Below are 144,179 nucleotides of genomic sequence, written 5' to 3'. Positions count from 1 at the left end.
CACAATATGTTTCTTTTCATACACAACTGAAAAGCTTAGGAGTCATAATGTCCACCATTTTGGATTTTCTGCCATTTAGAATTTTTTTTTGAAAAGCCCGTTTTAAACATCTCCTCTTAGGCTACGCTTAAACTGCCTGGTAATAGTGAACCAATTTTGTTCATGTGTGGCACAGATCGGATATGTATTATAAATGTGTAAACAGGGATTGGATATTTGATATCCAATAGGAATAGGATTTGATAGGAATCGAATATCTGCCGATGTGACTGTCATCTAAACACACAGATCAGAATTTCCCGGTCATTGTGATTCACACGTCATTCAAAATGCTATACACTCACACTTTTTTTTCTCATTTGAATTACATGTAATATAGACTACATGCAAAACCACTCTCCTCTGGTAACGGTGAATGTTAAAAGAAGTTAAATGAAGGACGAAGGCTCAGTCCAATGGCGAATATCGAGGTTACCTAACTTTTAAGTATGTGGGAAAAGGAGTCGGTATAGGCCAAAAGGGGGGAGGTTCGTTGCGGACCTAAGATCCTTTCAAAAGCAATAGCTTGAATTATCATTTGTCTCGTTTTGTGTCCATTGCAGATGGCGATAAGGCCGTGGCAGTGTGGGTGTTTACTTTTGTATGGGTAACCAGACCCTTGTATATGCATGCGGGTTGTTTCAAGTGGAGCAGGAAGGATATGGGTCACTTTTAAAAGTAGATGTATACAGGTGGTCAAAAAAATAGGATATTGGCAAAAAATCAGAACTCGGCATCAAGACCTGTGGTGTAAACGTAGCCTAAGATAGATGGTGGAATTGACACAAGGGGGACGCAGTCGGTCACGTGGGTGCAGTCATTGGCTGATGCCGATAATCCCAAAATGCCAGATATTGGCCCAATTGCCAGATATCGGCCTGCCAATATATTGTTCGAACTCTAGTCAAAATGTTATACATCTAGCTACAGAGAAATATAATACAAGCTTGTTTTATTTTGTGTCCAAGCTATGTTGCTAAGATGAGTATGAAGATGAGTATATTATCTAACTACCAATTTAGAAAACAAAATGTACCATTGGTACATTTTTGCCAGTTCTGACAAAATTATTTGTTGCAAGTATTTCAATATGCTATTGCCCAGAGCACCAGCATCCCTTTCAAACTGATGTGTTTCAGCCTGAAGGTGTCCTCAGGATGTACCGAGACTGGTCCACGCGCTAGTCGGAATACAGGGGTGAAAATATTTACAAAGAATTGAACATTTTGTTAGCGCCAGCTTTTCTTGATTTTCTGAGGACAGTGACTCGAGCGTACGTTCACAAATTGAAGAGGGTCAGTGGGTTCAGTACAGGCTGTCTCACTGATCACACAGGACTCTGCTGAGCTAAGCTTCCCGCCTGTCTTTCCCTTTCCCTGATGCAATGCCATTTATAACGCTGGGGAGCCAGAATGCTACTTGATCCCCAAATTGGCAGATGTCTCCATTTGAGGATCATTTGGCAAACACCTCAATTCCTGTATCTTGTGTCTTTGTTTCTTTGTGCCTGCAATTTCATTTGTGTGGGGGAGTCAGACGTAACTTGTCTGACAGCCTGCTCTTAAACCCTTTGAAGGGATCAAAAAAATATAGAGGGTTACCTGAAAAATAAATGAAATTACTTTAAAGTAAAACAGAATGGCTAATATTGAAAAGTGGTTCCTGTAGTTCTGCACTAGTTCTCTAAAAAAACATTGCTTACCAGTTCCAATCACTGTAAAAATATGCAGGAGCTTTACATAAGATTTTAGATTTTTACAATTTTTCATTTTAAAGATTTAATACATACTGTGGTTCCAAGGAACAAAACAAAACAGAAAACGAATTAAAAAGGATGAAAATGAACAATCTGTAACTATATAAGTAATGATTATATCAATACATTATGGCACAAGTTGCTACCAATTTTATTTTTATTTTTATTTAGTTATATTTTTGTTTAACCTATTTATTTTGATTGAGTCTGCTATTTATGTCAATATTGGTTAAGGTCCTGACTTCAGCCAACTTTCAAAAATTGATGGGAGTCAATGGGTTCAGAGTATGCTAACTCAGAAACCACAGAAATATGAGTGCAAAAACAGTTCTACATTTCAAATGGGAAGTTTGAATACGATTTTCTTCTTCGGAAATTAGGGTAAAATAACTTCATAAGGAAAGAAAGATGCCAATGAAGATGTCTATTTGTTCTGTGGTTTTGGTCTTTTTTTTTTAAGCAAAACTACATTAATCTCAGCAACTACCTAAAATGAAGAAACTTCCTACACACTTGGTGCTCAAAATAAAGATAAGGCAGACTGCAATCCAAAATCCAAACACGCAGGTATAAATGCAAAAAGAAAAAGTCTTGAACACACAAATGCAAAATAAGCCATTTAACGGTGCAAAGTAAACCTGACACGTTTTGACGCTACTGTGGCTTCATCAGAGTCATATGATGAAGGTGTGAATTAAAATTTCCTGAAGGTGTAGGAGGAAACTCAAAACAACGATTAAGTAGAACAAGAAGATAATCTCATGTAGGAGAGGGTCCTCCTTAGCTGTGTCTTAGGCTCTCAGAATAAAGACAGTGACTCATGCTTAACATGAAAAAATTGAAGGAGGTCAGTGGGTTTACTGTAGGCTATCTCTCTGCCTACACACAGCTCTGCTGAGCTATGGGATTACTGCCTTAAAGCTGGGGAGCCAGCATGCTACTTCATCCCAGAACTTGAAAATGGTTCAGATTGAGGACCCAGTTGCTGTATTTGAAACAAGACCAAAATATCCAATTATATCTATGAATTATAATCTGGGAGTGGTAAATGCTGCAAATACTGTAAGACAGCAATGGTAAAGTAATTAATGATAAAAAATATTTATAAATATTTATTTAAGCTTAACATCCATATAAAAACTTTGCTATTATCAAGTGGTGGTTCACTATATGGCCAAAAGTATGTGGACACCTGACATCCAACATCTCAACCAAAATTATGTGCATTGATACTGTATGGAGCTGATACATTCTTTGCTGCTATAACAACCTCCACTCTTCTGGGAAGGCTTTATACTAGATGTTAGAGCATTGCTGCAGGGATTTAGCAGGAAGAGCATTAGAGAGGTTGGGCACTGATTGGGTGATTAGGCCTGGCTCGAAGTTGGCTTTCCAATTGATCCCAAAGGTGTCGGATTGGGTTCGACACCTGATTGAGGTCAGAGCTCTGCGCAGGCCAGTCAAGTTCTTCCACGCTGTTCTTGACAAAACCTTTTCTATAAGGACCTAGCTGTTTGCCCAGGGGCATTGTCATGCTGAAATAAGAAAGGGCCTTCCCCAAACTGTTAGGGAAGCACAGAATCATCTAGAATGCGATTGTATGCTGTACCATTAAGATGTAACTTCACTGGAACTAAGGGGCCTAGCCCAAACCATGAAAAACAGCCCCAGACCAAGGGGTGTCCAGATATTTTTTGTCATATAGTGTATGCATAATACTTGCAACAATTACGATGTTACCAAAGCTAAATAAATCAAACAGGTCTGAAATATGAAGGTCTGAAATATTTCATTTATTAAGCATGAAAACATATTTAGACAGAAAAGTGAATTTTTTTAATAATTTGAATCTAGTTTTGGTACCCCTGACCTATAATACCATCAGTGTTTTCTTCTTTAAATGACGAATATTTGAGTTCATCAGAAAGACAATAAACCCACTGACTCCTGAATCCTCACAATGTACACATTGCTTTGGTTGGGACCTGTGCCAGCAACCGGGTACACCTGCATTCTTCTTCTTCTTCTTCTTCTGCTTCTTCTTCTTATTTTATTTATTTATTATAGTTTTTTGTCATTCTGCTCAACTATAAATACATCTGTAAGATATGATTTTATTTTTCAAAGACGCCATATTAAATACCTCAATTATTTCACTTGGTTAGTAAATATGTGAAGTGATTTTTGTGTGAGAAAACACAGCCCTTTTAGATCTTCATGTATTTACATGTATTCATTCAGCAGAAACACTTATCTAAAGCAACTTACAAAAAAGAGAAAACAATAAAAATAGTTGACCTGTCGTGTAGGTGGAATATATCTGCAGCACAAAGCACTCTCATATTAAATAGTGCTGTAATGTTAAAAATGTACAGCTTGTTAAATTTTTGCGATTGCAGTTGTTGCCAGAATGAAAATCTGCTTACACAATGGTACCCCATGACCGAGTTTGAGAGCCACTGCTCTAAGATATGCCGATGTATATCCGTTAACTACTCCTTGCAGCCTCAGTTGTAGAACGACCTTCCTCACAGAAAGGCAGAATCGCAGGCTTGTTTTCCACGAGATGCTGAAAACCCACCATTTTTAACCAAACCTCAATTGATGTTTTATTATTTTAAAAAAAATAGTACTAATGAAAAAACAAGCTCTCCTTTCACTTTGAAGGTCTTGTGGCAGGAGTCTCTACAACAGTACAAATTTGTTGGTAGCTTCATTTAATCTCTAATTTCAGTGGTGGTTTTCTAGCCAAGTTAAATGCACCTTTTGTAAGCCACTTTGGCTAAAAATATCTGCTCAGTGACTAAAATAGTAAATCGTAAATTGTACCCAAGCATAAATCAGCCGGGGTCTGAAATTTAACAGACTGCTGGTTCATAGATCAGAGGACCTTGCTGACTCCGCCAGCCTACCTTGCATTTGGAAAGGGAACACGCAGACACCAACCTTTAGCTCTGGAGAGCTCTGAGTGACCAGCAAGGTGGCCTGCCCTGAACCCACTGACCGGCCGAAATTTGTGAAATACGCTTCGAGCCGTCACCATCATCATCATCTTCATCTTTGCCCCGAGTATCTGTGATCCCACCAAGTTTTCAGTCTCTGACCTCCCCCAGGACCAGCTTATCTTCTTGTGTAACTTGTTCTTTGCTTTCAGTTCCCATCATGCAGTTAGGAAACCATTTCATTGGTTAAATTACCAGCATTTAACGTCTCGACAAATGTGACTTACTGGCATGTGTTAAGAGGCCGCTGATCGGTGCATGTCATGTAGAATACATTTTCCATGCTCTAATTTCAAGATTTTGAATCAACAAGATCAGTTTGCGCTTTCACTTTCCGCCATGTGCTGTATTGCAAAAGATGGGAAAACAGGGATGGTGCTGGAATGCATTGACGGGGTGGGCCTTTTGCAATATGCATGCCTCACACATCAATTTGGATTTCAGCGTTGAATTGAACAGACAGCGAAACAAATGAATGAATTGACAGACCAATGGCTTGTTACTAGGTTGTAACTTAAACATAAATATAAGCCGAAATCTTAAACTCAACACCTTTTCCATTAGTGTAAATGTCTACAACAATGTCCTTATCTGACTTTGCTTTCCGCTTATAAGTGAAAAGAGTATTCAAATTAGATGGACAACCCATCAGTCCTGAAATAATTTAAGCTAAAACTTTATTTTTTCTCATTTTCTGATTGGTTGGGCGAGATGGAGGCCTCACACCCCCTCTGTCTCCACCCCTGCTTAGAAAGCTGCTCCATTAATTAGCTAAATTGCTGACTGACAAGTGAAATCACTGGGATTCCAGTTGCTGAAAATCTGGACACCTGGTGCCTTAAACCACTTGCAAAAATGAAGAGTTCAAAGAGTTCAAACAGCAGCAAAGCCAAAACTGCATTATGTTAAAATACGCAGAGGTTAGCACGTTTTCAACATCCTTAATTGGGACAGAGCAATCCAGCTGCACTCCTCCTTGGATGAGTGCTCATGTATTGACAGACAAGTCATTAAAACACCAATTAACTCCCTACATGTGATTGGTGTGTTTCATTTAATTGTGGCCAAGGATTTTGAAAGGATTCTAATCTCAGAGTAGATGACTGGGACTCGGGTGAGACATGTGCTTGGGCTGAGGACAACTCAGACTAGATTTCAACTCAAACTAGTGTCTGAAAGGTTTTTTTTTTTTTTTCGGAAATGGCTATTTATTTGATTCTTTTTACCAGAATTCTCTGAAGGCGAGCGGCAAAGAGAATAGAACGTCTAGTTCCTTTGCTCCCCAGTTCTAAATAAACATTTGTCTGTAGACTGAGAGACCCATTCCTGATTGCTCGAGAGGGGCATTTGTCATTGGACCAATCGCATAGAGAATAAATGCACAGTCAGGGCCAATCGATGGTGGAGGAGCATGGGTCTTCTCATATCTGCCTGTCACAAATGAGAATATAATGCTCCTTCAATGAGGCCATCCTTTCCTCCTGCAGCTGCAACCAATGAATTTCCTTTTCATATACATGTGATTGTATGTGCAACCTCATCTCAACTTGTGAAAATGTATCTGCTAAAGCGATTACATCTATTGACTTGTGTTATTACATGATAAAACTGAATATTTTTATTTTGGCAAACATTTATTTTTGAATTCCCTGGCTCAGCAGGTTTATGTGGTTTGTGAGTAAGCAATGGACCCACTGACCCCTTGCTACCCACCCCCCATCCCCACCCCCATCAATTTCTGAAAGTGAGATTAAGTCATAACCTTTACCCTGAAGGCCAAAAGAAAATGGTACAATATGTCAAGACACAATGAGGCACAGCCCTGCGATACATTGGTGGCCTGTCCAGGGTGTATTCCTGCCTCACGCCTAATGCATGCTGGGATAGGCTCCAGCACCCCCTGCAACCCTACCCAGGAAAAGCGGGTATAGACGATGGATGGATGGACAATGAGGCACATGAGGTTCAGTGTTAATTCAATTCAAAAAGTTTAGAAGCCATTTATATTAAATTCAAAGTTTAAAAATTCCTTTAGCTAGAATTGTCTTGGAAATTTTAATTGTAAATGATTTCTGAAAATTTGAGTAAAATATACAGTTGGTCCACTGAACATTTTACCATATAGTTAAAAGAAACTGTTAAAATGAAAAAAATTGTTTACTTTTGGCCATCACTTGGCATTTATTGTCAAATATTTTATCTTACATCCTTCAGAACACATATTTATTACTTCAAAATATAGATGGTCCTTTCTAGATATCCTACCTCTTGTAAATCGATTATACCTGTTGTTGACTAAAAATTGCTATTATGCATAACTTGTGATCCACACAATTCTTAAACCTATTTATGAATTGGACGCCTCTACAATGAATCTTTGAAAGATTTGCTTGGCTCCTGGCAAATGTTCCACCCAAACTGATGTTTACGAAGGAAAAAATTTAGGAGTCAACGGGTTCAATGTGGTTGTGCTGAACTCCAATGCCTGCAGTCATTCAGAAACAATACAATGACTGGTAATCCATACAGTCAGACTCCACCCAAATCAATCCGTGCACAAGTAAGGATTTGGGAGTCACCGGGTTCAGAGTCACTGGACTTCATTATTTTTGGAAAAACAGTAATAAAGGCAACCCATTTTCTTTTGAAAGTTTAGGTAGGGTTCTATGCATTCTATAACTAACAGCATCCTGTGCTAACAATTCCCACGAGAATGCTTTTGTGCATTCATTTCATTTCTTACATGATTCTTAACAAAATGATCTGTAATGGTATTTATTAGCACCCCTCCCCTCTTTAAAATGGTAACATAAATTGTACTCATAACAACTAATATAAATATAGTATTAATATTTATCATATATATAAATATATATTATTTTATTTTTTTTCCTTTGGGTCTTATTTATGTTACCATTTGATATCTTTTGTCTGATGTCTTAAAAATTACTGCCTTTGCTAACAGTCCGTCCAGTTCATAGTCCAAATCTGTTTCTCCAGAAGAGAAAACAATCATTCCACATGCGATACAAACATGCCTGGTTGACACAAAGCACGAGCACAGTAGAACATGAGGAAAAACATGGTATTTGCCACCCGACCAACAATGCCTGGATCAAGGCGGAGTGCTGCGTTGCATTTTGTATGGGAACATGCAGGCAGGAATCCCTTTGCTCAGCACAGCTGTGTGAGATCAGTGGGGTAGCCTGCTTCCGAACCCAACGACCCCCTTAAGTTTGTCAAGTAAGCTACCTTACACCGTCAAGATAAGAGCCATTGTTTTATGTTTCTCTTATTTCTGTTCCTTTTTTATCCAACCTTTACTTTGTTTTTTATTTTTTATTTTTTACACAATTATTCCTTTTTTTAAAAACCGATTTTTAATGGCCCGTCTCATTGCCGTAGCATCCTCAGTCACTTCGGTAGATCGCGGGCGAGCGCGCGCGCGCGTTTTCTGTTTGGCCAGCTGCCTCTCTTCTCCCTTCGCAATCCGCCGGCTGTGTCCTGGAGTCAGGGATGTACGCGGTTCGGCTGGAGGGAGCGGGGTATAACAGCTCTTACGAAAGTCACGTACAGCACATCTAAGGACAGCGAGGTGGACAGGGACAACGAACACACATGGACCTCAGCCCTTCCCCAAAACCTGAATTTTTACTCAGGCCTTTTTCAGTTTATAATGTACTGTGAACAGATATTATGCGTACAGACAGTATGCAAATTATGTAGACGGACATTATGAATGTGATTTAAGTATATTCTTATTCTTGTGTAGATGGGAAACTGAGAAAAATAGTGGTTCATTCTGGGAGACACTGAATAATTTTAAAATTTGGACTTGTGGGTGTGGGCTGTGTTTAATTAACATAAGTTAAATAAAGCATGTAGCAATGCTGTACGTAAATTTAGTGAAAATAATTTTGATTTACTTCTTTAATTTAAGCCTAATGCTAACATTTTTTTAACTAATTTTGAATTCTTTGAGAATTATTTCAAAATAATTAAATACAAATAACAAAATTACTATTACTCAAAATGTATAATATCCCAATAGTAGTAACTTGAATTACTTGTAGTTACTTGAATACTAATCCCAAGATAAAACTTTTTGACAACTTTTTAAGTTTTTAGTCGTCAGTAATGACAGCTGTATGCAGAAGATTGGCAACCATTGGTCAAAATATACATTACAATGACTCATTGTGTCAGAGGCACACAACAAGAGCCGATCCGTTTCAGGATTTTGTGCCAACTTCTGCTCTTAATAATGTAATTAGCTCAATCATATCTTGATCTTGCGTTCGCATAAGCACCTGCTACAACCAAAGACTGTGAGTGTATCCCAAAGATTTTATAGTGTTCAAATACAGCGTAGGTCATAGAGCTGTCTGAAAGCTAAAACCAGGGTAATTGTCCAGGAGTAGAGTCCACCCCGCCACCCCAGCTCAGAGTAAAGGGAAGGAATCACTCAAACTCAGTCCTGAGGCCTCCATTATATGCTGGTTTTCATCAAAACCATAATTGCAATTGCAGATTTTTTTTTTTAATTAAGCTTTTCATGTTTTGAAAGCTTTTCATGTGTTTCAGGACTGAGTTTGAGAACCACTGCTTTAAATGACTCACCAACAGAAGCTGGTACATGGTACCAAGTTGTGCATTGAGGAGAAGTGAAAGACCTGCATGCTGGGATATAAAAAAGTTTTTATATTTGTGCCATAAATCTTTCCATGGCTGAATACTATTAACAATATTTAATACATTTATTAATATTTATATTTATTATGGATTCAAAATAATAAACTAAAGTGAACATGGCATATGCAAAAGCTTAGGTGCCCTGTCAGTAAATACTTAGTGACATCTTCTTGTGGATCTTCCAAATATTTCCTACAGCAGCTACATCTTTCTGGTCTTGCCTTCAGATTATTTTTATTTTTTCCTGCAGAACTTCTAGCACAGAAATAAATTTGTAGGTGCCCTTGCATGCATTACTGTGCATGAGATCTCCCTCAAACACAAAGACTTTAAATTATATACAAGTCTTTGGACTGTGACAGCCATTCCAAAACCTTCCTCCTTCTTACCTGTTAGTACTTTTTTGAGGTATGCTTGGGGTCATTGGCTTACTGAAAAACTCAAATAATATAACCAAATATGTAGGTTTTTCCCAGGCCACTGGGCAAAATCTGAAGAACATTCACATCATTGTAATCCACCTGCTCACATGTGTAATAAACTGATAATAATAATAATAATAATAATAATAATAATAATAATAATAATAATAATAATAATAATAATAATAATAATAGTAACTGTAGTAGTAGTAGTAGTAGCAGCAATGGTATCAGCAGCAGCAACAGCAATGGCAGTAGCAGTAGCAGTATTACCCATATCAGCAGTTATATTATGTACAGCATGGTATGGCCTAATTATTTTGAACATAAAACATTGGTACTTAAGAATAATGAATACTCTCCTTCAGATTTGCCACGTACAACCCTTAGCGTAGCTTCAACCCAAATGGGAACCACGTCCAAATCATCATGGGGCAATGCCTCAGTGTTCTGCTCTCATATCATGCCATCCCATAAATTCAGTAACGTGGGAGCAAAGCATGCCGCGACCCGCTGGACGTCACCCGTCATTGAAAAGTACAGGCTGTAATAGAAACAACTGACATTCTGCTAAAAATAGGGGGGTAAAGACGAGGGATGGGGGGGGAGGGGGGGTTGCGGGGGGAGGGTAGAGAATACCTTGCATCCAACTACGGGGTTGACAGGAGAGGTTTTATGTCAACAGGAAGACTGCGTACATCGGAGAACCCATTTAAGTCATGGTAAACAGCGCATGATGTCAGATGGAATCTGAAAAAGCACTAATTGGGCGACTTGCGTGAAAGGGGGCAGGCAAGGTCCTCTCGTGCTCCTCCCGCCTCCCTCCCCATCACTCCACCCCCCTGCAAACATTGCTCGAGGGTCAAGGTTGTGATGGTACATGACACCCGGTGAGTTATAGTGCTCTTATAACTCGAAAACATGGTTGGGGGGGAGGTGCGACTGGTTGTGGGGCTACAGCACCACAGCTCCTAAATCCTGTTTGGCTTGTAAGTTCACAATTTAGTAGAATTTTGCTTTTTTCTTCATATAGTTGTTTTTTTCCATTCAGTATTTGGTGAAATGGGATCATTACAAAATCCAGTCTTTTGTGCCTTCATTTTAAAGAAGGAGTCAACAATATTTTGTGGCTGGTGCATACTTTAATTTCTGGGTTGACTGGAAACATTTGATCAATGTGAGCAGTATTGTTTTGAATTAAAACTCAAAATATAAGAAACATTGAAACATACTCTTCCAAATGTGGAGCTTTTAATTCTTTAGAATGCATGGCAGTTACAATGATTTTTTATTTAAATTTATTTGAACATATTAGCTAAATGTCTTGAATATAGATACACACACACACACACACACACACACACATATATATATATATATATATATATATATCAAAGATCCAGTAAGCTTCTTAGCCAAGCTAACCAGGAGTGGGTTTGGTGTCTGAAGACAGATACTTATATTGAAAGAGACATCATACCAACAGTGAAACATGCTGGTCGATCTTCTTTTGCAGCTATGGGTTCTGGGGCTCTTGTTAAGGTACTTGGAATCATGAACTACAGTACGTGCCAAGATATTTTGCCCAATAAAGCAATGATACTAAGTCTACCTCAAATTCTATCCCAGGTCCTACAGGCAACACATTTTTATTACTTCAGTCTGACACAGCAAAAGAGGTGGTCTGTGTTTTACAGAAGAATAATACTGCTCGGTTCAAATTTCTATTTACTACTATTTTACAACTAATAAACAAGATGAACATATAATAAGAGTAAAATTAAATAATATAAAATAAATTTAATAAATGTTCTGTTATGATCCCTGTAGACCTATTACAGTTTTTTGGTCAAACGTTATATTCTACAACCCTTAATTCTACAACGAATTTATACTCCAAACTTACCATTGTGATAGTCTTATATAGTATATCCTCACATATATGCATGTAACCTTATGAGTTGTTAATCATTCTGTAGGAACTGATTCGTAATTGAAGAGTTTTTGTAGTGCAGATAGCAGTTTGTTGCTTTGTATGTTGTTTTACCTGTGACCACACTGTCCCATCTCATCGGAAATAAGATCGGTCATTGGCTATATCGTAGCCTACGATAATTATCCGAGGCGCGATTATTGCGTGTGGTAAACCTCACCAGAAGCCAAGGTGTATAGTATCGCACAATTTTCGTGAGGCAACCGAGCTGGCAAATATTTGCTTTAAACGGCATGCTGTAGTAGTATGGCGTTTACACAGCGAAAGTTCCGGTACTTCCAATTGGCCGGAGGCGGAATGTTTCAAGTGAACCGCGTCACCCTGTGTAAGTGTTTATTTATAAAGTAGGGGCAAGGGCACTTCCTCGGTCTATCTGGGGTCATGCGATACACACAGCGTGGTTCCAAAAGTGAATGGTGGGCTCGCCGGCCACACCATGCCATACCTAGTTCTGATTGGTTCCGTGTCCTCTTGGAACAAACATGCCTAAGGCTATATATTCCGGGAAAATTTGGCATTTTAAGGAACGAGAAGATACCGAATATAATAGCATCTATATCTTCGCAAATAAGATCAAATAAGACAAGAGTTAGGCTGTTTTTCATATTTGCTTAGGTAAAATGCGGGTACAAATACAAAAATCCGCCCAAATTCTTGAATTCTTGAAAAAGAAATCGGTATGGCTGCAACACTGCCAGACAACGTCTTCAGTGTGCGCGCTAGACTCCAAGGATGCTGTACAGGTTGCACCTTGTGGACACAGTCTTAACTCCATTCCCGGACCCACGAGCTGGCCGCTGGTCGGCAGCCTAATTGAACTGGTTCGAAAAGGGGGCTTGACTCGGCAACACGATGTATTGGTAGGCAAAAATAATATACGAATTGTAAATATGATAATTATAAATAACTTATTAAATATTTCGTATTCGACGTATTCCATTAATCATACATTAAATCACTCACACATATTGCTGCAACAACAGATCACATGCGAATATTCAGAGGAATAATCATGTAGCTGTAATTTACGGGTTGTGCTTTAATATTTGCTGTAAAATTCAAGATGATGCATAGTCTTAATTTCTGAGTTACTGTCAGCACGTCCGTAACCATATTAGCTCAATTTTATTTCTGCAATTTTATTTATACAATAACCATTCCGTACGTGTATAATTTTCTTACAACATCCAATGCCTTTTTATTTTTCCAATTCTTTCTAGATTGAGTACCATAAAAAGTATGGGAAAATATTTAAAATAAAACTGGGATCATTCGAATCAGTTCACATCGGCGCACCTTGCCTGCTGGAAGCGCTGTACAGAAAAGAGAGCGTATACCCGCAGCGGCTTGAAATCAAACCCTGGAAAGCGTACAGGGATTTAAGGAACGAGGCGTACGGACTTCTAATTATGTGAGTGTGGCTTTATATATCACGTGAAATTAGTATATAGATATATATATTTACCTGTCAGTTTTTTGTATTCGTTTCTTTAAGAGTTGTTCTGTTCTCCTATGTAAATATACAGGGAGGGGAAAGACTGGCAGAGAATGAGGAGCGCATTTCAGCAGAAATTAATGAAACCTACAGAGGTTGCTAAACTTGATGCGAAAATAAATCAGGTGTGTATAAAAATTAAACAACTACAAAATTCCAAGAAGATTGTGATGATTATGATGACAATACATTTCTAAATGGTCCAGCGCTACAGAATCCTGAATAGGCTACTTAGAATTACAGAGGTATTGTAATCTTTGCATTTTTCTCCCATAGGTTTTGGCTGATTTTGTCAAAAGAATTGGACGCGTGAGCCACAACGGACAGATTAAGGACTTGTATTTTGAGTTGAATAAATGGTCTTTTGAAAGTAAGTTTCTTCTTCTGAATTGCATCAAGACTAGAAATAAAGAAACCATACACAGATTTGCAATCCGTGCGCGCGCGTTCTGTAAAGTTATAGCACGTATTTGAAAATGTAGTAAGTGCGCTGTGCGTACAATTGTGCTTTTTGTGCCAGTTAAGAAAGCAAAACTATGTTGACACAAAAATCGTTAAATATACAGGTCACTAAATCGCCCAATTAACTAATCGATATATTTAATTATAATTGGTTTACTTTATATAGGCTAAATCTAATCTCTGTGCTAACTGCTAATTAAATTCTTCAATTATTTTACAGCCATTTCACTGGTACTGTATGATAAGAGATTTGGACTTCTGCACCAGGATGTGGACGAAGAAGCCATAAACTTTATAACAGCCATAAAAACAGTAAGTGGGGGAAAAAATGATGATTCAATGGATAGGGGCTCTTCATTGACACTTCTATTTTAACAGTGAACTTCCTCACCTTTGTGAATGGAGTACCTAGTCAGCAAGAAAATGAACTCATAACTCGATAACATAGATGATCTATTTCTGACACAGCCAGATTGCAAGCGCACTTACAAAACCTAGCAGAACAGAGTTCGACAAGTTCACTAGCACGGTGAGCTTCCCTGCGTTCAGTGCTGCGGTTCTGCCCAGCTGCGGCCAGGGTCTTATTGTAAAGACCAGACAGCCCACTGCTATGCAGGGATGTCAAAAGTGAATATATATATATAATTTTCCTACTTATTTGGCTGAGATCAATGGCTCATTGTTTATTATTGTGCATAGAGCCATGCACAACGTATTGGCTGTCTAAATTAAATGCCCTTAATTTGCACCTATCCCAGCAATGTAATTAAAAATAATATCAATTATATATATATATATATATATATATAATTTATATATTTATTATTTTAATGCATTCAGTTTCTTCATGTGATAATGTTTCAGATCACTGAAACATAAATAAATAAATAAATAAATAATAAATAAAAATTCTTACTGAAATAAAAGCCTGTTGCTGCTTACACTGAGAAATGTGTGAAATATATTTGATCTCTTCGGGGTGACTTAAAATGCTGATGGGATTCCCTTGCCTTGGCTAACCTTTCTCTGATTTCCCTTTTTTGATCAGATGATGAGCACGTTTGGCATGATGATGGTCACTCCAGTGGAACTTCATAAGACCCTGAACACGAAGACGTGGAAGGACCACACCGCCGCCTGGGATTGTATATTTAGCACAGGTATAGTCGCGAAAGACCCCCTCCCTCCCCCTGATGACGTGTGACCCACAAACTGCTTTGAGCGCATGGGATGATAAGATGTGAACCGAGCGCCTCTCCCATTAAAGCGCAGCGCGATGTCACTCACCGAGAGTTGTAGTAAACCGCATGACCTACGGTGGAGAACGCTGCCAAATATTTGTAGTGGAGCAGCGGGAGGAGGAGGCTGGAATGGAATGTTGACCCAGGGTTGCGTTACAGATCGGTTGTTGTGCTGATTATATTGGCGTCAACCCGTGGAGCGCATGTCAGACACGCGTGCGCGCGCGCTCACTCTCTCTCTTTCTCTCATATAAACAACGGGGCACATACTGTGCAGCTGAAGTGACAGGTACACAGTTGCCAAGGTTATAAAATAAAATAGAAGTTATATCAGCTGCTAGGGGATGACTAGGCTGGCTGGCGTAAGAGGTAGTTTAATGTGACACACCGAAGGACAAGTGTGTGCCAGCGCGTATTGTACATTGTCAGGGCACGTGGGGGTGGGGGGTGGGGGGGAGTAACCTCCTTTTTCCCACCGCAGCATGTGTCTGTACATTACTGACTGGCATGAATAGGTCAGATTTTTTAAATTGACATAGATATTACTTTTTAAAAATTGTTTAAATGTGCATGCATATAATATGCCAACACATACATATTGGAGACGTTTGTCCAGAAATTCAGCACCTAAAATAATGTACTACTGCACATCACATGCCAACATCTGCTTTTATACAATTTTTAAAAATTGCATCAATGTTCAGCAGCACTGCATTTGTCCATCAGAAAAACAATACAGAAATGCATTCATCTCGTTTTTGCTATTTTCCACGAAATATACCGTAAATAGAGACCCTTATACTTTCTGCCTTTTTTTCCCGCAGCGAAACTGTACATTGACAGGAGACTGAAACGCCACGTGAGCAAACCCAAAGATGACTTCCTGTGTGACATCTTCCACCACAGCAACCTTTCCAAGAAAGAGCTATATGCGGCCACCACGGAGCTGCAGATAGGGGGAGTGGAGACGGTGGGTAACAGTTGAATTCACACAGGCAGTGTTCCATTTCAACACGGCTTAAGAAAGGATTTACGGAATGTGCACACATATTTTCTCACCGCTGGCATCTTATAGTAAAGGCCTGGGTGCAATAAAATTGTTCCAAGCGATTCTTATCTTCACAAACAGTATGGTGAATTCTGTAATTACCAACATTAACTCACCAGTCACCACTGGGTTTGTGAAGAAAATAATTTAATTAGAATTAATTTTTAAGTTTAAAGATTTTGTTGATTGAATCCAGGCCTTGAAAATGCTTCACAAACCCAGTTTGGCAAGTTTATTTTATTAATTGTCCTCTGTCAAATTGTTTTGATGAGGAAAAAACCTATTAAAAGACATATTAAAAGCAGTGACTGAATCCAAGCCAAAGTAACACATTAAAGAGGGGACCTCAAATGGATATGGGTTATAAAGGTGTAAAAATAAAAGTAATGCTAAATAAGTGTTATCTGAATTGTTAAGACAGTCCACTGTGAAGAATAAGATAGCACAGGACTCTAAATCAGTGACATTAAAAAATAATGGCGAATCACTCAGATAAACCTGTATAAATTCATGAATATGTGTCCTCAGTTCTGAATCCTGTCATTAAAGGACAAAGAGACTCCAAAAAGAACAGATCGCACGATAGTCCATTTAATCTTTTCAGTGCGGTTTGCTGCTTGACTGTGCCCTAAGCATTGCTTTACCTTACCTCTGTTGCAGACGGCCAACAGCATGCTTTGGGCTATTTTCAACCTCTCCCGCAACCCTTGCGCTCAAGCAAAGCTGCTGCAAGAAATCCAAGCCGTGGTCCCCCTCCATCAATCACCCAGCGCCGAGCACATCAAGAGAATGCCGTACCTCAAAGCCTGTCTTAAGGAGTCCATGCGGTGAGCACCTACTTATTTTCAGGTCAACGTCCCCTCTGTCAACACAGTATCATATACAGCCTACTACAATACTAGGAAATCCTGCCCATGGGAACCCTTTAAATGTATTACTAGGGAACCCTTAAATCTATTTAAAGATTCTCGCTAAATACATTAGTTGGCTATATTGGTTATATTTATCTTTCGTGCATTCCGTGCCTGCTCTAAGAAATGGAGGCGGAATGCATTACTCCTCGGTTCTAGATCTCGATTCAGGACAAACACTATTTGTGCGCCCTCATGACTCAAAGTTAAGGGCAAATGTCGATTGACTGTGCCCACATATGATGATTCATGGGTTCGACATCCATTTCAAAGACCATTTACAGAGCGTACAGTCCATGTACACAAATTTAGCAGTATATTCAATCAATGTAATTTGGGTTTATATGTTAAGCTAGATGCTCACTGCCAAATTTTTTGTTTTCCAGTTTATCACCCTCTGTCCCATTCACAAGCCGAACTTTAGACAAGGAGACTGTGCTGGGGGACTATTCCCTACCACAGGGAGTGAGTATCTTTCACCATTAATTTTTTAATTTCCTCAGTGGGGATTCATAATGTATATTCCTTTCTAAAAATGTCCGCAGGCTGTACAGTCATCAAAGTCAACATGCCAGTTGTCTCTTTTAAGTTGTTTTCTGACATTCATTTCTGTTTTAGTCATTGCTATATCATGAAAGAAGTAACTACCCTTTTATTTGTTTTGTTAAAATGTAACATTTTCTCACAGACAGTCTTGATGATAAACAGCCACGCTCTGGGCTACAACGAGGAGTACTTTGAAAACGGGAAGCAGTTCAAACCTGAGCGGTGGCTGCAGGACAGGGGCTCCATCCACCCCTTCGCTTACGTGCCCTTTGGGATCGGGAAGAGGATTGTGCCTCGGCTACGCAGCTGGCTGGCTGGGTGAGCTGCGCTGCCCTGTGCTGGGTGAGTCCCTGCCTCAGCATCCGCCTCAAATATCTGCTTCACTACCTGGTCATGAGTCATCACAACCTGCTCAAATGAGTCAAAGCTCACATACCTGCATCAAATGAGTCAAAGCTCACATACCTGCCTCAAATGAGTCAAAGCTCACATACTTGCCTCAAATGAATCAATGCTCACATACCTGCGTCAAATGAGTCAAAGCTCACATACAGTATCTGCCTCAAATGAGTCAATCAACTCGCATGTGTGCCTCACATAAATTAAAGCTTACATATCTGCCTCAAATGAATCCAAGTCCACATTATCCGTTCCAAGTCTCTACAGGAAACACATCCTATACTCCCTTCAGTCAGAATTTTATCTTTGATGCTTTCATTTTCCTTCTAGCCTTAAAAGCAGATGTAGCTAACAGAAACATTATACAGTACCAAACAAGACAAACAAAAAACTGACAAAAACTGTAACAATAAAGGTATTGAGTGAAACTGCAGCTGACTTAGGGTAATAAGGATAGCATTTTCATATATAATTCTTTAAAAATCTCCAAATGCTACCCTTGTCGTTAACTCCATTTGCTTTCTCTGGATGACAGGTGATCAGGGAGTATGAAATTGTGGCGACGGATCATGAACCAGTGGAAGTGATTCATTCAGGGCTGCTGGTCCCCAGCCGTGAGCTGCCTGTGGCCTTTATCAGGCGATGAGGTAAGCACGGCAGCCATGTCTTTGACTGAACAAGATTTCTTCAGCGTTGAATTTCCACACAGCTTCCACACAACAGATTATCAGCAATTAAATGATAGGAAATCAATAACTATCAGTCTGACAGGTGATTCACCCACACTCACTCTCTGGACTTCTCGCAGAAATGTTTGTTCTGAAGCTATTGCTTTGGCCAAAGTGTGTGTGTGCATGTCTGCATGTGTGCATGTGCAATTAAGCTTTAAAAAAGAGCACATTCAGCCCCTCAGCAAAGTGAAAAGTGTCCTTTCTCTGCTCTGTGCAAACAGTTGAATTTGTTCCTTTTCCACAAACAGGGCACACCTTTGCTTTCTCCGTGTCCTGGGCAGCTGTGCATGAAGACAGAGGGGCTGTCGGTACCGGATGCTCACCTCCAGGAGCCTCCGCCTGTTCATCGTCTGCTCTCGAGCAATACTGGAGACCAGAGCAAGGCAACTGTGTCAGAGCAAAGATCAACAGAATACCTCCCAGCTCATGTACTCAACTTCAGGCCTCTAACCGCAATGCTACTTTTTAGCATTTACACGTCATTTACATGAATAATTGGTCACTGAAATTAATTAAATATGTTTTGCAGGAGGCAAAAAAACAATAATATTGTCAATATGGAAACAAATGGGCAGCTTAAAATGAAATTGATGCCACATTCTCATTACTTTAGGAGAACACTCCCGCTGAACTGACAAGGGAGGACAATGGCAATCATCCTAATTTAATCTTGTGTCATGTGACCAACTGATGGCATATCTGGATTAAAATAAGATCTTAATGCTACAACAATTTAGCATTTTCTATGTAATCAACTAAAACTGCTTTCATAAAAGCTGTGCAAACTCACTTAAATATACCATTCAGGGCTAAGGACATATTTCTTTTTGGTTCCATTGAATATAGCCTCGATCAGGCTAACAACAGATATGAATTTATTTTGCTACTGTATAAAAGTGTACCTCTTAATATGCAAACTTTCAAAGCAATTATTACTTTGTGTGTAAAACTTTCCTGTACAGTATGCATCTTGTGAATTGTGTACATAAATTATTGTCTTATCATGTACATATATACAGTTTATGCAATTGACTGTGTTTGTTTCTTTATTTAATTAAAACCTCACAATATTGACCAAAGTTTAAAATATTATGTCTTTGGTGTTTTTTTTAATTATAAATGGGATGAAATGGCATTTCATTTAAGACCCTGTGCAATCAAAATCATCATTACATTACAGGCATTTGGCAGACGCTCTTATCCAGAGCGACGTACAACAAAGTGTATAACCATAACCAGGAACAAGTATGACGAAATGATCTAAATAGTTACTGTATACATAAATAAAAAAAAGTGGAAATGCAATGATTTTATGTTTTATTCAGTTTAGATTTTAAAATATTTTTTATCCTGAAAGCTACAAAGTTACTTCACAGGCCACAAATGAAGGATTTGGTATTAGTCATTTGGAGACCATGTTTATTGAAAAACCAATCGACAGTGTGACTGTTTAGTGGGCTGCCAATCAGAAGGGAATCAGAAGTAAATATCCAATCAGAATGGACAAAGCATGTCAGAGCTCCAACTACTGTGTTTAGAAATGGCATACTTTACAATGAAAAACAAAATTTTATTATTTCTCTGTTTACAAATTTGAAAAAAGTCATTTCCATAAAGCATCTTTATTTGGATTAATACTTCATGTGCAGGAATTTTTCATTTCTTCAACATTTCAGTCTAAAATGTTTCATCAGAGTTGCATTGTAAGTTTATTAGCTACATAAAGCTGCCTGCACAATCTACTTCTAGTTGTTGTATAATCACCTACAAGAGTTAAAAGATTGTGCTTTATATCCAATGAGTTCTGAAGAAAAATCTTTGGAGAACTGCATAATAATGTGATATTCTACTTTGCCTTATTGATACCAGTAATTTGCAACTCATCTAAAGCATATGTTAACCATATGTTATAGCCAAGTAGCTAAATGGCATAAATAGGAGGAAATACACTATAAATGTGAGACCACCCTTTGTTGATCAAATTTTTTGGGGAGGCAAACAACGGACCAATGGAAGCAACACGATAAAAAAAGATATTGCATAACAGTTGGATGAAGAAGTTTTATATGTTACCATGTAGATTTGAAATCTTTAATCTGATTTCTATCAGATGTATCACAGAGGTGAGGGGGGCGGGTGTCGGGGGAAAGGGGGGGGAGGGGGGGGGGGAACATGCAAGAAACATTATTTGCATTTGACCAGCTATTTTTGTATTTTGATTTTGATTGATTCATTAATTCAGCTGCTTTTAATGTTTGCAAGTTAGTTCTTCTCATGTAAACCTGTTTCATCATCCACAAACCAGTGAAACATAAGAACATACGGTTGATGTGTGCAAGGATTAATGTAGCCAACACCACAAACACAAGATTCCAAGTACAGAACCTAGGGGCACTGTTTGTCTAGCAGACATCAACTGCCGATGGCTGCAACGTACCACCTGTCATGCAAAAGAGATAGGATTTCACAAAGTTATATGAAATCGTTCATTCATTCACAGATAATTTCATCATTTTCTTTTTAAAAAAATGTATAAATGTATTGCATTCATCAATGAAATGCAAAGAAGGAAATACCGCAACAACAGCCTTCAGAATAGCAGAGAAATTGAATATGCTATCTGGGATCTACATGAATATAGCTGATAGGCTATCTACAATGTCATATATTTTAAATATATACATAAGGCAACACCTTTTAAGAGTTCATAATGACCAATTCCCAATTCCCTGCAAGGGGGTGAAATGAGAAAACAAGATTTTGATCAAATGTACTTTAAACAATTCCATTATGATGAGCTCCTAAATGTGAGACTGATAGCTACAAAAGTGCATATTTGTCTTTTCCCAAGTTGAAGACCTTGTCAACAAGAATGCAGATACAGCCATGCCAATTAAAAATAAAAGTTGCTTTCATTGAATCCAACATGGTGAAACATATGAGTTGGGAGGTTACTGTTCTCTGAAAACATGCTAAGCTTAACTAATAGCCTCACCCTAGCCTAGGCTCCTCAATTTTCAGTGCTGGAGCTTTGTTACATTTACATTTGAACGTTGCAGAGAATTTAACTTGGAGCTCTGAAAGATTGCTTTTCTATTTACTGCACAAAAAAGGCATTGCCAAATACATTTGTGGTGGAAAAAAGTGGTATGACAAGAACCAGCCTTAGATTGTGCAGTTGTATTTAATTAATCATTTACACCAGGGGTTAGTTGAAATTCATTTTAAAAAACACCCTTGAGGTGAAGGGTGAGTTTTATATGAATTTATTCTATTGTCTTTGTGCACATTTGGAGCAATTAGTTCACCATTTCTGGAATGGTTGACTTACAGTAAGGCATGAATGCTTAGGTCTCATGTTTTTATAAGGTCTATTAATCAACTTGTATTTATATGTGCAGAAGGCACATTTCAATACACAAACAAGAGAATCAACATTCTACAATTGGATAATTTCAGTCTAATGGTAACTTCATATAGTATATACAGTATAACTATATAGTAGCCCTCTCAGTTAAGCCCTTTTGGGTTTCTAACCTCACCTGCACATTTATTTCTTACTTTAAACTTTTACATTGTTGATTTGTATCATCTGTTCTAACACTGTTTTTGTGTTTTTGTTTTTACAATGAATAAAATAGTTGCCTTGGTACTTGTGTATGTACCCACCAGTTGTTCATATAGCTTCTTATGTTTCTCCATTCTAACTGTTATTTCATGCAACAACAAAAAAAAAAAAAAAAACATCTGCCATTTAATTCTAAATGCTGGTAATGCATGAGGGTAAACAGTCTTTGTGGAAGTGCTTATGTAAGGGCAGGCCACTGTAACCTTCCCCTCTGAAGAAACCCCCAGTTTCTCAACATTCTTTACTTTGGACCACTGCCCATGTCATTCACCTGAAATAATGCTGTCCCTTTTGCTCAAAACAAAATGTGACAAGTGGGATTCAGAATGCCCTAAAAAGGAATATGTCCACTATGTCACAACAGAAACATTTTTAAACTTACTGACTTACAAATGCAAATGTTAGTTTTTTTTTTCTTCACAAACAGTTTGGTAAGTTAAATTTGGTGATTGCTGAACTGTGTGTGTGGAGAAAAAACAAACACTGACATTTAGCTGTAACCAAAGTCAAGGACAAATGTTGATTTAATCCAGTTTAAATCTTTCTGAGTGGTCACAAAAGGCTAAGGGAAATTGTACAGTGACACGGAAAGAAATGAACAGCTAAAAAGTCACTGGCTCAGGTTAGAAAAGCAATGCATTTCCACAAATGTGACCAAAATGAGAACAGTGTAATATGATTAGGGCCACCTGTTTGTCTCCACCATGTGATCCACAGGGATTTAAACTTGTATTTTCATTGGTTATCTGCCAGTGGTCCCCATAGGCATTCCAGCAGCACTGTCAAGTGTCTAATTGTGCAACTGAGTTTCTAATTGAGTCATTTATAAAAACAATTAGTTGATATAAAATTGGGAGAGTCAGGAAAGTGAATATGGACAGAAGTTCAGATGCAATGAAAAGCGTGTCTTTGAGCCAGTGGTCCTCACTCCTGGTCATGGAGAGCGTAGGGTCTGCTGGCTTCCATTACTCAGAACTTGAGTAGCACAGCAACTGATAAATTAAAGCATTTGATTACACAGTAAACTCGGGTCTCCTAGCTTCCTGGGTCTGAATAAGTTGCTTATCTTAAGGAAAAAACAAAAACTAACAGACCGGAAAAATGCATCCATATACAGCAGGGGTGTCCCATCTTATCTGAAAATGGCCGGTGTGGCCGCAGGTTTTTGTTTTAACCCAGCACTAAAACACCCGATTCTACTTAAAGTCTTGATTGAAGACCACGATTAGTTAATTATCATCAGTGCTTAATTAGTGGCAATTATTTTATCAACTTGGATTATTGAGGTTGTGCAGATCGAATAATTGTTTGAGAAGGGCCTTGACAACGAGGCTATTGCGACCTTAGCTGGTGGAGAACTGAAGTACAATGTGATTAAACAAGGGTGACAAACAAGTGGCCTTAAATATGATTCACGGAGATTTTGATTGTAAAATTTTAAATATATTTTACTATATAAAATAGTAGTTCACTGATTCGTCAGATATAGGCTATTCATCGATGAAATTCCAGAAAATTCCTCAAGCGATGGGGAAGGTTAAACACAAAAATGCATAACATCAGTAAATATAAAATGAAAATAAACGTTTGAATTGTGTATGTAAATACTCACGTAAATCTAAAAATGGGTAAACCGGGTAGTTTACCAGAATGCAATTTAAAACGAATTTGTGGGGAAATGTGTGGACGTTCCGCGTCATCTGCCGGCAATTTCCAGTGTTGCATGGAAGCCGGCGAATGTGTTGAAAGTACATTTGCCTTTAAGTGGAATGTACCATTTGTCAGTGTGAACAAAAGTTGAATATTCATTTTTGTTCGTTTGTTTGTTTTAGCAGTGTTAAAGCAGATGAAATGGAAAATAATAATTTTACTATGTCTACATTTTGAATGTGTTTTATTAAACATGAAATACTAATAATACTAAAATGTGGAAATAACAACCCTGAGCACAATGACCAGATAGTTTTGCTCTTCAAAAATGGCTACCACCGTGAAGACAGTGGTGAGTGTATTCATTTGAAATGTTAGGTGGATTTTAATTGTCATAGATTTAACGTATTTTGCCACTTCTGTCACGATGTTACGCTTGATGTGGAATAGTTAGTTTTGATCGGCGTGCTGTTACAATTATTGATATTTTTTATCTCGAAATTCCTAAATTACTATTCCCGCTAGCTAGCATTATGCTAACGTAGCAGCACGAGTCTAGCTTGCCGGCTGAACAGGTTATACTATATGACTAGTCAGGTGCCTTGGGTTTACAGTTAGCTAATAGTGTATTTTATATTAATTCATTATTTATCAAGCTGGTTAGCTATTCAGCTAAAAACAAATGTAGCTATTTTGCCAATCGTTGAGTGAAACGTAATTCATAGCCTACTCAAGTAGCCACGCCACTGTTAGCTGTCTAAGGTAGCTAGGCAATGTAGCTATCAAATAATTTTCTATCTGCGTCTCCTTACACAGGCGGTTGAAGATGTCAATGTTACGTTTGAAGACCAGCAGAAGATAAACAAGTTTGCAAGAAGCACGAACCGGATGACTGAACTGAAAGATGAAATAGAAGCCAAAAAAGTAAGAACCGATTACGTTTAGTTGCACAAGTCAGGAACATTAATTTACCGAATTAATATAACCACAATACGATTTGTATAAAGGTATTTCAGATTCATAGATTGGTGGGTTTAATCCTGTCCTGCATGCAGCTGATAATTTCTCTTGTCTGTTTATTTGCTTAGAAATCTCTACAGAATTTGGAGGACGCCGGTGATGACATTATGATGCTGGATGATGATGCCTTACGGATTCCTTACCAAATCGGGGATGTCTTCATTAGTCACACCCAAGAAGAAACGCAAGACATGTTAGAAGCTGCAAAGGTGTGCTAGATGTATAACAATAAGTTTACAGCATCACTTGCAATTTTGCCAACTCGTTCTCAGAGAAAGCAGCTTCTGAGTTTCATATTGGTCAGATTCAGATTTGAGGCCATACGTTTGCACATCTGCTTCTATCAGCTGCAGCTACACATACACAGTGTGTGTTGGGCTGGCTCTGATCCACGGGTGGCTGCAGATATTCAGTTGCCATGCGGAGGAGCTCTTGCCTCACAACAGCCCTGTGGTTTTTTTTTTCCATTAATCTTTTAAATTAATATATTTATGAAATGCCAATGATTTTTAATTATTTAAAAATAATTAAAATTTTGCGCTAATCTTAATGTGCCTTAATGTCGTCCACAGGAGTCACTGAAAGATGAGATAAAGGGGCTTGAGGGCCAGGTCTCCTCAATACAGGAAGTCTTATCTGATCTGAAGGTTCAGCTCTACGCCAAGTTTGGGAACAACATAAACCTGGAGGCAGATGACAGCTGAGGCTACAGCACGTGGACATCATTTCACACGCTGTCCGTGTGCAAGAGACGTTACGGTCCTCGCAACATCAGCCGTTTGGAAGTGCTCTACATTTCCCTCCACAATGTCCTTTTTTTCTTTCAGGAAATATGCCATTTCATCCCCATTTTGTAATACAACCGCGCACTTGCATTTGGGAATTGCTTTTTTGTTTTTTTTTTGGTTGAAGTTTTACAGTCAAAGTCCCAGAGAATCTTAATGATTAAATATGTTAATATATGTGTTGTGTACACACATGTACGGTGGTCAAAGTGGAAATGAAAAAGTGCTGAAATAAAGAATAAATTGAAGACATATGTTGCACAGGCTCAGTGCGTTCTAAAGCTGTAACTCCGCCCTCCAAAGTTCAGTGGTCCCCCCATCCTGGATTTTAACCGTAGCTGTCCAGAGCTGTGAGGACTGGATGATGAAGCTCCAATCTCATGGAACATGAGTTTAATAGGCTGGCTGTAGGGATGTGTTTAATTTTCAGGAACTTTCTATAGTTTCTCAGTTCTTTGAGCTTGTAGAAATGGCCTGAGTGCTGTGCTCAGGTCATCAAGCCAGGCCTAATCGCCCAATCAGTGCCCAACCTTACTAATGCTCTTCTGGCAGAATGGGAGCAAATCCCTGCAGCAATGCTCCAACAACTAGTATACAGCCTTCCCATAAGAGTGGAGGTTATAGCAGCAAAGGGGTGGACCAACTCCATATTAATGCCCATCATTTTGGATAAGATGTTGGATGTCAGGTGTCTACATACTTTTGGCCATGTTGTGTAACAACTTGTTAGCAACTTACTTTTTTAAAGCACATAACAGCTTTAAAGTTTATGGGTGAGATATTAAAGAGTGGAATTTATGTTGTAGAGCAAAACATGAAACTTTCAAGCTTATATTAACCACAGACATGATTTTCTGCAGTTATCCCAATGGAAAAAAGCATTGGAAATCTGACGAGAGAACCCATGGCTCAAAAATGCTAACTCACTTCTGGGTTTTAGGACAACAAACTGGCTCGCTATTGAAATGTCTCCATGTTCTTAGCCTGTAGGCCAAGTCTGAGGTTCCCCCTCAGAAAAAAAAGGCATCTGTTGCTAGGCAGGCATACCACCTCTGACTGCCCAGGGCTCTGCCTGGCAAATGCTGAGATTGGCACATTTTCTTTTTCTTGGGATTCTGGTCCCATTCCATGAAAATGGCATGCAAGACAACTTTGCCCACAGTGGACTGTTAAGTAGGCCAGCACCCGTAACGCCTAAGAACTTAACTCCTGGCCCCTGAAACTAAACTGGCCCATTCTGGCTCAGGGTTTATAACATACAACTTTAAAAGAAATGATTGTTATACTCCATGATTAATTATTTGAGTGTTGCATCACATTTGGTGCTATAAACACAACTGCTATGCCAATGTACATTAGGCATTTTCTCTCATGTATTTCTGGTTTAAGGCACATCCACATAATCTTCTGTTGAGATCGGCATGTTCATCTTCTTGGGTATGTCTACAAGCAAAATTAGGATTTTATATATTTTTTCGTATTATTTTGTTTGGATATTAAATGTGTGAAGACAGTAGTAGCTCTGCTTAAACTCTGAGTAACTAAATAAATTCCAAGCCTGTTCCGTCCTCTTAAATTCCTCAATCTCCAAATCATTTCTTGATTTCTGATTGGTTGAGAGGTCAGCGAGACATGAAACGATGACAAAGACTGCAGTCTGCACTGTTTGTGCTTTGGACTATATTCAGAATGTTACATGTGCCATGCATTACCACTGAAATATAAGATTAAGCAGTAAAAATAACTTCAATACGGCTGACATTCATGTCTGTCTGAAAATAGGGCTGAAATGCATGATATCATCTTCACAAGTGTTTCAGCCAGATTAATAATAGCTTTATGGGCATTTGTGGGGGTCCTCAGGCTTGTCCTACACACTGATCAAACACTTGTAACTGAAACTTGTGTACAAGATGAAGGCTTGGATTCAATCAGCATTTGTCCTTATACTTTGTCAGTAGCAGTCACCAAGTACTGAATGAATTTGAAGTGAAGTCAGATTTAAGTATTAATGGATTGAATCCAGGCATTACTATTTCTACGTTTGTGTGTGTGTGTGTGCGGGCATGTTTTACTATCTTTGTGAGAACCAAATGTCCCCACAAGGATAGAAAGATGAGGAAAACTACGCAAGGTGGGGACCTTTTGCTGGTCCCCACAAGTTCAAGAGGCTGTTTTAGGGTTAGGACTTAGGGTTAGGGTTACAATTAGGTTAAGGGTAGGGTTAAGGTTAGGCATGTAGTGGTTGGAGTTAGGGTTAGGGTTAGGGTTAGAGGTTACGGAATGAATCTAAGTCAATGGGAAGTCCTCACAAGTATAGCAATACAAATGTGTGTGTGTGTGTGAATTTGTTCCTTTGTCTTTAGATTTTTGACTTCAGATAGAATTTTATGAGGGGGTTGATTGACTATATTAAACACAGTCGGAGCTTGATTAAAAAACAAGCATAGGTGCCACTGGCCAGGTTATTTTGGTCGTCCAGTTGTTTGGTGGGATCGATGCCAGTATTTATATCTCAGAGCCACACGACTGCGCGTGGCACTGGCATGTGTGTAAATTGTTGCCCGGGGTGCTGATGTTGGTGGAAGTGGATACCCGATTGCTTTAATTGGTATTAACTATTGAAGGGCTCTTGCTAAATATGATTTTGTGACATGAACACTGTGTTGGGAATTTTGCAGTTGCAGTCATGTGGCTATTTAGAGCAATAACATTGGGCGACTGCCCTTGGTCAGGACTAGAAGTCTGCAGCAAAAGTCACACTCAAAACTTTTCTTTTCTTTTTTTATCTTAAATCAATATGCAAAAGCGTAAACAAGCTTTCAGATTGATGAAATATCATACATTTTTATTATTTATTTTAAAAAATGTATCCATAATTTTATTAATGTAATTTCCTTACAAGAGACCACTTAGCAGCCATCATTGGCAATGACTCAGGAACAAGATATACATGTAACAAGCATCCTACAAACCTTGATGTTGTTGGACCAGATTAGGATTAAAGTTTTGTAGAATATCTGACAGATCAGGGTTGGAGGTACAGCAGATTTGTCGGCACCCTCTTCCAAGTCAGCTGAAAACAGTGCATGGATCCCCCTGCATGGATCTACCTATTGTAATAATTATTAACTATGGGGAAGTCTGATCTGTATGTCATCATTATTACCCCTATGGTATTAAAGATATGATTCCATAATTATTCCCAATAAAGAAAGCCTACTATGATGTCATAATTATCCCCCTCAAGGAATTCAGAAGCAATAATTCTGAAGTGGCAGAATCTGACTGATCTCTCAGGGAAGAACCTTTCATGTTCTGAAACAGATTACTTCCAGGTGGCCAGGTTTAGGAAATGTATACAGCTAGACTTGAATTAAACATTCTCAGATGAGAATGGCAGATTTCTATTGAAGCAATGAGAAAATAAGATTTCTAAGGCACAGCCTGTTTTAATTTACCTCACTGCACCTTTTCACTAGTTATTTTGAAAAATAAAAAAGGCACCGAAAGCCTGTGTTTTTATAAAGTCAGCAACTTTCATTATTATTCATGTAATGTTTCCACTTGGCAAATCTCACACACACGTGGAAATCAATAAGGGTGTCAAACTCAAGTCCTGGAGGGCTACATATTTATTCAGATATCTGTGGTTTTCTTTCTAACAGCAACCAGTTAAGGTCTTGACTCTTGAGATTAAGGGGTGTGGAGTAGCCAATCAATGTCTTAAACGAATCACAGATGATGAAACACATCTAAAACCAAAATCCTGACATCCATGTTCTAAAAGCTACAACATTCATATAAATGAAAATCTGTAACTATCCTCTTTTTCTACATTTGTGCATTTAAATTTTATTTTCCATCTTATCTTTTCCTCCCCTGTATTAGGTACCAGGGTTGTTTATTATTGCCAGACTACTTTCTGGCTGGAAGCTAATGAAGAGATTTTAGAGCAAATCTGACAGTACGCGATTTCTGTACACTTCATTAATCTCAGTATCTGTTCACCAATGCTAGCAAGTCAAAAACAAAACAAAACAAAAAAAAAAAACTGTTAACAGATCCAGCTTGCAGAATCAGGACCAAAGGCTGCGCTCCACGCTTACCTTACCTTGACAGCTCGTGTACTCTTTTGTTAGGGTTTCGAATAAAGCATTATTTTATCTACACAAAAATTTCAGAAGAAAATGACTCCCTTAATAAATCCAAATAAAAATGGCTGAGACGTGCGTTTGCTATTGAGTTGCCAGGGAGCGGAACCTTGGGGAATCTCCTCAAGAGCGAGCTAAGGATTATGTTTCAACTCTGGGAGAATTTTAAATAGATCGCAGTTGACAAGACGCTTTAGAACTGACTCCTGTCCTTTAAAATGCTTGGCAAGTGGGTTCAGTGCTTGGAGCGCGCAGCCGGCCTCCCTGTTTCAGCCTCACGATCGCGACCCCCTCGGCCTGCGTTACTGCATCTCTCACGCAGATGTCGCGCACATATAGTGCGTGTTACTTACAGTTTTAAGTTCATACGCGGCCTGAAATTCCAGCTGGGAAGAAAGCTAACAGTGACCACTGAACAGGTACCTGGACAAGACCTGTGGTGGGACCGCTCTCTCTTGTGATAAAAAAGCAGATGGCTTCAATTTTTAATGACATTGTGAAGCAGGGATATGTGAGAATTCGCAGCAGACGTTTTGGGGTGAGTGTTGCAAGTCCCTGTTTTCATGTTACACTGCATTCAGTTTCATTTCTGCATGACTACAACCAACAGACTTTTTTGTCTTTAACTGTGATGATACAGCTTTTGGTTATATATGTATTTTTGTTTTGTTTTGCTTTTTGAAGTAACAATTGAAAGTTTGACCCCTCTCTCTTTACTGTGATATTTTGTGGGCTTCTAGCTTCTAAATGTCTTTGATACTAAGGTGTGTCACATGAAGGTTGTTTGCCAGACAACCTGAAAGAGGATAGAGGATTTTCCATCAATATGGAGTGCATTCTTTCTAATTCCTACTTTGTTAGAAAGTCTTAAATATCACTATCAATCTCAAATGAAATAAAATACTTTTTTTTGGTTGTTTTAGAAATAAGATGTATTGTTATTTATTGTATTGACAGCTGAAATGAACCATTTTTGTTGACAAAAGAAAGACATTCGTTTTATGGTTGTGACAGGAACATGTTGATCCATGCGCATCGGCACATCTTATTATTATCTTCACTGAGTGGATTTAGCTTCACTTTACAAAATAGTTTTACAGGCAACTTTCTTAACAGTTTGACAACATACTCTACACATAAAATTCAACTATTATGTAAGTTTCTACATTTGTATTGCACATTTTGTCTAATGGAACAGCACAGTGCTGCTTGCTTTTATGCTCCAGCTTTTTGTTAGAACTCTCACTGCATGTCAGATGAATTTGGTATGCAAGGAGTCATTTAGCCAGTTAAACTAGCTAATTGGACGTGAAAGAGCCAAGTTTGGAATTTGGCCAGGAAACCAAGGTAACCACCTACTGTTTCTGAGGAATGTCATGATATGCTTAATAGGGGACTATTGAAGGGGTACCTCAGGGGAACCCCAAAACACCAAGAAACTTGTATTCCCTGGAGTCTCTATGGCTCCTATATGTATGCCTTGTATCTCAAACCCCTGCACTCCACACCACAAAGAGATACGTTGACTGCCCCAGCTCTTGAATGCGTGCTAGAATTGCCATTGAAGTTGCTGTGGTGATGTGCTTATATAGTGAAATCTGCTTAAAGTCCAAATCATATTTCTTCTAAATCATTATAGTAATTCCTTGGGACAACAGACCTGTAAAAAATGTTTATGATGAATAATGGTGAATAACTAACCTTTTTTTCATAGTGCGTTTCTCAAACTCAAGGGAATTTATAGGAAAATGATAGAAATTCCATGTATACAAGCAACAACAGGAACATGTACAAACAACCAGTAAATGCGATAATAAATGAAATTATGAATTTCTGACACCCCCCCCCCCCATGAATAAATTTCAGATAACATTTTAATGACAAAAAATGTATTTAAATGCAAAATGCACACCCCAAAATGGATTGTAAATGGATTTTAAACCTTGAAAGGACCTTGAAAGAGGATGGATTAAAAATGATTCATTCATTTGCGTTTTTTTAGTCAGTTAAGCCCAATTTTCCCAGTCAAATAACAGATAAACAGTGTCTTGAATATTATAATTCATTTTAGCACATATTGATCGATTTAAAATATCAAAATATAGCATAACATAAAATCAATAATAAAGTCAGTTACTAACATGCAAGCAAACAATCTACTAAGCAAATGCTGTAAACTGTAATTTAGTAGATAACCATCTAATAATCAAAGAATCTGTAATAGCTGTGTAGCTAGAAATATTCATATAGATGGTCCTGCATAGAACTAGGTGAGCCAGGACTACCTAAGTGGGGATTCACATTTAAAGACATTAATACTGGAAGTCGAGTAAAAGGTTTGTCTTGAACAGACCTGGGTCAAATACATATTTCTTTTGGATTCATATGTTTTTCTACGCTTTACTGATCTTGTCTGGTGTATTGGAGCCAATGAAATACTTTCAAAAAGTGCAAACCCCGCCTTCTGGTCATATTAGCAGGCTCAATTCAACCAGGCAAGATCAATAGTGCACAGAAAAGTATTTGAATCCAAAACAAATATGCATTGGCGTTTAAATGGCTCACTTTATCTTATACAGTATAGTTAAGCACAGGTTAAGCAGGATTGTGATTTTCCTCTCTCAAGGGAACAAATCTCTAGCCATTGTCATCAATAGTCCTGTGCACCCCACAGGTAATGCATCAAATTATTATCACCTGCTCTGCTTTTATTTTGGCAGTACAAGGCCTAGGGTTAAAGTTGAGCTAGATGAACCCCAAAATGGGAGGGACTGCCATATTTTAACACCAGTTTTAACCAACCACACTGCTTTGCTATGGACAGCAGTGTCATCTGATTGGTAGAGACTGATGGCATATGCTACTTCCACTGCACTCCCAATCCCTGTGTTTATATGTGAGGGCAAGGCATTTCATAATGGGTAGAGGTACCGTATTTTGTCAGTCTCAAAACACCATAATAAAGAGTAAAAATGTACAGTATATAAAATATAAAGAGGACAAAAGCATCCCAGGGATTCAGAGCCCGACGTTCTCGAGGTACACTAATTTTTGGCATGGAGGTATGTGGGGCATGATAGTGTCTTTTACATAATTTTACATTATGTATGTATTGCACATTATGATACTGCCACAACTCTGATTTCGCTCCTTTAAGTACAAGAGGGTTGCATGTTTTCTGTTCTGTCCAACCAGGGGCACTACATGCCTCTCCACCCGGATTCTGCCGCACCCCACATTGCAAACTGCAATATGACACCTACTTGAAAGCACTGAATCACAGCTTAGGCCGCTTGCGTGCAAAACATTCAGGCGTGAGGCTAGTCATAACCAGCATCCAGTTGATATCCAAATGAACAAATATAATTTGTGATAGCTAATAGCTAATAATAATAATGCAATAGCTATTTCTACTGATTTATTTGAAACAGACACAGCAGGAAAGTCAGGAGGACCAGCAGAATGTGTCAAATGGGTTCATATTGCAGGTAGGACACTATTGCTGTGTCCTGAAGCAAAGTGCACACCAGAATTCCCTTAGTAAATAAGTAGCTATGTAACCGGTGTGCTACTCGAAGCCCTGCGCAATATAACGAGTGTAAATATATAAAGAGGACAGAGACATGCACCTCCCTTACATTCTGACGTGAAAGGGAGGTACACGTCAGAATTCCCTCCGTAAATATGCAGCTTTGTAACTGGTTTGTGAGTAATGTTGTGAGTGAGCTCTGTAAGTCACCCTGGATGACTGCATCTGCTACATGTGACTTGTGGAACATTGGCCTAGATTCAATCAATATTTGTCCTCAACTTCAACTTATGAATGTGTTTATTCACTTATTTATTTTGTGCAAGTTTGCACACAGTTTGCCAATTGTTGCTGTTGAACTCACCAAATCGTGTTTGTGAAGAAAAAAAGAACACTTGTATTTATTTATAAGTCCAGTTAAGGGCAAATGTTGAATCAATTCGTAAGGTCATTATCCATCGTTTAAGGATAGTAATGCAGAGGGGTTTTTTCACTGTTTATTTGTTTTTCCTTTCAAAAGAATTGTTTTTACATTCAGTTTTTAATATCAATAATAATATTATGATTAATGTGTGCATTATTTCAAGGTTCATTCCAAAACAATGGGTATGAACAGGACCTGTGAGACTTCTCATTTGGTTACATTCAATAGCATTCTTTCTTTTTGCCAAGTTTCTGACCATAAGTTCCATGCATAATAATTGAGAATAGGTGACCTCAGCCGGGGTATGCTGAGGTGAACATTTATATTTCACCATCCTATACTGGCCCCTTCACTGTTCCTTGGTACTACATCAGGATATGGCCTAAATATGTAATCCTGCCTGCTTTTGCAACACAATACATTGTTCTAATCTCAGATATCTTTATCTGAGAGTGTGGTACACATGCGTTTTTACATGACAAGGGTTGAAAATTATTCAGTGCCACTTTTAACCCTTGCATTTTAAACTTGCCCTGTGACTACCCTTGCACTGGGGCTACCCTTATGAACAATACTTATTAATTTCCCTGTTGTTGTTCCCTTTTTGTATTTTAGCAGTATTACTCAGAAGTTAATTTGGTCAGAAAATATTAAGTAATATTTATTTTGTAATATTTAGAAACAACTTTAAAATGCAGAAAACAGAGTTCAATATTTATTTTTTATACCTGTTTTTCCACTCCAATTTAGATTGCCCAATTGTATTTATCAGGGCACATTGCCAATCTCTGCTATTGATTCCGGAGAGTGCAGACTTGCATGTGCTCTCCTTAGCTACCACCTCATATCGCCCTGCACTTCTCAAGTTTCTCTCACAGACATGAGTCAGAGGAAGACCCTTCATGTGCAGATTAACAGGTATACTTGCAGATGCCTGGTTGCCCTGCAGTGGTCACCATATTATACAATGAGACAAGTCAACACAGGACAGAGAAACGGCTGTTGCAGCACTCTCTGTGGGTTAAAATTTTCAATCTGATTGCACTGCTGGCCACATCCAATCAGTGATATCATTATGGGTATTTTGGCTCAGCTATCATTGGAAAAATACCTGGTTTGACATCACTGATTTAGGCATGGCCAGCAGTGCAACCTAATAGAAGATTTTAGCCCGTAGGGAGCGTTGCAACTGCAGTTATCTGCCCTGTGTTGACTTACGGTTTAAACCCTCCCATTCCCATAGGGTGGCAACCAAATGGCTATGACATTGCCCTGTTGGGCTGCCAGCCAAAGTAGGCGCTGGCACAGTCTGCACTGACACAATTCAGAATCCACACTGCTGGAACGATCCATTCATTAGAATAGGGCTTTAACAAGGTTAGCCACCCAGCAGTCCTGAATTAATTCATTCTCTGTATACAAAAAATTGCATCAGGCCAGGTCAGAGGTGAAATTATGCATTGCCAGTGCAACAACCAATTTATCAATGCTTGGTTTGTCAAAGCAGGCTAAGAGCTATGTATGCTACAAGCCATCAGTCTGAATACAGGCTTGTCGCCTGGAAACTTTGATGCATGCTTTTTGGCTTCACTTTACAGCCAGAGAACCTAAAATTGGAACTGAAATTCAAACAGAGGATCAAAATAAACTCTGAGAAATACATACTCCTTATCACATGTAGGCCTACATCCCCTGCATCACCGATTGAATTTTTAGCACTGAGGGTGGCTTTACAAAAGCGTTCTGTGTCAATTCTTTAGACATATTCCTTTCAAAGCCAATGACAACTGTGTCCTGTTGCCCCTTGAGTATTTTCCCTCCTTTTCCCTTGTTTTAGCAGTGTATAGAGGTGTGTAGGCTACATAAGAAAAAATACATAATGACACATGTATTCATAATAAATCCAGACTTATATTCATAATTTGTATTATGTTATTGTGTATGATTTTTGCTTGCTTTTAATTCTGTAACATACCTACCAACAAAGGGACAACAGATGGAAATGAGCTTTTAGCTAAATTTGGTGCAATATATTTATTGTGCCCTATCCCTGTCAAATAAATACAATACAATATCTTCAGAACAGATGTTTATTAAGGCAGATTGGGGCAAACACCAATCAAGCTCGTGGCCTTTCTCACAAAAAAACCACTCTGTTGTACGTTTCTTAGCAACCTACAACAGAGTGGTTTTTGTGAGGAAGGCCACTAGCTTGATTGGTGTTTGCCCCCAATCTGCCTTAATAAACATCTGTTCTGAAGCTATTGTACACTCCATTGATACATTTATTCCAATACATTTTTTTGTACTTAAGTATAAGGTTAGGCATAAAGCTAAAGCAATGGCGAGCGAAACCACATCCTGTTTACTGCTAGCAATTAGATTAGCATTTCTGTGTCGAAAGCTTGATGGGTTGCTAATGATCTGGCATTCATAAATGGGGGAGGAAGATGCATCAAACCATCACTCGCTGGACTCTAACACAGAGATGGAAACCACTTTCTGAGTGCTCCCTTCCTTTCCACAGATCTATCAGAGATGCTGGCTGGTGTTCAAGAAGGCCTCCAGCAAAGGCCCCACCAGGTTTGAGAAGTTCTCGGACGAGCAGGCGGCCTACTACCGCCGCTCACACAAGGCAAGCGGCCCTCTGGTGTTAAAACACCTCGACACAAAGCAGGACATCGCAGCTGCTGTATGAGAAAAGGGTCTCTCGCTCTGTAGTTACTGAGAGAGGGTTGAGCACCAGAGGGACGAAAGGCATGATTTCTTCTTTGTTTGTTATGGTGTTTCTTTCTCGTTGTTGGGTTCTGATTTGATCACATCCACAAGAGGAAAAGCGGCTAGGTCTCAAGCCAGAAGTAACAGATTGTTGTTTTTGAACGCGTGGCTCTCTCGTAATAACTTCTGTTTCTTAGTTTTCGTCAAATGCACTTGTATGGCTAATTAATTGATGCTGAACAATTGTTTGATGCTTTATTACTGCCACCTGGTGGACCACAAGGATTGCGCATTGTGTTTGTGCAGTGATAAAAAAATGGGAAGGTCCAAAAACCATTTGTCTGTGAGGTCCTGAATCCTCTGTGTGAAGAGACGATGAGGCGTTTTGCAGGCATCTCTGTTCAGCACATCTTAGAATATTAATCCATGTCCTTTATTTAAATCAGAGAGAACCACCCTATTGAAGTCGCCTTTGACTTGCTTAGAAACTGTTTCTCTTATTGAATAACCACTCCTGATGCCAAGTCATGGCCGTTTGAGGGGTAGGCAGCAAAACAGCCATCATTTAATTTCTACCAATCAGAAAGAAAGCTACATTTTATTTTGTGAAAGGTTACTGGGTTATGGAAAAATGAAGGTTGCTGTCAGCATACCTACTCTAGGGTGATATGTATTTTTTCAAGATTACTCATATTTCTATCTACGAACAACTATGTATGTTTATATCCATATAAATCATGGAGTCATTAGTGTATAACCGGCAAGATGTATTGTTTAATTGCACACAGAACCTAAGATAATATCATTAAATCTCTGTTTATATAATTACTTTCATATAGTTGCAACTAATAGATGTTTTACAGAGAAAAAATTTTTTTTGACACATTAACACAGACATTTGTCCTTAAATTGCAACTTTTTGTCTTCGCAAAAGAATTTGGAGTTCAAGGAATTCAATGCTCAATTGACTCATAAAACTGTATATGATTAAAAAAATGGAACAATGATATATGTTGGTACATTTTTTATGAGTCAAATGTAAGGACACATGGATTAAATCCAGGCCAGAGTTTAAATCAGTGAGTTATTTTGGGGGAACTGGACTGATAATGTTGGCAATCTTATATCGGTTTTTATTTCAGGTTACAGAGCTGACTGACATCAAAAATGTAACGAGGTTACCAAGTGTCAAAAAGAAGCACGCACTGAGTGTGGTTTTCAATGACGACTCCTCCAAGGCTATTGCTTTCGAGTCAGGTGAGTGAATTATTTTAATGGCTTAAGGCGCTATCCTAGATGCATGATGGGAAATGCAGTTCTGCTCTGGGCTTATGGCATTCGGCTATCCCAGATTTAACTGAAGTGCCATTCCAAGAACAGAGACCGTCAGACTGCAGCAGCTCGTTGATGACAAGCCTCAGACTCCATCTTGTTACAGAACTGGAGGCCAACGAGTGGTGTAAAGCACTGCAAATGGAATGCCTTGAGTCGAAAAGTCGAGACTTAAACTTCGGGGAGCCAGACCTACTGGCAACGAGAGCACACAGAGAGCAGAGTGGTATGTACAAGCCTGCTGTTTAACAGGTGATGACGGAGGCCTGCTTTTGCAGGAACCTTCAAAAAATTATTGTGACTGAAGAAATTGATTGAAGAAATGTGAAAACAGGAGAAATTAGTACTGAGTAGTGAGGAGTTATTTATTTATTAGTTTATTAGGTCAAAAAGAGATGAAGAGAGTGAGTTCATTTTCCTTTCCATAAAATGTAATGAGGAACATTTGTGCAGTCTTTCCAAAGAAAGATTTTAGCCATCATCTGCAACCATTACTGACTATCCATATGAAGGAAATGCCAGCAGAACATTTTAAGTTTGTCATTTGCCCTTCACATACTATTAACAGAGCCGCCATGTTCTTGTGCAGAATCGTTTGGCTGGTTCACAACTTATTAAACAGAATCATATTTGTAAAACAAAAAAAAAGCAGAAATGGTGACATGTACCCCTGTGCTTGCATGGATTTTGACATTACAGTCAACAAAACATTAACAAAATAAAAGCTTTGAGCTTTGTGAAAAAATGTAGTAACAGAAGCGTTTTAACTAAATTATAATGCAGGATCTCTGTGGCGTGCAATTTAGTGACAATGTTTATACATTGCAGGATGGCTGACCATTTCTTTTCATATTTTAGAATGCATTAACATCAGAATCCGATTTATATTTAAAAAATGAAATTGTAGCAGTGACATCACATGACAACTATTTTGTATATTTACTTTGTGACATCTACCTCATTTCTTTAGAGAGATTCCATGTGTTCTTGATGCCATCTCGTAGCTTGGACGTACACGGGGAATGCCTTCTTCAGATTACCATGGAAACCATTTGCCTCCTTGACGCGCTCAGCCCTCACTCCAAAATCACGTCCTGGCCGTTGACAGCTCTGCGTCGTTATGGTCGAGATAAAACCTGGTTCACCTTTGAAGCTGGGAGGTAAGCAATTTATATTTATACCACCAAAAAAGAACCAAAAATGAATCGTCTAAACAATAATGCTACTGCTGTAGATTTTCTATATACAGAATGAAGAGGAATGTTTCCTTTATTATAAAAAGTGGAAAAGTACTGCTCCAGGGCCTGGGTTTTCAACAGGGGGTCCACAAAGGTACCACAGGCGGGTCTGTGATTGCAATCTGTCTGCTCATTTCCCCCCGGTTGCAATCTTAAACAACCCCCCTTTTGATTGTCAAAAAGCCTTTTTGTTTTTAAGTATAACCCTTTTTAACTTGTGATGGGGTTCCCCTGAAGGCCTTTGAGTCTGGATGAGGCTCCCTGGATGAAAACTGGTTGAACAGTAGTAGTATTTATATAATTTGCAATGTAAAAATGATCTGGTGCCCTACCGCTGGGGTAGCTGTAGGGCACAAGAGAATTTTTACATTGCAAATTATATAAATACTACTACTGATAATAATCATTGCCATGATGATCATCATAATCATAATAACTTTGTTTTTGCCTCTATCATGGAAACACTGAATAAGTAAATGATCTGTATCTCCTCGAGTGCAGCTTTTATGGAAGCTGTACCAGGCTCCTGTTCCCTTTCTATTCCGGGCGGTATAAAATTCAGCCACAAACAAGTTCAGCATTGTTGTCTGCGGGGGGAAAAAGATCAGTGTCGTATTAGTTTCGGTGCTCAAAAAGAGTCAGGGAGAGCGAGCTGATTTTCTTTCCCATTAAATGTAGCAGAGATAATATGCTCGCGGTCTTTCCAAGTCAAAAATACCCGCCATCTGCAGTGATTAGCCGTGATTTAGATACCGCTACAATGTTCGGGCGCGGGGATTGTGCAACAGATGGTTTCGCCGCCGAACATTTCCCCCGTAGTGAAGGTAAATCCTTCAGCTGTCTATGTTGGCTAAAATACCATTGACAGGATAACTTGCGGTGCACTGTACATCTCACATAGAGCAGGTGATTATTAGCATGCAGTGGTAATTTATGATGGAAGGATTCCTCTTGGGATAAAGATATCATATGAGCAGCAGAAAGAGCTCTGTAGGATTGTGAGAGGAGTCACATGGAAACTGGCCGATAAATGTAAATGTGACCGTGTGATTGCATTTGCAGATCCAGTTCATTACATTACAGGCATTTAGCAGATCCTCTTATCCAGAGTGACTTACACAACTTTTACATAGCATTTACTCGCATCTGTTTATACAGCTGGATATGTACTGAAGCAATGCAGATTAAGTACCTTGCTCAAGGGTACAACGACGGTGTCCTATCTGGGAATCAAACCTGTGACCTTTAGGTTACAAGACCTACACTACTACACTGCCGCCGTTCATGGATGAGCCCTGTGGTCTGGTATTGGATCCAGACCTTGTGCCAACTATGGCCAGCAGACCCACAGGGTGGTGTACAGCTGAAGCTAACATTGACAAGAGAAGAGAGGGTACCGGTGGGCCGGGCGTCCTAATTGTGCAATAGCGACCTGCACTGTTCGACTGGGTGTCTGCGGTCCACCAGTTGAGCTGCATCTTCCTCTGACTCATGTCTGTGCAAGCCCGACATGTGGACTGTGGTGTGAGGAGAAGTGGTGGCTGACATCATGCTCTTTGGGGGAGGATGGGGGAGGGGGATTTGGAGGGCACATGTTTCTCTGTGCTATCCTTAATTGATAGCATTGGTTGCAGCAACACCATGTCCCTCCGAGGTTGTGCCACATAGAGCAGGGGATGCATTAAAATTTGCATTGTTTCTTTCTCACGATGTACAACCTAGGGGGGGGGGGGGGCATATTTAAACCCATGTTGTCTTTCTTCCAGGATGTGTGACACAGGGGAGGGGCTGTTCACCTTTCAGACACGAGAGGGAGAGGCCATCTATGAGAAGGTCCACTCAGCAGCGTTGACCATCGCAGAACATCACGACTGGATGACTGGGACGTCCAAGGTATGGGAAGGACTTAGAGGGTGCCTTCATTCACAGTTTCCTAGAATACTTAAAAAAAGGATATTTCACCAAACGTTTGTTGGAAATGTTATGGCCAGAATGTAATTATGATGCAGTATAGCTAATATAATAATTGATGGATATCATAATAATCCATTCCACAATCCACTCCACAAATGCATTCTGATTCCATAGTATTATGGCATTACTTGATTTTTGTATGACCATAGAAAATCAAAACAATTTTGTAACTGGAAGTACAGGCTCTTGAATAAGTGAAATCAACATCTACAATTGTTGATGACAAAAGAATTATCATGGATCTCTTCTGAGATTAATTTATCTAAGCAACTGGATAAACAGTGGATAAAACCCAAGGCAATGAGATCTCTTAACTGGACCTCATTAAGATGCAGATAGATGGCATGTGAGTGATTTATTCTTTAGAGGGCAAAGTGATAACTGAGAATGCTGACTGTGTGGTTTCTTGCCTGAGGTCGCTGAGATACAATAGCCCTCTATTTTCTGCACACAGGCCTGGATTTAATCAACCTTTGTTCTTAACGGTTTTTTTCCCCTCTTCTTGCCCGTGAAGGAAAAAGAGAGGCTCACTTGCATTTATTAGTCAAAGTTAAGGATCCTGATTCGAATCCAGACCTCCGTGTTAGAAACGGATTGTCCGTTCCAGCGAAAAACGGCTCATTTTCCCCTACCGCAGAATGAGAAGACGACGGATCGGAGTGCGGCTGATAAGATCGCGAAATCGCCGTGCCGTCTGAGCGAGCGCTGGCCGTGCGTCAGCCGACGAGGAGGCGGCGGCGGCGCGCGGGCGGGGCGCTCGGAAGGTGAGTTAGCGCCAGGCCGTCGGTTAGCATCGCCCTCGCCCCTCAAATCCTTCCACTCTTCCTCCCGACTTGAGCAGCTCGTCCAGAACGAGCGATGGCGAGTTGCCATCATTGAGCTGAAAGGAAACGGGAAATGTCAAGTTGCATCTTTGCATTGCGGTGTAGTTTCAGCCTGTCCAACATTAGATTGATGGACCCACACAACTCGATGACATGGCGATTGGGCTTAGGGGCAGCCTCATTTCTGTTAAGACATTGTTATGAAATGGCGCCTATTGACGTAATTGGATATTCTGAATTCTGGATGAAAAACAAGGAATTGACTTGTGTATGCCATATGACTGTATGTTATAAAATATCTTAGTTAAAGGTCCCAGTGCTGTTACATGAAATCAATCAATGATTTTCTTTAAACATGTACTTGAAATTGAACCCCATGAAAAGTACCAGAACACCAGTTCAGTTACACACCTGTCATCATGCATATTGACAGGTCTGGTATGTCCAAACAAATATTTTATCACCATTATATTACCAAAAAAAAGGTCATTCCAGGTACCTGTTAATTCTGGTTTGTTATGTGGAGTCAATTACAGCTGTCTGGAGTCAGAAAGGTGCTGTGAAGAAATAATTTATTTTCTATTACTTATATGTTCAGTTGGAATATTATCATGTCATCATACAGCACACACCTGCACCGTTATTGTACTGAATGTGTGGTGATACTGTTCTCATCTTTTGCACTTTTTAGAGAACATCATTGAAGAAAACATCATTCCTGTAGAAGTCAAGGAGAGGAGGACTTGCAGATGAGAATGCAAATTCACCTCAAAGAAAAGACAGAAGAGAAACTCATCGAGAAGATGAGATTTGAAAGCACATTTATATTTTTTTAAATCGCATAAAACTGACGGAAGAAATTTTGGGTAACTGAGCTGAAATGTCCAGTGTTTCTTTTTATGATAAATATGAGCCAGATGATGCACCACTGATTTCAGTGACTTTGAATTTTAATGTAACTGATGTTGTTTTTGTTCAGCACACAACTTGCTAGGTATGTATGTAAGTTTGTAATGTTAGAAGTTTCATTGCAAACATACTGCATTATTATGTATGATTAATACACACATTTAAACTGAGGATTATAAATCAATAAGAATTAATTTCTATATATATATATATATATGAGAGAGAGAGAGAGAGAGAAAAGCAACTTCCTATTTTGTGTATATACTGTAGATTACCATGTAAATATGTAGGACATAATGAGATTTTATGTTTTGAAATTAACACAGGGGAGATTTAATCTTACCAGACAGTAGCCAAGAGTATGGTGCTTTTTCTTTAAAAGAACTGTTGCTCCACCAGAGTGTGCTAGTGGACTGAAATACAGTTGTTGTTGATAGAAAAATTCCATTGCACTATTTGTTAGAGTAAACTGGGCTGACTATATTTTATTAATTTGCTTGAAGTTACATCATTCTACATGGTGATAACATGATCATGGCTGTACCATACAATAAAACTCCATTCTCATGAGTATAAATATTTACATAAACTGAAATGAATGTCCATGTGTGTGTTGCATATCAACTGTATGTTTATTCATCCATCCATTTTATATACCGCTTATTCCTGATCCGTGCCATGTGGGGGCTGAAGCCTATCCCAGCATGCACTGAGCAAGAGGCAGGAATGCACCCTGTACAGGCCGCCAATCTATCGCAGAGCCCACACTTCATTCACACACACATTCAAGCAATTTAGAGTCTCCAATTAGCCTACCTGCATGTCATTGGACTGTGGGAGGAAACCGAAGTACCCAGCGGTAACCAATGTGGACACGGGGAGAACACGCAAACTCCACACAAAAAGCCTCAGTATTCAAACTCAGTACCTTTTTGCTGTGAAGCAATGTTGCTATTCATTGCACCTTTGTGCCCCTTCTGTACTGTATGTTTATTTAAATGTATAATTAGGTCATGCTACCAAATATTCTTTTATGTAATTATCACAAAACCATCCAGAACTTTCAAAGAAAAAGGTTTCACAACATTTTGGATTGATGTGGCTGTTCTTGCCTGCCAATACCACATGTCCAAGAATGTATTGGCATGGATGGGTGTAGCCTAATTTAATATTTTATTTCTTGGTCACAGTATGAAGTCCCATGCAGTATTTTCACGCAGTATTTCCTAGGGTAAACCGTTGTAATTTTTTTTCCAGAGCATTATAAACTGTCTGAAATTACATGTATTTCAATTGCTGCTTATTTAGTGAGACTAGAACAGCAGACACTGAAGTTATAACTCAAATTTGAATCACATACCATCAGCAGATAACATGTCACACACTACTTGTGAATGTCTCTGTCTAATGCCGTCTCCACTCCACTGCAGACGAGCACTCAGCTCCTCATGAACTGAAACACTCCTGTGGATGCATGAAATCACAAGCATTTGTTCAACCTCCCACCAGGTGGTTCAAAAAAAATTTTCCCCTGGTTGGGGGGAGTTGGCATTGCAAACAAATTTGATTTTGCTTTCATTTGGCCAAAAAAATAAATACATAAAAAAATCTATTTCAGAGGCAATTTCTGCAGTTCATTCCAGAATGTGTGCCAACGTATTATCCAATATTCCACAGGTCTCCTATCCCTTTCCAGTATGATTTATACATAGCCAAGGCAAACAAGACAGAAGAGAACAGGACTATACTGAGGCAGAACTGGTGAGCAGACATGGAGAGCAAAGGCAACCAAACAGCATAGACTTCTTCTCTGGTGCTCAATCTTATCTGAAAAGGGCCAGTGTGGGTGCAGGTGTTTGCTGTAGCCCAGCACTACAACACCTGATTCTACTAATTAACTAATCACGGTCTTCAATCAAGACCACGATGAGTAGTTTCAGTTATTTTAGTGCTGGGCTACAACAGAAGCCTGTTCCCACACTGGCCCTTTTCGGATGAGAGCGGACACCCCTGTCTTAGGGGATTTTTGTTTTTACAGTCTATCACACCAGTTGTTCTGGTTTACCAGTTATTGATGTAATGCCAGACATAATCTAGCAATTTACATACAGGGAAATGAATGCAATGTACCTGATAACTGCGAAGGTTGTAGCACTAAATATGATAGTGAACACAACCTGCGTGACTGGTTTTAAAGAGGTTAAGTGAGGTTATAGCTCAGGGGTGCCCAACCCAGTTCCTGGAGATCTACTATCCTCAAGGTTTTCATTTAAATTCTAAATTGGTGCACCTGAATATACTTATTAGCAGTCCAACAAGATCTTTAGTTGTCGAACGAGGTGTGCTTTGTTAGGGTTGGAGTGAATACCAACAGGATGGAAGATCTGCAGGAACAGCGTTGGGCAGCCCTGTTATAGCTGGAGATGGTTATGATGTACGACTTCAGAATCAGAATCATTCTTGTGGTCATTCACATGTTTTCTGTTCATGGTGCGTTCCAAGTATGTACATCCCTCAACAGCTTCCAGTATATTTGTATTACAGCACCCAGTAAAATCAAAATAGAATCATAGGTTGCTTTGCAAAGTGGTGCAAAGGTATGTACTAAAGGACAGGAGCTGTGCAGCCTGTGCTAGGTGAATCGAATATGCTGTCTGTTTATTATAGGGCAAAAAAACCACCACAAGTACTATCCATGCAGGCAGCAAACAAACCATAAGGTCTGTAACTACTTGAATTTGTGCCGTTTGTGGCAACATGTTTCTGGTTGTCAGGCAATTATGAGTGTTTAAGTTGCATTTAAGCTGCATTTTCTGCCTTCTGAAGGTTTGGTGAGGTGACTGACAGACAGTGAAAGCACAGGGTGGGAGGAAAGGGTTTCACAGGAGTGACAGGTAAGGTTCAGAACTGCAACATATGCAACTGATATCTGTACCTACCCACTCATACCACTTTAATCATATTATTTGTGCTGAAAATACTACAAAACCAAAAGTGTGATGTGCAGAATTTACCTGCATTATATACTATTTATAATTGTTCCCCAGCAGAATTATTGCCATGTTTCTGTTCCTGAACAGACAATTTACCATGAGTACATCAGTTGCATCAGTCACCTGTCTTATGACACTCGCTAGTTTCCTTCAGTACGTGTTTTTGTTTAGTTTGATTATTTATTCTTAATTTGTTAATCTCCATTTTTTTTTTGGCTCACTAAATTTGAATCCATTGACTCAACACTTGATTACAGGGCTGTGTGGAGCAGTTGTTGATCAGTGTCTTGGAAACTGGCAGTTAATTGGTCATTGAGAGCAGCTGTGGCGCATTTTCTCTTGTCCAATGAGGGTATGACGACACTCTTCCTGTTGGCATTAAAAGAGGCAGGAAATGCCACATCCAAGTTCATTTTCTGATCCTGCTATCTCTGCCTGTGCTACTCATGGTCACAGCTTTATTTCAGCTTGGATCTCTGCTGGCCTTTTAGGACATTTTGGTTGAGATTCATTTATTTAATTGTCAGGCCGATGGAGGATAAGCGGTAAGAGAATTGTGAAGCCGAGCTGCTTTTAAAGTGATCTGTTTTAAAAATACACGCATGCTGGGTCACCTGGGCTTGAGAGGCTAGCGTATCTAGACTTGGCTAATCGTTGCAGGTCATTATTACTTGCCTAAATGATTGTCCATCCCTGCAGGCTTCATTTGTTTTGTTTATTTTGTTAAATGTAAGCTCTGAAAAGCCTCCCCCCAATAGCAAAATTTCTATTGTTTACTGTTCAATTGAAAAATGTGTAAATTATAAAGAGAAGATCTCCAAATTTAGATCTATTAAATTGAAGAGGCAGAAGACATTTGTTTTATACACAATTTTTAAATAAAATTATTCATCCTTTCCTAATTATGTTGTTGGAAATGGTATTCGGACTCCTTCCTATGACCAGCTGGGGTTTGGGCATTGGGGTACGGCCTCATAGTGATTATATTACTGAGCAGAATTTTAACAGTGATTATATTCGCATAGTGTATGTTTAGATATAGTGTGTAAATGTGCACAATGTGTTCATTCACGCCAGGATATTTACCAATATTCAATTCTCAGACAGGATATTTGCCATGTGATAAGGTACCATGATTGTTTCCAAGGACAATTTTAAACGTGGTTATATTTTACACTAATCAATATTGAGTCCTCTTTCCAAGAAAATTAACCATGATATTATGTCTCAATATGATATTCACTATGATTTACCCTGATCTATTATGATTTAATAAGAATAAGAGTATTTAAGAAATTTTCATTATATTTCCAGATTGTAATTCAAATTAATTCCCCACCCAGATAGTTATCATGATTCTATTCCCAAAAAGCATATTCACCATGGTTTCCTCTGATTTACTGTTATTATATTCCGAGATGGATGTAAAATATAATTCTATGCTGTAAATAAGTTTCCTGGTCCATGGCAGGATATTAACCATGATACTATAGCTATAGAATAGTTACCCTGATTACCATGATTCTATTTCCAACATAAATTAACCATTATTATATTCCTACACTGTAATTCACACTGACACCCCTCCCCACAAGGATATTTACCATGATATTATTCCCAAATAGGAAATCTACCATGATTTACCTTGTTTTACCATGGTCCCATTTCCATACTATAATTCACATTGATTTAATTCCTCAAGGATATTTTCCTTGATTATATTCCCAGACAAAATACTTACCACGATTTACTCTGATTTACCATGATTTATTCTTAATTACCATAATTTGCTGTGACTATTTAACAAATAAATAAACAAATAGCCATGATTACATTCCCACATTGTAATATCTCCATCAAGGAGGTTATGTGATGATGTCCGTCTATTTGTGTGTCCATTCATTAGTCTGTTTGTCTCTGTCCGCACATACATATCTGATAAAGCAATGGAAAGATAAAATTTGTAGTGCACTTTCTTGTTCCCAAGAGGAAGAATTCTATTGATTTTGGTAATTATTTTTCCTACAGTGCCAGAGAGCCATGAAATTTGCTATGCACATTCATTTTCCCTTCAGAATAAAGCTGTTGATTTTAATGACCCCACAACCATTTCTCATGTACCACCGTCAGGCCAAGCATATTTTGACTAGATTGTCAAGATATTTGCTGTACACATTTATGCTAGGGGAGATGTTGTGCCTTGATGGAATGTGACTATGATTGTTCCCAACTGTAATTTTTCCCACCTAGGGCATTTACCATGATTCTGTTTCAGCGAAGGATTTTTACTATGATATAACCTAATTTACCATGATATACAAGAATTCCATATATTAAAAAAATGATTATATTCCCACAATATAATTCACATTGATTCTTCTTCCTGTCAGGGAAGTGAGGATTAAGTCAAATATGTTTAATTTAACTGCTAACTGCCCTCACTGAATACCAAACCCAGGTGCTTCAACAGTTAAAATATATCACTTACCTAAATACATTTATTTGATTTAATTTGTTAATTATTATCAAATATCAATTAACAATTAAATTGCCAAATTTGTTTGGCCGAGAAACCTGTTGGATCAACGTTTATCAAAATGTACAACTCACAACCAGATTAAAATTAAGAGATTTATTCAACTATGAGAAATATTCATTGTCTATAGATGATGGTTAAGTTACCTTAAAAAAACAACTAATGTTACAGACATAGACAAGTTGAAGACCCAAAAGAAATGAGTGAAAGGAGATACCAAACCACAGCTTGTCTCTCCCAAATTATCTCAAGCATATGCAAAGCAAAAATTCTAAATCCAACAGACCGCAGAATATTCCAAAAAATGGTTTCCTCATCTCCACCAGAATATTAATCATAACTATTCCCAAATAGGATATTTACTTCAATTTAAGAGGATGTACCATGCTCCTGTTGAATCATGATTACAATTCTCACACTGAAATGTGTATGATTCTGTTCCGAGGCAGAATATGTGTTATGATTACTTTGATTATTTAAAATTTCTAAGGATGGTTTACCATGATTGTGTTCCAAAAATGACATTGACCATGATAATTATTCCACACTATAATTTATATGGATTCATCTTTCCTGCTGCACATTTACCATGATATTTTCCCAAATAGGGAACAGTATATACTGTGATTTGCTGATTTTATTTCCAAAAAAGACATCAATCACATCAAAAGTATTACAGTGTATGCGTACATTAGTACTATTACTACATTGGATATTTTTCATGATTACCATGAAAGAATTTGATTTTGTTCAATTTATTATGTATTAGGTTATTTACCTCAGGTCAGATCAAGAGTTGAATCTATTTATGGGGCCCCAGATAAAATAAAAATAGGATAAACATGGTTAACAATCATGAATAAAGAAGCCAGAAAAATCCTCAATTTATTTTTAAATTGTTGAGTCCTCTTACTGGAATAAGAGGGAGCACAATTGAAAAACATTGCTTAAAATTATTTAGAAGACAAATTGGTATGATAATTACCAGATGGATGAAAATACATTTGAGGGAAGAAATATATATATATATATAAGGTAAAGTATTGCATGATGCAGGTTGACTTATTCAGACAGTGAGTCCAGCTGGTCTACTGCTGGGATGGTGTCCAGGGTCATTTGTGGGACAGCTGGTCATGTGACTGAATATGTGCTGACATCACTCAACCATATGATGACTGGAATGGAAGTTCCATTGATATGTTCTCTGAGACTAAGAAATAATAGATAATGCCTCTTGAAACTAGTAAATAATAAAGGCCCTGCATTGCTTATCTCAACAAGGGACTCAACGATTGACTCAACACTGGATTCTGGTTGGTAAAATTTGGGATGCTGATTGGTGGAAGTACTTAGAGTGTTCTATACAAGGATCAATGCAACAAAAACCAGCTGGTGCCTTAGCAGTTTGTTTTCATCCTGTCTGCAGACACATTTGAGATAACATTAAAAGTTCCCTATTTACTTGTGATAGACTGTTTTAATCTCGCAAAGCTTAAAAAGGAACACAAAAAGAAACGAAAAACAGAAAAGTGCCAAGTTGGCTAGAGTTGCGTTTGGTTTATTAAACAAACAAAAAACTCCAAAAAAACTAATTCCAGGCTGGTGTAATCCAAACACGCTGGAAATGTGAATGGGCCTCTCGAGGGTGAGGAGAATTTATACTGATTTTGCAATGTGAGAGTTTGTCATTTCAATTTTGTAAGAGGGAAATGAGGTGACAAATCATGACAAACCCTGTTTTACTGAGCGATTTCCAATCAAAGGCATTTTTGCAGTTTTCCAGTTCACAAGCAGAACCCCTGGCTCTGCAAGTTACTGCAATATGGGTTAAGATCCTGGTCATTGAAAGCCAGAAATTATTCAATTTAGCATGTTTGCATGTTTTCTGTGGAATAGGAAACCTGGTGATCGGGATTGACTGAAGTTACATCAAAGACATTTTCATGACAAAGCTTTTACTATTCTGTTTAACAAGTATTGTTTGTGTTTGCGCGCGCTTGCATTCGTGAGTATGTGCACATGCTTGCGAGCATGCGTGAGTGCGTGCGTGCGTGTGTGTGTGTTTGTGTGTGTGTGTGTGTGTGTGTGTGTGTGCTTGCATGCATGCATGCGTATGTGTAGTACTGTTATCATTGCACGTGGCCTGTAGCTTCTGAGATATTTTTCTAGGTTGTGAATTCTGTTCATGGGAAGGTTAGAGAAGGATTTTCTTGTAAAACCTGTACTGGGGGAAATAAAATGAGAAGAGTAAATATACACTTAAACATAATTGCCTGGAGTGTGAAATACAGTTATGACCAAAAAAGGGAGCATAATGCTTTATTCAATTATGGCAATGAAAAGATCCTGCGAAGAACAAAGACTGAATAAGTCCACCCTGTAAAACCAAGAAATAATTAGTCATTGCTGGAGGAAAGTATGAAATAAAAAGAGGGTATAAACATGTATATGTACTTGGTTTAACTGAAGATTAGGATGAAAGTCCCACCAACCATGTTTTGTGTGATGTCCATGGTGGGGAACAGTAACCATTTGTAAATTTATACTCAGAATCCTCACATGGACTAACAGTAACTTCAAATTTGATTTTGAATAGTGACTGACATATACATAGTGTTGCTCAGATTTCACTGGTAACAGCAATATTAACCAAATGGCTTGATTGATTCAAACTGTTAAACTAATTCATGGTCGCTGTGATGTAATATCCTGAGTTACTGTGGAAATCAGTGATGTGCACTTCAGCGGTCTGGATATCCTCAGTTAACATGTGACACTCGCAACATTAGTGTGATTTCAGCAACTACATGGTAGCATTGATGAATCACAGTGCACCCGTATTGTGAGAATGTAAAAAGCAGTACCTTAGTGTGACATCATTAAGGGTCCTAAGCAACAAAAGTGCTTAGTCGCCCAATTGTTTTTGTTAGATTTATTTCTATTATTATTAGAGGTCAAAGCACACCGCTCTGAAACCTTATTGTAATTGTGTCGGATTTTTGTGGGGGATTATATTTATTATTTGGGGTCTAAGTACAAAAACCATGATGTTTTTGTTAGGATTATTATGGGTCCAAGCACCAAAGGTCAGAATTTCCCTGAGAAACACCCAGCTGAAGACCGCAATGTAACTGAAGGAAATATATTATACTCTACTTCTTCATCAGTTCAATTCAATTGCATTTATACAGCACTCTTTACAAAGGGCATTGTCACAACACAGCTTTACAAACAACCAAACCAACCCCCCCTCCCCTCAACCCCCCAAGAGCAAGGTTAGGGTGACAGTGGCATGGGAAAACTCCCTGGCTAGTAATAGGAAGATAGCTTGAGTAGAAGAACAGGACTTTGGGGAAGGGCCCATTTTGCCAGTTGAGTTATGGGAAAGTGGTGGATGTAATGAATGGAAGTGTAATGAATGTAACTCTAGGCCTAGCAATTGTCGTCATAACCATAGCAAAAGAAATGGAGGGAAAATCATTTTTCCATTCGTATCTGGGGAGAAGACACAAGGCCGGATGATAAAAATTACACAGCCTAGCAGGCCAATTTCAATGAAAAACTGGCTGATCAAGGAGCAAATGCGTAGATTTCTGCTTAACCGTAAATGTGTCATAGATGCAGTGAATACAGGGAGGGGCACATATCCCCGTTCAAGCCAAATAGTTTGCCCAGTTTGTGGGTAACTGATAGGATTGAAGTACGTGCCCAAAAATGCTAAATGCTTGATTGCAGCTCTTTGCGAAAGCCCTTGACTAAAAAGTTTTCTTTGGTCTACAGTTTCAAGAGGGCCCACAGGGACTGGATTTGCACAGGGTCCAGAATTTTGTGCTACACCCTGCAAAATGACATTGGTTAAAGGTGAGCACAGGTGAATTAAAATGAGTAGACCAGTTTTCCAAGTCACATGATCAAGGCAGAGATATTTTTCTGGCTCAACATATTTCTGGAAACTGTACTGCAAGAAGACAGGCCTAAATGGGCTGAACAGCCTGTTCTCATTGTTGAACCTTATGTTCTTATTCTGATAATTTCCCTGCGCTGCCACCTGGTATGTAAAAGCTTACTTAAAAATGAAACAAATATGTTACACCATTGTTTATCCACAAATATGATTCCTTGTGGACACCCCTGTTCAGCTGCACAACTTGTATTCCCTATCCGCACTGATTTCTCATCTACTCCCTGGGTAACCACGGGTAAAATAAGTAAAACACAAGAAAAGCCTCAGTCTGTTACAATGTTCGGCTGCTTCATCCGCACAGTACCAGGAAAAGTGTGACACCGTAATCTAAGGAGGGGCTCGCGGATAGGAGAAATCAATCAGAGGGGTCTCCCCACTTGAGCAGGCTGGAAGAGCCCTTTCATCTCACCGCAACCCGCCCATGTGTGGGCGGAGTCGGATCACATCTGAAATCGCTGTTCTGCTCCTCCTCCTCTCCGAGACGGCGATCGAGCCGCTCTTATCAGCCAACCGGCTCCGAGGCTTTCGTCCGTTCTGAAAAGCCGTGAGTTATTGATGTTGGTTGCGTCTGGCCCGGGTTTCAGGAATTTATAGTCCATATAATATGCGATACAGATGATCCTGGCTGATGTCCCGTTTCTTAATAGCGCGTCCTGCTTCGGAACGTCTGCGAGACCGACTTGTCACGGGTTTCGAGGTTAAACAAATCCCGTTAGGACCGCAACCCACCTAACGCCCTTAGTTTGAGAGGGGAAAGACCAGGTTGACTCTAACTACCAGGGAGAGTCCCATTTGATTGACATGCAGCTGCACGTATGACACGTGACCGGAAACACATACGTGTGTGCGTGTGCATATGTGTGTGTGTGTCTGCGTGCATGTGTGTTTGCGTGTGTGTGCATGTGCATGTGCATGTATGTGAACGTGTGTGTGTGTGTGTGTGTGTGTGTGTGTGTGTGCATGTATGTGTGTGTGTGTGTGTGCATGTGTGCATGCGTGCATGCACGTGTGTTTGCGCCACAGTGGAGGTGACGTGTGCAGGGGACCGGGCCCACAGTGTGTGTGCGTGTGTGTGTGTGTGTGTGTGTGTGTTTGCACCACAGTGGAGGTGACATGTGCAGGGGACCGGGCCCACAGTGTGTGTGTGTGTGTGTGTGTGTGTGTGTGTGTTTGCACCACAGTGGAGGTGACGTGTGCAGGGGACCGGGCCCACAGTGTGTGTGTGTGTGTGTGTGTGTGTGTGTGTTTGCACCACAGTGGAGGTGACGTGTGCAGGGAACCGGGCCCACAGTGTGTGTGTGTGTGTTTGCGCCACAGTGGAGGTGACGCGTGCAGGGGACCGGGCCCACAGTGTGTGTGTGTGTGTGTGTGTGTGTGTGTGTGTGTGTGTTTGCACCACAGTGGAGGTGACGTGTGTGTGTTAGCAGCGGTCCGGGAGGCCATGTCGCACGGCCTCACAGATATTTTGGTTGGTAAGAATTTGCCTGAGAGGAAAGCGAAGGAAGAAAAGGCACACACATCTTGAATCAGTAGAGGAACAGATGGGTGCTCTGACTTTAAAAAATCCTTTTGAAAAAGGCTGCTTCAAAATGATTTCCGAGCCACTTCCGCAAAAGCAGAACAAAGGTCTCAGATATTTAAGCAATATCCATTGCAATTTACTGTTTTATTTACAAACTGAAACACATGTCTCTGGACATTTTCTTTCTTCTTTTCGTTCCTCTTTTCCCCCTTTCTTTGCTCCACGTATTTTTTTCCTTCCCTTTGATACATCAGGAGGGATCGTTCTTAACCCTTTCAGTGGCCCAACTGCCTTGGGTTTTTTTGCCTTGGAATTTGGGTTTTGTTGTTGTTACTCTTTTCACTTGGGCCCCAAGAAATGCAAAGTCGATGTTCCACAAGCAATGTCATGAGCCCTATGCTCCCACCAAGTCACATTAGAAATGCACCATTTCATTCTGAACTCCTGATCTGAACCTAGGTAATAAAAAGTTGAACTCAGCAGGCAGTTCAGTGAGAAATATCTGCGACAAATGAGGCTGGAATGGAAAGTTTTATATCAATTGTCAAAAACCTGAATCCAGAGACACCAAAATACATTGCTTTATTCTTGCAGGACTCGGAATCAGTCCAAAAATATCTCTGTGACTTTTCAGAAGCGTGAAGCACGATATTAAGACAGCATCAGTGTCTGTTTTAGTTTAATTAGATTTTCTTTTTAAATGTGAGTTTTGAAGGCTGCCATACACAACCCTGAAGACTCATTCTTGCGAGAATGTGGACTGCGCCATCCTGCCAACTCAGCTCAGAAAGACCCTTATTTATCAACCGCCAGCGCTTGTCTCCATTGAAAATCCCAGCCCCATATTTCACGCAGTGTTCCTCATCAGCGGCGTGATGACGGCTTCTACGGCCGAGTTTCCTGCCTGAGAAAGCAAAGCACACCCCCCTCCCCCCCACCCCACCCCCCCAGGCTGCGCTTTGGATCCTTAATGATGTGTATTTTTCTTTTCTTATTCCAACTATATTTATTAACATGACATTGCACAAGTTTTGCTGATTTGAAATAACTTCAAAATGCTGGGGGGGAAAAAAAAAGCCAGAAAGCAGTTACGAGGGCGTCCGTGTCGTTTTACTGGCCAACCCGGACAGTCGGCACGCTCGTTAATCACGCGAAACAAATTAAAACGGGTTAAACCGCGGCTCAGCTGTGCGGTGGACCACATTTCGCTTTGCGAGTGATCTTGTCGAAAAACTAATTAGCCGGTTATATGGGTTAAAGATAAGATTCTGCCCCCTCTGTTTCACGCTCAAGAGCGACTATAGCTTTTCATGGCGAGATGAAAGCATTTGCGTCGTCGTTGTTCCTAACCCGAACGGCACTTTGCACCTTCAGAGCCCAACTGGGATGTCAAAATGCCCTGTGAGCCAGCGGAACTAGTGTCCCTCAGGAGAGGGGGACGCAGGGAGTTGACCACGGTGCGTGACATACTCCCAGAATCCTGTGCGGCGAGACCCTGAGCAGGGACAGATCCCCAGGCCCCCGAGCTTAAAAGCAGTAACCGGAGCCATCGCAGGATATGGGCTAAATTACACTTGAAAGCAGGGACATTTTAGGGAAGCTTGCGCACCAAATATTATGATAAATTATGGCCTAATATAAGGAGATAAGCCTGTTGCAAACTGAAATAACACAGGTTAGCACGCATCATAAAAGGAGATTTGAAAGATGGATCTTTTTTTTTCCCGGCAGAAATATCTTGAGGCCTTTCTTTCAACTCTCGAAGACACCCCCCCCCTCTTTTTGTCCTGTGACATTGCATTGAAAATAACACAGCACACTTCGCCGCTATCTGTCATGACCAGGAATTCGTTAGCACTAGGATTGGAGGCACGGGAGTGGCGAAAGTGGATAATTGAAATGAACCATATCAGTTCAACATCCAACAACGTCTGCATACCTGACCGTACCAACCACGTGTGTGTGTGTGTTCATATGTGTGTGTAAATACACCAGTGCCATTTTGCCCAAGAGTGGCAGTGCCTTCCAAGCCTCAATAATAATAATAATAATAATAAAGATTGGTTAATGTAAGTGGTTAGGACTCTACAGTTACTACATAATAATCAAATCAGGTGTTTAAACAAATGTCTTGCTTGTCAGGTTTATGACATGAGACTGACAAGCGATGGCTCTTCACCCACCCAACTTTTAAGAATATAGTCTGCTAATAAACCAATAGCCTGTTACAACATCTGAACAATCATGCTCTCATATAAGTGGGGCTTCTGTTGGAGGCCATGATTCAGTACAGTTGCTATTCACAATGTAATCACTTAGAGGCACTTTTAGGCAAAAGTGCGTTTAACATGGTTAGAAAACCACTAGAGCTAGAGATTAAGCTACAAACAAATCAGTGTTGTCATAGAGATTGTTGCCCCCAAAGCCTTCAAAGTAAAGGGAGAGAGGGGTTAGGGCTTTTATTAAATTAACCCTTAACTGAGGTTCAGCCTGAAAAGGTGGGTTTTCAGTCTCTTGAGGAAAACAGCCAGAAATTCTGCCCCTCTGACCAGGCGGGGAAGGTCATTCTACCACCAGGGGCCAATATCCAAGGCAAGGCCAAACCGCCGTAACTGAGCAATGCGCTGCCTTAGTATAATATCGCATATAACACACAAAAACGATAAGTACGACATGCAGCTGTGACGCTTGTTCCACGCAGATAAAAATCACCCCGTCCCGCTCTCACCGATGACTCCCCTTCGAACCGCTCCGGGTTATCGTGCCTGTCGCTCTGCGCTAACCTCGGCCGCCGCCACCGCCAGCCTCTTTGATTGCATCCCCCCCCCCTCCTGGCAGAGTCTCCCACAGGAAGTGCGTTTCCGCGCAGGGAAATCACTGCCAGATGCGAGCGCGCGTCTGGCCGCACTCGGGAGGAGGATGGGCGGACGTGTGGGTGAAGGACGGGGGCACGAAGGTACTGACGGGCTGGCCGAGGACCTTCTATTATTGTGATCTTTCTTTTCTTTTTTTTTTTCCCCTGCTGACTCATATTATGCCACATTCGAGCGGGGGAGGTGTGGTCTTTGCGGTGCCTTTGTAGCCCTTGTGATTGCAGAATTGCCCAATAATAATGTATATATATATATATATATATATATATAAATATAAGAGAAGTGATGCTAAACACAGGATACATTCAAAGACATTTAAATGCACATTTTTTATCATCAATTTTATAACACAATCATAATACAAATGCCTTGAAAAATCTGGCAAAAGAACACGAATGGCCAAAAGTAGTAATCACATGGCAAATGTGTGACACTGCAGAAATCACACAGTCAATGTGTCATCCACATGAAATCACATGGCAAATTTGTCATGTGGCTGAAATCACTTGTAGAGGGTGAATCATTTTGTTCCTTCTTTCGTGTTCTCCTTTGGTGTTCATTACAGGGTCCAACAGGATCACATCATTAACTAACCCTCTGTTGGTTGTGTGATGCAGTTTCATTAACCACGCGTGCTGGCCTGTGGCAGTGTCATTAACACTATATGCTCGTTTCGTGAAACTCAGACAAAATAAAAGAAACTTAAAATTCTCATTGTTCTTCTTGCTGTGGTCATTATTACACCGGTGTACTTCTTGTCTTGGTTAAAAAATCAAATATTTAAACCCTGTGGTCCGCTTTGAGCATCTTAGAAGCCATTGATTACTGAAATCTTTTTGTGTGTTCACAGAGTAAGAGTTTCCCAGGCTCAATATAAACTCTTGCCGTTTTCAAGAAAGTCCTTCATTTCATCTCTCATTGAGTCACAGCCTTATTTCCTATTTCCTGAAATACTGCGATGAATTTGTATATTGTAGTTGCAAAAGCAAAAACAGAAATACATTCACTTCTCTATTTGTGGGTTCCATTCAAGTACCAGTTTATATCCGAAGTAGTGTTTCTTTCAGAATTCAACAGATTAAAACAAAAAGAAAGCAGATACATTCGGTTACATAAACAGAAAACCGTGCAAACTCGTCCAGTTACGTTTCATCGCGCCATTTAATCAAAATAGAATTCATTATGCACCGTCAGATACATATTTTTTTTTCTTCACTTAATTTGAGGCAAGATGTAGCCCTGCGCCTTCATACCTCCTTTTTTGCAGAAAGGAGTTTGCCTTAATTTAAAAAAATAGGAAGAGTTTAGAGAAGTGAGCGTGAGTGTTAGTGAAGCATTATGTCACGCCTCTGACAGGGAAATGAAATGAGCAACATCAATGAGAGTCCGCCGGCCGAGATCAAACGGGCCTCTGTGCTCCTGCATCTGGTTCTGCTTGGATGACCTTTTTTCTCTCTCTTTTTTTTTTTTCTTCCTCTCTTTTTTCCACATCACTCTTTTTCTGTCCTCTTTTCCCTCTGGTATGAGGGACGGCCCTTCATATTTTTTCCCTTAGATAGTCTTCCATGTTTTTTTCCGCGATAGTGGCCCTGTTGCACGCAAACCGTGCAGCGGGCAAGATGGCCGCCGCTGCGGAATGCTCCCCCTTCTGTGTCACCGTGCCTGGCCCAGGATCCCTCTCTGTGAGATACCAGAGCAGACACTCGGGTGCTCTGACAGCTTCTGCCTTCTGCATCCTGCTCTGCATATTACGACCCACAATGCACTGCTGTCCATAAGTCCCCCACTCACCGCATTGTCTCAGCCCCCGACTTTTAAGTGGTGTGTGTGTGTGTGCATGTTTGTTTGCATGTGAGTATGCCTGTGTTGAGTGTGTGTGTGTGTGTTTGTGTGTGTGTCTGTCCGTCTGACTTCATATTATGCCAACAGAGCATTCCCTGGGGTTGTCATGTCAAAATATATCCTCTCAAGCATGCCAAGTATTCAAATAAGAGGATACCCATTCATTGCAATGAGTTAGGGCAATAGCAATATCTCCAGGGTTTTTTAATATGACACAGGGCATTGTATTTGAAGTTTGACCATTTGAATTGACCTGTGGGCACACAAATGGTTAAGTTAACATTAATATAATGTTCCTGTGGTGTATTTGCCATGTCGTCACGCCAAGGCGTTTTGCTGTGATTTTCAGATGTAAATAGTTTGATTAGCTACAGGTGCTGCTGTGGCTTCAGTAAGAATGTGTGGAGTCCACCATTTAAAAATAATGGTTGTTATCTAATTCCACAACAATGGGGTATTTTATAAGACTGCAGTCATAGGACTTTGCCCTGATCTTTGATTTTCTGATTTATCCATCTGCACTTTAGGATTACATCAATGTGCTATTTGATCACCATAGTTTTAACGCCAGTGAAATGATAACTTTGCACAATTCACATGCATATAAATGGTATGTAAAATTAGCCAATGTTTTAATGCAGATTGCATGAGGATAAGCCATGCGTTGAATGCAGTATGGGCACTTGTAAAGATGTAAAGGTCCCTTAGACACAGCTGAAGTGTAAATGGTGATTTTTCATAAGGTCCCTTAGACACAGCTGAAGTGTAAAGGGTGATTGTTTATAAGGTCCCTTAGACACAGCTGAAGTGTAAATGGTGATTGTTTGTAAGGTCCCTTAGACACAGCTGAAGTGTAAATGGTGATCGTTGAGTCCTTCGGGTAATGTAATGGTGATTAGGTCCCTTAGATGCAGCTGAAGTGTAAATGGTGATTGTTTGTAAGGTGCCTTAGACACAGGTGAAGTGTAAATGGTGATTGTGAAGTCCTAGACACGCTATGTAAATAGTGAGTTGTAAGGTCCCTTAGACACAGGTGCAGTGTAAATGGTGATTGTAAGGTCCCTTAGACACAGCTGAAGTGTAAATGGTGATTGTTTGTAAGGTCCCTTAGACACAGCTGAAGTGTAAATGGTGATTGTTCGTAAGGTCCCTTAGACACAGCTGAAGTGTAAATAGTGATCGTTTGTAAGGTCCCTTAAGGCAGCATTAAACTGAAAATGGCACCAAACTTTTAGTTCAAAGCTATGCGTTTCAAACAAAAGACAAATAAAAAGACGCGGTTTTGAGTTTGTAAGCCGTTGTGTGTACTGTACAAACCCCCAGCACAAACTGCTCACAAACAGTTTACAAACAGTCCACCAATTCACAGACCCCTGTCTGCAGTCAGTCCATCCAAATATCGCATGGTCGGTTGCATCACGGTTCACTAGCTGGGGGGCAGAGTTCAACTTTATTTTCCCGTTCTTCCCATCACTGTACTGTCCGGTGGTAGCAGGTTGTGATTAGAAAGGATACAGGAGATTTCAGGAAGTGGTGTTCTATCTAATGGGTTTGCTATGATAGAAGAATTAAATTGTACCTTAATCCTCCATCTAAGAAGAATATTTGACCTGATTTGTTAGCCAAACTAAAAATAATTCATTTGGACACATACTCTATAACTTTACTAGTTTTCTCATCTTCTATAGGTAGTTTCCACTTCTTTTATTTGGCTACTATCCTGTCCAAATGACAAATTTGCCTGACAAATTTGGTCAAAGCTTACTCTATCATGGTGAACCTATCGGATAGGAAGCCACTTCCTGACATTCCTGTATCCCATCTGGGTACGACCATGGTAGCACGGTTATGGTCGTGACCGGAATACTTTAGAGATTTATACTTTAGAACGAAGAGCTAGGATATCATTATCTTTGCTGTACTTGTGCAAGGATATCATTATCTTTACGATCGATAACACAGAGATTTCAAAGACAGAGAAATGTGCTCAAATTCCTGGCACGAAACTTCCATGAAGTTGGGTGTCAATGATCGAGCTGAGGAAAGCAACTTGGAAAAAGTTTGTGCTCCCCCACCCAGTGGCATGACATGAAACAAAGTATATGGATGTACTTATACTTTGAATATACTGACAGTGGTGCTCAACAATATGTTTGCTGGCGGTTCTTTTTCAGTTTGTATGTTGTTTGGAGTATACAGCCTACTTTAGAGTTGAAGTGTAAATGGTGATTGCTTACATGGTCCCTTAGAGTTGTAAGGTTAATGGTGATTGCTCATAACGTCTGTTAGACCCAGCTGAAGTGTAAACGGTGATTGTTCGTAAAGTCCTTTAGGCAGAGCTGAAGTCTAAATGGTGATTGCTCATAAGGTAAGAAACCAGGAAATAGCCCTGCTCTAGTTATCTCCCTGACCACAGCCATCATGAGCCTGTGGCCTCTCGAGTCCCTGTCCTTTCTCAGGACTTACAGAACCAGACCAGGAACAACAAAAGCTGAAGTGGTCAAACATCGTACTTGTGCACTTAGGATTGCTTTCAAAAACAACAACATACATACACCCACACTCAAACTCCCACATACAAATGTAATTCACATGCTCGCATGCAAATGCTAAAACTCTCGCATACACCCAAATTCTACATCACACATGCTGTACATACCCAGATTTTTAGTAGTATTTATTGAAACAACTAGGTGTAATTTTAGTGTAACATTATTAAAGGTTTAAATAATTTTTTTTTTTTTTTTACCCTGTGCGATGGTGATCACACAGGGTGAGAATTTTTACTGTTAGTAGATCAGCTTGTTCAATTGAGAGCATCTAAGCACATCAATGTGAGAATGTCAGCACTGCTTGTGGATATACACAAAAAATTAAAACTGTGCCAAAGTTTGACACGAAAAATATACAATAAAACAGCAAACTGCTGTGAAATGAAAGAAGCCACTCAAGTTTCCTTGTCTCTTATTGTTTTATTCACTCTCCTTATTGTACATTCTCCTTTCCCCCACACGCTAACTAAGATCAAAGTAAAAGTTCTACAACGCAGCCTGACTTACACACGCAAATGAGTTTCACAAGCTAAAAACCTTCTGCGTGTTTATTATTGCTATTTTTCTGCTAAGTGTATCTGTGTTTATAACTTGTGCTGATTGCTCAAAATACCCATTTCCTTATGAAGGTATTTTAAGGTCAATCAAAAGCTGCTTTGCATTTTCACAATGGGTTTTCATCGAAGTTTTTTTAAAGATACAGATGTGTAGATATGAGGGCTCTTTGTACATAATTAACAGAGCTTTATTATTAGTAAAAACTAAATTTGGGATTACTATGAAAAAATAAATAATTTTAAATTGCTTTTCGTCGCCATTTTTCTTTCAGCTTTCATCTTAAAAGGACAAATATAGTTTTAAGTTTTAAGTTTATGAATCTTTTAGTTCAACTCACTTTTTCCTGAATTGAATTCAGTGACAAAAAACTGAGTAATGCATGCATATCAGATAAATATTTTTTAACCTGTCAGAGCACTTATGATGTAATTTCCTCCATTTTAGAGAGCCATGTGTCAACCAACCTTAATGCTTTACTATTCTCTTTTCACGATATGCGCAACAGAAACAAAACAAAAAAAACAGGAAACATTTCAAGTCTGAAAATGATTTTGTATGAGTACCAACCACATGTGTGTTCAGGCTTAAAATAGGGACCAGCTTTACATAAATAAAGCCTTGGCAGAGGAAGATTTTTATGATTCTAGAATGTTCCAGAAATATTTGAGAAATAGCGCACCATTCTTTAAATCTTCTCGCGCCAAAAAAATAAATAATCTAGAAAGGTTTCATGTTAAAATCTTTCTGCATTTCGTTTAGTGTATTTCTCAGTCATCTTTGCACATGTATGATGTGTGCTAGCTGAGTGTACTGCCATATGAACGCACACCAATAGACCAAAGTCGATATTTTATTATGCTGAACTATGCTGCCTGATGGTTCTAATATATATTTTTATTTGTATCTCCAGAAATGCATACATTTCCATCTGGACTTGTTTACTCTACTATTTTATTCAGAAAGTCACTCTCACAAAATGCTTTCTATGGTAGCTGTTCTGTTTTTTTGTGGTGCATGTTGAAATACTTTTTATTTTGAAAAGATGTATTCTTTCTGATCAAAAAAACTTTCACATTTCGACATTCACACGAGACGGCCAGATGACAGCATACCATAGGTCACATTGCAAAGCATTCCATATTGCTCCTTTTGGAAGTTAACAGTAATTTACATTGTGGGATATCCATATAGTATGATGAGGCACACTAATGTTGTACTTACTGTATTTGCATGAGATCCAAATAGTTAAATTTTTTTAATGTTTATTATCAGTTTTTCCAGAAATTTGAATTACTGATTTTTTCTTTCTTTCTCTCTGTTTTCAGCCTGCTTTATTTTCATGATAACTACTGTCGAGAAACCCCATAAATCCCGTAAAATATTAACAATATTGATAACTACAGTGCACGAATAGCAAATCTATAAATCTTTCTTCCTCTCTCTTTCTCACTGCCTTTCTCTTTCTCTAATAAAAGAAAGACACGTGAGCTTTGAAATTATTATTCCATACTGTAAAACGTAATCATCTGAATCGGAAAAGAAAACCGTTTCGCTCTACTTTCGACGTCCGTGCGATTACATTCGAAGCTTTCCTCTGAACTGAAGCCATTGTGGACGTTATTTGTCGTGGCGAAGGACCGCGAATTGAAACCCTTGCGTCTTCGGATTGCGTTTCACGCCTGGAAGCCGGTTCTCCAGGTTTCCAGCCGCGGTGGGAAGGAGCGGGTCGGTGCGAGGAGGAACATGTGCTTTGACACCGGAGGGCACGGCCGTCACAATTAGCAAACCCTCTCGCCTCCCCACGCGAGGGTCGCCGGGTCAGGAGGGGTTCAGGGTCACCACGCCGACCTCCTTCCCACACATCGAGCTCTCGGAAGGTGGGATGCGTGACCCGAAAATCGGGACGTCCCGTCGATTAGCCGACAAGTAAATATTTATACGGATAAATATAAAAAAATTGAATTGGGAGTTTTTCATGTACATTTACTAGTGGCCTACTCAACATTTCTGTATGTCTAATTCATTTTGTCACTGGTGCATGTTACCTGGAATGTCTGCGTACAGGTGAACCCTGTTCATGCTCCCGTCATTGAGCAGACTCAACTGTAAACGACTCTCTCATTTGCTGGCCCGCGGTTTATTACTTGCAATTCAATTCAAACTTACTACAGTGTCGGAATTAACAGCGTTTATTATTCAACTTCATTTGTTTCTTGTTCTTTCTTTTTAAAGTTTTTATTGCAGCTACATTCATTCTTTTCAGTTTACATCTTGCTTCGTTGTTCATTGTTTTGGCAGCGTGAGCTCAAAATGTAATGGCAATAAATAATTTGAAATTGAACAAATAGAACCAAACCAGGGAGAGAAACAGAGGGAGTGTATCACTTGTTCTGTAGCGATTCATTTATTTCAGTGTAGAATACCAGAGGAAGGTGCAACTGCAAGGGCGGGGGATGGATGCTGGACTGCTTCGGGGAGAAATCTGGAACCTATAAACTTCAGACAACTTCTGTGAAAGCCTTTGCCGTGCATCCGCTGATTGGCCGATTCGGAGGCCCGCCCCCCCCTTCCCGTGGTCCTCCAACCCTGGATGCTTCCTGTTGCCCTGGAGCCAATCGCAGCCAATCGACGACCCCGACCAGCAACGGCAGCGGCGGTGGTGTTATAAGAGCAGCCGACGTGGAGTCCAGCGGAGCAGACGCCTGCGGCCGCGGTCTTCAGCTGAGGGAGGGAGAGCGCTCTCGCTGTGCTGAAGCCCATGCGTGGATTCCACACTTCAGAACCTTCTGGAACTTCTCAATACCTGTTCTGCTGCTCTCGCCTACAGGAGTACCCCTGAACTTCCAAAGAACTGAACCTATGTGGGCGTGTCTCTGTGACAGCGTGTGTGTCAGGGCCAATTAGAGGGAGGCGGAGAGCTCACCACCCCCCGAGGAGCACCCGAAAAAGAGATGAGAGAGGAGCTCTCCCACGCCGAGTCCCCCGAGGGGGGGCTGGCAGCCAGCGAGGAGGAGTTGGAGCTCGGCCCGAAGAGGGCTGCCGTCACTGTGACGCCCGCCGGGGTCAACGGGCGCAAGCGGGTGCCCTGCCCCAAAAAGGACGCCGCCGGCCGGGCCGAGGAAGGGGGCCTGGGAAGCCCCGGCTGCCTGGCCGCGTCGGGCCCCAAGCGGCCCAAGAGGAGCCCCCCGGTGGCGGTGGCAGTGGCGGGGCCGGGACTGGGGCCGGGGCCGGGGCCGGGCCCCGAGCAGCCCTTCGAGGACCTGCACAGCCAGCGGGTGATCGCCAACGTGCGGGAGCGGCAGCGGACGCAGTCGCTGAACGACGCCTTCGCCTCGCTGCGCAAGATCATCCCCACCCTGCCCTCGGACAAGCTGAGCAAGATCCAGATCCTCAAGCTGGCCTCGCGCTACATCGACTTCCTGTACCAGGTGCTGCAGAGCGACGAGATGGACAGCAAGCTGGCCAGCTGCAACTACCTGGCGCACGAGAGACTCAGCTACGCCTTCTCCGTCTGGAGGATGGAGGGGGCCTGGGCCATGTCCGCCTCCCACTAGCCCCCCCCCCACCCCTTTAAACCTCACCCTCCCTCCACCTCCGCCTTTACTGCACCCTCCGCTCCATCCTCGCTCGACCCTCCCTCCACCCACAGACTCCACCTTTACTCCACCCCCCACCTCTGTCCTCACCTCCGACTCTCTGCTGACTCCACCTGTCCTTCGCCTCCACCCCCAACTCAACGCTAAAGCCTTCCCGTACCTCCACCCTCACCCCATCCTTTCTTCATCCTCCTTCAACCCTCACCTCAACTCTTACTCGACCCCACCTCCATTCTGCCCATGCTCTCGTCCCCACCCTTACCCCCACCTCTACATTCACCCTTCATCCCCACCTCCATCCTAAACCCAAAACTGCCCTGCACCCCTCCTTTACCTCCACCTCTACGCTCTCTCTCTCACCTCCATCTTAAATCCAACACGTACCTGTACCTCTCCTTTAGCTCCACACCCACCTATACACTCCCCATCTCTCACCTCCATCCTACACCCAACACTTGCCTGTACCCCTCCCTTACCTTTGCCTCCACCCCCACCCTGCATCCTAATCTCACCTCCTCACTGCCTCAGATGCCAAGCAGATCAGCAGCAGGTATTTATCTTTAATATGGCTCATACGCATACGATGCTGCCCATCTCTCCTTCCCCATATTTCCTCCTTTCTAAAACCTTCACTGCTTTCATAGCCCCATCATCATTGTAATATTCATTCTATTTAATTTCATTATATTTTAGGAAATTGCACATCAGCACTTTATGGTGAGGCAGTTCAATTGCGATAATAATATGGTCTACTGGGTAATCAGAGAATGGTGTATACGTGATGAACAATATAATATGAGCAAGTAATATTAGAAAATGTGATTTATTGTTATGATTATTTCAACTGTTCAGGCAGAATTTTAGAGAATTTATAAAACATAATAAGATTTTTGTTATGATGTGAGCACTGTTGAAAAGGGCCAAAGATGCTCACTGGGTACTAGCGGTGCTGCTAACAGACAGAGCTCAGCGTGTGCTGCACGTGTCCAGAATAATTCACACACTCGAAGGAGGATTCAGGACACTAGCCTGGGAAGAGCATGATTGTGCTGTCAGAAATGCTGGTGCATGGAGCTCCTTTTAATCCTCTGAGTTTTTGCTGCGTATACTTATGGAGGGAGTGTTAGAGGTCTGAGCTCCCTGTCCTCAGCCCAAACGTGAAGGAGAACTCCCTGCAGAGGGATGTTTCTGCATCACGCACACAACATTGATTTAAAAAGAAAAATGTGCAACAAACAACGATGAATATACCTGCTCCTGAATTCTGAGGATTACAAAGCAACACTTTTAGTAATACAGCATTAGTCTAGGCAAGTATAGCCTTTTTCAAGGAATCTTTCTAGTAATTTATTAACTTTATCCAGCTTATATAAAGATTTTGTTTGATTCACAAAGATTGAGTCGAAAATGTTACGTTTTACTCCTTTCAAATAAATATCAATTGTTTTCTGGACATTAAAAATAATAGTGCTGATATGCTTTTGATTAGCTATAATTAGTATATAAAAACCTGCAAATAAATTAAAAAGCTTTCATCTCTGAATAAACTAAATGCATTAAGAACATAAAACAGTTTCTATTTGGAAAACCACAAATGAAAATAAATTTCATCGCTTTTTCTGTCTTTTATATTTATATTCCTCATACATTTGATAACTCGGAGTGGGTTCAACGAGGAATAATGTTTAATGTTAATAACCATATTTTGAAGAAAATGTGGGAATCCATTACAATTTATGTTCAATTTATTTATTTTGTAATTAAATATTTGCTCATGGCATGCCATCCAGTGGAAGGCTGGATTCAATCAACATTAATTTTTACTCTTGTTTGAAAATAAATAAAAGCTTTTTTCTTCAAAAACACAGTCTCGGAGTTAAATGGGTTTTCCGCATTTGCTGAAAAAAAGTATGGTAACCACAAATGTTTAATTAAGTTCAAGCCTAATTCTAGTTTAAACTCTAAAACAGAATTCATTATACTATTGCTATCACAGTAAGAAATATTTATAGCTCAATTTATTGAAAAAAAAAAACATAATTAAATTGGGGGAAAAAGGTTCAAATCATTGAATGATTGCGAACAAGTATTTGCACTTTTCCTGGACAGTGTCAGTTAATGCGCGATGAACAAAGAAGAAAACTCAGATGTGATCATATCTCTTCATAAGGGAAAACTCGCTGATGACCTCTGTGCCACTGTAGGGACGGATGAACGCACTGGATAAAGGAAAAGAGGTGTTCTGTCCTTCTATCCCTTCTCCAGAAAGGCGCCGGGGTTTCTCATGGTTCGCGTGGCCCCGGGTTCGCCGTCTTTACGTGTCGGCCCGGGCGAGCCGTTTACTCGCGCGATGCAACGCGCAGACAACATTCGCGGTCAGCACGCATGCAGCTGTAGTGGGGTCAGCTCTGTGCAGATATGTTGTGTCTGTCTGGCTTTGCAGACGGCAGCCAAACATTTGAAGCGTATGTGCTATGTGCTGCTTCTCCTGAACGATGCTGGCATATTCCTGTCAGACCTGCATGGGAATACTTTCTATGACTTTTTTGAGGGGTAAGGAAAGAGGGGCTAGGTGAGGTATTTAAGATAAAAGCCCCCCCCCCCACCCTCTGTGCAGGATCTGGTGTCCAGTGTCGTGCAGTCAGGGTCTACAGGGCCCAGACATTCAGGAACCTTTAGATTGGAAACAGTTGTGAGGCATTAGGAAGAAGTGTGTGTGTGTGTGTGTGTGTGTGTGTGTGTGTTGGAGAGCACGCTCACCTCTCAGTGTGCGTGTGTGTGTGTGTGTGTGTGTGTGTGTGTGTGTGCACTCACATGCCTATGTTTGTGTGTGCATGTTTATATGCGTATATTTGTGTAAGTGTGTTTGTGTGTGCATGCATGTGTGCGCAAGTTTGTGTGTGCATGAATGTTTGTCTGCATCTGTGTGTATGTGTGTGTGCATGAATGTGTATGTGTATACATATGTCTGTGTACATGCGTGTGTTTGTGCCTGTGTGTGTGTGTGTATTTTTCCTATTTCCTGTGAGTGTGTTTGTGTATATTTGTGTGTGTGTGTGTGTGTGTGTATTTACCCTGTTTCCTGTGTGTGTGTTTGTGTGTGTTTGTATTTACCCTGTTTCCTGTGTGTGTGTATTTACCCGGTTTCCTGTGTGTGTGTGTGTGTGTGTGTGTGTGTGTGGGGGGGGAGGTAGGTTATGAGCAGTCACATGACTAGGTACAGACAGGCTGTCAGTCAGGTTCATGGTCCAGACAGAAGGCTGATGAAGAATGTTCACTTATAAACCTGCAGTCACTCAGTGATTAAATCAAACTACTGAAGAAAGACCAGTGCAGGACTGGGGGAGTCATGTGGAAGGTGCAGCATGACTGCAGACAGGGTCATTTCCTCACTCAACTTAGGTGCAGCAGAAATCTGCCTCTTTTACTGGGACAGAGAAAAAATATCCCTATCCCTGTGAAGGTGGGATTTTCTGTCATAAAGCTCTTTTAATGCTGTAATTATTTTCAAAGTCTTCTTTTAGGTGAGAGAGATTTTTGAGTGTTGATTATTAGTCGCTCACGTAAAGTTTTAAGTACACTTAAATACCTCTGTAAGTATATGCGATTTTATATATTTGTATGAAGTACACTGAAGTGCAACCTAAACCAAAATATACTTTTTATAAGTATACTAAAATACCACTATAAATATATGATTTAATGTACTCATTGTATATATTTGGAAGTACACTTTTTTGTTAATGTACATGATAAGCATACTTTAAGTACAAAAACATTTGTATACTCAAATTATATTTTTAATACACTTAAGTAAACACGCTTTTTTTTTTGCTGGGGTATTGTTTGAGAAGTTAATTTCAGTTTACTTCAGTACTTCCTGTTTCTTCACTATTAAATGATAAAAGAATTGAAGTAGCCATGCACTAAATGCACACTTTGTCTCGCGCTGTTTGCTTTCGCTGTTTAATTCAGTGTAGAGGCATAGCCTATCGCTAGATTTTTTTCCGTGGGAAGACTAGCGATATTTTTCCGGCAGCAGTGGGGTTCGCGTGCGGAGAAGCGGGAGTGAATTCTCAGGATTGGGCTGGCCTGTTTAGCCTGGCAGGAGAGCCGCGCAGTGCTTCGTTCTGTTTGTCGTCCACGACGCTGGTTGCCATGGCATTCTCCCAGTTCCGCCGCCGCTCGACGGCTTCTGTTGGGCGTGCGTGTCACGAGGCTGATCTCTGAGGCGCTCTCTTTCAACGGGCCGCAGAAAAATAACTTGTGGCTTCAGCACGCAATGCAGCCAGCACGGCTCTGAAGGCTGTATAAACCCAACAGGTCTGACACGTGAAACAGACCGACGAGCACGTCAGTACCGCAGTATGCTAGCGCAAGCCTTGTGTCTCGAGTGGGTTACAGTAACGTAAACTATTCAAAGTGAGAAGTGTCCATTACACTGCAGTTCATATACATGAAAGATTGTGTAAGCCTTCTAGAAGTATGTTGGTTTGTGATTTGGTTGGCTTTTAAATGACTGAATGAGAAGTTTACATATAAAATGTCAAATCTGATTTACAACGACAGTCTGCCCATGGATATTCACTGCACGAGTGTGTATGCCAGTGTGTGTATGTGTGTGAGTTCTTGTGTGTGTTGATGCATTGACATACACACACATACTCGCAATGTGCGCATTGAGTGTAGGCCTATATGTGTTTGAGTATTTTTGTGTCTGTCTATATACGTTTCTGTTTGTGTGTGTGCACGTGTGTGTACATGCGTGTGTGCGTGCTAAGGAATATTTTTACTTTTATTAAATTTTTGTTGATATTAATATTTGTTCTGCAGCAGAATCCTGTTTGCTTTCCTCTCATGTCTTCTCTCACATTCTGTGGAAAAAGTCAAGCAGTTGATTTATGAATGAAATTGGCTGGAATGCAATTTAACTGGAGCGGAATTTAGTTAATGGAAGCCCTGAAAGAGTGGGAGATCTATCTGATAAAAGAATGCCTGCAGCCATTTAAAATCCGCTGTTGAACTGTAGCACTATCAAACACCATCTCTTGTCTGTGAATTACTCTGATACTGCAGTGTACTAAAGAAAGGAATGTTTCAACAAAAACGATAAAATCCGACGCTAACATTTCTCAGAATTGCAATTTTAAAAGTATCCAGCTTTTCATTTAATTTCATTGCATTCAGGTTAAAAATAAAAAGCAGATGGCAGTTTGCACTAAAACAAGATTAGCTTTTTTTGTCTTTCTGTATAATTTCATATCTACAGTATATATTACTCAGCCTTTTTCATGGAATATCTGTTAAAGGGGAGTGGCTAACCATATTGTGTTGGGGGAGTGGCTAGCCCGGCTGTTGTGGCTAGCCCTGTTGTGTCTGGCCACGCATACATTAGAGATCATCCAAATGATATATAATTTGTCTTAATTAGCCTGAACTGGATGGCCTGTCCTGTGTTTCAAATTAAAGCTGCATGTAGGTAATTGAAATCAGATCCGGCTTGATAATTATCAACAAAATACGTCCTAGATGCGCTTCCAAACATGAGTTGGCTTTAGCTTAAGAGGGCAGTAATGAATATTGAGAATTTAAGGTCAGATGTAAGATCTCAATACCTTATTATGTAGCTTTTTTATGTATAGATGTTAAAAGTTAGGAAAACAACCAGCAATTTAGTTTTATTGTCCCTAAGTTCATTTTTTTTCTATGCACATTACTCATGATTATAAAATTACGTTTAAATAATTTATATATTTATGAGTCATGTGCTGTGCTTGCTCAGGAATTGCAGTGGTTGACAGTGTGTTTTCAGTACAGAATGTCAGAGTTTATCACACACATTTAACAGCGTATTATGGCATTCTCAATTCTAATCTTGTCAACATTTTTACTGACTAATTATGACTAACATGAACACTAATGCGCTGAGCATCTAAGGCAGCAACATAGACATGCTTGACAGCCAGGTAGCTATTCAGTTGTCTGTGAAAACATTTATGCAAGCAACACCATCGGCTTCCATAAACTAGTCAGCACCCCCCCCCAAAATGGAGTCAGAGAGCCAGAAATTCCATGGTACATTGCCCCACAAAGGAGAACTCAACATGTTTGTATAATTTCACACTGAAGTACCAACATAAATAAGCAATAATGAAATGGTAACAAAATAATGGACTTTCTGATGTTAGGATTCTGCACTTTTTTCATTTTTTTGAGTTGTAGTTCCCTTAAAGGTAATCGCTGAATGATGGTAATATGAATAAAGGAACTCTATTGATTTAAACTATTGATTGAATGTCGCAGATTTAAATCGGTTACAGTTAAATAAAACCCCCTGCTGACACATGAATAGATGCAGTTTGTTTAAATCACAGCGACTCAATAAAGAAAAGACCCTTTTGGTGTTCAAACCCTTTGACATAGCGCGATTAACCAAGCGAGCTACTATAGACTGCAGGAAAAGTGGCTTACATCGATTAGCCGAAAGATCTGAGAATAAAACATTTAGACCCGAGGATAAAACTATTAGGTTTCTTGTGCTGTGTTAATGAACGCTAAATCAGGTTTAAACAAATGTCACTTAATTAAAATAAATAACAACACTCTCCTGTCCCTGTCAAGAGAAAAGCAACTGCGCTATTTAGGAAACTTTTTTAAAATTTGAATTTAGAGCCCGTCAAAGAAACTGAGCCTTTTCTTTAGTTAGTGGTTTTAGAAAAAATTAAATAGAGAGGAAAAAAATATCAGAGCGACCCAGAACTTGAGGTCTGTGGTTGACCGGAGTGTAAAATCTGGTCAGAGCACACTCGCTCCTCGAGAATTCAGCGCAAGGCAGAGATAGACCGTTCTGGAAGGACTGATTAACCATAATCCAAACTGACGGTCTCGCGCAGGATGACTGACGTCTGTTTAAACTCAGCGGGCCCGACATGCTAAACAAGCTCTGGCGAACGCTGCCAGAGGATGTGATCATGTGCACAGCATCTCGTCTTATTATCGACCTTCATCTCCAAGTCTGCAACGCTGACAGAGTGGTGCCTGTTTGGCAAGGGCCAGAAGGCCGTATGAAAAAGAGCGCTTTTCTAAAATGGCATCTGCTCTTTTTTAACGTCGGTTCAGGGGGTTAGCGCAGGCCTCTCACCTCTGTGCTCAACGTCCAATAGGAATCATCGGAAGAGGTCAAATGACCCGGAGGAGGTGGTGGGGGGAGATTTGGGGTGCAGTGGTGCTGTGGGTGCGATTGAGAGTGGTGGGATGGGGTTTCCGCAGGCTAAAGTCAGAGATTACAAGACATTCCTGCCGTTACGGAGTAATCACAGTGTAATTACCTCCACCTGATGCTAGACCACAATCATTTTCATTGGGCTTCTTTTTAAGATATTGACTCATTAATGTTTATGAGTGTGCACAAGCACGGAAAAAAGAATCTAAGGATGAAGGAGGTTAAGCGTAAAGAACGTTCACATTTTGTTTGTTTACAAAATGGCGAATGTAAAGTTAGGGGGCAGTATTGTACAGAGAGTAACACGTGCAAGGCAAGGCTTTATCAAGCATCCACTGTCACAATTATTCAAGCGTAAAGATTGTGCCGGGCATCTTGTGGCATAGCCTGTAGAGCACTGTCCATGCGCTCAGCGTGAGCTGTGATGTTGGCGGTTCCAATGTCTCTCCCTCTCTCTCGCTCCTCATTCTTTCTGTCTCTCTGTGCTGTCCCGTAAAATAGCATTAAGAATGTCCTAAAAATGCATTAAAAACAAAAGCATAACATTTTTTTAAACCTTTATTTTCACTGGGCTTGTGTGCAGATAATGTATACATTGAGTGTAATACTATGCAATTCACATACTGTATGCTGCATTGTTATTCATAACTGTCCTCTCCTCTTCTCACCTTCCCTGAAGCACCCCATCATGGTGGCTGTCACTCATCTTTCTGAAAAGAGAAGGAACCTCCCCTGTCTGACACGGGGCCGCCCCATCCCCTCTCCTCCTCCAGCGCTTACGGATGTGAACCCCGCCCGGATAAGAACCTGGACCCGTCGTGAGGGCAGAATTCTCTGGGCGCTGTTGACGAATTGTTGTCTCTCGCCTGCTTGTTTGTGTGAATAGCCATGAGGCCCGAGGCCTCTGCCTTTTTTAATAAGCTGTGTGAGGGGCGCTAGCGTGATCCAGCCGTGCTTTAAAAGAATGGAGACGGACCTGCGAGAGAGACTGAATGTCGCGTGGGGACACTGGCGCCAGCGTTCTCTCCCACGGCAAGGTTTGATCGCAGCTGACCTGTGCCTTTTTATGACCACTCTCATGATATTCTAAACGAAGCCTTGAATCGAACAGCAATGAATTAAAATGTGGATAAGTCTTTGAGGTTGATTTTGCTGGTGCATGTTTACAATAGTATTTTGGGATGTGCGTCAATGCTATTGTGTGAAATCATCCCCTTGAGATGAACACTAGATTGGGAAAAATCGGCTGTATTCCAAATATGACTTCAGCTGACTGTTCTTGAGTAATGTATGGGTCATTAAAAGTAAGTGGGTTTGTACAGTGCTTTCTATTTAAAACCAATGAAAGGTAAATGGGAAGCTTCCGAGACATTTATATTAAATTAGCACCTGTAATAAAAAGGTTTGTAATCACCAGTTTGGTAGTATGATTAGTATATGATACCAACTTCAGACACTTAAGGGCTGTATCAACAGGTGACCCTGATTTTCACACATATTGTCCCTACATCTTTTCAAGACATTTCAGATTTGAGGAAGAGAATTAGCCACCAATAGATCTGTTCCTACCCACTAGCACCGTGATTCTCAGCTTTTTTGGTCTCTAGGATGAGCATAGGCCCACAGACTTGGGGTTGAGAACTGTATTTAGAGATAGAGATATGTATTTAGTGTATTTAGGGCTAATGTCTATTATTGAAGAATTTGAATTAAGTACTAGAAAAACATTGGACCGGATTTCCAGCCTATGAATAAGCAACCAAATTTCACATTTTGGATTGCCATGACATGGCATGTTTATGGACAGTATGTGTTGAATTTTCCCCTAAAATCACAAGATTTGAACTCACTTCTTTCCTGGTTCCCAAACACTTTTACAACCACTCCGTGTTTTCTTCTTACTTCCACCAACAAGCAGGAGGAAAGAAGCTGAAATGGCAATCATGTGGAAAACCCATGAACTCTTCAAACACAAGCTTTCAATATCTAAAATTAGTTGGCAGGTAAAATTTACTAATGCCTTTTTTTAACGAGCTGCATTAATGTCACAAAAATAATTTGAACCCTCATTAAACACCGATTCTTTTGGCATCAAACTCAATATATACTGTAGGACTCTTTTTTTTTAAAAAATGACCAGCCTTCAATGAGCTTATAGCTCATAGGTACAATGAGAGTGTTTGAGGAATTTTCATGCTGGTAATTATGGATGTTGTTATTTAGGCAAATGAGAAATGGCTGTCTGCTCACAATGCAAATAACATTTATCCAATATGATACTCAGACGGCAGTTTGTTCTGAGTGTCTGTCAAAATGTTATATGACATTAAAAAAACTGTGGGAATGTTTAACCTATTGAATGGATACTCAATTATTCTACACTAGTACACTAATAATTAGCAAAAAAAAAAAATATTTTCACAAACATTTAATTCCCTTTTAATAGAGGAATCAAAACAGTACACAATTATTCTACCTATACAAAACATGTACAAAAAACAAATAATGCTAAACACAAAGCAGAAACAACAAAAGAGGAAAAAATAATGATTCTGTTATTCTCTGCTAATTTCAAATTAAGATCCAGTTTGCTAAGACAAACGCTACTCTAATACATAAGGACAGTTCAAGGCACACAGGCAAAGTCTGTCTCTTTGGTCTTGGTACTTCGGAGCTATTTACAACATCAAAAACAACATCAAAATATTAAAACAGTTTCGATTAAGACCATTAGCTCCATGCTGCACACAATGGGGGCTCTACAACAGAAGGGATATATATATATAAAACATACATTCTCCTACCTAACATTGCAAAATAAAAAAACCCTACTCTTTAAGACATCAGAAGGCACATTTCATTTACATGTTTTAGGCATTTAGCTTAAAAAAAAAATCAAACAGCAGGGGCAGCTGCTGGCTCTGAGAGATCGCAGACGTTGCCATTGCTTTTTTTCATCTCCTCACATGTTTGTATTTTTCAACAAATTTTGCGTAGGATCACAGAGGCAGAATGTGGGCAGGGTCCTAGCAGTGCTTTAAGCACAGCCGTGGCAATGATTTCATCACTGCGACACGAGAGACCTGGGTAGCTTCTTTCATTCTTACAGGAATGGACCCAAAGACGGTTGTTAGGAAGGCACTGTGAACAAAGGTCCAGTTGCAAAGAGACATCAGCACTTGGCATTGTCATTACTTCTGCAAAAAAAAAAAAACATTTTTTCCACGAATATGAATAGCATATTTGAGTGATGTCAAATTTGAAAATTTGACATCACCAGTCAGTATTTTTAAAACACTATCTGATTGTAGAACCCGCTAAAATATTAAAAACCATCGTACACTAGTGGTAATCTGGATTATTTGAATGGACTGTGGCAGGTATGAGGCATTAATGTCTCTGGGGTGTGACTGCTCGCCTGATTGCAAGACAATTGGGGAAATGAAAAACGCAATTTATTGCACAATTTAATATTGTGCAATAAATTCAGTTGGTCAGTTACCGACAGCCATAAAACACTAATGTAACCCCACTGAAGAGCTCAGTGTGCATTTCAATTGAGTAACAAACCCAGAACAACATTCCAACATGTGTTATCTTATAAACTAATTCATTCCAGCCATGAACCGACCGGTTGGTTTTTATTTTAATTGTAGTCCTCAGCTATGTTCAAAATACAGTAGGTATGTCTATCCACAGGTAAAATACTGGTCGATTTCATTTGAATACATTACAAAACAGGAATGTTCTTTTTTTGGTGAAATAAAATATTTGAAACCATAGTGTAAATAGTGCAATCACGTTTTAAGAAAATACTTTCAAGACCTTTTAAGTGCAACACTCTTTGTATAAACTTCAAAGCCTCTGTTATCTTTTATACAAAAAGTTCATGATCCCCATAGTTAAAGGCCATAAAAAGTGTTTTTTTTACTGATAGAGGCTAGCCTGTTTTTTATTTTATATTTTAGCTCACTATACTTACTGGTTTTTGTGTCAGTGATGATACTGTGCGATAAACAGTGTTTCTCGTGTGTGTTTGTGTGGGGTGAAAGGCCATTTATTGTGTGTCTTATTGTGAGTCTGAGTTGGTTTCTAGCAGTAACACGCGCACACACACACACACTAACGCACACTGAAATCTACTGAACCAGGTGCAGAATGCGGTAAGTGGCCTGCAGGTAACTATGGAATGGAACAGTCATGTGTTTGGTAATCAGTGTGACTTTACGGAGTGCTCACTGACAGAGTGACCGGAGTCACTGTAACTGGGTCCCTAGATGCTACTGTAACTGAACCTACTGCTCAGCTACTCTCAATCAATCTTCATATAAAAAAACATAACGCCATAGAACAAAGCCTGGAGGACTTTGTAAAGTCACTGTTTGAGGATGGAACCTATTTCTCATATTATGGTTCATATTACGGAATGCAGAGTGCAAACACCACAAAGCCCTCACATTGCGCTGAGGCACATTCCACCTCCCCTCCTTCAGTGGTTAGGTCATGTGACCGTCAACGACATCTGAGAAAGCCGCCGCGTGCGTCCGGGTCTTTCCTCTGGCCTGTGGTGCACAACGCCAGGGCACCCGTCACTGACGGAGACCGCTCCCTGCTTGAGAGCTAACGCAGACACGTTGCCATAGATCTCCACTTCCGTCCCCCAACCTTTTGCCCTTTCGGTATCCATGACGATGGTTGAGCCAAAAGGAGAGAGTGGAACGTGATGCTCAAAATTAGCACCAGAGCGCTATCAAAAAAAAAACCTTTCACCTTTTTCAGAAATGAACAAAAGTCACAGCCACGGTGGTGGAGCCCTGTTATGTCCTCTTCCTGTTGAATAATTATGAGTGAATTCATGTCATTTCCTCATATCTTGTGGCTTTGTAAAGGCGGTGATGGAGTAACAGAGTGCAAGCTACTGTCCACAGAAAGGCACTTGCTGATGTGAAGGGGCCTATGTCAGGATGCTAAGGCTCGTCGGTGTTGAGGAACTTGCGGTCGGGTGGAGGCTGTTCAGTGGTGTCTGAGGCAACAGGTGGTGTGGGCACTGTGAGGTCCGGTCACTTGTGGTCACTGAGAGTACCAAAAGAGAAGGCCATATGTCAGAGGTCAGATGAGGATCTGGTGAGTTATCCTACTGGTCCATGGGCTCGTGGGGGAGGCTGCAGCAAGACAGAGAGACAGAGACACAAGTTAAATGGGGGCTGCATTTATGTTCCATATCGGCCACATGTTCTTACAAATACTGTATGTGCTGTCTCTGTGTGTACAACTGCTCTGTGGCTGCTGACTGAGTGCTTATAAACACTCAATACCTGCTGTCTGTGTGTTCACAAATAGGGCTGTGTTAAAACCTTATACCTGTCCCATGTGTGTTTATAAACACTCTATACCTGTGGTCTATGTGTTCATAAATACTCCATACCAGCTGTCAATGTGTTTATAAGCACTCTGTGCCAGCTGTCTGTGTTTATAAACACTCTATACCTGTCCCATGTGTGTTTACAAACACTCTATACCTGTGATCTATGTGTTCATAAACACTCCATTCCTGCTGTCTATGTGTTTATAAACATACCATACCTGCTGTCTATGTGTTTATAAACACTCTATACCTGCTGTCTATGTGTTTATAAACACTCCATACCTGCTGTCTATGTGTTTATAAACACTCTATACCTGCTGTCTATACATTTATAAATACTCCATACCAGCTGTCAATGTGTTTATAAGCACTCTGTGCCAGCTGTCTGTATTTATAAACACTCTATGCCTGCTGTCTGTGTGTTTATAAACACTCTACACCCATTGTCTGTATGTTTACAAACAAGTCTGTAATAATACTCTGTGTGAACTGTGTTTACAAACAAGGCTGTTTCGTGTGTGCTGAAGAATGTGAGTTTCCTTTTTTTCAGTGCGGGGATACCTGTTGCTGTTGAGCACCCCGACAGAGAGCGAGGCCAGGGCGTTGACCGTGGCGTTCTCCTCAAGGTCGTGCCTCTGGGCCTGCGTGTAGGACAGCCCCACCGTGTGGGCAAAACGCTTCACCGACTGCCAGTACTGACCTGTGGTGCAGAGGGGGACAGAATTTAGGATTTCCTCAGATAGCCAGCCTCACCTAAATCTATATCACCTCAAATGGCCTCAAGATTTTATTTTGTGCTCCATCCTCCTAAACATCTGTTTACAAGGAGAAAGGAATAAACTCGTCCACTACTGCATCTGGTTTTTCCAGCTGGCCAGATATAAGGCTATATTATATCTAGCTACAGAAGGTAGCTAGTGAATATGCCTAGCAGGATACTATTACAGATCTAACCATTTAAAATAACCAGCTATCCTGGAAGCAATAAAGTGAGAAAACATGTAATATAACATGGAATATGCAAATTAGGTAATTGCTCTATTCAGTTATTAGCACACAAATTCAAGCACACATACACAAGTGCACTGCCTGGCCAAAAAAAAAGTTGCCGTTTGGATTTTTTTGGATAGTGCCCACTGTACAAGCCTCTGGAGGCAGTGTTATGATCTGGGGTTGCTTCAATTGGTCAGGTCTAGGCTCAGCAACATTATGCGGCAATAAAATAAAATCACCTGAGTACCTGAATGTACTGAATGTACCAGGTTGTCCCATCAATGGATTTTTTCTTCCCTGACGGCACAGGCATATTCCAGGAGGACAATGCCAAGATTCATCGGGTTCAAATTGTGAAAGAGTGGTTCTGGGAGCATGAGGAATCATTTTCACACATGAATTGGCCACCAGAGTCCTGACCTTAACCCCATTGAAAGTCTTTGGGATGTGCTGGAGAAAACTTTACAGAGTGGTTCGACTCTCCCGTTGTCGATGCAAGATCTCGGCCAAAAATTAATGCAATTCTGGACGGAAATAAATGTTGTGACGTTGCATAAGGTTGTCGAAAAAATGCCATGACGAATGCACACCGTAATGAAAGCTAAAGGCGGTCCAACGAAATATTAGAGTGTGCGACATTTTTTTTGGCCAGGCAGTGTATCTATGCAGTCTCACATGCACAAAGAGATGCACACACACACACACCTGCACACGCATGCACACAAGCACATACGCATGCACGCACACACACACACACAAAGCCGTAGTCCAAGAGCATTGTGGGAGAGACACAGTGTGTCTGAGAGATGATTGTAATATACACATGTGCGCTCAGTGCTTACGTTTTACTCTCTTGAAATTCCTGCGGCTTTGCAAATATTTGTAATAAACTGAATTGGATTGGGGTAATCAGGAAGGGGATGTTGTGAGGCTGGGGGGCCTGAGAAGAGTGTTTCAGGATAATTGGATGCAGGAAAACGGTCGAGACCGGGTGTGCGGGTCGGGGGGGGTTGGTGGATGGAATGGGGGGAGCGAGTATTTGGGAAAAATAGAGGGAGGGAGACAGAAAGGAGGTGAGGGGAGTTTGTGGGGAGAATGGAGAGAGGGGAGGGAGAGAGAGAGAAATGGACAGTAGGAATGAGGACAGATGGTAAAGATGGAGATTAGCTGGATACGCACCATGGACCTGCAGCACCCGCTGCAGCGAGCGCACTCCGTTGGAGCTGGGGATCCGCTGCAGAACCTCCTCGGACAGGGGCTCCGTCTGCGGGGAGAGGGAGGGGCGGGGGAACCACATCAGCCACACAGCTCAGCAGCTAACGCATCGCTAACATTACCTGCCTTCCAGAGCACACTGCACAGCTACCACCATACTCACACATAACAAACACTAACCGCCATCAAGTTCCTCATTGGCTCATTGGGCATGTACCCTCTCTATGACTTGCACTGCAATGTTTTCAAGCTCCTGCAGTACATGCCCTGTTCTTTTAAATTGTGTGCAAAGGTCTATTGTGTAATATATATATATATATACTGTACTGAGTATCTGATGTTACAAATTAAGATAGTGTTTTGAAAAATAAAGTGCTTCTAATCAAATCAAATCTGATATAATCTTATACTGTTTGTCCAGGTAAAAGCTACATTTAGAGGATGGGTGCTTCAGCAGAGGTGGAAAGTCCTGGGGTCGGAAAGTAAAAGTCCTGCCATGTGTTTCTCTCACTCAGGAACTCAGTCAGACGATTTCACTAATTAGTTCTACCTCCTGGCTGAAAAATTGTACTAATTTGCAAAAATACAGGTGATTGGAGCAAAACACTGGGGTGGACTTTTACTTTCTGAACCTGGATTTTCCACCTCTGTGTTTCGGCCACGCCCCGAGTCTCCCCTCACCTCCACGCCCAGCAGGGCGCTGACGCATGCCTCCGAGGCGTCGCAGATGGACATCAGGTCGTGGCCCCCCTCCAGGGCCAGCACCACCCGCCCCCCCGCCAGGCCCATCAGCTGCCTGGTCAGGAACCCGAAACCTGGAGGGCACGTTCACACGTTAACACTCATCCAGGGTCAGCTCACCAACCTTCATACTGACCCCGCCCATTACATCTAAGAAGCTGAGGCTGGTCTGGGAACAGTGTGTGGAGGCACCATCTGGAGCATTTAGTCCCAGACAAAAAGGTAACACAGCATCAGTGAAGTCTGACAAACTGCACAAGATGGCACACTTGCAAATCCTCTACATCTCCTTCTGGAAAACTGGAAGTGCTAGAGATTTGCAAACACTGATTAAAGCATACAGTAAGAGTATGGTTATGCATTCTTGGACACAAACCATTTCCAATTCTGTCACTGCACCCATTTCAGGTTTTTTAAAAATTATATTAAATGTCATCTGGCAGAAGGAGAATTCCCACTTTTTGAAAAGCTATTGCTTATTGCAATCTGCTTACGGACTCTTCTCAATTTCTAACAGGCTGCAACGGAACCTGTGGGCACAAAACTAAATAGAAAAATCTCAAAAAGTAAACTATTTCTGCCAAACTGCAAATGCTTCTTGCTCATTTTAACTAAAATTGCAATTCCAAATCCATTTCTCCAATAACATTTTTCCACATTTAACACAGTTTTCATAATAAACTTTCTTGTGTTCACATGGAAAGCATATGGTTACAATTGCCAAGCAATCAGCACAAGCAATTGAAGGCATCCACTTTCTTCATCCTTACACTAATTTGTACAATTTAACAGACAGCAGTCAGGCCCTTATCGTGGATATTTTACAGTTTCTTGCACTAAAATGGCTGTGCAACAAATAATGTTAATTTGGGAAAATACTTATTTTTGACATTACACACACTTAAAAGAAGAACCCTTCTATACAGTAATATTTCTGTGAATGACAAGGTCACTTGATTGTAAGCTGCATTCTGGAGGTAATATATTGCACTTGAATTACGTGCATTAACTTAAGCTATTCATATGATGACATATTTTTAAACCTAATTTTAACCTAACCTAAAAATGTAAAACTTTGGTAATACTTTAATTGAACTACGAATATGCCACACAGCCAACATAATGATGCCATAATTATGACAAAGATCTGTCATATCCAGTCACAGCAGCGTATTAGAGCTTGACCAATTTCATAATGCTGTCATAATGTGTGCAGCCAATTTTTAAAAAACATTCAAAAAGAAATTTAAAATGATCACGGCAGATTTTATGACAGTGTTATGGCATTTTACATAATCTGTAATATGCTGTGGTGAGCATTATGACATGTTATGACAGCCGTATGGCACAGTTCAAGTAAGGTCTTACCAATTTTCCCTTCAATACTCTGCTTTGACGATGGCACTGAAACATATGGTGACTATAGCAAATGCCTCATATATATATATATATATATACACGCACATAATTACAATTAAAAGACCTTTATAACCATAATCTATAATATCAGCCCCATTAAAGAACTAAAATATTTTGTTATGACTGACCATTTTAGGATCCTCTCTGAAGTTTGTTGATGCTATTAGCAAAAAGATTCTATTGACATTGTGTACGGCAACATGGCTTTGAAGATACTGTTTCATTTTTGAGGATTCTTGTGGTTCTGAGTCATGCGTTTTTGAGTCAAGCGTTAACTGCTTTGAGAACATGAGATATCATTTTGAGGCATTTTTATAAACTGTGAGAAACATAGAAGCCTATAATGAGAAAGATCTGAAATTATATAATGTATTTGTGAATGAGTAAGTCGAGCATCACAGCAGGCCTATGTGATTTGTGAGCATCTGTTTGTGTTCCATGCAGGAACTCTGTAGTGAGTGTTTCCAAGGCGATGGGCTTACATTTGGCAGACACACTGTACCCCCCTAATGGTGGCGGGTGTCCCTCTGCTGCGTCGAACCCGGACGAAACCAAAACCATGTCTGGGCAGAACTCCTGAGCGATGGGCATCACCACCATCCTACAAACACCAACACATAAACAGGCAAGAAATGAATTCCCTATGACCAGATTTCACATTTAAAAAAAATAACTGAACAGCTGCTGTGTTACTGCAGTCCCAATGACATCACAACTGGTTTTATGATCTTCAAATCCCAGACACTCTCAAAGTTTTTGATGGTGCAGTACAGCTGACTGACAACTAATTGTGTGTGTGAGTGTGTGTGTGTGAGAGAGAGAGAGTCTATGTGTGTGTGTGTGTGTGTGTGTGTGAGAGAGAGAGAGAGAGAGTCTGTGTGTGTGTGTGTGTGTGTGTGTGTTTGGTAGGTGAGGGGAAGGCTATAAGCTGAGAGAGGGTGTATGGGGAGAGTTGTGCATGAGCGGGTAAGGCTATAAGCTCAGACAAGATGTATTGGGAGTGTTGGGCATGTGCGGGTAAGGCCATAGGCTCCGATAGGTTGTGTGGGGAGAGTTGGGCATGTGCGGGTAAGGCTATAAGCTCAGATTGGATGTATCGAGAGTGTTGGGTATGTGCGAGTAAGGCCATAAGCGCAGAGAGGATGTACGGGGAGTGTTGGGCATGTGCGGGTAAGACTACGAGCAGGGAGGATACGTGGGGGCAGGAAGTGGCTGTTTTGCAGCCCCCCCCCCCGGCTGCCAGTGATCTAGCCGGCGCTCAGACACCGTTTGATTCCTCGCTGCCGCAGTTCAAAGCTGCCGCCCCGGGTCTGGTTCCCATTTGGAGTTCGTCGTTCTTCTCACGTCACTGACAGCCCGCATCTGGGATCTATTTGGGCTAATTACCCAGCTTTTGGATTCTCTCAACCTATAACGCCACCCCCCCGCCCCCTCCCCACCCCCCAATTCAGCTCCATGCCCCCCACTCCCCCCAACCTTCTCAGTACCCCCAGAAACCAACCCCACCTCCCTTCTAAACCAATAAAGCGCCCCACGCTGGCCGGCACTAGGAGTGGGGAACGGCGGCTCTGTCGTTAAATATCGCACGGAAATGCGGTAGTGCCAATGAGATGGTACATGTGCAGTACCCATAACTCTGGCACAGACAGAACACAGAGACATAGGAAAGGGACACAGGCTAGGGACACAGGGATATAGCTTAGGAAGAGAGCACAGAGACATAGGGCAGGGACACAGGGATACAGCACAGTAACAGAGCACAGAGACTCTGTGCAAGGGAAGAGCTCAGACAGGCAGCAGCGAGATACAGGGGAGGCACATAGCGCACAAACAGAATTCTAATTTGAAACATTAATTAAAAATCAGTGAAATCTTAATCAATGCAAAAATTGACTTTGTTGGAATTTGCTAGATATTCTACTGAAGCCTTTTTGCATTGCCATACAGATACTGTAGCTGATTGCAAAACGCCCAAACATCACCATCTCCAAACTTCATACAAAACCAAGTAAATATAAACATTTATTTAGAAAGATTTCTTATGTCAAAAGACCTCAAAATGGCAAACCAACTGATGCACAATTCGCATAATTTAGTAAACTAGGTAAAACTTGTCTTGCCACATTTAACGGAGACATTATCTAAATATCTTAGACATCTTCTAAATCACCACTGGTCTGGCTTTCTCAAAGCATGCATACTCGTATCCACGAAAATGTCATTAATATTGATAACAATAACAAGTTTGACATAAAGCGATTCCAGAATGCATAAATTAATAACGCTGCGCAGAGTAAGCAATCTCAGAATGACGCCAGTGAGTGAGCGTTCTATTTGAAACAGGCTACACAGACGCCAACAGAAGTCCTTTCAAAATTCAGCTGCGCATATTGCATGCCATTACAATACGATAGTGTTGTCTGAACACACGCATGGCCAGCTATCTTGTTGAAAACAGTAATACAGCCAATTCGGTGAAGAATTCATCCAAAATCTGTCAGCTGACGCGACAGTTAGATTCCACAGTACCTGTCTTCATTTCCTTATAGAAGAAGCAGGAAGCACACATAGCGGTGATCCCCTTAAGGACACTGATATCAGTGACTCATCTCTTCAGACTATACCTAGAATAACCACCACCATGCTGTGTATATATATATATATATATATATTTATATACATAAAAAAAATAAAAAATACCCTTTTTCCTTGTTACATGTTGCCCATCCCTGCACTTCTTGGTAAATTGTATTTGTCCTAATACTCTAGCTTAATCTTCTGCCTAGTTTGGCTTTGCAGATGTTAGACCAGGATAGTGTTCATTGTTCTCAGCTAGAAATAGCTGTACAAAATAAGTAATTGTACCTTACTGAACCCGTGTTCAGCAGTTGTCTACGATCATGAAAATGCACTTCTTGTACGTCGCTTTGGATAAAAGCGTCTGCCAAATGAATGTAATGTAATGTAATGATATGTAGTATCTGGGGCCGAAGCCCGAGTGCACTGCAGCAGTTAGCCTCATGAGGGACGGTACTTCGGCGTACGGACCTTCGCAGCGTGTCACTTAGCTTTCAGTTCCTCTCTGTGAGGAGGGGCCCACCCACCGCGCTCTTCCTAAAGACCTCACGCGTCGGATAATGACTCGGCGGGGAGCCAACGGCCCGGCCGCAACGCTAAAATTAATTCCGCCTCAAAATATTTCCGCGAAAGAAATTAATCCGCAGAGGAAGAGAGAGATCTAGGGGAAACCAGTCCGAGGGACCGCACGAAGGACACACAGGAGTTCAGAATGTGCAACACAAGATACGCCGCAGGACGGACAAAGCCTGTCATTCACAAAACAGACATGCCTGAAATTAGAATGAGTTTGTGTACTATAATTTGGTTTAAACAGCGTCCCTCAAGCCCTCCCTCTGGGGATTAAGTGCTCTTTAAATCACACGTTTCTGCAGAGTAAGGTTACAGTTACTATGTTGATCAAAGAAACTGTGTAATTGAAGAAAACTGTACTTTGCAACCGTGTTTCTGCAGTCAAAGAACAACGGCAGTGGTAACTGCAAACAAAAAAAAACAAAATCTGCTGACGTTTCTGAGACCTGCAGTCTTAACGTTGAATGAAATCTGGTACCTTTTTATCCTTCGGGATACAGGAAACCTTTTCAAGGCCTTTAGAAAATAAATGTGGCATGACCTGACCAAAAGTGGTTGACGGTGGCTAATATAGACCATGAGCCTGTATGTTTGCATGAGGTGTTTGCATGATAATTGAGGTACGGGATGTAAGTTATGTTAGACTTCTTACCTAAATGCTGCCAGGTACTCCGCATCACCCATGGGAGGGTCCAGGCCACCTGTCCAAGCCACATTGATGTTGAAGCCCTCACCTTCCCCTGATCCCACCTGAAACACACACACACACACACACACACTTTCAGCACATTTTGACCGAACAACAAATCACATTCATTTTTACTGGAGAATTTGAACATTCTTAAGCTGCAAAATAATGCTAAATTACAAAACAGAGCCTAACCAATGGGCCCCTGGCATATCCAGTTGACCGTTCATAAACCAAACATCCCTCCACATCAAAGTAGCCTCGAGCGTTTACACCCCCAACCGCTCTCCCCTGCCACAGTCCACTCAATGGGGTGCCGAGTAACACAATACAGCCCTACCGTAGGGACCTTCTGAGAGAGAACGCAAGCGAACCGGGGGGTACAGGTTAGAGATAGCCTGGAGTGTGCAGGATGCACGCGGCCAAACACAAAACACATGAGAAACAGCATTTTCTGCCAGCACCTTCCTCCCATCCACCTCCTGACCGCCCACACCCCCCCCTCCCCCCCCCTTAATTCAGCTGTAATGCCTTGAGACATACGGGTGGAATCAGAAGTTTTAGCGGTAGCACATGCTCTGTTGGTGAAGTTACATCACTTGCATTACAAGCACGAGAACTCATTTCGATTGTTCGCAAAAACAAAATGTCTGCCGCAGCTCACAATCATCACATCCGGCGAAGAAGGAGGACATGGATATTTCAATAATGGAAGTTCAATAGCCATGAGAAAGTGCACACTGTTATGCTGAGGGAATTGCAATGTACAATAACAGCATACAGAGATGCATGGAGGGGGTTATAATGCACAGTTATAATGTGCTTTAACATTGTTGTGTGGCATTATAAAGCATAATGACCCACAGTGGGAGGAAAGAGCATGCAAATGCACTACCAGGAATATAGTGACACATATTTTTGGGTCATAACTATTTTTTGAGGTATATGTCTTTTTCAGTGGCAAAAGACTGAAACCAGTAGTAAAGCAGTTTTGGCAGTTTTCCTTAGTGGATCTTTCCCATTGTGTCATGTAGATATAATGAACAATAACAAAGAGCACACAGTGTTGTGTATTGTGTGTTATAATGCACAATAACAGAGCACACTGTGTTGTGTATTGTGTGTTATAATGCACAATAACAGAGCACACAGTGTTGTGCATTGTGTGTTATAATACACAATAACAGCACACAGTGTTGTGTAGAGTGAGTTATAATGCACAATAACAGAGTACAGTGTTGTGTAGAGTGAGTTATAATGCACAATAACAGACTACAGACTGCACTGTTAGGGAGCTCACATCAGTTGGTGCTCCACTGCCAGGGAAGAAGTTTCCATCGTCATAGCGATGCAGGGATATGTAAAGTACACTGGGGTCAGTGTAAAAGACATCCTGGGTACCGTTACCATGGTGAACATCCTAGAAGCAAGGAAAGAATGTAATGCGCTCTCACAATCATACAACTTGAAAAACTTAATCTCATCTTTGAGAATTTTTATTTTGCGTTGTTTTCTTACCCAGTCAACGATGAGAATCTTACTGAGGTTCAACCTTTGCTGGAGCTGCTTGGCTGCAATAGCCACTGAGTTAAAGTAACAGAAACCCCTGGAGAGAGAGAGAGTGTGTGAAAGAGAGAGCAACAGACAGAGAGAGAGAGAGAGAGAGAGAGAGAGGGTGGTTGAGTCAAACAGTACTGAACATTTACATCAGACTGCCCAATGCCAGAACACTCTACGACCCACACATTTCACAACAAACAAAATTCAGGACAAACAAAATGGCTTCTCTATGAACATGGCCTGCTTCTGCTGCTGCCTGCTGAACAAGGGCTTCAGCAGAGCCTGGCTTTGGCCATGTGCCCCATTTGTTAAAGCTGGTTGCACGATTCTCTCAGTCACTTTCATAAAGTAAGCAGAACTAAACTGAACTGAGTGAGTGAGGGGAAGAGAGAGAGAGAGAGAATGTGCATGAGAATAAGCAGGCTTCAGAAAAGTCAAAAACAAAAAGTTAATAAGTCTAAGGAGAGATAAACAATTATCTTATTGAGAATGAAACATGCAGAGCGATGAAAGCTACAGATGGGAGACATAAATCATATCTCTGACCTCAGCCACCATCAGCCCAGACAGTCTTACTCCATAAATATGAGGCCACTGACAGGCAATGCTGACACTGCAGTCGACACATGCCAACAGATCTCACACACACACACAAATGTGCAAACAGTCAGTCATATAAGTACACGCACACGCGCGCACACACAGACACACACACACACACACACATGCACACGCACGCAAATATCGACTGGTGCACACACACTTACACCCAGGCACTCTCTCTCTCTCTCTCACACACACCAGCATACATGCACTCACACATAAACACACATACACAAATCTTTCAGACACACACACACACACACACACACGCTACTTACATGGGAGTAGAGTGGGCTGCATGGTGCCCAGGAGGTCTCACTACTGCAAACCCATTCTAGGGAAAAATAGAGGGAAAAGGATAGTTCATCACTCTCCGTCAATCAAATAATAATCCTTTCTTACCGTACCTGAGAAGACTCGAGACATCCTCAGCTATTCGCTGTGAGCAGTCACCAAGAATACTGCTGCTATTGTGATGAAACTGAAAAAGCCAAGTTCTGTAGTCAACATCAAGGTGAAATGGAATGGAAGTCTCAGAAGACATCCTCTTAGGCTGATGAGCTCCCAAAACCTTCCCAAACTGAAGTGCTGGGCCTTTCATTTCGGCTCCGATTCAGTCAGATGTAGAGCGGCCTCGACCCCTGACGCTCTCTCGGCAGAGCGTTGGGAGAGGGGAGTTCGCGAGAATATTTTCCTTCAGTGGTTTGTGTGTTAAGTTTAAGTTGACTTAAACCGACAACTCCAATTGCAGCCCCTCCTAAATGAGATCATAATCGGTCAGAAGTAGTAACTGTTCGAGCGGGGCCGTTAGTTTATTAGCAAAGAACAGAATTTGGGCTTGGACTTCTCCCACGTCAGAGCGTCGATCTGGTCAGCCCCGCAGAGCAGTGGAGTCAGGAGCCTGAAAAGTGTGTGTCTACATGGGGAGCCAGCTGAGAAGGGAGCGATGTTCACGAAACGCGTAGAGCCGCAATGGCGGCCAGCAGGCCCCCGAGCCTCACCTTCAGCTCCCCCAGGGCCACCCGGAAGGCCAGCTCCGTCACGCTGCCGGCCGCCACGAGCGAGGCCGTGGGCGTGTGCACGTCGTTCCACACGGTGTCGCTGTCCACCTGCCGACCGGACACGCGCAGCCAATCAGAGCGCGGCGTGCAACACACGCACAGCAGAAATACTTTACCACAATAATAAACAATAATAATGAAAGAAATGTACGTGCGTGTGCGTGTGTGTGTGTCCGTGTGTGTGTGTATGCATACATGTTTGGCGAACTGACAAATCTGTCCTGGCAGCCAGGGTAGAGCTGTGCTTTGTGGCTCTTAAGCTGGTGGGTAACTTGCCACTGGTGGTTTAGGGAATGTTAAAAATCCGTGTTAGATGTGGTTTCAAAATGCCCTTCTCTGAAGCACAGAAAAAAATCATGTAATCTTTTGGAATGCTAGTGGAATGAAGTAAAAGCATATAATTATTTGCATATTCACGACTAACGAATGCTCACATAGATTCCTAATCAGGTATGTTGAAATTAATCGTGTTGCCCCGCATGCAATTTAGCACCAAGGGCATAATCCAAAAGCTTTTTTGTTGCTTGGCAACGTTGCCGTTGTTAGGTTCATTCAACAATCGCAGCGTTTCAACTGAACCTGGGAGGTCTTCAGCGGAAGAGGTCGCCAGGCAAATATTTACACCAAACAAATAATACTCGAACGAAAGAGCGCAGGAGCTCCAGCAAGGTAGAAATCCCCCACTCTCGGTATCTCGGTGCAGTGCTTTCAAAAGCGCCAGCGTTTCTCCCTCCCTGGGTCACAAACGAAACTGGTGAACGAAATCGGAAATTCCCCGAGCCAAACCACCGGTACTCTCCCTTTACCGCACCGAGCTCACCGCCTCCAAAACAAAAAAAACAAAAGCGCGACCGCGGAGCCAAATCTCCCCTCTCCTGGGAGGGCCTGGCTCTCTCGGTCCGCCGGTGCTTTTTCACCTCTCCCAGAGCGATCGCTTCAACCTGCCGTCAGACGCAGCGCCGCGCGCGCGCTTCCGCAAACAAAACTCAGAAAAACTCCCCCGAGCGAGCCAAACCGCTCGCCCTCCCACCCATCTTTAAATATCCGTCGTGCGTACGAATCCGCGCTTCACGAATCCAGGAGCTCCTCGGGTTAGTCTAGACTGCACTGGCAACGGAGACGTTCTGAAGGTAAACTTTGGGCCTCAGAGAGGCACAGTCAAATTCTGCACATCGCTGTATTTTTTTTTTCTTTTGTTACTGTAGGTACAGTTTTTATTTTCTAGCATTTTTTGTTAGTTTTTTGGTCCACTATAAACATTTGCAGTGCATTTTGGAAACTCTGCACTGTAAAATGAACTCCATTGGGCTCTTTAACACCACGCTGCCTGCTTGCTCACAGTTTTTTCCTCCAGCCAATCAGGACTTCCCTCACAATGCCCAATTTTCAAAAATACGCATGGAATTTTGGTTTCAGCTGTACATGTACTTAATGTTTGTTAATGCAGTTTTACTATGCTATACACAGAGGTAGTGGATCATGGCTATTAATAGACATGAAACATGAGGGGGCAGGATGTGCATCTGCACAAAGGTTCTCCTTTTGGTTAAAGAGCTCCCGCTCCTGGCAGTCTCGGTACAGCGGAGCAATGAAATCAGAGGAATGCCTTCCATTGCGATCGCTGGCATGTTGTTTCAATCAGTCTGGCTCACTTGACGGGACCTTGCCCAGAAACCGGGCCCGAACCGAGCCCCGCCTCCACGCCCTCCGGCCCAATCGCAGCCCTCCGTCTCCCCAAACGGATTACCTTTCAGCGCCCTTTCCTGTCTTCACACACACACTGCCGTTTTACTGTGCCCACAAAGCCCCTCCTGACCAATCAGCTGCCCTCTCTCAGCCAATACTGGGGAAACACTGGACAGCACGGACAATAACGACAACCTCCGCTTCCGTGCAAATAAAATCACACCATCCTCACGTTATTGACATGAAAATACTGGGGACAACCTGCTGGTTTCCTGACTTAGAAGTTTCGTTCGCAGAGCTAAAAAGCCTGTTTCCAGGCTATAACCATTTGATTGCTGCAGTTAAATGATTGGTTTCTAGGTTACCCCTGAAGTGTAACCTGTTACTTCACATAAATCAGAACGTTGCAAAGTTGTGATGCGTCTACAGAAGATCTTGAGCAGGCACAACACGCATCCAATATCGTAACGCACGTTGGCTAGATATCTGGTAGGTTTAGTAAAACGTAAAATTTCTGTTTAGTTCAGAGAACAACAAAATATAACAACGAGCATTTATGAGAATACAAATAATACATGGATTTTCCAAGGCCAAGGTTAAGGGTTAAAATAAGGAGCTGTTTGAAGTATGCTATTGTAGCTGAGTTGCGCACATATGTGGAACGTATGTGTGTACAGTATATAACACATGTGCTGCATGTGTGCGGTATGGTGTGTATGCGTGTGTGTGTGTGTGTGTGTGTGTGTGTGCATGTGCGTGTCTGTGTGCACACTCACTCCGACTCCTCCACAAGGCAGCATCACAAAGAGCCTCTGGGCCAGCAGTCCTGTGAGAGAGGGAGAGAGAGAGAGCGAGAGGGAGAGAGAGAGAGGGAATCATAGAGAGACAGAGAGAAAGAGAGAGGGAGAGAGAGAGAGCGAGAGAAAGACAGAGGGTGCAGCAGGTGACCGATTGTTCATGAGTAGCCTCATCCTTCACTGTGTGAGGCAGTGTAAAGGAACACACCGCTGAGATAATGAAGTCTCTCACAGCAGGAGAGGACTGTGTAAACGCACAGATGTAATATTATCCTGCGCCGTACAGCGTGTGCTGTGTCGGTGTGAGAGGGTGGATTCCTACTGAAAGTAATGTGTAGCACAGATATTTTACCTATTTACATATCAGGGAAATTAGTCAAATTCACCAGTAAAATTAATAACTGTAAAAAATAATGAAAAAAATCTATTTTCACCAATATCCAGGACAAACTCCTTCTTTCACGGGACTGCACGTGTTCACATTTCACCAGCATTCCAAGAGACGGCGTATTTCACATGCGTGTTTGACTGAGGCGTGCGCGCGCCCGCGTACCGTCCAGCTTGCGGCTGTTGAGCTTCAGCCGGATGAAGGGGTTGGTCCCGAAGAGCAGGGCGTGGCGCTCCGAGTGCACCGACTGCAGCTCCTCCTGGGTGGCCTTCCGGCCTGGGATTCGCTGAGGAGCGGAGAGGGGGGGAGGGGTTAGAGGTGTTGTCATCCGCCGCAGTTTTAGAAGGGTATCTTTAAATGAGGCTGGGGGAGGGTGGTGGTTCGGTGTGTTGGAGGTCACCCACCTCACAGTGAGTCCTCAGGCCTCGTTCCTGAAGCCGCGACCAGATGCTCTGGATCCTGCCGGCGTGCTCCGGGTGGTTGCTGTTGTCCCTGCAGGTGCACTGGTGCTTTAGCATGTGAGAGTCATAAACAAGGCCTGAAAATACACACACACACACACACAAACACATACACAGACAACAAAATATTACAATTTTTCAGCCTCTCCTGAGGCTACAGCAATTTACCATCATCTCAAAGAGTCACTGTAGATTTAGTAAGAGATTATGAGCTTATGGTGAGATATGATAAACCATGACATTCCCCCTATCTACAACCCCACTGGCTCTTACTAAATCCATTTCCACAAGCCCACTAGCTCCAACTCCTAACCCACTATCCCTGCCCCCTACTCAATACACCCTAGTCCCTCCCCCTAACACCTAGCTCCATATATCTCTATCCCCTACCATGTACATGTACCCCCTACCTCTACAGTGCTCCCATTTTAGGAGAATTTGCTCTAGAAAATTGATGTGTCCTAACTAGGAAAACAATTTAGGAACACATCTACTAATTGGGGTGAATTAGAGCGCTCCTAAAGTTGCTCCTTGGAAAAAATATTAGCGTAGCACCCTGCCTAGTCCCCAATCCCTTCACATCTCCCCCCTATTCCCTAGATCCCATGGGGTCCCATGGCCGCATACCCGTGGTGAAGCGGGGTTTGCAGGAGATCTCGGCGGCGGGGAGGGGGTGAGGATTCTCTGGAAGCGTGAGGGAGGTGGACGCGGGCGAGGACTGGGTGCGAGACAGGGAGCGGTGCATTATGGGAACAGCCATCTTCTCCACGTGAGGACCGTGCCTGCGTAGCTGCTGCATCTGTACGTCCCACGGCAACGACTGTGGGCGGAGAGGACAGGATGGAGCAGAGATGGAGAGGGTAAGAGTGAGGGACAAGCGGTGAGAGGTTTTGGTGCAAAAGATCCTGAGTTTTTCAGTTTTTCAGTAAACATGGCATTTTAGTGCCCCCTGCTGGAGCTGCAGAGGTAAGGCAAGTCTCCTAAAATACCCAGTGTTGAAAATACACAACAGAACAGTACTGTTAGAATCACTTTTTCACTGGTGAGTGAATTTCTTTACTTAGCAACCACTTTGGCAGTTTCTCAAAGTTGCTCATTTCTAGCTATTCTGATGCACAGTAATCATGTTATTGTCATAAACATTCTATTTTTTGCATTTGTAACCTAAAGTGAATTAGATCTCTGCTATTTTTGAGCTTACTTGAAGTCAAAGTAACAGCCAACGAGTAATAATGTAACATAATAATTATGTAGAATTATAGCTCTGTAACTCTCCCTCTTCCCAGTTCAAATGTTCGGGTCAGAAAATGATACCCTGCCCCCATGTGGTAGGAGTCAGAACAGCAGTTATAGGAAAAACAGAGTGTTTATCTCTTGCCTGATTAAGCGTGAGTGTGCGCTGCATGTGCACGTGGTCCGCCTGGCGCTCCATTGCTGGAACACACTCCACTTCATGCAGCGGCTCAGCCACGCTTCTGCTCTGATTGGTGAGACCAAGCACTGGCCCCGCCTCCTCCGAGTCCATGTCCTCTGAGGGGATCTGTCTGAGGCGGGGCTTCTCGCTGGACTTCGGCATCAGCTGCGCAGCACACAGACAGGGGCGGTGTATAAAACTGTGACTGCATGCAGTTTTGACCAGTGTGGATGCAATACACCCAGAATAGGGTCATTATGCACAAGCGTGGATGCAATACAGACCCCTAACTGAGCGCACTACAAACCAGTGTGGGTTCATTATAGACCAGCATGGAGGCAGTTTTAACCAGTGTAAATGGGTGCAGTACAAAACAGCTGAGCTTTCAACAGCACAGACCAATGTACTTCGACAAAACATAGACAACACAGACTTGTGTAAATGGGTCCAGTGTAACGGCAAATCACAGTGTAAGCAGGAGAGGTATGGGTGTAGTAAACACCACGGCAGTGGTTGTGGTACGGCTGTAGAAAACACAGCCGTACTGTAGCACAGGTGTTACAAACACAGCCTAAGCTGCAGCTTTACCTTGCCCAGGTGAGCCTGCAGTTTGAGCCGCTCCAGGAACTGGCTGCTGACCTGCTGCTGGTACACGTGCTGGCTCAGAGCTCCCGGGTTCTGGGGCAGCGGCTCCGAGCGCGTCCGGCCCAGGGGCTTGTGCGGGCCCGACGGCGCCAGGCGCTCCAGCTGGGGGTTAAAATGGACCGGCACCGGCCCCAGCCCTGGAACTGGGTCAGAACCAGAGCAGCGTTACAGCACTCGCTCACAGACACAAAGAGAGTGAGAGAGTGTTACTGAACTCCCTTTCAGCACGGAACATTGCTGTGTCACTTTCCCCGGCCGCGCTGGCGGATTTTCTCATTCACACGACCGACGGCCGTCCGTTATTTCAAAGGGCTGACAACAGTCACACATGATGGGGCCGGTAATTGCGGTCAGAGCAAAGCAAAGGCTGTCAAGTACTCCAAAACAGCCAACGATGAAAGAAAGTAGGCCAAGAGCATAACCAAGAGTGTCCCGACAACGTTTGCTTTTCTTTGGTGTACTGGCCAGACAAGCCGGCTAGCATCGTTAATGCGTCATTTATTTAAGTGCGCTTGCTCCGTTTACTTTATTATTTTTTGCAGCGGTAAGAAACAACATAGCTGGATGGGTGTGTTAGAGAAACAGTTGTAAGAGTTTTAAGAGCTTGATCCATTAATCTGCAAACATTTCCATAAATTTCACTAGGCCTTCAGCTGGCAAATTTACGGAGCACCTTTTTCAGAATGCCGACTCCCGACTGAATCACACATGACCCCGCAAGGACGACGTTCCGTAGCGATCCAGGGCAAAGCCGCGTGTGCGAAAACCGTTAGCGAGTTAGGGAAAGTGTTAAATTCCTAGAATTCGTCTGCATTTCGTGAACTTTGTTTGTTTTTATGTCCCAAATCAATACAATGAAATGGAGATCAGGAGGTGGATACGCGTATGTGCGGCTACTTATTCTACATTTCATTTTCTCCGTGCGTGGCACGGCGGGCTGGTGTAATAGCTCATGATGTTTTGGCCGAAGCCTTGACGAGTATTAGCGCATTCACAATGACGAGGTCTGTTTCTTCATCCAAATGGAGATTTCAGTCCGTGTTTGGAATGTACCAACAAAATAAATAGCATTGTATCGTGAAATCAACTGGCCATTAGATGCTGAAAAAAATAATAAAATAAAAAAAACTAAGAACAAGAACCATCATAGTGTGGTAATAGCAAAGACTTCAGCCACAAGGTGGCAGCATGGTTCACTGTGTGTAATTCACTGAACCCTTCCTCTGTGGTTTGTATGTGTCAGTGCAGATTTACAGCCTGGACCTCTCTCTTGCTCTTTGACAGAGATTAACTTTGCTCGAAAGTCATTTTTCTTTTAAACCTGCTGACTTGATAGAGAAGCCCACTTCAAATGCCAAAACACAAATGTAATTACGCACAAGTAATTTGTTATCCCTGTTTAACATGAACCGTGACCTGTTTCTTAGCTGTGGCACATAATTTATGCTTGGCTTTTCTGAAGACCAAATAGCTCAATTAATCCTGGAACAGAGCAGAGGTAATTTTGCCTGCTTATGTACGTAATTTAGATTAGATCTAATCTTTCAACAATTCCCCTAGATTGTTTAGCTCACAGGAGGTTTGGTATTTGGTTGTTCAAACGCGGAAAACACTTAATCTGGTGGCTGAGCCTTTGCACCCAAAAGACCTGCATGGCATGATTGAAAATCCCAGTTGTGACCCTGGACCAGCACTGTGGCCAAATAAGTGCTGTGTAGGCCATAACAAAATTGACCAAAAACAAGACTGCAACCTACATATAGCGACACAGAGCTTTGACTGCAAAGCTTAAATGCAATAGAATAAAGGAAGCAACTTTTTTTACTTTTTTTTTTCATTTTTGATGCGTCATCTTCACATCCAGCCAGGTATTTAAACAAGGAAAGCATAAGTAAGTTAGCAATGGTGAAATGCAACCACACTATTTTAATTCATTTCTAAAATGCAATATTCCAAACTGAAGCACTCTGCAACTGCGAAGTAAAAGTCAGATGCAAACACAAGCTTTAAATGTGTATTTTTTTTTAAACATGAATATTTAAGGTGCGTCCTATAGTCCTATAAACCTGAGTGCTGAGAAAGAAGGTAGCTTGTGATTACTGGATCTAATAACGGTTCCCAAAATTACCTTGAGGCTTTATGAGCCAAAAATGATTCTGCAGTTTCTACAGTTCGACAGCCGCAAAGGCAATCCTAAACTGCTTTGATGGAGAAATGTGGAATCATGTGATTTCTGTGAGTCCCATACTGTGTGGTTAGTGATTCATAAAAGAATACGGCTCGTTTTTTTAAAGGAGGATAAAGTGTATGTGAATCACAGCATTTACTAGCCTTGTTTTTAGACCATTAATTTAGGGCTTTTCCGCATTTAGTAAAGAAATATTACAGGAAAGCATTTTTGTATGGAGCTGGATAACTTTAAGGATGAATCAGTTTGTGTGTGCACTGTGTGTGTTCTCTGTGTACACTGTAGAGCATGTATGTGCATTAAGGCATTTTTATGTATACTGTGGCATATAAATGTATGCTCTATATACTGTAGTAGTTTGTGTGAGTGTGAGTGTGTGTATGTATGTATGTATGTGAGTATGCATGTGTGATTGCATTTGTACAGACATTGTGCGTGGGTGGAGTGCAGAGTGCTGACCACAGTAGCGTCACCATCAGCGGAAAGCGTGATTGGACGCTGCGTGTAGTGGGCGGGGCTCACCGGTGAGCAGCTGCGTGTGCACCAGGCCGGAGGGCTCGAGGACCAGCAGGGGCTGCAGCTGGGGGTACGCGGCCGAGCTCCTCTCCTCCAGGCCCAGGGGCAGGTACACCTGAGAGCCCCCCGGCAGCAGCACCATCCTGCCCGCCTTCACGGCGCCCAGGTCCGCGTCGGCCTGGCAACGGACAAACCCCACCGTCAACGGTAACAATCCGAGCGCGGTTGAGCGGGCACAGAACCCGCGCCTCATCCTAAAGAAGGGCCGGGTTCTAAAGAATAACTCTACGACATTACTCCTGGAGGGTCTGTGTGTGTGCAGCTTTTTGTTCCGACCAGTGATTGGGCCTCATTTTTACTAAAACTAAATTTTGGACCATACTGATCCTTTTTCCCCAAGGATACAGTTACACAGCAGCCTGCATGTAAATGATTGGGTTGGTTAAATAATTAAGGACAGAATTTGGTTTGAAACAGCTTCAGGACCCCTTTAAAATAGCTTCACTCCACTGTGTGTCACCTGTACCCATAAAAAAATTGGATTTTGATGTTTCCTAGTTCTCCCCACCACCACCACCTCTATCTCTATTGTCAACTTTCATTAAATGCATAGTTTAGATCTTTTTTTTTTTTTTTTTTTAAAGAAAATGTCTGCCGAATGATCTAAAAGCAAGCGGGGCTAATCTGTTTAGCGCTGTGGAGGCACGCTGTTGCATGCTGGGATTGCGAGGCTAAAGCTGCGCTCGAGCAGGAGAGATAAAAACTCTGACACGGTGCACTTATTGTGTTTTAATTATGTGTGTTATAATCACTTGAATGCGCCTATTTCATTTATATTATTTTCATAATCAGTCCAGGAGCATGCTAGTTATAAACAGGAAGAAGCTGTTAAGTAGGTTATGGAATGGGCTGTATCTACTACAGCTACGCATTCCTAGTTCGACACACAAGCTAGCATACATTAGCTATTGTATTTTATGAACAGCAAGGGTGTTTACAAATTAGTTTTGTGCACAGCTGTTATACGCACTAGGCCAGACCTACTGGCATTTATTTCATATCATATTTTCTAAAATGGGAGTTACAAATAGAGGATTTGACAACATGCCTTTTGACATTCATGACCTGAATTTGGTCTATCTTGGCAACAAGAGTGTACTTTATGCATATCTGTCATGCCACTGAAGAAGACTGAGAGAGAGAGAGAGAGAGAGAGAGAGAGATTTGGACATTCTTGACCTGAATTTGGTCTGTCTTGGCAACAGGAATGCACTTTATGCATATCTATAATGGCACTGAAACAGACTGATAGATGAGACAGTGATAGAGGTAGAGCGTGAGAGAGACAGAGGGAGAGAGAGAGAGAGAGAGATAGAGCGTGAGAGAGACAGAGAGAGAGAGAGAGAGAGGGTGTGAAATGCAGCGCTCACAGGAGAACACGAATGATGTGGCTGCAGTCACAGAGCAGCGGTTAGTCACATGCACTTCCTCTTACAGTGTGAAACACACAGAATATGTGCTATAAACAAAATGGCTCAACGCTTTACCTTTGCATTGGCAGGCAGCCCGCGGGTGATGGTGGGAAGCGCTGCAGGGTTCTGGATGGAGAAGTGGGCCACTGTGCCATCCTGAATCAGCATGCGGTGGGCCTGCAGAGGGACACCCATGACATCATATCCTGTCTGGAATGTGACTGTCTGCCATACATCATGTGCAGAGACAGCAGCAGTGTGGCCACTTAATGGGATTGAGAGCTTACGAATACACAATGTCCTCTTTTGCCTGTTCTGATGAAACAGACACTGTGTGTGTGTGTGTACGTGCATGTGTACGTATGTGTGTGATGTGTGCGTGTGTGTACATACGTGCGTGTGTGCCTGAATATGTGTGGGTGTATATGTACAGTGTTTGTGTGTTTGTATGTGTGTGTGTGTAGGTGTATATATAATGTGTATGCGTGTTTGTGTGTCTGTGGATGTATGTCTGTATGGGTGTAGGTGTATACAGTATGTATTATGTGTGTGCACGTGTGAGTGTGTGTGTGAGTAGGTCTATATGTACTGAGTATGCATCTTTGTGTGTATGTGGATGTGCGTGTGTGTCTGTGTGTAGGTGCATATGTACTATGCGTGTGTGAGGGCATGTGAGTGTAGGTGTATATGTACTGTGTGTGTGCGTGTTAGTGTGTGTGTGTGGATGTATGTAGGTGTATATGTACTGTGCGTGTGTGCTTGCGTGAGTGCATGTGTATGTGTGTAGGTGTATATGTACTGTGTGTATGTGCGTGTGTGTGTGTGAGTCTGGATGTATGTGTGTAGGGGTATATGTAAGGTGTGTGTGTGTGTGCGTGCATGAGCGCGTGTGTTGTGCTGCACATGCGTGTTCTAGAGCAGTAATTCCCGACCCCGCTGGACTGAATGAATTGATGAGAGGAGACGTGTGCAGAGGAGCAGAGACCGACAGGTTTAATTAAAAAGGAGATAGGGTGTCTCGGCCACGGCCCACAGCTGTCAGCCCGCGCTTCTCAAATGCTGCTGCTTAAAACATTGTATTACGCCGGGCCACAAACACGGCTTAGCAGAGCTCGGGCTCCCAGGCCCGCGGGAACAGGCCCTTCAAACGAACCCGCTGGCCCCAAAAACGACTGAAAAACAGACGCCAGGCGTGAAGGGACAGAGACGCACAGCGCTTTTATCTGTTCGCCCAGTCGGCCCCTCCACTCTGGGCCCAGTGAACGAGAGGGAGTGTGTGTGTGTGTGTGTGTGTGTGTGTGTGCATGTCATTATTCCATAATCGTGCACACGTACAAAGCACACACACACACACACACACACAGCACAGCATCACGCACTGCAAGATTCAGTCAGGAGACAAAGGACACGGTAGATGGGCTGTCCCATGCTCCTCATGCGCTAATGCGTTGTGCACGTTTTGGGTCGCTTCACGTTCATTCTTCCTTTTCACATAAGTTCCCGCTGAAGCAGTGCTATCTTTTATCCGTAGCGGACAAAAGCGGCGCATGGCTCACTCACCTCCGGAGACAGCCCACCAGCAGGGGGCAGCACTCCATTTTCCGTGGCCAGGCTGTCGTTAGGGGAACTGCATCCGGACACCGGCGTGCTACTGCTGCTGGGGGAGGAGTCTGTCAAACATGAGTTGAGAATAAATACCAAACTTCAACCACATAATTGATATCTGCACACAGGCATACGCACAAACTGGGCTTCATATGACAGTATAATTATTCCCCTGCATACTTGTGACACTTGGGAAGTACGGCAGGATAAGAACATGAAGAGAGAGAGAGAGCCAGGGGTGGGGCGGGGCCGGGAGGGGCGGGGCCGTACCCATGGTATCGGGGGCTCTGTGCCGGACGGTGGGCGGGGCGCTCTCTTTGCGGGTGAGCGGGTTCTTCCTGGTGTGCAAGTGCTTCTTCAGCTTGGTCTTCACCTTCAGATTGGGCTCCGAGGCTGTGTACAAGACAGCTGTGTGAGTCTGGCACCCCAAACACACCTCTCCAGGCTCTATTCTGCACATGTATACACACACACACACACACACACACAAACACACACACACACACACACACACACACGCACACATGCACATAAATGTTTTCGAACACACACATTTACACTCACATGCATACACTCATAAACTCACACAAAGCACCCCCACACCCACACACACACACACACACACACACACACCCACACACGCACGCACACACACAAAAGCGGCTAGACTGGAGGATATAGCTACATCTCAGCGACAAAAGGGCTCAGGTTGAAAATAAATCACTTTAAATTCACACGCTTAACGTGGGACAGGGAAAAATGACTCACCCCACTGGCACATCCTACACAATGGATGTTTGTTTTGGAAATCCATCCATGAAAATGATTGATAAAATAGTCAATCTCCCGTGAACAAAAGCCGCATTCATCAGGATTCTATTGTCTAGCGTTTCGAACACAAACGGAACCCGAGTTCAAAGAAGAGGGAGTGTAGCGGCGGCCGCGAGCCAGCCGAAGTCACAACGGCAAACAATAACACTTAAAGATGAGACGATAATGAGCACCTTCCTAAACGCCAGGAATGTTCCAGATCGACGCAGGTCGCGCTAGCTACATTTTAAGGCCGCGCGTGTTATACGAGCACCGTTTGTTTTTTTTTCTCTCTGCGGATACCTGGAGGGAGAAGCAGGTCGCGACGAACACCTGGACTTCTCCACCGCTCTGCTTTCAAGCCGCTAACAAAGGGCGATGGCCCCGTTCCAGCCGCGTTCACAAGTAACGGGATTCTCTCCTGCTTGAATCATAACAGATCAGGTGCGCTTCACAAAAAACGGCTTCACGCAGGGTACCGGGCCTCGAAGGGAACAAAGCGCACTGCTAGATCTCCACCCCGTGTTTGACAAGAGAAAACAGGAAGAGGCAGGTAGCCCCAAGGCTACGGCTCAGTCGTCTCGCGTGTTTTTTGTCAGAAACTATTTCAAAAGACCGGCTAGGTTCGACACATTCACGCCAAGGCCGAGGTATTTCAGTCCGTTTCTTGAACTGACTTTAAATGGACGTCACTGCAACCCTGGTCCCCGCCATCATGTTTAAGCTCAGTTGACCCACAGATTTGACTTCTTTTGGTTAATCAGTTTTCCCTTGAGGGATCCCAGACTGGCTCCACCGCTGCAGAGTACTGATGAGTGATGACAGGCCCGTGGTGGGTGTGGCTCACCTGTCCGTCGCAGGGGGTGGTCCCCAGGCGAATCGCTGGGGAGCTGTTCAGTTGGGCTGGTCATAAGGGACGAGGGTGGAACATCAGGGACTGGAGCCAGCTCTCTGTCAAGACCCCGCCCCCCAGGTTGTCAATCTGTATGTTTCCATGGCGGGTGGGCTACGGTTTGCCAAAACTGAAGACTGCCAAGCAGCACCATATGCACTACAGTAGGTGCTGAACATGTGGGTTAGATGAGGTTACTCCGGAGCAGACCTGGGTCAAATACGCATTTGCTTTGGATTCAGACACTTTTCTGTGTTCTATTGATCTTGCCTGGTGTAATTCAGCCTTCCAATATGACCAGAAGGCGGGGTTTGCACTTTGTGGGAGTATTTCATTGGTTCCAACACACCAGGCAAGATCAGTAAAGCGTAGAAAAGTATTTGACCCAGGTCTGCTCCGGAGGTAGTTATGAGTCAACCACAGATAGACAGGCGACTATCCCCAGATACACTTTAGGTTTACACTCTGTTTTTGTCAAACCGCACATCCAAATTTAGCTCACTTTTCTTTTTTAAACACAAGCGAGACAGTCATTACAGAACACAATGTTCTCAGGTCAGATTGATTCGATTTTTTTAAGTGAAGGGGAACTCAGAGAAGAACTGCTCTGATGACATGGTGGTGCCAGCTCATCTCACCGGTATCCCCTGGGCGGACCGTTGGCGGGTTTGGTGTGGGACTTCTCCATGGCAGCTTGGGTCTGCCTGTTCCGAATGACTTCCTGGAGCCTCTGTTTCACCACCGAACTGGCCACGGCACCTGCCAATCAACACAGTTATCTAGTAAGAGCCAGTGACACGTTGTCCACAACAGCTGCACTCCACAGCTGCACCAATGCTGGGTGAGCTCCAGCGTGCAAGTGCTTCTCGCTTCCCACACTGCAAAAAAAGTCTTAACAACTCATTTAATCTTGTACTGAGACTTAAAATTCAAATATTTCTCTTAAGCACAAAATAGTAGCTTATTTTAAATTAGTCTTTGCTTTACATGTGAAATTGTCTTACCCATTGGCAAATCTTGAAATGAGAAAAACTCACCTGATTGGCACTTATTTTGTTTAGAAAATAAGTAATAGAAACTTTTTTGCAGTGCACAGCCAGTATTGCCAATTTAGCAACTTTTTCGCTAGATTTAGCGACTTTTTGACATTCCCTAGCGACTAAAAATCTTATCTAGTGACTAGCAACAAATTTGGTGACTTCTCGCAACTTTGGCAACCTCCATTCTCGTTGTCGAGCAACAGCAAAAATCACCTTTCGCCGATTTGTGAATGACATCACGTCTGCCTTTCCTAGTGCTCTAGCGTTGCCCACGTTTATAAAAGTAATGATTGACCTATGTAGAATCAGCCGCTGTAATTACACGGAAGTACATGTTCTACAGATCAAACAGATACTACGCAGCTCGGCCAACGTCATTGGAGGGCAGGCAGACACAAAACCTACACTATGCCTATCGCCATGCGTGGCTTAACATACATTTTTTTATATGAAAATGATTACGTGGTGACGTCATACATATGCAAATTAACGTATGACGTCATCTAGCGACTTCTAGTGATTTTAGAGGAGGCGTTAGCTACTTTCCATAGAAAATAGTTGGCAACACTGACGGCACTTTAATTGCATCTTTGGTATCTCATGCCTGTGTTTTCGGCTTGTCTAACCCCCTTGGTCCTAACTGGGCCAGTCAAGGTAAAGGTAAGGTAGGGCATGGTCGGACTTCAGCGACATTAGCACTAAGGAATTATTGAATGACAGGGTTTTGAGGGTTTAGACTGATGCTGACACTTCCAAGGCCCGAAAGTGGATGCGCAAACTGACCGGCAAGCTGAGCTTTTTACATCTGACTTCAAGCACCAACGGGCTAAGGCTTTTGGCTCTGTCGTCTTTTTGGCTTTCCCTTGTGAAAATTCATCGACTGATGCAGAATGTAATTCATGAATAGGTTTAGAAAAAGGCACAAGACTGAATGGCACAAGGACACCGGATCTGAACGGAAAATCCCTTTTGAAGTTGCGTTTCAGTCCTGAGAAATATTCAGTAATAGACTGCTGACTCACGCTGTGCTGGAAAAAAAACACAGCAACAACAGGCACTCTACGTTTCAGCAAACTACAACACTAAGACCCTTAAAGAAAGCCGGAGGCTACCTGCGGCTAATAGTCTGTAGGTGCCAGGCATCAAAGTGCCAGTGTTGCAGAAGATGGGGTAAGCATGCCCTCAGCAGAGCCTGAACACAGCATTCTCAAACACACAGCGCTCCGCAAAACACACCTCAACGCAGCAGCCTCAACACACAGCTCCACTGAGCCTCGTAATGTTCCTGGATTAAGGACTGAGTGGAAAACTCGCTCAACGATATTAAGCTTCCTGCTGTGTGGAATTTGAGTATTTCGAGAACGGATTTGGGCCGCTTTTATAACCAGGGGCACGCAAGGGGACCTGTGAGTATGAAGAGAATCAAAAACTCGAAGTCCACGCAGCGCTGGCCCAGCACCCAGTGCAGTAGGACAGATACACAACAGTGAATGTGTTAAATTCTCAATCCATGGAAACACAGATTAATGATTAAAATGGAGACAATCTGAAGAGAGAGACCCTGTTGTGTAGTTTGGTAAAGAACAGATAGAGATCTGTGGAGTGGGACCACAGAGATACAGAGTTCCTCAGTATATTACAGCAGGAACTGTGCTCTGTGGTGAGGTATAGCAGCAGCAGTGTTCTTCATTGTGTCATAGGAGCGATACTGTTCTTCACATGTGGTATAAGATTAACAGTGATCTGCTGTGTGGAGCTGACTTGGGTCTTGACTCCTCTCAGGCCCAGGGGCACTGCCAAGGAATTTGGGCCCCGTGAAAAGACCTCCCATTGGGCACCACCACCCCAGCAAACCCCATGCTTCAATATTCTTTGATGTCCCCTATCAGTCGGGGCCCCTGGAATCATCCTAACCCCCCCACTGCTGACGGGAAGCACCAGAATTATTCAGGACAGCATTTGCATGGATGCCATTTGCAAAATTGCCCCGCTTCAACCGCTGGGTGTGGTACTGAATATGCAGACTGTGCTGACAGGTCTGTGAAATAAGCCAGCAGGGACAGCAGAGAACCCTTTTTCTGTTATCGCTGTGGTACAAAGTTTAAAAAAGGAAATGGCACATTCATCACCATTCAAACACATGTAAATTCCCCATCTTTATAAATACTAATGAAATTAATCATTCTCTTACATGACAGTCAAAGAGTCGTCCTTGCATGAATGAGGAGGAAGGTCAAAACTGCTATCCAGGGACACAAAAGAGTATATTGTGGGCATTATACATTGAAAACACCTATGGTGCAGTAGAATCACGATAGCTACTTAAAGGGGAACTTCACCCCAAAAACGATTTTGGATGGTAAAGTAAAGTGGTCTGTCCAAATATAGCCAATAAAAATTCCAACCTGTTCTCGAGAGCCAAAAAATTCCAAAAGCGACATAGATTCACAATTCCAAGTTCCTCATAGCATGGAACATGTTGGTCACCTCATCCCACAAGTTCTGGAAAGCAGTTGCTGTGCGAAGTGGAATGCGCTAAGCGAGTCTGGTTAGGAAACTCCTGCTGCAGCCTCAGCAATGACTTTTTCTCACACTCAACCAATCACATACACACCACATGTTTTCATACTCAACCAAACACACGCATACATCACTAACATTCAGACCTCTCCAGTGCTTTTGCATGCTCACTTGCTGCTGCTCACAGAATTGCGCTCACCCTCCATCAACCCCAGCTTCCACCTGTTGTTTGGACCCTTTTCTAGGTACTGAAACGGGGTTGTTATTTCTCCTGTTTTGTAGGGGAGATCTATCATGCTCCCTGTTTGAAAGGTTAGTGCATGTTGGTGTGTGCACGGAAGTACCCAAAGCAGATCCAGTCAGCACCAAACCAAAATAATTACATTGCATATTCATTAATGTACTTAATCTAAATAGGTGAGCTGTCCTGCCTGAACTTAGATTGATTTTTAACCTTACAACAGTGGATTCAGTGGAGGGATTAATAAAATATAATATGATTGAATCAGGGAATCAAGTTCCCCTTCACAACATTGTGGAATCTTCCAGAAAGTCACTACGGTGATAAACTATAGTGGTCACACCCATCATCAATGCAGGGTTCCAGAGACAGAGACGTTGTTGGGTACACGGTGAGGGCTGTAAAGCATCACACAAAAACGGCCTTTAATTTCCTGGTGAAAACGTTCACGTTATCACAACCTCTTGTTGCTTAAAAAACGGAATAGCAAAAAGCCTGCTGTGCACTCACACAAAAGGGCCAAGGGAGAGGATTCCAGATGGCCGCGAGGACCGACAGGAAAAGGAAACGGAAACTAAAAATAACATTTTGGGTATTTTCCGTGTCACTTCATTGTTTGCGCTTGGGCTTGATGTCATTTTGAACTTCCCAGGAGTCGTCCACATAACTAATGACTGTTACTGCTGGGAATCCCCCTGAACTGAAGAGGAAAATACTTCAGCGCGAGTCGACTGAGGCGTACGCAGTGCGGTCGGTGAACGTTTGCTCAGAAGTATTTTTCGAAAAAGGCTCAGTTCCCAGGAGTGTGATATCAGGCTTTGTGCTGAGTAGAGCTACCTATCCTGTCACAGCCGACTTATCGCATGATCGAGGGACAGCGAGAACAGTTCTATGAAGATTAAGCTTTACTTACTTAAAGGTAAAATGTCATGCGAGGTACTCTAAATTTAGCTCAAATGCCCTCATTGACACTTCTGCTTCGGGCCTTTTACACTTCACACATTGGCAGACCCAGGAAATGTCTGGCTGATCTATAATGAAAAACTAACATAATGATGATGCACTTGCACTGAATGCTGGTACATTTCTAAGGATGCATTTGTGCATTTTGATGATTGTCTTATGTAATGGCGTTGCAGTAAAATATTATTTTTCAGATATTGTGGCAGGAGAACATTTAGCAGTCACACAATTATTTCAAGCCTAAGTTCAAACTGACAAACTGAAAGACCAGCAGATGTCTATGCGATGGCTGAATAAGCGGTTGACTGGTAAGTGTGCTCGAGTCGAAGGCTCTCTTTCTGGAGAGCTGGTGTAGTTGGACAGTTATTTGACATAAGACCTCCTGAGCACCAGAGAGCGCTATGACTCACTCTGTTGGCTCTTGTCCTTGTGCCAGAGCTGCTGCAGCTCCTGCTGCTTCTCCTTGGCCTCTTCGCGCCTCCTCTGCTCCATGCTGAACTGCAACGGGAGAGTAAGACGATGTGAGCTCGCTGCGTACGGCTCCGCGGCGCCGCGCGGCGGACCGGGCCGGTTTTTGCACTTAGGAGGCGCGGGCGGTTACCCGAATGTGGTGCTGCTGCTGCTGCTGGGAGTACGGGGAGCAGGGCGGGGGGGAGAACGCGCCCAGGTGGAGCGGGTGGTGCTGGGGGAGGAGCATGGCCGTGTCCGCGCCCGGACGCACCAAACGCTGGCTCACGCGCAGGTCCATGGGGGCCGACGCCTCGCGCAACCAAGACAAACCTGACCTGGCGACCCGATCATCCGCTGCACGGGGTGAGAGGGGAAGGGAGAGAGGGACAGTAAGAGAGATAGAGAGGGGGAGAGAGAGTGAGATAGAGAGAGACAGTGAGAGTGGAACTTATGACTTCCAATAAACAATAAAAAGGTACACCCATGAAAACACACAACAACATCAAACATGGTTGCAAGTCATCAGAAAGAAACATCAGAAAACCCCCCCTCATCATGGTAAATTTGGCTCATAGCCCTCCTCATTAGCCATGAAAACTGCACCCCCACTGCACCACACACTCTACAAAACACTTCTGGGGTGGAGAGTTAAACAATATAGTCATCATGATTATAGCGCCTCACGTGTCAACAGTAAGCAAGATGTAACACTGGCGGTGAAAAAAAGATGTGTCTTCGCTTCTTAAAGACTGTGCAGGTACCATGTGAAAAGCGCACAGCAAACAGCATTCCTAGTATACACGCAAAGTGTCCTCACATGACCTTTTGAAAGCTGTTTAAATTCAGGAAAGCATAATCGAAAAGCGTGTTTTTTTCTTTTCTTTGGGAAAGTCATTCACGCAGCACCGGGGAGGCCAGCGAAAGAGCGCGTTTGGCAAAGGCGCTAGGGACGGCAAGCCCGCTAGCCTCATCGCACGAAGGGCCAAACATCTGCGGCCATCAAAGTGTGGAAATGAATCCGGCGCAGCCATTATGGCCCCTGGGTCCGGCCCCCTCTCTGACTGCCCGCTCTCTTTCCCTCCTTCTCTCTCTCCACGCTCGCACAGCTTGGTGCCTCTCTTTCTCGCCCTCTCCCTCCTCTCCCTTCTTTCCTATTCAGTGTGCTTTCATCCTTTCTCCGTCAGCCGTGTCCCTGCTTGACAGAATTTGCATAGCCTTGGTGACTCAATGGGAAAAGCTGGTTTTATGCTAAGGGCGGGCAGCAGACCAAGCTGGAGCAAATGCGCTTCCCAGCACAAGCACAGGAACCGCAAGTACTACACAAACACAACAAACACGGATATTACACAAACATGATAAACATAACTACTACCACAAACAAAACAAACACAGATATTACACAAACATGATAAACATAACTACTACCACAAACATAACAAACACAGATATTATACAAACTTGAGAAACATAACTACTAAACTAAACATAACAAACACATATATTACGCAAATGTGAGAAACACAACTACGAACAGAAACACAGATATTAAACAAATAAGAGAAAAACAACTACCAGCAACCACACACATAACACAGATATTACACAAACACGAGAAACACAAATATCAAACAAACATAATGCACACAAATGTTTAACGTGTGAAAAACAAAACTACAATGCTGACACAACAAACACAATTACACAAACATGAAAAGACAATCTAATGGCATAGAGCTGGGTGAAAATGAGTTAAAAAGGCAAACCTGTGAGAGAACACGGGCTCTCTGGGGACTGCAGGCACTGACAAACATGTAAACCGTGTCTTACACCAGACAAATCAGAGATTAAACCACCCTCATTTCTGTGAGGCAACATTCAGTGTGTGAGTGTGTGTGCGTGAGCGTGTGTGTGTGTGTGTGTGTGTGTGTGTGTGTGTGTGTGTGTGTGTGTGTGTGTGAGCATGTGTGTGTGTGTGTGTGTGTGTGTGAGCGTGTGTGTGTGTGTGTGTGAGCGTGTGTGTGTGTGGTGTGTGTGTGAGCGTGTGTGTGTGTGCGTGTGTGTGTGTGTGTGTGTGTGTGTGTGTGTGTGTGTGTGTGAGAAAGACAAAGGCCTGCACTGGTTTAACAATAAAATTTCATTCATGCCACCGTGCCTGAAGAGAGTTGGCCGCTGTCCAAATTGCCAGCAGTAAAAAAAAGACAGGAGAGAAAAGAGAAGGATTTATGAAAGAATGGAATGGGAAAAGAAACAGCGTAGTAAACAGGGCGTTAGGGTCAGACGCATGACAGTCACAACTGTGAGTTTACGAGAACAGATAAATTAAGCAACGGCCTGAAAGAAACAAACCCATTTTGCTGGGTTTTTTTTAAAGCACACAAGTTGTAGGAAGGGTTTATTTAAGTTTGAAACAACATTTCACAACTTTTCATACATGGAAATTTGTTGCCTAATTTTTTATATTACTGTATGCACAGATAGTTTATTTTTACAAGAAGATCAAGCAAATTTAAATTCATTAAAATGACTGGAATGTTAATTTATTGACTAAAATATCATCAGAATTCAAGGAATTGAACCATTAAATAAATCAAGGTCCGCAGTATGAGAAATAACTGTTAATTCACTTCCTGTTACTATTGCAATCAGGGCATTCTGATTGGATAAGGGTCAGTTCAGTCGTCCATTTCTGAACGCTGAGCGTTGAAAATAACGTCTGGAACGAAATGCATCACATGAAGAAGAGAACAGAGCTCCTTTCATAGTCTACGTACGGCCGGGGAAGAAAAGGGCAAAGAAAAAGGCCTGTCTTGTGTTTGAAATCCTTCAGCACATGTCAACATGTACGTGAACTCTGACAGTTATGGAAGTCAGCTGTTCCGGGACGAAGGCTGTAATTCAAAACAGGAAACTCATCATCAGATATCTGCATTCTTTTCCACTCGCAGTCCCTTTTCTCCACGCGACCGCATCAAGCGATTCCCACACAAAATGATTCACGCGTCTGTCAGGAGAGCTTACGAAATACCAGGTTTTTTCCAGAATGCTTTGATGTCCAAGCCTATACTTTTCAATCCACTCAAGATGCAATGACTAAGAGCAGGTCATGAGTGTGTGTGCGCGCGTGTGTGTGTGTGTGCGCGTGCGTGTGCATACATGCACGGGTGTCCTTCTGTGTGTGTGCGCGTGTATTTATGCACACGTGTGCATGTACGTATGTGTGTGTCCATGTAACAAGCGTAGAGATGGAAGTCTGTAATATGTTTGTTCCCTGTATGTGTGGGTAGTGATTAAAACAGCATGCAGGAGGATGACAGTAGCTTTGGAAAAACCAGAATGTCAGAAGTCAGGAAGTAATCTGACCACCCTGGTTCACCCAATTTGGTTTCCCAATTTCTTCGACAGGTTAGACCAGTGCAGTTACTTGACACACAGTACATACCTCCAAAAACAGGAGCTCTCTCTCTCTCTCTCAGCTCAGCTGAGTTCACCTTGCTAGCATGACAATACCACTTATTGTACATTGGCAAAGCCTATGCTATAATAATAAACTAATTACCAGGAACATATAAACACATACATTTCCCTAATAACATAAATAAAGACACTGTTCTACACCTACAGAGTACAGAGCATGTCACAGTAGCCATGTACTACAAAGGGTATATACGCTTATGTGTTATTCACAATCCCTCACATAATGCCAAGTGGAACCATACTTGGCTGCCAAAGACACACGTTCCCTCTTCAGGGTAATTAGGGCATATCTTTTATATTTTCACATTTAGTCCTGAAGAGCAGGTCCGTTCTTGAATATGACAAAGTCAGCTCAACCTGTCCCACCCGGGCAGCCAGAGTCTGCTGGTCTCAGTGCCCAAGTCCAAACCGAACATTTTTTGGAAGGGCTTCTTCTCCGGGTTTATTTTGTGGAATTTCAGTGCCTTTTAAGTGGGAATATATTTAAGAACTTCCACAATTTGGTCATAATCAATAATCAGAAATCCCGCATTTGGCTATGCTGCCAATTCAAATATAGCAATTTTCCCAAATTCAAGGGCTCATAAAAACTGCTCAGTAGACTACAGCTTGATATCCATGACAATTAATGCTGTCCCAAGATTAGTCCTTTAACCTTCAATTCAAACATCCCTTTTCAGCAGAATGTAGATTCAGACCCAGGATCAATTTAAGACAGGCAAAAACAAAATAATTAAAAAATGAAAACACCTTAATTCTTGAGTCAGAATTGTGTTATCTGAGAACTTCTGGGGTCTGTTAAAAAAAATGTTATATATTTTTTTTAACCCAGTCATGCTACGCTTGATATTAGCCAGATTATGGCCTTAGCACATCCTTTACCATTTTCCTCAGGACTCAGAGGGTTTCTTTTAAAATTCACAATTTTAAACCTCACTGCTGGAGAGACATTCAACTCCAATATCACACCGGCTTTTTGTGAAGCCCTCTCAGGTTTAGCGGTGTGTGGAGAGAACCTGTGTGGGGGACCTTTAATTGCGTTTTTCATTCAAGTCCCCCCCCAGCTTGAGATCGCTACGACAATGACTCTCTCTCCGTTGTACGGTTTCCTGGCTTGGGCACAGTCGCTGCGATAAGAGTTCCTAAAAGACTTTAAAAATAGACGAGACAGTACATCGTTCCCTCTCCCTCTGCCCTCCCCCCTCCCATCTCAGTTTTAGAAGGCGGCGGGTAACTACCTTAACGGCTAACTTTAAGGTGGCAACATCCTCATTTTCTTTCTTATTTCTGTTTTTTTTTTGGGTTATCAGTCCTCTCAATCTAATGCTATTGACTGCAATTACGTAACTTCTCTGTTGCGGCCACCGCAGCTACCTCGTAGACAGATAGGACGGCATGTTGCCATTTTGTTTCTATGCATCTGTCCCCACGATAATACGCCCTTCCTGTTGCTAAACTGTCTGCATATCCTTTTCACATTCATCTAGCTTATCAGCGGACACTCGGGACCAGATTTTGCAAGCATTGAGAGGACTAAAATACATGCGAAGCGGCCATCTCGCTCAATAATTCAGTACATTAACGCACAGGGAATGTAAATGAAGGGGGAGCTGAATTGGCGGATTGCAAAAAAAAAATGCATTCGCATTTTTGGGAGTTCTGATTCCATATAGAAAAAACAGTGAGGAGACTAAGATCGATAAATGTGAACTAACTCACGCACACTATTTGGCCACAGTGGCATAAAAAGTAGAGGAATCGCATCTGTTCTTTACTGCCTGGGTACAGGTTTTAACTTCAGATCACACTCAAAAAAACACCATTAGGATATATGTGGTGAGAATTGTACACACATAGGCTACATTTTACATAAACATGCCCATATATTCAACAAACAGATGCGGATACAATCATACACGCAAAGTACATACACAACAAATATGCATGTACACACACACACACAAACACACGTACACACACACAAACACACGTACACACACACACACACACACACACACACACTGCAGGCACACAATCTTTGCTCTCAGGATGCACGTGATCGTTACTTATATCACACAGATAATGCGTCACGCACGTACACGGCGCTACTCGTCAAAGAAAGCGCGTATTCTGGAACCGCAGTAATAACATCCCGGTGTCACTGGTTTGTTTACATGATTTTAAAGAGCTCTTTCTGTTTGAAAGTGCTCCCACCACAGGTATCCCACAATCCCCCAGACCACAGTCCCACAGCCCGGCAACTCTCCTACACAACCCCAGCCCCACACTGAACCATAGGAGCAGACATTTTGTGGCATTTGGGTGGAGGGCTCACAATGGCAAAAGTCCCACCCAGGATGGGTCAAACCCACCGCCGGCAGATAAATGGCTAGGGTCTCAGACTGTGGTCTCAAACTCCATTCGTGGAGGACCACAGTCCGGTTCTCTGATTTCATTTCAATCCACAGCCCATTTAGGCCTTGGAAACAAGGTTTGCTGACTCTTCAGCGAATCTGTGGCTTAAATGAAGCACTTAATTGCAGTTACACATTTAAAACCAACAGACAGATCAGCCCAACCAGGAATTGAGTTTGAGATCCCTAGTCTAGGAGTAGCCGTAGAGTTAAATCGTAGGCCTTCTCAGAGGCCAAGCTGGGAACCTCTATTGCATGCGTAAAGTCCAAGCTGTGTTCACAGTAAGAATGAGGATGATACACATCAACACACATACACATCACAGAGAAAGCCAAGCAGGAGGGAATGCATAAGCTACCAGAAAAACTGAAGACTCCCTTATAATGCACGTGTGTGTACTTTGTGCATGTTTGTATATCTTTAACATATTTTCATATGCACTTGTAAAGATAAAACAGGGGAGCAACTACTTTGTGCTTGACGCTAATGGCGTTTCTCAGCATGCACTGCCTCGTGGTCAAGTCTTGAGGCGATACAGTTTTAGCCATGTTTTTGCTAAATCAATCTTGTGCAAGACAGGATCTCTATTAATAGCACGGGGCTGGCCGCATTCAGCTCAGCTCAATCTCGCTCGCATTCTCTCTTTCCCCTCTTTTACTCCCTCCATTTCACGGCCTTTCTCGCTCGCTCTCTCGCGTTCCCTCTCTCCTTCCCCTCTCTCTTCTTCACGTGCCCCCTCCCTCCTCATCCGTCCCCCCCCCACCCCCCCCACCCCCCATGGGAGGACTGGAGAAATCCGCAGCTGTCGGAGACGTTGGGGTCCGCCGCTTCCGAAGCAGCTGGAGGGCCCGTCCGCCCGCGCGGGTCCCGCGCGTGTGCGCCGTGCATCTGTCCGCGTATTTACAGGCTCGTTTTGGCGCACACTCGCGCCTCTGCGTGCTTTCGCCGTGCGTTCTTCTCAGCGCCTGTGTAGAGCGCGACCAAACATGCACGACATGCGCGCGTGTGCGCAAACGCGCAGGTGCGCGTGTGTGAGTGCACACGCGTGGGTCGCGTGAGAGAGTCTATGTTCAGAGCCTGACTGGTCTACACTGAGTTTCTTTTGTCCAACCCACTGACTGAGTAGGTGCTATGAAAAGTGATACAGATGTTTAAAGGAAGCCCATTTGTAAACTGGTAACTGTAAAAAGTAGTAGTAATAATAGTAGTAGTGGAGCTACTCAGTGGCCAACAATATAGGATTGTGGTTGTACTGGGCAGCTTCCAGGTGTGAATGTGTATGAGTGTGAAGCAGGGCGTTCCTGGGTAAATATAGGTTAAATAAAAAAATAAATTAAAAAAATGAATAGATGCAGGCCTCAGCTGTTTAAAGGTATGTAGGAAAGCTGAAAATCTGAATTTTAACCACATACAAAGTATGATTACAGAGCCAAATCAAGAAAAGATATATCTTTACATATTTTTGCACATATATATATAGTATGTGGACACCCCTTCTAATTAGTGGTTTCTGCTATTTCAGCCACCCATTGCAAACAGGTGCATAAAATCAAACATACGGCCCTGCGATCTCCATTGACAAACATTGGTAGTCAAATGGGTTGTAATAAAGAGCTCAATAACTTTCAACATAGCACTATCATAGGATGACATCTTTCCAACAAGTCAGAGTGTCAAATCTCTGCCCTGCTAGATATAAGTGCTGTTATCGTGGAGTGGAAACATATAGGAGCAACAACAGCTCAGCCGTGAAGCAATAAGCCACACAAGCTCACAGAACAGGACCGCCAAGTGCTGAATCTGTCCTCGGTTGCAATACTCACTACAGAGTTCCAAACTACATCTGGAAACAACGTTGGCACAAGAATTGCTCCTCAAAAGCTTCATGAATTGGGTTTTCATGGCCAAGCAGCCATAAACAAGCCTAAGATCACCATGCACAATTCCAGGCATCAGTTGGAGTGGTGTAAAGCACACCGGCACCGGACTCTGAAGCAATGGAAACACGTTCTCTGGAGTGATGAATCACGCTTCACTATCTGGCAGTCTGATGCACGAATCTGGGTTTGATGGAATGCGTAGTGCCAACGGTACTGGCGGAATAAAGGTCAGGGGCTGTTTTACATGGTTTGAGCTTGTGCCCTTTAATACCACAGCATACAATGACATTCTAGAGAATCGTGCGCTTTCAACATCGCGGCAACAGTTTTGGGCAGGCCCTTTCCTGTTTCAGCCTGACAATGGCCTCCTGCACAAAGCAAGGTCCATAAAGAAATGGTTTGCTGAGTGTGATGGAGAAGAACGTGACTGTCCTGCACAAAGCCCTGACCTCTGCCCCATCAAACACCTTTGTGACGAATTGGAATGCCGACTGCGAGCCAGGCCTTATGCCCAACATCGGTGCCCAACCTCACTAATGCTTTTGTGGCTGAATGGGATGGAATGAAATGAATCCACGCAGCCATGTTCCAAAATCTACTGAAAAGCCTTCCCATATTATATATATATATATATATATATATATATATATATATATATATACTGGCATACTGTATATGCAGCATTGTTTGAAAGAAATCTAACTACAGGCTTATAAATCAATTCCTAGATTACAACAGGTGTTTTTTGAGGGCATGGAATAAATGCATTATGGGAGATTGTAGTTTCAGTCTAACAGTTTAAGCTTAACAGGAAGCGGCAGAGACAAATGTCTAATTGTTCATTTTAACATTTTGAAAAAATATTCACATCTACAAGATATATGTACATACCATTCCATTCATACAACAATAATATCAAAGGACAGCATTGATTTTTTTAAATTAATATCAATAAAATTCAGTCATAGAAATCTCTGACAGAGCACATGTACAACCAAAGTAGCCTACACCCAAGTATGTTTACAACTTATAAACACTATAATAACTGGCAGTGGCTGGGAACAAAAGTATTCATGATCTACTTCTGGTTTTAATTCCCTTCAACATAATGCTGGTATTTAGAGGCCACCACAGAGAGTCACCCGATGGGTCTGCTTAACCATGAAGGTGATGTTTCCTCTTTACTCCGCTGCTTTAGTGGACCCTCTGTTTCAGTACCTCTGAGCAGACATCAACTTACTGGAGGTCTATTTAGTGGTAGAGGGCATAGTTGTGGCCCCTTTGTGGCACATGTATATCAAGATCTCCCAGTTAAATCTCCCAGCCTACAGGTACTTAAAGCCCTGATCACGCGGAATGCATTTTTCTAAATGAAAACACAAGGCACATCCCTGGAAAAACCTCAAGGAGAAGCATAACCTTGAGAGTGACGTACACACTTTTTGTTGGTGACATAATCAAAGAGATTGGTTCCTTCCAAGCTCAGTCGCTATGTGGCTAATAAGCTAGCTACACAGTCTGTGAAAACAGCCAGTATTAACAAGTGAACTTAGCACTTACATTGGTAGAACGATACAGTAACATTTATTCAAACAGTGTGTTTATAAACGGTATCACTTTGAGCACTAAGGCTGTCAGTTGAGCCCCCTGCAGTTTCTATAGCCTAATGCACAAATGAATAAAGCACTTTATCATGGATGTAATTTGCCACAACTCGGCATTTATTAATCACAATAATAGGGAAATGATTGTTTATAGGAAATCCCTGTTTATTTCTTAACACAAAAACTATTCAAACAGCTAATACCTGTAGCCTAAAACAACAAATTATTTTGTTTAGTTTGTTTAACTTGTTTCATCATCCAATTTTATCAAAATCTTCAGAACAGAAAGGAAACATAACCTGCCATGGGAACTTTATTCAGCCTAAATTGTTATCTGACCAGATCTGTTGAACGAAGTGAAAAAAGAGACTGGCTCGCTAGGCTAGCTGACCAGTAACGTGTCCATGGAGCTGAAAGTTTCACCGGAGGTTATTGGCAAGGAAAACCAGACGATCCACTTGCTCTGGGTCCAAGGCAGAACGTTTTTTGTTGACAGAGGAAGTAACGTTAGCACAGGAAATGAACTTTGCGTGCATGAACATGATTCGCCGCATGAAATTAAAGCCTGTATATTCTTCATGTTAATTACAAAACGCAGAATCCAAAACTAATATTCAAATGCTCAAACTTAGGTTCGAACTTAAAAAAAAAAACAATTTTGAATAGTTTTCGAACTTCGAATATTTTTTGACAGCCCTATTGAGCACAAACCGTTACTTACGAAATAAAATGACAAATCTGTCATAACCATTTGATGAGAACAATACAGCACTCAAGGCCATGCTGTATCGTAAATACAGTCATGGCTACAGAGAGTCGCCAGCACTCCACTCCACGTAATGCCCAACTACTCCCCTGTAGCCGTCACTGCATTCATGATACAGCACTGCCTCCTGCGCCATATTGCTTGGTTATCTTTGACTGGAGATGTCATAGTCTTCATCAGGATAGGACTGTTTCATCACAGGATAAAGGTGATCACTCAGAATAACTTTGTATTGATTTGCAATGACTCTTCCCTCTAAGGGGACAAGTTGACCCAAACCATGCCAGGAAAATGCGGCCCACAGTATAACACGGACCCCCTCACTGTAGGGGTCAAGCATTCAGGCCTGCACCGTTCTCTTGGTGTATACCACACATGCACTTTCCAAAATATAGTGAAGGACGACTCATCTGACTATATCACATTTCCACATCTCTGTAGATTAGTGCCTATGGTTTTTGCACCACTGAATTTTCAAATGTGCATTAGTCTTTGTAATCAGGGGTTTATGCACTGCAACCCTACTATAAAATCCCTCTCTATGTAGTTGTCAATGGACTGTTCTTGCTGACAGTCTGATCTTGCATTGACATTCTCAGTCACCTGAAGAAGATTCAATTCTCTGTTTTTCCTTACATATCCCATTAATGCACGAGTATCACGGTCATCAAATGTGCGCCTTCGACCATAATTTCTGACCCTTTTACCTTATGTCCTTCCCATAGATCTAAATGCAGATATCACGTTATTCACTGCTCCTACTAAAACACTAGCCAGTTGGGCAGTCTTTGTGACTGAAGCTCCTGCCATCCATGCCCCAATAATGAACCCTCTTTCAAAGTCACTTAGATCTTTTACTCTTGATATCTTGATCCAAAATCGAGGTCAACTGCTCAGCATTTTTATGAATGCCACAGAGCATGATAGGATGTTAATTGGTTAACTGTATCATGCAGTACACCTGTTGGCACCATCTGAATTCTTTATGTTTCTCCACTCAGGTTTTTCCTTTAGCACCGATCTGTATATATATAAATATATTTTAAATATATTTATATATCTGTATATATATATATACACACAAATGTGCATACTAAAAGCATCATTGTGTCTATTGCACTGTAACGGCTAAGGCAAAACAAGGCCTGTGTCAAAGATTCTCAGGTTTTGTTAGAGTTGGTCGTGTATTAAGTTTTAATAAACCAGTGATAAAATGTTAACGTGTTGCGACTTAACTCTGAGTCATCCTCTCAGAACTTTTGCAATGTGTTTTAGACCCTCTCTCTCCTCTTACTCACTCAGCTGAATTCTCTGCATAGATGTATGTAATTATCCACTAAAAACGTTCTGAGAAAAAAAAAAAACAGATTGGCAGGACCTGCTGTAAATTGCTTTTATTAACAAAGCCGGCTGTACACAGCAAAATGTCCAGTGTTCATTCAACTCTTACAGAGTACATATGGTCCTGCTCTTTCTAGGACCATGTGTACTCTGTTAGAGTTGAATTAACACTGGGCATTTTACTGGGTAAAGTACGTTTATCTACAAAGCCTGCAGTAAAATACTTTAATCAAAAAGGCCTGTTGTAGTTTTATTTACAAAATCTGTTGTAAATACTTTTACATACAAACCCTAATTTTAGAATGGGTGCTACAATGTTTCTTTACAAAAACTGCTGTAATACATTTGCATCAACATAGCCTGTAGTAAAGAGCTTTAATTTTCAAACCCTCTCTTATTTTTACTTACAAGTTATGTCAAGTAATTTTTTAGAAACCCCTATTGCAAAGTCTTGTTTTTTTTACAAGTTTTTAGCACAGGGCACCTGTTCTCACTGTCTGATTCTGGATCAGTATAAGGCACCTATCGTCAAAGTGCTTCCTGGCTGTCAATCTGATCCTGGATCAGCACAGGGCAAAAAAGATATAAAAACAACATACAGGGCACTGTGAATTACTGAAGAAGTGCTGTCTTTTGTTTCTTGACACTGTGTACATCGTCTTACCATTTATTTGAAACACGAGCGTGCGCACGCATACGCTCAAACATATGCACACGAGCACTCGCCCGCACACATGCCTGTGGTGTGTTGGGTTTCTCCAAAGGCACGGGAGAGGTCAGGTGACCTGCTCTCAAACAGGGAACAGGACATGTGATCTTCAGCACGCTTCACTCCAGAACAATCTCCCTATTGTTGAGTCTTTATTTTCTCAAGTCCTACTAAATTTGGGTATTTTTCAAACAGTCATTCAGTTTCATATCACTTGTTTTTAGATCAGACGCTGAGAGAGAATGGGAGTGACAGGAACAAGTTTCGTACGGAGGTCCTCCGAGAGTAAAGATCATGTTACTTTTGGTTAGTTTGTGGTGTACAAAGAGCCACTTCACAGTGGGGAGTGATACAGTTGCTCCTATGAGAATACTGACAGGAAATACACAATACCTCCGGCCCCTACTAAGAGACCCTATCATAACAAATATGTCCATCCTGTAACATGGCTAACACCCACCACTATACCATAGATAGATAATAGATAAATAATTCCCTCTTGTAACTGGGCTGACACCCCACCCTTATATGATAGATAAGTCCCTCATGTTGTGGGGCACGTCTCCTGTAACGTGACACCCACCACTTTATCAGAAATAAGTCCTCTGTTCAATTTATGACACTCCACAACCATATCATAGATAAGTCCCTTCTGTAACATGGTTAACACCTCACCACAATATAAGAAATAAGTCCCTCCTGTGACAGCACTAAACCTCTACCACTATATAAACTTTACCTCTTTATAACAGGTAAGTCCCTCCAATAACATGGCTAAAACCTCACCACGGTATAACAGATAAGCTCCTCCAGTAATATAACTGACCCGCCAGCACCATCATAACTACGTTTCTTCTGTTCAATGAATGACACCGCACCACTACACAAATCTGGAAAGACAAATGGTGGCATAGTCTCACACGTAATCAAAAGTCTCGAAGCTTCAAAAACCGAACGCTGAGGTCAGAACTACATGAGGTTGAAGAGGGGTTCAGGTGTTGACGTGTCAGGTGAACCGTCCTTAAGGAAAATAAGCACTTAAGGGCGACTCGTATGATGCTTCAATACCTGAACCCCCCCCCCCTCGCCTCACGGCCGATGCCCAAGTGCATCCTTTCATCCGTCGGCCCGCTGAGGCACTCCTGAAGCACGCCCAATTCAGCATCCTGACACTCACCCGGGCAATAACAGGGCTGAGGTCTGTTACCCTGGAGGGATGCGAGTAGCCACACCAAAAATAAACTGAAATGAAATATCCTCAAAAATGTGTTGCACCGATAAAAAGGTAGCCTATGTATTTGAAATACATTGGAAAATGCATTGAATTTTAGGAGTTTTAGAAAATATATTTTACGCGCACACAAAATGTATCGAATTATATTGTATTATTAGAATGTTATATTACAATACTATATTACAATAATAACACAATGTATGTCATAAATCATTTCAACAATATGTTAAATAAATATTTTGGGCAATACATTTTCTGAAATAATGTGTAATATATACAGACACACACACACATATATACACACATATGTTAACGAACTGCAGATGTAATTATTTTTTGGTGAGAGACAGCTCAGACAGAATCGGCTCATACAAACGATCAAATCAGAAACAGCAACACTCCAACAGAGACAAACAAAACACACAAGACCTTCTTCTTCTGATATCATGATCACAGTAGCAATAGAATGCGTCTAAGAGGATTTAACTTCCCCACAAAATAAATCAGACGAGCATGTATTTGCACTCCGAGTCAAATTGCCAAAGAACACTCCAACTCTAAAGCTAAGGAAACAGACAAGGTGCTTTGTCTAAAATGGGAACTTCATCAGTGATGCAATTTGTTAACAGCCCATCCAATGAAAATACTACTCACAACTGAATGTGCTGATGGTGACAGATTAATTGCATTGTACTGTAAGTTCCAGAATTGGCCTCCATTCTGACATCCTCTTGGGCATAGCAAAAGACATGGTTCCTACTGTTATAATCATATTTTGAATAGCCAGAGAGTACTAAGAGAATACTAAGTACACATTTGCATTCCTATATTTTTATATTTAGATTATGTAGCATTTCAACATGACAACACCTTTTTTTCAGCCTTGTAAAGAACAAAAAACAACAGAGAACATGTGACAAATTAAACACAATCGACAAATTAATCAAAGTTTAAAACAAAAATAAGTTATTGCATTTTACCAGTGTTTGCTTTTACAATGACATAAACAGAAATTAATTAACCACCAAATATGCAAGAGGTAACAATTCAGCAAGCACATGCCAAATTCTTAAAAAGCAATTTTAAGTATGTTTGGGGACTTTTAATATTTTATACTTTATTCTATCCACTTTAAAGCCTATATCAAATTTAATCATCCATGTTTTATTCATAATAAAATAAACAGGGCTCATTCATTTAAAAAATGTTACAATAAAATTATATGCTGGGTTCTTCTCCTGCCTAATTATTTAAATTGAACTTCTACATTTAAGGCTATCAAGACCTCCAAGGTCAGATATTCTTCTACAGTACGCCAGTGTTTTCCAAAAGCTGCGAATACTCCTTGGCTGAATTGTAAACGAAACACCCTGCAATAGAATAACAGACTGCCAGTATTTTATACGCATTATCTGCAGGACCATCGGCGCTTGCTTTCAGAACAGTGATAGCTCTTTGCCCCCGAAAAGATGCGTAAACCACACAGCAGCAATACTTAAAACTGCCATCATTAAGATATAATATGCACACGAATGTGAACGCACACGAGTGAGTAGCCCACTTTTCTCGTATTAAGACGACTGTTTTCCTGTTTCTGGCAGTGACAACACAACCATAACGCGGGAAATGAACGCGACCTACCTGCCGCTCCCGAAACACTTCCCTCCCGTTCGTCACTTTCTACAATATGACATGAAGCCGTGATTCCATCTGAAAGGAGAGAGAACTTGTCAAGCGGAGCAGTACTTTAATGGCTGGAGTCAACTTTTCAGCTTCAGGGAGCGTGTAAAAAGCAAAGGAAACTGTGTTCAGCCAATCACACGTGATTTAAACGAGTTTAGCGTGCTTAATTCATTCACTACGAATTATCAACATCCCAAAACTTTCCAAGCCGGGAGCAAACACGCACTTGAGGAACAAGTATTGATCATTTTGCCTAAACGACTCTACAGACCTGTTCTATCTCCGTGCACCCAGCGCAGTTCCCGTTCTTCCTGAAACGTATCTTGGCCGTGTATTGTAAATTGTTGTATCACTGCGAGAAAACCTGTTCTCCCTTCTAATGTTTAGACATTTTATTCAGCATTATCGCCTGATGAAGTCGCACTGTACTGTAGGAGTCGCTCTGCAAATAATAGCTTGCCTTGTGTACTCTATCAGATGTTTTCTTTATGGGTAGTGACACGATATTCCAAGATAAGACGCAGATAAAGTTGGAATGAAACTTTTTTGTGCACTTAGTAAAAAAAATGACACTATTGTAATTTCAATTTCTTAATAGTAGGCAAAATATCCTCTTCAGTGTTTCCTGGTTATATGTTGTCGCCGGTTATTTCTCATTCATTTCAGCTTCATTCCGTTAGATTCTCCATCACTTGTCATTTGAAAAATTGTTTCGTCCAATGTCGTTTGAAAAAAACGAAGAAGCAATGTCCGGGCGATAGCACCAGAGGTGTAGAAAAGATTCGGCAACAATACAAGAGAGGTGCAGGCAAGTTGGTTTGTAGTCCAACCCCGGAGGTAGACGAAAATAGAAAACTAGGCGGGTACCACCAAAAATAGCCGCGACATTACACGACACTACTCCCTCTCTCTCTCGCTCTCTCTTTACAACGGGGCCTTCTATTGGTGAACTATACAGCCAATCCGACACTATAGCACGTTTTCTTTCACAAACTTTTTTATTTCAGATGTAAAGAAACTCCAGTCTTCTGGCTCCACCTGCTGAACAGATAATACAGGTCTAGCCATTGTCCACGTGGCTAAAGCGGATGGAGACAGAGGCCCATTTATGTTCACGGAGGTTGTGGATGGCGGAATTGATTGCCTCTTCCACGTTACAACTACACCTAAGTCAATTGCACATTATGATTTATTAATAGATAAATAAAGTCCAGTATTATCCCATTTTAGCCATGGCATTAAACTGTAAAATAAGACCTTAAAAACAATGTATTGTAAACTGTTTCCCATCAGTTGGGCACCTTCACGGAGACCCAAGTCATTTATGAGCCTTCTGTTTGCTCCTGACAAATTCTTTGTAAAATGCACAATATGAAGACATTCTGATTGATTGATCTTATAATAATTTTTTCTGGTTTACTTGCCTGTCTTGCCATTCTTATTGCTGAAAACTGTACAGATGGAAAGGTTGAAAGTCAACACAAGACATTTTCAATAAGTAACACAATCTGAAATCAGAATTCAGACAGTCCTTCGAGTAGTTCTTTACCAGTCAGATGACAAACTTCTCTATAATTATGAGTACAAACAGACATAACATGACATGAGACAGTTACTTGAATATAGTCATCTAGAGGTCATCAAAAAAGTCAGCAAACAATGCTACGGGATAAGGAACACATTTTGTTAACCAGGTTTTACACTGCAGTTGCAATTGGCTAAACTGGAGCTACATATAACACCTTTGATTGGCTTTAAGAGAAATAGAGTAGTCTTGATTGGCCAGAACAGACAATGCACAGACCTCTGATGTAACCATGTCATTTAGAGACAGATTCCATTAGGTCCCTCTTTATTCCATCAAGACTGTATGATCTTTTTAATATATCATTATTTCAAGCTTGCTCTAAAATGGCTGCTCTTCCACTGCCAGTCTAACACAAGTTTAAGTTAGGGTTGGAATTCAGTTTAAATACTAAGTTGGAGCCAGAGCATATAGCTCCCAAAGAGCAGGATCTAAGAATTGCTATAATACGATAATGTTTTAATAACACAGGTGTACATGGCACCTTACGGGAAGTTGGATAAATTAACTTATCTTTGCAATCAAATTTAGTGATGTATTTATGAAACACACAACCAATGATCTTTCAAAACTGCATGGAATTTAGTGCCATTGAAACAGAATTAAATTACATTATCTTTCATTCCATTCCAAGATGCTATATTTGGCTTATATGTCTATCGTGTCAGATATCTGCCTTGTTCTGTTTGTGCGTGTGTGTGAGTGAGTGTGTGCACATGTGTTTGTGTAGCTACTGTATACTGTACACCACACCCTCTCTCTGGTATTCATCCTTAACTCTCATTCTGCATTTCTCTGGTTTTCCTTCTCTATTTCTCACCCTCTCTCTTTGCCTCTTTCTCCATCTCAGTTTCCCTCTCCTTTCCCACCCCCCAGGACATCTGTTCTGGGGTGACTGCTGTTGCCTCCGTAGCTGGCTGCATTCTTCGCATTCCCCACTGGCTTCCTGAGTGAGGGATACCAGCGGCCCGCACCCCCCACACCCTCACACAGTCAGATCCTTCTCTCCTCCCCTGACGTCTATCCCTTACTCTAGCCCACACCCCAGATTTCCCAGACCCTAACACCCCTCCTGTATCTCTCTCTCTCAATTCCTCTCTTTTTTCTTCTTTTACCTTCTATCCTTCATTCTCTCACATGTAGCAGGCCTGTCAAAACAATGCACCACGCAATAGCGTATTAGCATAGAACACTTTCAAATCCGTCTGACATAAATTCAAATCTATCTGATAATATTTCAATTGTATATGAAACTATTTTGTGAAGATTACAATGGTAGATTTTATGGTCATTTTTTATGAGATAATAAACTAAAGTCAATATTAGCAAATATAACATACATCTTTGTATTGACAAATCTTCAAAACAACCAAGAAAAATACAGATGCAAGCAAAATGTTTCATCAATAGCAATTCAGGGGATGTGATGATTACTATGGACAGTGAAAAACATTATTTCTTTCCATTTCCCAACAGAGAATTTTGGTTTAATCACATGTGTTTCTGTACCAACTTTATAAGTTCTTGCATCACAAGATATTTGCGGTACATAGCGTTGGAAAAGAATAGGAATTTAAAAAATGACAAAAATAAACATATTAGGTTTCTTCATGATGCTGACGGGTTGGTAAAAATATTTTGTAATCTTATGGGAGTCAGAGCAGTAAAAAAAACTATGAAATATGGATTTATGAGTACACCAAGAGCCCGAGCTTCAAATCCACTCCTCTCTTTTGTTTTCTTTTCAGTACTCTATCATTTATGTCTCCTTCTCTCTCACACCCCATTCATTATGTTTTTATTTAGTGAAAATGGTCATTTTTCAAGGATGATGAACGGGCTCCTAGTCCGTATCAGTTACTATTGAACTGAAGCTTTGCTAATTGAAGCCTGCCTGATTCAAATTGTAAGGGAGATTGTTATTTGTTTTTGCTTTGAGGTTTTATAGACAAGGACAAAGACCATCATAAAAAATAGGGGGGCTTGGATTTTTTCTTGAGGTGTTCTGGGCCGCATATGAACAAATTTAAAATTGTGTTTCAGATGTTGTTTTTTTTATTCTAGATTTTTCTTTTCTTCTATTAATAATATGTTATTATATGTTGTTATTTTATGTATGGTATATGATGTTTACGATAGCTGAAATTATACTAATAATTTTAAATAGTGCTCTCTAAATCCCTTGGTTGCTGGGTAGGATTGTGCAAGTCATATGTAGCTGTGCATGTATGGTTTTATCTGTCTTCTGTGAGATCTTAAACAAGGGGTGTAACTGAGATTCATAGAAATAAATTGCCAAACTAGACCTAAATTTTGCCTTTAACTCCCGTGGAGTGTATTTTCGTGACATAAAATATTTCCCAAATAGAATTTTGTGATATGTATTGTCATTTACCTTGGTCTTGTATGTTCGGAGAGGTAAGGTGGTCTACTCTTGGTCTACATCAATTCATTCATTCATTCATTCATTCATTCTTTTGTTTCCAGTGCATTATTTTATGAGAACCCCATTTTCAGATTAAAATTGTATTTTTGTTTATCCTTTATTGAAGTTCAGATTACTCAACCAGAGTTAGGCTCTCTCTCAGGCATACTGCACACTGAAGCACTGCAGAGTCAGACAAACTAGCATCAAGGGTGGCATCTCTCTCAAACACATTCTCTCTCCTCTCACTTTCTAACCTTGGTCATGCAATTAGTTTTGCATAACAGCAAGCAGAATTGTAATTAAGCCAGTCTATGCTGGAAATAATTGGGAAAACAAGGAACAGAAATAGACAGTCAAAATAACTTCTCATATAGTGACATGAAGTGAATGCGATATTTCAGTACTCTGATAATGACTGTGTGAGTTTTTAACTGTAAAACATGTTTAACACAGCAGTGAAACCACAATGAAAACAAGAGCAATAAAGTGAATACACACTACAAGCCCTGACTGCATAAGACCAAACAAATACACAGGCTGGAAAAATTACAACAAAATGAAAAACTGCATTACCCTGAGTTAGTTGTTGGAGTCCATTCAGAGTCATTTTTCACAAGCAGACTCTGTAGAGAGCAGTTTCATGCAGGTTTTATAACATGGTATTATGCCATTTGGTACAGACGATTAACATGGTCTAATGTGGTTTAATGCAATTTTTAACATTTATTAATGCAGTTGTAACTTTGTCTAATTAAATGCAGTTATTCATAGTTGATTAATATGGATTGGTACATGACAGTTTAATGCAATGTGAGTATCAGCCAATAGTGTTGATCACTTTCAACTTCACCTACAAAGCAGCACACTTGCACACAATCAGAAGTTTACAAAGATTTTTTTTAAATCATTGTAAACTGCTGATTGTGTGCAAATGTTATTATTATTTTTATTATTATTATTATTATTATTATTCCACTTCTGCAAACATATCCCTTCCCCATCACATCCAGATCCAGAAACAACAGCTCTTCCATCACAACCCTTTCTGTAATGCCTCACCCTTCTGTGTCCACAATCGGGGTGGAAACCATCCCAAGCACCTCATCAATTTCCTGTCCGCAAGATTACAGCTGGAGCCCTCATATGTGGCACTCATTTCAGCATTGTAAAACACAGCGTACGCTCAAGCAATATTTCATTCCCTATTTTTTTTTTAACTCAGCTGACAGCCTTCCCAAGGGCAAACAATAGCACCTGAAAAAACACTTCACCGTTGTTAAACTCAGTTAAACTCTGTGAGCGTGATTCAATCAATATACTCATCAACGTCTCTGGAAGTCTCTGGAATGACTGGCTTTCCAAACCTAAACATTCCTCTGTAATTAATGATGTAGCAGTATTTCACAAAAGTACACAGTGTACACGCCATGACAACCACAGCAGACAAATACCATCAAAAATCCATCAAAGTACAGATTTGGCATTTATTTTTATAGTACAGTGTTGTATTCAATGCATGTGATAATGCTACTTTGCCATTAGAGGGAGACAGTCTCTCGATCTACTTCAACGCTCACTGTTTCATGACAGTCAAAGGTACAAAGAGGGCACTTAACAATGGCTTAAGGTCTTCAAGCATCGTGAAGTGTGCACGTGCTATCGTCAGCTTGACCGATGAACACGTTTTCCACTGGGACAGGCAGAGGCAGTCTACATAAGGACGAAAGGGCCGAGAGTAGGGAGAGAGGTGGGTGGAGATGAGGGAGAGGGATGCAAAGGAGGTTGAGAGTTCCGCTCCCTGACTGGCTATGTATTCAACAGAGTATTTGCGTCAGCCTTTTATTATGTGTGCATAAGACAGTGGAAATACTGGAATGATTTGTGACTTGAACCTGCATCTAATCAATCAGCTGGCAGTAATCCCCTACAAGCTTATTTTTTTATTTTTTACTTCCACTCTGTTATAAAAGGCTTACATCCATGTGCCATTAAACCGAGGTGCTATCCACCTGAAACTAAACACACTGCACTGTTCTCTGCCCAAAACTGAACGCTTACAGGACTCCTCAGCTTTCAACGAAAAACGAATCACATATATTCTACAGCTTTCCACCTGAAACGAATCACGTATCACATTTTACAGCTTTAAACAGAAGCCAGTCGCGTCACAGTCTACTGCTGTAAATCTGAAACGAATCACATTCCACAGCTTTCCACCTGAAGAACTCATTGTCAAAATGTTATATTGTTTGCATTGAGTTGCACTATTTTTTCAGAGCTGGTGACATTGTTTGGAGTTCTTTTACCGGTTGTGCACATTTTGTAAATCAAACATCACTCATGTGTAAAAGAGGGGTGTCTACTGTTATTCAATCTGTCGATGCTCATGTTTAGAGGAGCTGGTGCTCATTCCACCGGAAAAATCAATCTGCCCATTCTAGATAATACTATGTCAAACTGTGGATTCTTTCTAGATTTCTTTCTTGACTGTGGGGTATCACCACTGAAATGACTGCTGCTTTAACTTACTACACCATGGAAGTAATAGCTATGAAGGCCTCATTTGACATCTACGGTGTCAGACACACACACACAAACACATATAGTAAAGTGTGTTTGATTTATGTCACAGTACTTTATATTCATTTTATTGAATAATATTAATATTCTTTAAGGTTGGTTCATGGAGCAAGCTGAAATCTGAAACCGACATTGATAATTCCTGAAGTCTTGTCCACATCAGCTTTTTTTTTTTTCCATTTGCTTCAGGCAAGTCTCTACAGCGTTGACAGTTCAGACAGTTCATATTTGGCTGACAAGGCTTCAGCCCTGGCCTTCAGGCTAGCGATATTTCATGTTGCAATAACCAATTAGAAGGCTTGTTATCGTCATTTTTGTCACCTCTAACCTGAAAACTAAAACACGGGACAGCTCTCCTTATATATTGTGGCCAGGAGAGAAAATGCAAAGCAATATATAACGTGGCTGCCTCATAAACATATCTCATCACAGCGCCAGGGACAGGGCCTTAAATGCAGTATGTGTCAGAGACAGGAGAACACAACGGGATCGCACTACAGGTCAAAACAAATGGTATAGTGCCCCAGTGCATGCATAATGTGCGTGGAGGTGATATCTAAACTCTGTCTGTCAATCTGTCTGTCTGCCTGTCTGTCCAAGGAAGGGGTAACAAGCAGAATATCAAGGAGAGATGCAGGGGAAATAAAGAGAGGCAGAGAAAGAACAAGTGATGTACCTACAGACAGAAAATGAGATTCAGAGATGGACAGGCCCTACTCTACCTGCTCCACACATGATATGGACCAGCCACCCCCCAACTCACCTCCCTCTCAACCCACCACAGAACATTTTATGGCCCCCTCCCTTATGCCAAACAATATACAGTACTGCCATACAGTAACTCTTCAAAACATTCTAGCCAAAAAAAATCCCTGTTCTCCTCTCATCCCCCCATTCTGAGATTGTTTGTCTTCCCCACAGACAGTGCCTCCGATGCAGACTGGCTGATACACAAGCTGCCCCCCCCCAGCCCCCAAGAGACTCTGGAACTCCGAAACCAAAAAAAAATAAGGAAAAAACAGACATTATTTCCTATCCTGACAACCACTCATAATGCGCCACCGCAATGTTTTCCGAAATATTCTCTGGGCGAATCAAGACTGCCCACAGTAAGTTTGTGAGAACTCTATAGCCCACTGTACAGATGGAAATATTAGCACAAGCTGCCAAAAATACACAGAAAAGGCTATTAGACGTGAGAGGCTGGGGCCGCCAAAGAGTTAGGTGCACCACAGTCTGTCACTGAAGGAGCAGAAAATATCTAGCAGAGCTCAGAGCCCCTTGAGAGCGAAGCACCGGTGCACCTTGCTGGCTCTCTCCTCGGGAGGCTAAAGAATGGCGGTTTGCGCGAATGTCACCTCTCCCCCCTGCTCGCAGCCTCGCTCTGGAGAAACAGATGAACAAGCGGGTCTTACCGGCTCGTGGCGTGAACATCCAGCTCGAGGAGCTCAGAGTCTCTCCATGACCGCGCCACCCCCCGAGGGCGGTTCAGGCATCGGCTCCGTTTCGACGGGGGGGCACCGGGAGAGTGTCAGGGGTCAGAGCGAATGGCATAAAGTCGAAGGGAAAGGGACTGAGAGAGAGAGATAGAGAGAGAGAGAGAGAGAGAGTGAGTGTGTGAATGAGAGAAAGAGAAAAAGCTAAACACTCAGATTGCCCCAATATCTCACACTGGCAGTCTAATTCCACAGTCCTTCCTTGCACTTCTGTCAGTGGAGCCCCACAAGTGAGACGAGAAAAGAGAGAAAAAAAGATTGAGAGAGAGAGAGACAGAGAGAGAGAGAGAGAGAGAGAGAGAGAGAGAGAAGGGGGGGAGGGACTGTCTCTGAAGAGGCCGGAGGCAGACTTAGACAATGGCAGGAAGCCCTATATCAGGACGTTGAGCACAAAAATAAAAACACTAAAACTGCACAGTAAAAATAAGGACACAGAGAATGTCTAGCGTGCAATAAGTCTGCCCCAAATTAAAATTCCCCCTCGCCATGAAGCATATCGGCAGAAATGTCTGCTCCTTCATGTGGGTCTTGAAACAGGGTGCCAATTTGATAACATGCGGTGGAGCTCTATGGTCCACCAAAACTGAGCCTCAATCTCGAAATAACATCTATCGTAATTCTTAAAAGTCTTTAAAGAGGCAGCAATATTTCCACTGAAGTGTAATTGTGTCGACTGGTTGTGAAGGCATGTGTTTCAGTCTGTGCAGTTCACAGCACATAGTTCCACACAGTTTGTGACTCTTTTGTAAGGTCTATATTTCTGCAGCAATCTGAAGAGTACATTCCCTGCCCACTGAGTGGACACCCACTGTGCTAAAACCACCATATGCTAAATGACTGGATCCCTGGTGTTGCTGTGCTTAATCTACTGGATCTATCCACTAAATCCACCTGATCCCTGTTACTTCTGTACCAGATCCACTGGATCCCTGGGGCAACTGCACCAACGATGGCTTGCCCAGGTGGTTTTAAGATGGAATCCACCAGAGACCTAGAAAGAAAGTAGTAAAATATTCTGGTGTAATAATTCTGCCAGAATAAATTTGCAGCCTGGTGATACAATCAGGTGACAAATGGTGAGTGGTGAGTATTCTGGCACAATAGGCAAGCATTCTTACACAATAGGCAACACCAATATGGGTACGACCCATTGGTGGTGGTTGAGGTGAATTTCCCTTCTCTGTAAATTACTTTGATATCTTGAGGTGTAAGGCACTACACAATTTCAGCCCAACTGTCCTAAAGGGACAATAAAGTATGGCATGATGTTGGCTATGAGAAGTCATTGTGGCACAGCATGTAGTGTGATCACTGGGCTGAGTTAGTTATCTAATAAAAGACAATCATGCAAGTCAGCCACCTGGGATTTCATTCATTTTTCTGGAGTGGAATTAAACAAAAGAGCAAACCAAGATTGGTCTCGCACAAAAAAGTACCTTTAAAAAAAAAAGCTTGTTCAGGAAAGCCAAGAAACACACATAATGGCTCTTTTCCCACAAGGCACAGTGGACTCTGTCAAAGAACACGAGAGGAATATTTGTCTTCCAAGGACAGTGTTAATGATCTCACCTATGTTGAAAATGCATGGGAGGAGGTTTCTTGACCTAAATATTTGTACTTGCTTTTTGCATTTTTTATTACATCAAACTGAACTGATGAGCTTGGAAGCTTCAGTCTGTGGTAGCATGCAGGTTGTACCTCACAGTATGACTTTACCCACTTTTGACTTACAAACCAGTAAAGTCACTTTTTCTCGATTGACAGCCGAGGTTTCAGGAGTCCATCGTACCCTTAATAATGGGCGTGGTCTATAAGAGGCTCCAGCGCGGGACATGAGTGTGATTGGCCGACAGTCTCAGGTTGAGTCGCAGGAGGACACTCTGCCTCTCTCCGCACTGTAAAACAACAGGGCCACGGCATGTCAGCTTATCCTCCTCTCCGCATTCCACTAGCCTTCATCGCTCATCCGATATGTCCTTACAACCGGCAAACTTCCTGACCCGAAGCGCAGGAACCCACAGGCAAATAAATCCACGGTAATACTAACAATGCTTCAAATATCTCCGATATTTCGCCGATTATTTTTCTACAATATTTTGCTCGGAACATAACCCGAAACTCCCCTGTCGGTCCGTGTACACAAACCCTCGGCAACGCAAGTGTACGCAAGAACGAACGGTGGAGCCAGAACCCTGGACGGCCTTGGTGTCTTGTGTGGTCTTTGACGGCAGGTTCCGTTCGAGGAGGAGGATCGCGTGATCGGATGTCTCGACCGAAACATCATCCGTTAGAAAAACACGGCGGTGACAAAGGAGGCAGAAACACAAGGGCTCCCTGTCCAGCGGGACAGACGCTTCGTTAGGCCTCGGTTCTAAACGCTCGCAGACCGATTCTGATTGGCCAGCTTGCCCGCCTGGGAGCAAATCGCAAAATCCCTGGATTTGCTGGTTTAAATGTTAAATGCTATTGTCATAATTAACCTCACAGGGCTTAGTATTCGTTTTCATCCTTGATAAATAATGATTTCACTGAACTCCAGACCAAAAATGATATAATGACATACAGGTTCAGTAGTGCATTGGGTATGCAGTGCTGTTCTTTGTTGCTGAAGATTAGCCAATTGGATGCAAATATGAACAAATAAGCCAAAACGAAATTGAAATCATTTCCAGCTCATTGAAAAAAGTTGAATTATCAGGGATTACAATCTTCCAAGGCACAAATATACATAACAATAATATTGAATTGCAAACACACAGTAAGACTCTCAGTGTTCATTTTAGACCCACCGAAGACACAAGAAACTATGTTTGTAAAAGGGAAGGTTCTCAGGTGAGTGGATAGCACAGAATGCTACAGTGTGTAGCTAAATAGTTGCTGGTCAAACATGCAGTGCAAGGTTTGCATGAACATTACCTATAATATTCAGTGCTGGGCTTCCTGCAACACCGCTGGCAAAAAGCATGTTATGGCTTTCACACAGAATTACCACACGATCAAAGCACAGACCTGTCATGGAAGCCTCGTTGGCACCCCCTTCAGGTCTGCATGATAACGAGTCCAGATAAATGCGCAAGTAATTTAAGCAGGTTTGCCAGTTGCCAAATATTCACTAAGCCACTTATTTAAAATGGAACACATCTGACTGCTGTTAAAAAGAGCAACAATTGGATGCACATTTTTTTTTATTCCATTCAGTTGGTTTCACAGTGGAATTTGCAAAAAAAAAAAAAAACTTTACATCCATTCCAGAATTTTTTATTTATTTATTTTTTTTAACATGGCCCAAGGCAAGAAAAGAACTGGAATGCACAAAAAAAAAAAAAAAGAAAGAAACCGAAGCTGTTCATGTGGCGATCTAAAAGGGGCAAGGCCGTGTTTTCTCCCGCAAGAGCGGAATCTCAGAAGAAACCTCGACTGCCTTCAGGAGGGGCCCCCGTTAACGGCCGGGTTACACGGGATAATCTTACGTCAGGGCAATTAAAGAAAAACACCCTGACAGCTGGCGAGTGTTCTCGGTGACCCAGTTCAGAAGACGCGGGGAATTTTCTGCGGACTGAGATTTCCACTGCGTGCGCTGCGTGTGAGCCAGAACGCGGCGTTTGCACGGAGCGAGGAGAGGATGCATGTCGTGTGTTGTCCGTGACTGGCCCGTGACTGGAGTGTTCTCCAGTACACACGCGTCCGTGAGGTGCGCGAGGACAGGGGCGCGAGCGTGAGGGGAACAACTGATACTGCCTCTCCGGGGACAAATATTCGGTATGCATTCCGCACACGCTTAAGAAATATGTGTCCGTTACGTTAAGAAAGTTACATTATCGTCGGTTTAGGGCAGTTTTCATTTAAAATCTATCAGACCTGGCCAGCCTTTTTCATTAAATCGAGGAAAAATTGAACGAATAACGTTAACGTTGATATGAAACAGGCTGCGAGGTCTTTGGGGGACGGAAGTGCGACGTCTGGAAACTTTACGCTGTGCCTGTTTCTGGACGCAAACGCTGAACGGGGTCAGGGGGGGTGGGGGGTACAGCCAACTCAGAAAGCAGACAGCTAGGCTGTCCATGCCTGGAAGGTAGCTGCCATCACCCCTGCATTTCAGGCAGCACTCTTCCACACACCCCCAGAGAGGCCCCATGTGGCCCCAGGATGAACAGCCTTGCTGCTTTGTCCCGTTTAAAGCAGTTCAGGTTGGTGCTGGTTTTTTGTTTTTGAAAAATAATATTTAACCTTTATTTAACCAGGAATCACCATATATATCCAACCTCTTTTACAATAACAGACAATAATTGTACATATAAAAAGCAAAGAACCTCCAAAGAAATGTGCTCTTAACTGAACAGGCCTCTCTGAACAGGCCTCAGTGGGGTATTTATTGTGACCAGGCCCTAACAAGGGAGTCAATAAACCAGGATGAGAGCCCTACGATAATGCATGATCATTGTCAATGGTCGGGCAGTGCAGACCCCCCCCCCCGCTCAGAGGCAATGCTTAAATTGCTGAGTAAAGAATTCTTTGCTGTTCTGTGGCTTTCTGTCACGTCATGGTTCCGAATTTTCATGTCCCACCAGCAGATGAACAATTGTAGTGCCACATGTCATAGAATGCATGCTTTCCTCTGTCTTCAGGACATTAGGAGCATCATATTTTCACCCCCACGTCGAAGTTACAGGCTCATCACTCAAAGATCAGTTAATAACAGAAGCTTATAGATGCTTCTAGAAAAAACACAACAATTGTAGTTTCCAGATCATTTGTTGATTTGCTCCTCTCTGTGAGGATTAACACAAAATTTGACCTCTGGAGCTAGGCTGCTCAAGGAAGGCGTGCCTTTATCCTTATTGGAAGTGAAAATGTGTGTGTGTCTGTGCGTGTGTGTGTGTGTGTGTGTGTGCATGCGTGTGTGTGTCTCCTGTATCCCATAGCCCCTCAGACCCGGGTCGCAACCGGATGGTGTCTTTATCAAAAGCGCGGACCGTCCGCGCACGAACTGGACCTGCCGCAGGTCCACGGGGACGTGCTCTCCGCGAGCGCAGCGGCCTCCGCGCACACGCCGTCCGCGTTTCCCTTTCGGCCGGTCCTCTATTGTGGCCGCGCGGCTGTTTTGGGACAGGAAGTGGGGATTTCCTGTCATGGCGAGTTATTTTAACGAGACCAAACAGCCACTAATTGCATTAGGTTTTTTTTTTTTTTCCGTCTGTTTTGGGAGGTCGTAAAAAAAAAAGTTGTTTTCCTTTGTTTAGAATTCCCAGCGTGCAGCTTGAGCCTGCATCCGGAGGGAGTGGGGGGGGGGGGGGGGTGTAAAGAGGGGAAAGTGCATAGGCTAGGTTTGGGGGGGGGGGTGATTAATCCTCGTGAGCCTTGGGCTCTCCCTGCAGTCAGGGATAAAAATAGAGCTGCGGCGGGAAGGTGCTGGCAGGGTAAGGGAGCGGGAGCGAGGGAGTGACGGTAATTGGACTGAGACGAACAGCTGGAGGAGGGCGGAGACAGTGGGCCAGGACCGGCTGCACGCGAGGGTCTCACACACAGGCACCCCGCAGCAGGTAAGGCGGACGGCAGCCACATGGCTATCTCAAGAGCGCAATAACTTGTAACAGGCGAAAAACAGGTGCATCGTACACCTTTACTGATTTGGGTAGGATTTCATTCGAACAAAAATGTTGTCAATCAAAACATTTACTTGAAAACAAAAAAATAGGAATTACTGTACTTTCAAAAATGTGCTTAAAACTGAAATATATGTTTTGAGTATATTTGGAGCACGGAGTATGGTGCAACTCACAGAGTATGGCCCAGTTTCATTTGTCGAGCAGTACCACTTGCCTCTTAAACTAGTAGATGCACCAACACACCTTTGATAAATGTTTCTGTTTGCTTTGTAATAACATTGAGTTGAGACATAAACCAAAGTTTTATTACACTGTTGCATTTATGATATTATAAGCATTATGTTTGCCACATTATTCAGCCACACTGACACTTCATTGAAATTCATGAAAATGGTAAGTTATGTCTTATTTTATCAGGGTAAGCTGTGTATAAGTGACTGTGCCAAAGCCTGCAATAGAGGTGAGTTTGCCTAACCCCCTTTCTCTTCCTTTTTTACTTCATAGATTTGTCTTGTGTGTAACCATTTATATTCTGGCATTGTGTGGCTGGTATGTGAGTGTGCACACAATCTCTCTTTCTCTCTCTTTCATACACACACTCACACACACGCACACACACGCACACACACACATGCACGTACCCATCCACGGACACACGCACACGTGCGCACACGTGCGCACACACACACGCACACACACGCACACACACATGCGCACACATGCATGGACGCAGGCACACATGAATGCACACACACACGTGCGCATGTGAGCTCACATGCACGCACACACACACACACACAGACATGAGGCCCCAGCAGCAGTAAAGAATAATGTGTCCCCATTTGCCAGAGCTCAGAAGAATGCACAGCATGAGAAAAAGAAACAGCTGTAAGGAGGGAGGGAGGGAAAGGGGACTGGAGGGGGAGGGGGGTCCTTGGAGGTTCTGAATGTTTGAATCTAAATATACAGGAACTATTGTACATGAGAGCAGAGAGTGGCTGACGGATCAGTCACTAGATCTCAACTTACTTTTCACTCGGTTAAAGATACCTAATCATTACAAGCAATTACAGCACTTACACCACCATCAGATGTTCACAATTGGCCAGAAGCTGTCAGATGGAGTGTCTGAGCCAATCAGAGTCCAATGCATCAGAAAGAGACTGAGCCTCACTCTCTTTTGGTGAACGTGAAGGGATAATTCAATCTTGTTGGTAATAGCCAAAATGGCATGCTGAAAGAATACATTCAATGTCTTTTCAGCTCCAAATCAACAAAGCTGACAAATAGGTTTTAAAATAAAGTGAAGTCCTAGATTCAGATTTTCATCACCAGAAGAAAGTGTAAGTGAACAATATCAAAATTTGTCTAGTTCCCTGGGTGTGCTTTATTTTTATATTTCACTGCATAAATAGTTTTGGATTTTTCTTCAGTTTTTTTCCAGTTAGCAACAATGAAATAATCTTCCATTTCAATACGTACATTCCAAACAATGCCACAATGTCATAGAAACATAATGTCTATCATGTTTTTCATTGCTAAATAATAACCTTTGGGGTGTGTTAGCAATGGTCATTATGTGACTTACCCTGAACCTTTTTCTGTGACTTCGACAGACCTTGTTTAGAAAAATGAATATATTCCACTTTTTAGGAATATTCTTATCCTAACATTATCTCTCAAGCAAACAGAGATCTATCTGTTCCCTAACATTCTTAAAATACTTTGTGTTAGCTGAGAGCCAGTTTACAGGCATTTTTTTCTTTTAATATGTTTCTCATACAATAGTACACTGAAGATTCACAGTAATGTAAATGTTGTCCGATGAAGGCATTTTGATTAAAGATGAAGTAAAACCTCCTTTGACTTATGCTCCATAATTTTTGCTGTATATCCCACAGTCCTGTTGGCTTTATGCCAATATTCAACTCACATTCGCCCTTAACTTTGACTAAGAAGTAAATGCGAGCATTCCACAAACCCAGTTCACCGATTAATCACTGAGCTTACCAAACTGTGTTTGTGAACAAAAAAAGAGTTTCAATTGTTAGATAAAGTCAAGGACAAATATTGATTGAATCCAGACCTTTCTACTCAGGCTTTGGCTGTAATTTTAAAATTGAGCACAGACTTATTGTAATACTTATTGTAATTTTTCCTTTCCAATAAAATAATTCTGCTTTAAATTGCTTTTTCCTAGTTGTATGACTTTACATTTGGATATGTTTAAAATTGCCAGATGTCTGCCCAGTAATGTATTCCAAAGCTTGAATTATTTCAAATATGTTGCGCAAAGGTTTGACAAATAAGTTAGATTTCATAGGCTGAGTAGGCCGAGCAACCTGGAACAAATAATCATCATTTAAAACGGGTAGGAACTCTTCAGATTTTCCAGATACAGTTTCACAATTAATGAAGGGGTAACTGATGTCCACCATTACTAATGACTTTATCTTACTGACAGGTGACAAATTAAAGGAAAAACCAACATAAAGTGTCTTAGTAAGGTTTTGGGCCACCAGAAGTTTTTTATTTTACAGGTCTCTGGAAGTTTCCTGGAGGGATCTGCCTAAAGATATTCCCTCATTTGGTGTTTGATGATGGTGGTGGAAAGTGCTGTCTAACACGTGCGTCCAAAATCTCACATAGGTGTTTGAGAACTGGTGACTGTGAAGGCCATGCATATGATTCACTATGATTCAAATATGATTCAATTTGTCACCCATCTGTACATCCACATTAATGCTCTGCTCCTTTACCGCCTGAAGTCTTATCCAGATATCCTTATCATATCCCCAACAGATTTTACTAATGGTTTATCCTCTCTAATCAGTTGACATCTAAACACACTGTACTGAATGTCCTTCTCTGCTCCAAGCTACTCCTACAGTGCCAGCTATACACACGCACACGCGCACACACAGACACACACACACACACACACACAAAACACAAACACACACATATACACACACACACACAACACACACATATACACACACACAACACAAACACACACACTCACAAACACACACACACACCCACACACACGAGGCCCCAACATTAAAGAATAACGTGTCTCCATTTGCCGAAGTTCAAAGTTATGCCTTACCAAGAAAATAGCTGCTCAGCGTCGGGGACCTAAAACCGCACTTTCTCCTTATCTCTCTTTCGCTCCCTCTGACTTTTTCTCCCAGTCTGCCACTTTCTCAGAGCAGTGGTGCTGTGTAGGAGATAAAAGCGGCGGCGCGTAACACCTGCGAGTGGGTGAGGTGCCTCTCCGCCGTCTCAGAACATCGCACGCCTCACGCGAGGCCAAGCGGACCCACCCCGATGCCAATCAGCTACGGCTAGTCTTTCATGTAACACGTTCTAAATGCAACTCAAAGATTTCTGGTTAGATGGCAAATTCAAGCTGGACTGGTTTTTCAGTAAGAGGGGATTTGACACTACAAATTTTATTTATAAATCCCGAAGCAGTGAGCTATTTTTATTGGTCGTATTTTATCTGCAAGGAGTACTGTTTCAGTTTAGAATGATTCTGGACGTCAGCATTCAGTACAGACTATTATATCATACTGTTTACTGTGGTTTTGACAGGTATTATTATAGGTACCTGCAAATAATGATGAAGGCTGTATTTACAGTGTGTTATAAATCCACAATGGCTGTGCATCTCATAAAAGATATTTTAAAAAAATAAATATATCAACCAACAATGACAAATTGACAAATGGCTACAACCCTTATTGGCACAATCTCCATCCTAATTGAGGTACAGTATATGCTTAAGAAGGGTTGTTTTCCTGCTGTTTATTTTTTAGAAAAAGAACAGATGCACAATTCGCAATAAGGCATTGAGGCCTTGCATTATTATTTTGACCTGAATACAAGAACAGTACCCACAAACAAAAGCATACTTCTCCGGACTATCTAGTACATGGCATAGCAATGTACAATTGATGTGGCAATATCTGAAAGCTATCCACCCTGCACATTTTTTCACAGTTTTGCATGGAATTTTAGTCCTCTACTAGATTTGTGCAACTGAAAACTGTAATTTTAAACAGAAAATTTTGGCAAGGTTGTATTTTTATTACTATTATTATTATTTTTTTTTTTATAAATATATAATGTTAAAATTTAAAGCAACACAATATTACAAGTAGTTGTCTTGGGACCAACTGTTTTTTCTGTGTCGGGGAAAAATATTAAATGTCAATGGCGAACTTGAGCAGGGCCCGGAGGAGTCAGTTGGAGCCGACTTCATCTCTCTGATGTAGGATGGCACAAAGTCTCTGTGAAAGTTTACAGTGGTGTGACAAACGCACCCCTCCCACACACACATACACCCCTCCCCCAATGCGCTGTAGCGAGCAGTCGGGAGGCGGGCTATCTCCGAATCTGTGTGGTGAATGAGGTTTTGGGGGCGGGAGACGCAGTCCCAGTGCACCTGCACAACAGCGGTAACCCGCCATTCTCTACCTACCCTCCTCCATCTCATTTTATGTGCCTCTGCCTCGTTTTTTATGACATCACATCATTGTTAATGACATGCAGCTTTTAGCATTCTTTCTGCCCATTTGGCATCATTTATATTCCCCTGCTTTGCCCAGCAAACTATCCATTTAGCTCTTGCTAGGATAAAACTGCTGTCTGCTTTGACTTAAATGCGTAATCATAAACCATATAAAGGCAGCTATAGAGAAATGAGGTACATGCTCACAGAAAAAGGTTTCGTAAGTTCATATACTCGTATGTTTCAGAACATACTGTGCCTTGCAATGAAATGCTACTAGCATGCAAAGAGCGCTCAAAGAAAAGTGTTTTGTGTTGTGTATTAGTAATGGGAATTGAATGAACTGAACCTCAGTAGGACGGGTTTATCTAAGCAGGGACGGGTAATTAAAAACTTATGTAGCTCACATCAGGTCTGGAAGACTAACGGGCCAAGATGCAATAAGCGGTTTCTTGCATTTTTAGCTCCACGGGGCTCTGTGTAGGAATTAGTGATTCAGTCCACTAGCATCCGCTTGCCTCCACTACCTCACCTTTTCCAGAGACGATGACAGTTTGCTCTCAGAGCGGGGAAAAAATGACAGTAGCGCAGTCTGGGAGCTCTGTGTTGACAGCAGTGCAGTCTGGGAGCTCTGCCTGGACAGCAGTGCAGTCTGGGAGCTCTGTCTGGACAGCAGTGTAGTCTGGGAGCTCTGTGTTGACAGCAGTGCAGTCTGGGAGCTCTGTCTGGACAGCAGTGCAGTCTGGGAGCTCTGTGTTGACAGCAGTGCAGTCTGGGAGCTCTGTGTTGACAGCAGTGCAGTCTGGGAGCTCTGCCTGGACAGCAGTGCAGTCTGGGAGCTCTGTCTGGACAGCAGTACAGTCTGGGAGCTCTGTCTGGACAGCAGTGCAGTCTGGGAGCTCTCTCTGGACAGCAGTGCAGTCTGGGAGCTCTTTGTTGACAGCAGTGTAGTCTGGGAGCTCCGTCTGGACAGCAGTGCAGTCTGGGAGCTCTGTCTGGACAGCAGTGCAGTCTGGGAGCTCCGTCTGGACAGCAGTGCAGTCTGGGAGCTTTGTCTGGACAGCAGTGCAGTGTGGGAACTCTGTCTGGACAGCAGTGCAGTCTGGGAATTCTGGACAGCAGTGCAGTCTGGGAGCTCTGTCTGGACAGCAGTGCAGTCTGGGAACTCTGTCTGGACAGCAGTGCAGTCTGGGAGCTCTGTGTCGACAGCAGTGCAGTCTGGGAGCTCTTGGCTGAGCTATAGAGTGAAAGAAGCACCTCATCAACAGCAGCACCTCATCAAACAGTCAAACTTGACTTTCTCTCAGCTGTTTTATTTCAGCTAGGGAACCATCTTCACAGTATTTTCCCCCATTCATTAATAAGAATATTCCAGGATGAATGTAAATTTTGGAAAGCCACAAAAACTACAAGACTAGTTTTCTAAGTATTTGGGAGGCACCCCTATCCAAATATATCTATATAAAGCTGAATATAAACTGTAGAAGTTCACATTGAGTACTGTGTGCAGGGCTACAACAACAGTGGGCTACAAACCTGTGATCTGCACTGACACATGGTCATTTAGCACACAATGATTCTCAACTTCGGTCCTGGGGGACCCCTGTGTATGTTGGTTTTCACTCCAAGCAATCTCTAGCTCAATTTAGGTTGTTGAACACATGTGTTTAAGATCTTTCATAATTTTTGTCCTTAAACTTAACACAATGGAGGTTTAGTTCAATATCACCTGCTTTGTTTTAGCACACAACTTCACATTTTTTACAAAAATAAAAACATCTGGATGGATCGAGAACACAAGATTTTTTTATGAAGTATTCCATTAGTTTTTCTTTATCAGTCTTATCAAACATGATCTTCACTTTTCACATATATGTCTTTGTAATCCCAGTTCCTTATCAAATCTGAGAGCCTTCCAAAATCAGTCCTGTCATCTTCTTTTTATAAGCCCAGTTCTTTAACTTGTTCTCAAGCAGCTGTCCCGGCTAAATTTCATGACACACATACATACAGGGTGAATAAGGTGGTCCAAGAATAGTTAAATGTGCAAACAATATAAAACCTGATACTTATTTTAAATTAATATCCTTCTATAAAATAGCCCATCCTTGATTTCCTCTGAGATAAAGTGTCACAAGTGTATTTTTAAGCAAGTATAAAAACTGAATTTGGACCACACGGAACCCTAAATATCACTTTCATCTGGATATCAATGTAGGAATACAACTTCAAAACATTTTGTGAACTTTCTGGCTGGTGTTCTTCGCTACTTCTGTATATATAACGGGGTATACTTTTGTCAAATTGGCCGACCACGTGTCAGTGAAATCAAATATTATCTGCGGAACTGCAGAGGGAAATATCCTTGGGCCTCTTAGTATTATTGTGTTATTGCGGGGGGAGAGGGGGGGTGTACATGTTCCCACTGGGCAATATCATCTTTCATCATAAGATCAATTTTCATTGTTATGATGATGACACACAATTGTACATATCATTTGAGCCAAATGACCCTGTGCTCGCAGTGCACCGACTGCCTGCTCGTTCTCCATCAGTGAGTGGATGAGCAAGAATTTCCTGAAACTGAACAAGAGTAAGACAGAGATGCTTTTAGTGGCCCATGAAGCAAAAAAAGAGCTCAATTTCTCCTGTGCTGTCAGCATTACATTGGCTTCCGGTGTCCATTTTGAATAGATTTTATATTGATTTTAAATAATTCATTTTATGGTTTAGTTGTTTACCAAGCCCTCGATGGTTCAGCACGTTCTTTCAGTTTTGATTACATTGCCTTTAATGTCACAACTCAAGCCATTATATCCAGCAATGCTAGTTCACTCAATGTAAGGTGCGCATGAAAAGTTTTAATGTTTCTGTTTCATGAACCAAAACTGGGATGCAGACTTCCAAAGAATAGACAGAGGGATGATAAATGAGAGATTCTGACATCTGAGATTAAAGCATTCCTTTTAACTCTGGCTTTTAATTAAATGTTTAATCCTGTTTTTCAATGTTCCTATAATTTTTTGTTTATTTTAATTAGTCATGTTTAGTTCTGTTTAACTGCTTTCGTTTCATTCAAATGTCTTGTAGATTACTTATTTTATTTATAGTTACAAATTACATTTCATTGAAAAGTATTTGTTGTTTTTTTCTTGTTTAGTGCCATATTGTGAAGTAATCCAGCTGCAATCCATACAGTAAAGGTTAATAAGTTAAAATATTATTATTATTATTATTATTATTATTTTTGTTGTTGTTGTTGTTATTGTTACCATTATTAAAATGCTAATAATAATAATGTTTACTTTTTAAGCAAGTATAATGCAGTCATTAAGTCCCTCTTAAGCATTAATAAATGGACCGTAATCTTATATCTCATCCATTGTTATCAAAAGA

At 41.7% G+C, this 144,179-nt stretch overlaps 5 protein-coding genes and 1 long non-coding RNA gene across 27 annotated transcripts; 4 read left to right on the top strand and 2 right to left on the bottom strand.

Moving 5' to 3' along the window:
- Positions 1–12,294: 12,294 nt before the first annotated feature.
- On the top strand, positions 12,295–19,826 carry LOC135238043 (1,25-dihydroxyvitamin D(3) 24-hydroxylase, mitochondrial). The gene is given in 13 exon segments (XM_064305673.1): positions 12,295–12,764; positions 13,125–13,315; positions 13,431–13,524; positions 13,676–13,769; positions 14,082–14,173; positions 14,910–15,021; positions 15,927–16,072; positions 16,811–16,977; positions 17,448–17,526; positions 17,750–17,896; positions 17,899–17,949; positions 18,542–18,653; positions 18,986–19,826. Coding segments are annotated over 12 exon segments (1,524 nt in total). The 5' UTR covers positions 12,295–12,524; the 3' UTR covers position 18,653; positions 18,986–19,826.
- Positions 19,827–24,120: 4,294 nt separating this feature from the next.
- Positions 24,121–26,072, top strand: pfdn4 (prefoldin subunit 4). Its single transcript, XM_064305648.1, has 4 exons — positions 24,121–24,367; positions 24,832–24,939; positions 25,104–25,244; positions 25,608–26,072. The coding sequence occupies exons 1-4, from the start codon at positions 24,344–24,346 to the stop codon at positions 25,737–25,739; spliced, it is 405 nt and encodes a 134-aa protein (XP_064161718.1). The 5' UTR covers positions 24,121–24,343; the 3' UTR covers positions 25,740–26,072.
- An 11,599-nt stretch (positions 26,073–37,671) lies between these two features.
- LOC135238173 (docking protein 5-like) lies at positions 37,672–43,690 on the top strand. 2 transcript variants are annotated; one of them, XM_064305888.1, is made up of 6 exons: positions 37,672–37,902; positions 38,084–38,203; positions 38,948–39,137; positions 40,982–41,108; positions 41,827–41,953; positions 42,705–43,690. In XM_064305888.1, the coding sequence occupies exons 1-6, from the start codon at positions 37,755–37,757 to the stop codon at positions 42,764–42,766; spliced, it is 774 nt and encodes a 257-aa protein (XP_064161958.1). In that variant the 5' UTR covers positions 37,672–37,754; the 3' UTR covers positions 42,767–43,690. The 2 variants fall into 2 exon arrangements, with proteins under 2 accessions (XP_064161958.1, XP_064161957.1); XM_064305887.1 differs by lacking the exon at positions 42,705–43,690 and having other exon boundaries at positions 41,827–42,373.
- Positions 38,329–44,789, bottom strand: LOC135238174 (uncharacterized). 3 transcript variants are annotated; one of them, XR_010325032.1, is made up of 6 exons: positions 44,671–44,789; positions 44,283–44,386; positions 42,513–42,570; positions 41,585–42,069; positions 41,012–41,148; positions 38,329–39,130 (listed from the first exon to the last, which is right to left on the bottom strand). It is a non-coding gene; the product is annotated as an uncharacterized LOC135238174 (long non-coding RNA). The 3 variants fall into 3 exon arrangements; XR_010325030.1 differs by lacking the exon at positions 42,513–42,570; XR_010325031.1 differs by lacking the exon at positions 42,513–42,570 and having other exon boundaries at positions 41,012–41,156; positions 41,721–42,069.
- Positions 44,790–45,246: 457 nt separating this feature from the next.
- LOC135237140 (twist-related protein 2-like) lies at positions 45,247–74,681 on the top strand. 17 transcript variants are annotated; one of them, XM_064303927.1, is made up of 6 exons: positions 45,250–45,412; positions 45,749–45,816; positions 46,173–46,460; positions 52,232–52,312; positions 64,181–65,908; positions 73,260–74,681. In XM_064303927.1, the coding sequence occupies exon 5, from the start codon at positions 64,714–64,716 to the stop codon at positions 65,314–65,316; it is 603 nt and encodes a 200-aa protein (XP_064159997.1). In that variant the 5' UTR covers positions 45,250–45,412; positions 45,749–45,816; positions 46,173–46,460; positions 52,232–52,312; positions 64,181–64,713; the 3' UTR covers positions 65,317–65,908; positions 73,260–74,681. The 17 variants fall into 17 exon arrangements, 13 of the variants coding, with proteins under 13 accessions (XP_064160003.1, XP_064160005.1, XP_064160008.1 ...); XM_064303925.1 differs by having other exon boundaries at positions 64,176–65,908; XM_064303926.1 differs by having other exon boundaries at positions 64,159–65,908.
- Positions 74,682–75,003: 322 nt separating this feature from the next.
- LOC135237138 (histone deacetylase 7-like) lies at positions 75,004–130,906 on the bottom strand. 3 transcript variants are annotated; one of them, XM_064303922.1, is made up of 26 exons: positions 130,578–130,906; positions 122,528–122,596; positions 107,615–107,817; positions 107,424–107,511; positions 102,888–103,008; positions 102,205–102,308; positions 100,818–100,940; positions 100,503–100,612; positions 99,018–99,119; positions 97,477–97,648; positions 94,710–94,909; positions 94,086–94,286; positions 93,335–93,527; positions 92,651–92,784; positions 92,412–92,532; positions 91,838–91,887; positions 89,316–89,423; positions 88,593–88,648; positions 87,670–87,757; positions 87,452–87,571; positions 86,116–86,213; positions 82,796–82,914; positions 80,835–80,968; positions 80,118–80,202; positions 78,507–78,645; positions 75,004–77,742 (listed from the first exon to the last, which is right to left on the bottom strand). In XM_064303922.1, exons 1-26 carry the CDS (start codon positions 130,594–130,596, stop codon positions 77,715–77,717), a joined length of 2,985 nt encoding a protein of 994 aa, XP_064159992.1. In that variant the 5' UTR covers positions 130,597–130,906; the 3' UTR covers positions 75,004–77,714. The 3 variants fall into 3 exon arrangements, with proteins under 3 accessions (XP_064159992.1, XP_064159994.1, XP_064159993.1); XM_064303924.1 differs by lacking the exon at positions 130,578–130,906 and adding an exon at positions 122,841–123,475; XM_064303923.1 differs by lacking the exon at positions 122,528–122,596.
- Between the last annotated feature and the right edge of the window lie 13,273 nt (positions 130,907–144,179).

The sequence above is a fragment of the Anguilla rostrata genome, chromosome 13 (genome assembly GCF_018555375.3).
Source record: "Anguilla rostrata isolate EN2019 chromosome 13, ASM1855537v3, whole genome shotgun sequence".
In the NCBI taxonomy this organism is placed as follows: domain Eukaryota; kingdom Metazoa; phylum Chordata; class Actinopteri; order Anguilliformes; family Anguillidae; genus Anguilla; species Anguilla rostrata.
This window is presented reverse-complemented; position numbering and strand designations above follow the sequence as displayed.

Bases quoted from the DNA above. Each gene is read 5' to 3' on its own strand.
- LOC135237140 (XM_064303938.1), top strand. From the start codon at position 64,714: ATGAGAGAGGAGCTCTCCCACGCCGAGTCCCCCGAGGGGGGGCTGGCA.
- pfdn4 (XM_064305648.1), top strand. From the start codon at position 24,344: ATGGCTACCACCGTGAAGACAGTG. The intron at 24,940-25,103 runs GTAAGAACCGAT...TTATTTGCTTAG, and splicing joins ATGAAATAGAAGCCAAAAAA to AAATCTCTACAGAATTTGGA. The intron at 25,245-25,607 runs GTGTGCTAGATG...TGTCGTCCACAG, and splicing joins ACATGTTAGAAGCTGCAAAG to GAGTCACTGAAAGATGAGAT.
- LOC135238173 (XM_064305887.1), top strand. From the start codon at position 37,755: ATGTTGGCAATCTTATATCGGTTTTTATTTCAGGTTACAGAGCTGACT. The intron at 38,204-38,947 runs GTATGTACAAGC...TCATTTCTTTAG, and splicing joins AGCACACAGAGAGCAGAGTG to AGAGATTCCATGTGTTCTTG. The intron at 41,109-41,826 runs GTATGGGAAGGA...CCCCTACCGCAG, and splicing joins GGATGACTGGGACGTCCAAG to AATGAGAAGACGACGGATCG.
- LOC135237138 (XM_064303922.1), bottom strand. The intron at 99,120-100,502 runs GTGAGTGAGCCA...GTCCCTCTGCAG, and splicing joins CTGGTGGGCTGTCTCCGGAG to GCCCACCGCATGCTGATTCA. The intron at 89,424-91,837 runs GTGAGTGTGCAC...TCCGGTCGGCAG, and splicing joins TGCCTTGTGGAGGAGTCGGA to GTGGACAGCGACACCGTGTG.